The following is a 108,217-nucleotide window of genomic DNA, read 5'->3' as shown; positions in this document are numbered from 1 at the left end:
TATGTGATTTAAGAATGGCGTTAACAAATGTGTAAATTTTCACAAATAGCATTCCAGAAACCTTTTTTATTTAGTTAGCAACTGATTTATAAACATATATATATCGAACTAGTTGCAAAAATAAGATAATTAACCACTATACAAATACATTAACTATAAATATTCTACAAAACATGCAACAATTATAAAAAATGAGGCAGAAGCATTTTAAACGTACCAACTACAGTAAGCCAAATTAAAAGTTTAAGGAAGAATAAAAATTGCCCTGAAATTTTAACAAAAACACTTCAATCATTTCATTAAAATATATAAAATTACATTTTTGCAACATACTACTTTTTGCAACAAAGTTTTTTAATTTAGCACAAAATAGAATTTCAGTTAACAATAAAAAAAATTAAAACTTTTAAAACCAGCTGAATTTTTTAAAAAATTGAAGAATAGAAATAATTAAAATTTTACCAAAATAAAAAATGCCTACGTATAATTAAAAAAGGTACAATCTAGCAAATGTAATATTGATAGAAGTAAACTGAGGTAGTTAGTAATTTAAAAAAAAACATGAATGATTTGAGGCCAAATGAAAACAATTTACAAAAATTAACTTTAGTAACCACAATTTATTCTAAAATTGAAAAAAGCTAATAATTATCTACATGATTACAAAAATGGTGTTTTAAAGTAACCAAAAAAAAAAAAATTTTAGTATTTTGAAACAAGATATATTTCTTAACAGTATGAAAAATAAACACAATACAAAAGGTAATGCAACAAAGTTAATATATACAAATCAGTAATTATTACAAAAGTTGTAAAAAAAAATTGGGAAATAAGAGAAAACAGTCATATAACTTATTTAAGACTTTTTAGCAATAGCCTAGTAGGAGTAGTTAAGTAAATTATAAAAAGATTTTGTAGATAACTGTTTGAAAAATTTAAAATTACCCATATTTAAAAAAAATAAAAACAGGAAATTAGATTAAAAATAACCAAATTATAGATCTAAAAATGGCACTAGCAGCAATTAAAATGGAATGTGAAATATTAAGAACTTTTTACAAGAAAATAATTAGGGAACATTTAAAAAATGAAGAGTATAGGCTAGATTGGAACCAATTAAACTAATTAAGAGCACACAAATTATTGCTGAAGAAGAAACAAAACTTAATACTTACATACAAAATACTTTCGAGGTATTAAATGTAATAATAAAACACTTGTTTTGCTTATTGTAAAACACTAAGTGATAATAAACAAAAACTCAATAGGTAGATATAGTATATATTTGAGGTATAGTAAATATAGCAAAAGTTGTCTTGTTGTATGTGAATTGGATATAAAATAAAGTAAGTGTTAACTCAAACAAGTGACCAATCAACGCAACGTTATGAACCTGAGGTAATAGAGTTAAACTGACATTTGGAGATATTGTAACACCCCACATGCTTGTAACTGCCTTATTACAATCTCTTCCCATCCACTATTAGCCTGTAAATATTAAGTTAGGTAAAATTTAAACCAAAGCTTTTCCAAAAAAAAATTACTGTAAAAAATACGTTTTTTAAATTTAAAAAAAATAGACATGCTAGTATGACTATTTTTATGGTTTTTACAGCCTATAAGATATTGATTCTCTAAATGCAAAACAAAATAAACCTGAGGTGATGCAGGGGAAGGATGTAATATTCTCTCCACTCTTATGCTTGCTGATGATTCATCACCTGATTCTTTTAACACATGTTGAGCTCTAATATATATACAAAAAATGGGTAAGAAATTTAAAAGCAAATGTAAATTATTTATCAATTAATGATTTTTTCTAAGCATGAATATTTGTACCATTACTAAAAGTTAATCAAAAAATCAACTTGACAGTTGTTTGGCAAAATCCTGAACTCTACCTGTCAGCAGCATACTTTCCAACTCCTACAACAACTTGACACCTTAACACCCTTACAACTTGAAGTAATGCCATGTCACATACTGCCTCGAGTGGTCGTTTATCGTTAGCTGGTAAAGCTGCAGGAATTACGTTTTTTCCTAGACAATATAACAACACAAATTTTTATAAAAAAAAGATTAAATTAATCCTAATCTTTTGTTAGTTAACAAAACACATTTCAATATTTAAATAAACTTATTAAATAAAACAGAATTGAAATGTAAACCCTAAATAGATAAATACCTGTTTTAGTCATAAAGGCAAGTGGACAATAATTATGAACAAAACAGTTTTGAAAGAATTGCTCAGGAGTTCCACAAAGTTTTGCCATGAAACCCCAAAATCTAGCACCAGAAACTTCGCTTCTGCAAATATAAAAAAATTTTAAATAAAAAAATTTTAACATAAACAACTGCAAATATTTTGTAAAACAATTTAATGCAAATGTCCTTTTAGATTGTTGTACCTTGTACATTTCAATCCTTGCACTAATCTTCTTGGATGTTCATTTACAGGAGATTGTACATTTCCAGTTACTTTCAACCACTCTTTTACAAACCTGGTGTCACCAAAAGGTACCTTCAATTTAAATAATTTGTTATAAAAAAGTGTATATATATATATAAAAAAAGTAAATATTTCAAAAAAATTTGCCACACAAATTCACACACATTGTTAAAAGTTTTTAAACATCATTTATGGTCAATATTTAAAACTTAGTTAGTTTTACCCCATTTTGTGCCATTCCAAACGGACCAGGATTCATTCCCAGAAATAATATTGGTTTGGATCCACAAAACTTGCTTACATAGTGGGCATGAAGATCAGATGCATACTCAAGTGGATTGTATACATAAGAAACCCTCTCACAGAAATTAAGATACTAAACACAGTGGTTTAAAATTAAATATAGTTGCCAACGTATATAAATATGTATATAAATAATTATTTTTTTAAATAAAAAATTATTGCAGTAAATTAACTTTACATGTAAAATATCACATTTGTACCAACAACCACATGAAAAAGTAAACACAAATTTTACAAAGCCCACACTCCATATTGTATAGGCTATACCAATTTTATAAACAAATAATGTGCTCCATATGTTACCTTTAGTTGTGCACACAGTTTTGCTTCTATCCATAAAAAAGCTGAAACGATTTGGTTATTAAAAGTACCATCTTGGCAGTCATGATTTCCCGACATAACAAGTTCTTGTTGTGAATCTAAACTCTGATGTTGACTTAATATTGCACTTGCTTGACTAGAGTATTGTGACAAATTAAAACCACTAACACCGAGTTGATTTTTATCTGGTTTAGGCTGAAACAAATTTTGAAAATTAAATTTTTGCAAATTAAATGTATTAACACAAAAATTAACCATCTTAATTTTTTTATTATACTAATTATCTTTAAAAAGTTAACTATATTGTGAATATATGTTGTTACTAAATAATTGCGTTTCAATAGCAAAAAGCATATAAGGTTAGTTAAAGAATACACTACTTTTTTAGCATGCCATGTAAAAACAATAAAATTAATAAAGAATACAAATATGTTTACAAACTAAGAATCAACCAATTCTTCAAAAAGTCATTGAATAACAAAAATTCTTACAATCATAGATTCTTGTTGTTGTAGCATCACTGCATGTTGCATTCCTACTGCAAATGATCTCGTAGCTGCTTCAGCTGCTGCTAACAAGTCAAAATCGGCACCACTCTGTTGTTGTTGCTGTTGTTGAGTTTGTAAGATGTGATTAGGGTTGTTGTATGCAATGTTAGGTTGGTGTGTATTAGGCAACACCATTGCCTGCAACAAGAAATAAAAACAAGAATGTTAAAAATTAAAAAAATACAGCTTATATAAATACATTTAAAAAATATTAAAATAAGTTAGAATACAATAGAGTTTAGCAATATTACCTCTTGTTCCTTCCATCTACCTTCATTGTTGAAATACTCTTGCTGAAATTCAACAGGAAAATTGCTTTCATCTTTTACTATTACTCCACCATGTGAAGTATTATGTTGCAGGTTATGTGAATAACCTAAACCTTGTGTTGCATTGTTTTGATATTCTTGTTTAAATCGTGGCTTAATTGCTACATCTTGAAAATACCCATCCATTGTTTTGATAATGAACGCATAAACGCAGTTCAAATACGATTTGTTACGGGTTTTAAAATAAAATCTACATTAACATCTTATTCCAAACAAGTGCTCTGCAATTTTTCAAACCCCACAAAAAGGTTAACAAAATATCTAAATCATAAATGCAAAATTATAGTTTTTAACATATCGCGCTTTGCCATTATTGTCCAAAATCCACACTGGTAGCAAATAACTTTTAACCCAACATATAATAAAGTTATTTGTTAATATTCACAAGAATATTCAAAGGCAAAAACATTTATTAAAACTAGATTTTAAACGAACTTTGATTTCTTTTTATTTATTGTTTTTTTTTCTGCATGCATTTTGTATTTTCTCCGGGGACGATTCGGTCTCCAAATGCACTTTAAAAATGGCCCCGGTTAAACAAAGGAAAATTTTTGTTTTTAATAGCCCAAAGTTTACTGAGAAAAATCTTTATATAGAGCAATGTCAACCAAAAATTCTTGAAAACGTTATGTATTATACGATTAACTTTCACAATTTCACTTTTGGTATAAAAATTAGAAATATAAAAAACTTCAAACATTGAACTTCCATAAAACATAATAAAACAAATTGATATAACTGCACATCATGTTATAAAAGTTAATAAAAGAAAATCAAAAAATCAAAGTATAAATAATTAATAAGATGCGAAAACAATTAAACTTTTATAAAAATTAAAGATTGGGAGGTGAAGGTGCATCGTATCGAATCATGGTTTGATACACTGAAGCATCTGAAGCACTCATAATTGTGGTGTAAGTTGTTGTTGGGTTAAGCACAGGCTGTGTTGAAAATACCTGCACAGTAATTTAAATATAAAATATTATATACCTATTTGTGGTTAACCTTTAAATGTTAGCCCAGTGTAATTCTAAGCACAACCTCCTTTTATTGAAATTTACCTGATAAAATGTTGAAACGTTCAAGTTTTTCTGTCCAACTTCATTCATTGCTTTAATAGCAACATCTCTTCTGTCATCAGAGGCTGGTGGTTTATTCCAAGGATCATAATTTGTTTCAACAATATACCACCTTAAATACCGAAAATGTTTCATACTTTTATGATACATTATTTTATTATTTGAAATGTATAATTTAAAAACTAAAAATGTTTCATACTTTTATGATACATTATTTTAATATTTGAAATGTATAATTTAAAAACTAAACGAGCTAATTTTGTAAGAAATTTATGATATTACAAAAGTTTAAAACATCACTTAATAAAATTTTGAAGAAACTAAAAATATACGGATGATCTTTGTCTTCCCCTAGCTTAGTCACGTTTAGCACTCTTTCTCTATCTTTGACAATAATGGCACCTTCCGTAGGATGTATGCCACCTACGATGTAATAAACTGGAGCGATAGTTGGAGTTTCTATTAACATATTTAGAGCTGATTGATAGTCAGTTGCGGTTTCTAGTACCTAAGAGATAAAAACAGATATTTAAAAATTGTATTTAAAACTGCCTTAATTTTATTACTTATAAAGCTACTTTACCAGTCTTTCCAAGAAAAACGTTGAGTCGGAATGTTTTAAAGCAGATACAATGTTTTGCAGAAGCCGTCCTTTATTTCTTTCATCTCCTGTCACTGAAAATGCTCCCTGTTTTGATCCAGTGATAATACCAACATAAGTTGCATATGTAGTGGCCATAAATAATGACTAATACACAAATTAGTACTTGTTATAAAATGTAATTTATAAATAATGTATATGCATGGTGCCAATTTAAACACTTTAACTAAACCTACTTTACCCCCTTTCTGAAAATCAACTTGCATTGTAAGTTGTCGCAAGAAAGAAGGTTCTTTGTAATCCAAATTTCTGCCTTGAATTAATCTTCCTGTTTTATCTACTGCCACAATACTTGTACATGCTCTAAAACAAAGCATTCACTATAAAGTATAAAAGTATTAATGAAACTAAAACTATGGTGGTTGTATTTATTTCTCTGCGTTATATTAAATCTAATTTATCCCAACACATTGTTATAACCTCACTTTAAAGTGCTGCTGTTAAAAGCTGAAACATCATAAACAATGTTAATCAAAACAATATCACTCAATGGAATGTTCATGGATTGACTTATTCCTCTCATTTCATCAGCAAAAGGTTGAGGTATAAATCTTTCCAAGTCAGATGCCACATACTCAATAAGCGGTATTAATTTTTCTGGAATAAATTGGCTGCAAAGCAAAATTTTATTTAATAAATTAAATATATAGGTGGTAAAAGACTTAAAACGCATTTTGATATGCTTTATAGTTTTTGCTAAATATGAATTAAAATAAATATACTTCAATGTTGGCTTTTTGTTTATTGAATAAGAATACTACCTTATCAGTTGCTTCCAGCCTTTTAAAACCAATTCGGAGTCGAATTGTTTTACTATTTCATCCCATCTAAACAGATAAAAATCATTTTAAAAAAAGGTTTTATTTTCCACATCAAAAAGTAAAATTATATTTTACAGAAAAAAAACATATTTATTTTTAAATCAGTTGGTAGATGGTAAAAAAGTCATTTAAAGTTTAACAAACCTTTTAAGGGGTGGGAGATCAAGATTGAGGATGTAAGTTTTTGCTGGTATGGCCGGTTTAGAGAATTGCCTCACAGAAGGTTCTTCAACTTGATTAGTTTTTATGATGTCTCCATAACAAATTGCAGTGAACGTCAAAACTACTAAAAACTTAATAATAACTTTCATTGTTGTTGATAACCTACAAAAAATTACAAACAAAAAGTCATACATTTAAGTAAAAGTAGTCTATTATATAATTAAATACCGAATATGAATTTAAATATTTAATCACCTTAACTAAACCATATTTTTGTAAATACAAAACCGTGATAAAATACTTAAACATTATCAAATGATAAAACATTAACGATAAAACTTAAATCGTTAAAACACATGACTGTTGTTTGTTTTTTAAGGTTTTGAACTCTTATACAAACATATATACCTTTCTTGGGTAAGCAATATTGTCCAATCACAAATCTTTACCACAAGGATGAACCTTACAATACCAGCACCGATTATAAAAAATGATATTTTAAAACATTTGTTAAGTATACAATTCATAAATTGTTTTAATAAATGTCATTTTTATAAACTGTTATGGCACCAATCAAATGTATTACTCTTAAACTTTTATGGTATTTGATTTTTATTGCTTAACACATATTGCACTAGAAATATTGAATAAATAAACACTTTTTGTTAATTTTTGTATCAATATCGTTCAACTCAGAGTAAATACAAAAAATAAAAATTGAACTCATGGATTGTAACAACATAAGTGCATATTTAATAAGTATCAGGTAGATTTTAAACAATACAAAATTAGGTATTTTATGTTGATAAAGTTTCACTACAATTTTATTTGTTTTAACATGTAGCGGTGGAGATTTATTTAAAAATGTATTTTAGCAAAATAAAAGATTTAATTAAAAACATTTAAATTTTTTTAAAAAGAAGTTTGTATAAAATTAAAGTGCAATACAATCAAAGAAATTTTAATCAAATAATAAAGTAACAAATAATACAAACTTTGATTCGCTTGATTCATTTTGATGATTAGAAAGTATTCTAATCATCAAAGCGAATCATGGTATGATAAACTGAAGCATCAGCTGCACTCATAATTGTGGTGTAAGTTGTTGTTGGGTTTAACACAAGAGGGGTTGACAAAACCTTCAAAATGATAAAAAATTGATATTACAACAAGTTTTTAAATATCACTACAAGATTTAATAGATGTTTTATAAGAAGTTTACCTTTAAAAAAATCTACAAAAAATGTTTACAGTTACCTTGTAAAGATTGTCAGCATTCATGTTCATTTCTCCAACCTGGTTCATTGCTTTAATAGCAACATCTCTTCTGTCATCAGAGGCTGGTGGTTTATTCCAAGGATCATAATTAGTTTCAACAATATACCATCTAAGATAAACATAAATAATTTTAATATTGTACAGTTGAAACGATGTTGGCTAAAATTTAGGATAACAAGAGAAGTACATTACATTACTTGACAATCAATTTTAATTTGCTTACGGGTTTGTCTTAGTTCCTAAATATGTGACATTAGCTAGACTATTTGAATTTCGCACAACAATTGCTCCTTCATTAGGTTTTAACCCACCAATTATGTAATATACTGGTCCAATGGTGGGTGTGGTCATTAAATATTGCAATGCATCTGCATAACTAGTAGCTTGTTCCAAAACCTTATTGTATAGTTAAATAGAATTATAGATACCAAGTTTTAAAATTTAAATGCAACATTGCACATTACTTAGTTTAGAGCATTAAAAAGTTTACCAACATTAAAATAATTTTAAAAATAATATTGAAATATTTTTTAAATTTTACTTGTCTTTCTGAAAAAAAAGCAAACTTGTCCCCTTCAACTGTGGACAGAAGATTTGTCCATAGAGAACCAGTATCTCTTTCATCCCCACTTATAGAAAACATTCCATGTTTTGTGCCAGTAATAATACCAACATAACCAACATAAGATGTTGCCATGTACAAAGACTGTTAAAAATGAGAAAAAAAATATAATTTTAAAATATCCCAATATATTTTAACTAAAGCTTAATATGTTTTGTTTAAACCAATACAAAATTTATTTTGTTAAACTACATTAAGTAAGGCAATATTTTTACAAAATTTACCTTTCCATTTTTGTGAAAGTCCAACTGCATGCTTATGTTTTTTAAAAACTCTGGGGCATCATAATCTAAATTTCTTCCCTGGATTATTTGACCTTTTTCATCATGTGTTACAATACTTGTACAAGCTCTAAATCATTATTTAAATAAATATCATTCAATGAATACAAAAGCTTAATCAACTAAAAAAAATTAGCATATATACACTTATAAACCTATAAAGTTAAGTTTTTTTTTACTTAAAACCAGTGGTTCCATAAGCCGAAAAGTCATAAACTATGTTAACCAGAACAGCATCACCCAATGGTAACCCAAGTGTTTTAGCAATACCCCGAATTTCGTCAGAATAGGGTTGAGGAATAAAGCGGTCTAGATCGCCAGCTATTTTTTGAACAAGTGGCAACAATTTTTTAAATGGAAATTCCTTTCTGTACAACGTAAACAAAATTTTGAAAATTTATTAACACAAATTATTTTTTTAACTATAAAAATTAGGTCAACCAGTATTACGTAATTTTTTTTAATAATTAATTTTAAAACACACCCCACACGACTTACGTCAATATTTTAGTTACTCCTTCCATTAGATAATTTGCATCATATTGCCTCACAATAGGGTTCCATCTAAAAAAAAACATCAAATGTAAATTACAAAAGCTATTTTTATTTACATAGGCTATATAATTAAGTGGGTTGTGATAAAAAAAAACACATCCTGTTTAATTTTAAAAATCCAAACTTAATAAAAAAATCCAAACAAAAACTAATTTGGGTTTTGTTAAAATACCAATGTAAGCCATAATATGAGTAGGCTATTATTTTTTTTTGTTTTTATTGATGTTTTAACATTAAACCAACTACCTTTCCATAGGCGGGGCATCTAAGTCAACCACAAATGTTTTTGCAGGAACAGCTTTTCCTTTCTGTTGCAATTTATCCATCTTCACTACACCATTGTTTTCATTTTTAAAAACTAAATTTCTAATAGCATGAGAACCATTTAACACAAACACAAAACAAATTGAGAAAATGTAAATTGACTTCAGCATTTTATGTCAGAATATTTAAAAAAATTTATCAAAGTCTGAGAAAAAATATCTAGTTTAAAAAATTGTTGCACCATAATTTTAAAGAAAGGCAATTTAAATAAACATAGAAAACTGCATACATTTAACTTCAACTGTTATTTGTTAATAATTTAAACAACATAAGTAGGTAACTAAAATAAGCAAAAAAAAATTATAAGAGCAAGATACTAAAGGCAATAATTGCCATGAAAATAGAACTAAATTTTCAAAACATTAAAAAAACTGAACATTTAGGTTTACTTATTTTGAAACATCGGCAATGCAACCTTATTCCATGTGTCATTCCAAGTTACACTTTTAAATTTTAAAACATTGGTTCGAAACTTTTCAAGAACATTTTGATTTTTAGGAAAATCGTTAAGGCCAGCATGAAGTTGCTCAGCTAGCTCAATTGCATCATTAAACACAAAGCCATTAACGTTATGTTGTACAAGCTCATCTAGACAATTGAATTTAATGGCAGCAACTGGTAATCCACAACCAAACATATCAACAACCTTCATTGGAAGATCAAGACCACTTGATGAAGTGTGTAAACTTACTCCTAGATCGGCACAACCAAGTAATTTAGGATAGTCCTCAGCCTCCAACCATAAAGTCATAATTTCTACATGATTCCAATTCATGATTGCTATTAATTTTTCATAGTATGTTTTTTGTGGACCTTTTCCTGTAATAACGCATAAAATCTTAGGTAAATTTCCTATCCCATTTTGGATTTTAGATTCATATATTTCCATCGCTTCCAAGAGAATAGAAAAATCTTCATCTTCTGTCCAACTTGTACTACTTACAATTAACGCTGGTCTGTTATCTAATAACTTAAATTGATTATCACCCTTTTCAGTAGTAAAACGAGTTTCACCAAAAGAATTGTTAGCGCTTGCAAATTGAGAATGCTTTTTACCAAGTTTTTTAAACAAATTATGTTTTTCCTTAATATCAAGAATTTTAAACAAATCAGGAGGTCTGTCATGCATTACTTCTGCACCAATGTGCCATGACTTAAACATGTCTTCCTGCATGGCATGAGTTACACATAAATTACCACTAGACAGTTGTCCAAAAAATTCTTCATACAATTTCGCAATTCTCACCAAAATATGTTTGCTACCCAATGAAAGAGCAAGAATGGAGTAACCATAATTATGCCAGTCAATAATCAGTTTACTACCATTCCAAATTGAAAGCAAAAAGCACAAAGCCATACTAGGTATGCAAGGTGGATTTTGCATTAAGATAAATTCTGAACCTGGAGTTTTAACAAATAGAGCCCAAAAAATGCAAAGACTTTGAGTAACAACTTTTAAAACGTAGTTGAATAGTTTTGGAAATTGTTTTTTTGATATGTCCAACTGTTTTATATAACAGAGTTTAATATTATTTGCCTCTAAAAGTAATTTATGTGGGGTGGAACCAGGATAACCTACATGGTTTACATGGTAGCCATGGTGAGCTAATGACAATGAATGATATGCCATTCTTGGACTTCTACCAATATCACCCAACACAACCACAATAACTCTTTTTGATTTTTTTCCCCACAACCATATTCGTCGGAATATGATTAGCACAAACAGCACCAATAAAACACGAAAGAAAAGCACAATTGGTGTCAAAATCCAATAGTTAACAAATATTAGAAAAGCTTCATCCATAATTTTGATTCTATAATATTATGCAATGAACACCTCTAATAAAGAACAAAAATGTAAAACCTAATCTACCTTAAATCACATAAAAACAACCTAAAGTTAATGGTAGTTCTCATATAATTTGTTATTCCTCACTTTACTAAATGATTATAAAATTGTATTACGTAATGTACAATACATACATTTTTTATTCACCATGCTTGAACAAACAGTTCCTAACGTATGAACTGAAGTATGACGATGATATTTGCGCAAAATAAAATGCTTTTTTTTGATACTCTTTAACCTTTTTCTTTTTCTGCAAATTTAAATTCTCTTTTTTTACCGTTGCAAAATTTAAATTGGATTGATGTGCAGCGTGTGTTTTATTGTTTAATGTGTCAATTGCTTTTCATCAAATAACTTTTTTGTCATACCAATTTAGAATCCAAATTAAAATATTTGTTATTACAAAATGTCGTTAAATCAAGATTGGTCGGCAAATGAATTGACAGAAGTAGAAAGTTGTCCTACAGAACAAGCTAGCGTTCAATTCGGAGATGTTAATTTAACAGAAATTTGTCAAGTTTTTACTCCAACACAGGTTGTTATATTATTTGGTCACTATTGCTTTTGTTTTATTTGATAAATTTCTACTGTCTGACAGCGCATAAGCTTTAAAAGTGTTAAGAGTAATATATATTTTTAGGTTCAAAATATACCTTCAGTTACATGGAGCAGCTGTCAATCTGATACGTTCTACTCAGTGTTTATGACTGATCCTGATGCACCTAGTCGGGCAAACCCTAAATTTCGGGAATGGTTTCATTGGGGTGTTATTAATGTTCCTGGCTGTAACATTGATCAAGGAGAAATAATCGCCCAGTACGTTGGTGCCGGACCTCCAAAAGGCACAGGTCTCCATCGTTATATTATTTTGGTGTATGCGCAGCAAGGTAAAGTTAATTTTACTGGAACAAAATTGGCTCTAAAGGCAGATGGAAGAGGTGGTACAAAACTCAAAGACATTGTTGACAAATATAATCTGGGATCTCCTATTGCTGGGGCATGCTTTCAAGCAGAGTACGATGATTATGTTCCTAAATTGTATAAGTTGCTCGGAATGTAATTTATAAAATCATTATTTAATTAATTGCTAATTTTTTGTTTGATAAAAGCCCTTTTGTTCCATTATGCTTTCATTTCGTGTCAAATAAAAAAACTTAATAATTGTACAAATATATATTTATTCAATTGCATCAATATAAAAAGGCACAACAGATTATTTAAAAAAAAATGATTTACAATTTAAAGTCAATATTTAATAATAAACTTGCACACCATAATATAAAATATCAGTAAGGCACTTGTATATTAATCAGTTACGAAAGAGTATAAAAATTGTTAAAAAAGATAAAAAATTATAAAAAAATTAAACATAGTCTCCCAACTCTGCATAAAATTCTGTCAAACATTGAAGTAGCTGTGTAAAAGAAGGCCTCTGGTCTGCTGAATAATGCCAACAGCCTGCCATAATACTGTATCTAAAACATAAAGAAATGCATTTATATTTAAACTGCTTAAGTGAAATGGCATCTAAAAATGTGTAGGAACTTTATACTATAAAAAAACCTACAGATGATCTGGGCAGTTGATTGGTTGACTTAATCTGAATCCATCACTTAAATAGTCAGCCATTTCAAAATCATCAATATCGGTATATGGGGTTGCTGCTAGTGACTGTAACTCCCATAACAAAACTCCAAATGACCACTAAAAATGGCATAATCAGAATAAACATACTAAATTGCCAAACATTAAAACATATTGTTTTTTAAAACAGCCAATCATTTTTTAATGATAACTCACCACATCACTTGCAGATGAATAAACTTTATGGACAAGGCTTTCCAATGCCAGCCACCTTAAAGGTCGATTTTCATTATCACCAAGGCAACAGTAGTCAGCAGGAAATATATCTCTTGACAGTGCATTGTCTGTAATTTTGATTTTCATATCAGCATCCAACCTGCCAAATTAAAATTATTTTTAGAAATCAACTTTTTGTTTATCTACTTCTTCTTTTAAATTTAGCAAAACTACTTACACACAATTTCTGGCAGCAAGATCTTTGTGTACTAATCCACGTTTTGAGAGATAAGTCATTCCACATGCAATCTAAATATTAGAATGGATAAATAGATACACTCCATTAACAGCACATTTAATTGAAACCAAAACATTAAACCATTAAACATACATACAAACTTTCAATTTAGATAGCTACTTTTTGCTTACTTGTATCGCCATGCCAACAAGGTCTGGAGTGGGAACTTGCTGAAACTTGTGTTGATTTGAGGTCAATATTCCTGTGACAAGACCTGGAGCTTCATGAACCTTTATACCTTGCAAGTAGTGCTTTAAATTTCCACCTTAAATCATAAATATTTATGTCATTTAATATGCTTAGAATTTTACAAAATTGACAACTTATATTTTATTTATTTTTTTAAATTATGTTTTATCATAGTTGTTAAAATATATGTAACTTATAATCCGCTTGCAAAAGGTGTATAAGGTCAAAAATACACTATGTATGTTTGCAACATTTATATTTGTAAAGCCTTGAATATAAAACACAAACCTTCCATATAAGCAAATATAACCAAGGGTGGGGAGATGTCAGTGTTAAAAACAACATGCTTAATGGGAAGAAGATTTCTGTGGTGCATACCACGCAGCAATGAACTTTCAAACAGCAACAATCTTTTTTGTTCATCTGTACACTCTGTTGCCACATCTATGATAAATAAGTTTTTAGTATATTTTTCGAACAACACTTCATAAAAATGTTTAGTCAATGTTTTTTTTTTGTATATAGATCTTTATCCTCGATGTGGGAAATTCGACTATGCGACTTCAACAAGAGGAACATCAGTTACTCCGACCCAGTCTCGAGTTGCCTGTAGCAGTTTGGGATATTATAAAGATTATAATTGCCCGGTAATTATACTGCTGATTAAGTGCTAGCTCAGCAGGAGTTCATACCGTTTATACCCCCTCATTCAAGGGCGCTACAGCATGAGAGCAGGGGGGATTGAACCCATGGCCTCATTTGTGGTGTAGCAAGTGTTCTTACCACGCTGCCGGTTGGTTATTTAAGAAAGATAAGTAACCAACCTGACACTGTTTTAACAAGTACAAGTGTTCCGTCTTCCAGTTGGCCTTTATATATTCTTGCGAACGTTCCTTTCAATATTAAGTCCTTTAAGACAACAGATGATCTAAAATAGAAATAATCGAAAAATTGTTAAAATATTGGTTAGCAAGATTAAAGTGAAACTTTTATTTTTAATTTTAAATGTCATTTACCTTTCAAGTGCTATATCTCCTAACTTCATTTGAATGTCAGTAATATCAGTCCCCAAATCATTGATGTAAGGTGTTATTTGCATGAGGCTTGTTACATTTGCTGCAATATTAAATTAAATTCAGGTATAATGGAGAGTAATAGTTAAATGTTAAATGCTCAAACTTACAGTGTGGCTTCTGTTCATTGTTTGGAAGAGCAGGTTGTAGACATTGGTTTACATGATGAGTTCCTATCGGCGATCTTGCACTCATTCTAAAATTCATAATAAACCAAAATTTAAAAAAAATACTTAAATAAACAAGGATCAAATGGTTAAAAGAGATTTACTTTGCACGTTTACTCATTCTTCGATGCCAGATATATATAGCCACCACAATTAGGACAATAACAACTGACACAACTAAAATAGAGATATAAAATGCAGCTGTACTTTGTGGTACCCCATTGCTAGAAGGATCAACATTATTTGAATCTGAAACAAAGTTGAATAAATTGAAAATCAACACAAACATATAAATCTTACGCACCCTAAAGAAAATTGCACAGGAAAGCTCAAAGTACAGTAAAGTTAAATAATAAATTTAATTCATAATTTACAAATTTTACCAGGATAATTGATATTGGTTTTAGGAGTTGTTATTTCATCAACAGGAGCATCATCTGGTAAAGAATATGCTGCAAATAAATTTTATAATTAAGAAATGCATGACAAAGCTAGACAAATTAAAACAAATATTTAGACAAATTAAAATAATATTTAAATTTCTGATACTATATTTACTTTGTTTGCATTTTTTTAATCTGTGAATTTGAACTTCCATATTTCGAGTCATGTTTTCCTCATTGTACGTCATGTGGATTTTCGTGGTGAAGGTAACATTGCCTGTTGCCAGACCACTACAGATTACATATACATAAAATGAGATGGGAGACTGAGGAACACGGCCACTTTCACCTAATGATGTCTTAACAACAAAACATATTTAGGTTTAATTGGAAATCATTTTAAAAGAATATCATAATTATGTTAACAATTTAATATTTACCTTAGGAAAACAACAAACTAAATTAAATCAATTGATTTTATAGACAAAAAACTTACCGTTAGATTGGAAATTAGTTTTTGCATTCCATTTGTTATGCTGTCGTTTGGTTCATAAACCGCCTGAATTATAAGTAAAATATAAAAATACAACATGTATCAAAAGTGTGTGAACAATATTGGTTAAGTGCATCTATACATTAAATGGTTTTAACATTAAAAATTAATTATTACTGTTGCTTTTAATATGTTAACATCATAGAAAATGACAGCTTCAGGAGATATTGTATTCCAAATATACTTCAACACATTTTGTTCAGGTTGAACATGAGCAACAAAATCCAGGGCATTTTGATTCACTCTTCCATCCCGAACATAATACATTTGAGCATCTTCAATGCCTGAGTAGTCACACATAAAATATTATTACAAAAAAAAAAATAACTTAATTAAAATCACAACATTTCTAAAATAATCATTTCACATTCTGATTTAGTGACTTTGTTTTAAGTCAAATATTGGACAACCAGTTTTTTATGTATAGCATGTAGAATGTATTAAAACAAAAAATAACATTTATTATGACAATTGAGACTGTCAGACTTTCTCATTATTTTTAATAGCAAATAGTTGCTTTTAAAAATTAATTTTTAAATAAAGTATAAACTTTGTTAAAAAAATTCAAGACAAATTTTACCAACCAAACAATTGTATAACTTGATCTTCTGGCAAATACAAATCGATACTTCCATTTGCTATGTAAGTTTTAAATACGAAAAATATAAACAGCACATGTTTATATTTCATGATAAACCTTATTTAACCGAACAAAAACTGGAGCTTTTAATAAAAACCTGCAATTATAATAGCAAAACTTACGCAGTCAATAAATCTACGCGACCAGATTGTCCAGTTCGGTTTAATCGCACGATGGGGATAAAGAGAGAAGCTTTTAAAAAAACAAAAATGGCTACCCTATACATAAAAAAACGTATAATTGTCCAAAATATACAGACTTACAAACCGTTTCTAACCTTTACATTTAACAAAATTAAACTAGACCTTTACTCTAATATACTGTGTTAAAATATAAGTCGATTTATATAAACATTTCTTTATATTTCACATATAAAAGTACTTAAACAAGAAAATAAACTATTATTTCAGGATTGTTAAGAATTTAACAACTAGATATTTTATAAATAACAATTAATGTTCAAAATTCATTAAGATTAACATACATTGGATTGCCGTGGTGCTTGTTAATATAACGAATCATTTTTAAATATTAAATAAATATAACAAATTAATCTAATTTAGACAAAACAAGTGTGCATACTAAAATGTTTAAATTTTCAAAAATTTAAAATAATATTCATAATAATTTTTTTACATTTACAATATGGTTTCATCCAAGTTATCATTCAACAACATCATAGGGACATGTTTTTTAGATGAAGGTGAACCACATCGTGCATGAAATAAAGTACCCTCTCTGTTTTGAAATCGGGTTAATGTTGGTAAACTTTGCGGTTCACTGAATGGAAACACACCACCAATATCATTTAACAAGTCAGTTCTTTTGCTTGGAGTTTTAAAAGTGGTGTTAAGTGTGTTAAAATACTGATTGACATCTATTCCCGGCGATTTGGGACCATCAGCAAAAGGTAATTTGCTGATTTTCTGGTTTGCATTATCTCCATCTGATACAATATAAACACTAAGATCTGGACTTTCAATTAATTTGTTACTTTTGGGGATTTCTAAAGTGTTATTTTCCTCAATTGGCATTATACTCTCATCACTAAAAAACAACTGACCACATTTTAGTCCAGATTCTGTTTTGCTTCGTTTGGCAACAAATCCAGGAGACGAACAACTGTCTACAGCTCTCTTTTTTCTTGGCCAGCAGTGAATATGATCACCATTTGGTGAAGGCTTTCTTTTACTTGATACCGACAAAGATATTTTTCTGGATTTTTTGTCAGGTGTTGGTGTTCTGGTGATGTAGTTATCCAAAGGGCCAACCTGTTTAATTAAAGGAGGTGGAGCACCTAATATGTTTAAGTCAATTTGTTGTGTTTTTGTTAAGTTATCCGGTGTTACAGGTTCTATAGTTTTCTCTTCATCATTTCTTAATGGCGATTGTGATTTAGACATTTCAGGGTTAGTATTTTGTTTTTCAGTAGTAATTGGATTATTGCTTTCATTGACAACATTAGTCTTCTTTTCATTGGTTTTGTAGGCAGCAAATATAGATGATGGTGAAGTTTCTGGGCTTTTAGAATGTACTTTTGCAGCATTTACTGCTAACTGATCAAACGCGATCGATTTTTTAAATGTAAATTTATTTTTTGTACTATCTTGAGATTCAGATGTACTGAGAAGTTGTAAACGTCTTCTACCTTTTTGAGGAGGATCTTTTTTAACTTCGGAGGACTTTTCTCCGCTCTTTTGACCTGAGTATGAAAAAAGAAGACTTTTCGGAGAGAAAGTGGGATTTAAAGAAGAAGTTTTGGTTGATGTAATTTTGGGCTGAACAATCTTTGGAGTAGCAGGATGTGCTTTTTGATGTTGCTGGACAACCTCGGCCCGTGCCACAGTTCGAGACTTTGGGTCACTGCCGCGATAGAATGAATGCTGACGAGTTAACATCACTGAATGACGTGGACTCCTAAAAAAAAAATTTAACAAAATATTTTTTTTTAATTTTAACAGTTTTAGTATTTTTAACAACTTTTTTTAAGTTAATCCTGAATATATCTTTTAATTTTCTACAAACTACAAACACTTAAAATTAATAATAATTTAAAATTAGTTTAGTTATGTAGCATACCTAGGCTGGGATTGTGTCACAGAGTTTACTGGCCTGGACACCAATACATTTTCTTCCTCCATTTTCATTGGTGACTCCTCAACAACAGTCATATTCTCTCCTTCAGTCTTGTTTTCATGACTTCTTCTCATTCTTAATCTCTGGCGAGCAAGAGCTGTCATCCGTTGCTTAGCAACTGGGGTGTCCAGAACTGACAAACCTTTTCTCCGATCATTATGTCTACTCTTTCGAATATCTACAACATATCAAAAATAAAAAAATAGTTTAAAAGATAAAAAATAATTTTTTTTTAACATTAATTACCATTTTTAACATTAATTACCTTTAAATAATTAGTTTTGTTTGATAAAAATATTTAATAAAAATAAATAACATGACACCTTGGTTTGTATTTTTCTTAAGCTTTCTAAGATCAGCTTCTGATTTTAATTTCTTCCTTGCAGATTTGGAAGGGGATGCAAACAAGTCTCTCCTTACCCGAACCATTTCTTGGGAAACTAATAAAAAAGTAAACTGTTTTAAAAAGATATGATAAAATTGATTTAATTTTTCATTAGAGATAATATTTTTTTCCACCTTAATCTTGTAACTAACAGATGTTGCACAAACTTACCATTTTTAACCAACTTTTTTTCAGTGAGCATCGGTTGTGGAATCTTTTCTGGCATTAGTTTTGTGTTGTTTAATATTTTAAACCTTGTATTGGATGTGTCAACAGTTTTTGATCTTTGTCTGTTCGTTATTTTTTTTGTTTCAGGCATAACAATATTTCTTGTAACATTTGAGGTAATGTGAGATGTTCTTCGTAGTTTAAATTGCCTGTAAAAAAATCAGTAGATTTAAAATAATCTTTTTTAGGCTTTAAATAATATCACTATTTAAAAGGAGTAGAATAAGTGTTTTGCAAATTAAACAGAAGTCATTGCCAGGCAATCAATAATTATTTAATTAATAAATAAAATTATGATTAAAAGATTTGGGCTTCACAACACTTGATATCAAAATTATAAAGTTATATTATTTTAAAGATATTTAAGTGCGGTTATGTACACAAATATAGTAAGTAGCACTTACTTAGTTGGTCTTAAATCATCTGAACAATGACTTCCCACAGAACTTGTCATGGAGAAGGGTCCCATGCTTGGAAGATCACTTCTGTTTGATGGAGGAGCAAAAAAGCTGTCATCCACTCCTGATTCAGTTGAATATTGCTCTAAAGATGCAGGAATTGGAAGCATCAGATCGCTGTGGATCTCATACAGAACACGACCACATAAAGAAAAATAACTAAAAAGTGCAAAAAAAGACAAATTAGTCACTCTGTAAAATTATGTATTAAATTTTGCCTTTACCAACCTTTCCACAAGAATCTCGCTTAGAAACTTTGTCATTTTCTCTGGACTTTCGGAAATCGAAATAGCTCTAAGTAATTGAATAATAATTTCTGACTCCTCAACAATAAATTCATCCTGATCTTCACTAAGTGGAAGTTTGTAACATAACCACTCCATTTTAAGAAGGATTTGTAGAAAATATCTACAGAAAAAAAGAATTTATAAGTGTCATTGTCAAAAGTATAACCTTAAAATATAGGTAAAAAATCTCAAATTGGTTTATTTTTGAAATAATATATTTCAAATTTAAGCTAAAACAAGATTCTTTTGTTTTTAATTTTTTTAAATAAACAGGTTAGGTTATTTTAACTTACTCGGCTGTTTTTTTCTCCTGGGTTTCATTTTTGCTTCTTATTTTAGCAGCAGAAACAAAAATATTTTGCATCAAAAGTTTCTCAATTTTATCAAAGGCTATAGTTGAACCTGTTAAAATTGAAATGTTTTATTTCAAGGTGATACAGCCTTAAAGAGTGTGATTTAAAAAGTATCAGTGAAAAAATAAATTGAGATAAATGTAATATTTAGATTTCAATTTTAAAACTTTGTTTAAACTTTACCTTTGTTTGACAGTCTGCAAAATGACTGAATTATGTCATGAGCTGATAACTTCATCAGAGAAGGCTCATTGCCAAATCGATCCAAAGTACTTTGATACTCAAACATAACAGCATCAATCGCTAGTTTTGGATCATTATAATCTAGTAAAAGTGTTTTTTTAATTGCTACTCTCAAACAAAGTTGTCTATTATATACTTGCCATGTTTAAAAAAAAAAATTTCTTAATCTTTTTTTCAAAGCAACCTTTTAAAATATAATATTTAAAAGAAGAATAAACTTAACTTACCAGGTAATTTCAGTGGCTTGTAAATATCCTCAGAATTATTTATTTTCTTAAGAGATAACATATATTTAGTTTAAACTTTAGATCACCTTTTTCACAAGACAGATAGAGTGAACTTGATAATTTTACCTGGTTAGTGTTATCACTTGGTAGAGTTTTGTAGTTACTTTGCAGTTGTGAAATAATAAGATCATTAAACTCTAAAAAATCTGAATCATTTTCTGTAACTGGTGTACATGTTTCACTAAAAATAAAAAAAATTTCAAAATATAAAGAGATTTTCTTACAACACCTCTTCTAATTGTTTCTTAAGTTGTCTTACCTTTTTAAATTGCTGCATAGTTGTTGGAATTGTGTTGAGGTATTGGCTGTTGCAAACCATGGCTCAACCATTTCAGGTTCAAAAGATATATAATCCCCTAAAAAAAACAAATAAACATTAAAAATAAATTACTTATACAAAAACAATGCTGACATAATTCGATATATTTTTTTATTTACCGATAGCTTTTGTTGGTTTCATTTTTATAATATTATTGTCTTGTATTTTCGTAGATGTAAAATCCTGGTAACATTTTGCTATAAAGTCACCAAATTGTATTTGTTGAGGTAGAAATTGTTGACATAGGGTTAATAAACCTGATAAACTCGATCTTTGAGGTTCGCTGTAAAAATTTACAAATTTGATGAATAATAACAAAAAAATGATTTCTAAAAACCTAAATCTTTACATTTAAGTAAGGCTTGTCAAACCACTCTTTAAAGTATAAACATACTTTATCCATGAAATAGCAGCACATCCATTTCCAACAGGATGAAATATTCCAATTCGATGGTGTATGCAACAATATTGCTGAAAACTTGGTTCACACAAACTGCAATGACTTTTAACAATATAAACTAAATTGTTGTGGCATGGTATTTTTACAATGCTCTGGAATGCCCTTAAAGTTTGATTTTGTCCCCCAATAAGACTTAAACCATTAAATTGCAATATTGGAAGTAAGTGTGTATATTGATGGCCCAAAACAAAAAAGTCAATGTTTTCTAAATTTTGGATAATCTCTGGCATTTCATGATCAACATGAGGTATATTTAAATTTAAAATACTGCGTAGGTTGTTAACATTGCCTAGGATTTTACAGGTTGTTACACTGTTTAATCCTTTTAAATATTTGGAAGATATCTCATGGAATAAATGAAACGGTTTCAAGTTATTTGTCCTTAAAAATATTTTTGTAAAGTTTAATGAACAGAATTTGTTGTCTTCAAACTGATAAGACATAGAACAAGGAGAATAAGATTTTGATAAATTTGTGTTTTTGTTTTTAAGATGTTGGGCAATAATGGAATATTTTGAAATCTTGTGAAGTTGTTTGGAATAACCCTCAAAAACCGAATCATTTAAACCTGTATCATTGAAATTACAAGTTTCTGATTCTGATCCAGTTGTTGAAGAAGCAAGTGTAGAAAGTAATTGTCGAGTTTTAGGTTTTTCTAAAATAAAATTTACACCCTTATAATTTACACCAATGGTTATTTAATGATTTATTACATAACGAAAATTGAAATCTTTTTTTTATAAATAAATAGGCTACTAAAAACTCACCATTTATTAAATTGGTTAATAATGGGATTGGAATTACACATCCATTGTTTGCATTTAAAAACTTTTCAAGTAAGGATTCAGCATCTATATTACTTTTCCCCAATAAATATGAACGCTACAAAATTAAAATACTACAGCTTAAAGATTATTCATTAAAAAAAACAATATCCTATTTTTTTTCAAATAAAAATTTTTACCTCAACAGAATCTGGAGAACTGTCCAACCAAAAAAATCTGATATCATGTTTGTCACGAAAGTGTGTCGCTAGATGAGTTGGCATTAATACATTGGTAATGTCATTAACGTCAGAAATATTCCATTCAAAATAAGAATTTAATTCATTTTTTGTCTTGGGTATCGGCCCAATAATAAATATAAAATTTTTTCCATTGCTCTCTGTTAAGTTTTTTGGTTGCCCACTAAGTCGATTTCGCTTGCGATTACCTAGAAGACTTCTTTTTCTTACTTGTTTTACTGGTGATATAATTTCATGTTGTTCCCATTTAAAATCATGGGCAACTTCAATTAAGTTATCTGCTAAGGTGTGGGCACAAAAATCCGATTTATTTTCATCTTCTTCATTAAACTTTAACTCATCTTGAAAACAAATGAAATTATCTTCAGATAAGGATTTTAGATCATTGCCTGTGTGAAACTTTATACCAGATTTGTGTACAAACTTATGCCCCCATTGCAAGTTTTTTGATATCTCCAAGGAAGTGACTATATTTCCTTTTTCTGACCAGGTAAGAGGTAAGTCAGAGTTGCATTCGAACTGAGTTAGGATTTTAAGAGCCGTTGTATATACGGTTTGTTGCCATTTTACTGAGTTTTCCTTTTTTTCAAAATCAGCAAGACTTGGATGAATTAAAAAAACTACCCTACGTACATCAGACATTCCTGGTTTTCTGTCAAAAAGAGTGAAAATATCAGTGAAAATATATCAAAATTTCTAACGAATTTATAATAACCAGATTGATCTGGCCGTCCCACTACCAGCAGACCAGACTAGCAGTTTTAGACATCTCTGATTGCAATTACAATAAATTAATAAAGAAACAAACATACTAACAGTGACGGCATGCAAGGTTTATCTAATTGTGTAAAAAAACAATCAGAAGACTAAATTTCTATCGTTTATATTTCAGGTTTCTGAGTTTTATTGGTAGTCGGCTGGTTTAATAAAACTAGTTTTAATTCTGCCATTTAGTGCACCTTTTTTTCTTGTTGTATACGAACCTTGTTAAAAAAGATAAGAATGAAAACAACCTTTGTCATCAAAACAATACGAAAGTCGCGCCAAAGCATGGGGATAAAGTCATTTATTTTTTTCATGATAATTATTAAAGTTAGATTAATTGTTAGAAAGGCCCTGTTTATTAACAAATGTTTTTTTATTCTGAGATTTTTTTATCGTATATGATCTAGCCTTAACCAATTATTCTAAATATCAACAGCTATCTTTTACCGACTAACAACATGGACCATAGCAACAATTATAATACCAGTCGTATAACCAAGTGAATATCTATTTCAAAGAAACTCAATTACAATTTAACGCAGCGGGAACGTTTTAAAACACACAACATCACATTTGTAAAAAAAAGGCGAAAAAATAATGTAAAAAAACAAATACCAAAATCAAGTATCAAATGGCGCTTTTAGGTGTAGAGTTGTGTTTAATGTGAAAAAAACAAATAAAGTGGTAATCACCAACAAACGCTAACAGAACAAATTTAAATGAAGACTTGAGCTAAAACGGAGTTAGATTAGGTCGCCTCTTTATTTTTCAACCACGAACAACAATAAAAATCATTCTAAAACAAAAAAAACTCAGTTAAGAGTTCCTCTGCAGTTGTGAGATCCACAAAAACAAGGAATTTTATCATCTTCGAGAGGGAATTTATAATCGTAAGTAATTTCGTCCTTCGGTTTGATCGTGTCTTTCGAATAAATGACGATTTTCTTGGCACCGTCAACAGTGATTACTTTCGCATAACAACTTGGCTGTAAAAAGATAAAAGCGTCATCAACAATAATTAAAAGGAACAATTTAAACATAACTGTTATAAAATTAAACTAAACTGCATTTCTGTAAAGTTGAACGTACCCTTTAAAAACAAGTACTAGACAGGTTTTTTACATTTTTGCAAAAAGTAACAAAAATATGGAGATTTATTTAAGTTAATGTACTCACGTTACACGAGTGGTTCATAAAGCGAGCATAATTTCCACACTTGGTTGCATCGATAATATGATCACCATCAATACGAAACAAATATGAGCTCCCAATACCACGTTTTGTATAATGAACCTCCCTTCTGTCCGCCACCAGTGATCGAACCAGCTGCCCCACGTACTCTATCACCATTTCATCAGCTCCTATAGTTTCTTCAGCAAACAAACCCCAGCCGTGAATACTGGATCGCTTGAATTTGACACTCTTTTTTCGATACTGTGTAGAAAAAATATATAACGTAATGATAGAAACTTATTAGCGCTTGTAGAGGTATTTAACCAGAAAAATTTTAAACTTACAGCTAGTTGGTTATATTTGAGTAAATCGCTTGCGTCCGAACCAAACTCCGACACAATTCGTCTCATAAGCTGACGTTCCTCTCTCGATTTCTCAGTTGCAAGGAAGGCAGGGTTAGCTGGACTGTCGGTTTGCTTTCTTCTGTCGCCTTTTTCCTCAACTCTCTCGGTCTGTCGGTACATGAGTTTACGTTGTTGAAGTTTAGTGGTGTCACCCACTTTGTAGTAACCTGTCAAAAAATTATAAAAAATTAGAAAAGTGAATAAAAAAATTAAAAAAAAAGGTAACTAAAAAAAATTAATTTAAAAAAATGTGATACAACTAGTTTAGTTACCTTCTGATCTTGAGCATCCTGTTTTGTGGGGCTTTACATCCAAGGCCCCCTTATCCTTTTTACTCCTTCTCTTATAAGGGGAACCAGTGGGTTGATCCTCAATATGAGTTATAGGATGTGGGGTCCAGTGGGTGTCTTGAACCCAAGCCGGGGCTTTAGGATTTGCCAACATTTCCTCATACTCATGACGAAGTAACTAAGAAAATTTACAAAAAAAAATTACTTTAGGTATACACATAATTTAGCTTATAAAAACAACCTCAAAAAAAGATAAATACAAAATAAAGTGTTTTTTATGACATGGTGCCATAATGATCTCCTAACAAGTAGTGACGAATTTAAATAATTTAGTTTAGAAATATTTACTTTCATATCTTCAAGATCAATACCAGTTCCCCACATAAGATAAATAAGTGATAATTCTTCCAATCTTGTGCGAGGTCTAAACTGCTGAGTTGGTTTCCAGGTCTCTTTTTTGATAGTTTTCTTTTTAGGTTTTTCGCGCCGTAGTTTGACCCTTTCTGCGGCCTAAAAAATAATAACAGGTTTAATTTGGTTTCAAAATTATAAGTTTACATATTGTTTTTAAAAAAAAAATAATTTACAAAATTTGTAAATGAAGTTAGTTTTAAAACTTACAGTTAAAATTTGCTGAGCTATGACAGGAGCATCTCTTCTCCAAGCATCTAAAATTACAAATAAAATTTATTTCAAATTTTATATATCCTATACAGAATACATAACTTTTTTTTATATATATATTTTCCAGTCCTTTACCTGGTTGTAGAATAGTGGGTTGTGGTTCTGTATCAATAGGTGGCTGAGAATAGCAATGTTCTTCATATATTCTTTCAACTATGGGATTGTAAGTGACATCATAATTTTTAGGTCGCTTGCTAGCAGGTGATATAGCAAAGTAATTGTGCTCCTCTGCAATGGCTGTCATCCTGTCTCTTTCTTCGGCTATTATTACATGTTGGTTCTAGAAAATAATAAAAATGTTTAATTTCTATTTAAATTTAGTAACTAATTTATTAAAAAAAGTTACAAACCTGAGGTAGATATGGTCGCTTCTTTGGAGTCTTCCTCGTCTCCTTGACAACAGGAGGAGGAGACAAAGGTGCCATGATGGGATGAGATTGTTTGATTGAAAGTAGTGCCTCTACCGCTTCTAATTCCTCGCTTCCGGACTTTGCATCCCGGAACATTGAGGCAAGTGGGCTTTTGGTTGTGTCTACTCCAGAGCTTGCTCTGCGAAGAACAATAGGAGTAGCCGGAGGAGAGAAGACATTTTCACTCAGTTGTCGACCAGGAGTAAGTGGATGAAGAGGTTGCTCACTTGAATCTGAGCTTTCTGAAAATCTAGATAAAAAATCTAATTTTAAAAACAATTTGCACAAATAAAATATACAAAAAATCTGAAATATTTTCTACCCTGGATAGATGTAACAAGATTAAGTATATACTCAAACTTAACTAGTAATAAATACCTGTTGTTTAATGAAGAAAGTCTTCGTTCAGGTGTAGTTTTCATTCCTGTAAGAGCCTCGAGTGCAGCCTTTTCTTTGTCACTCATGTTTGAAACTTCATCTTCAGATCTTAATCTATCTGAAACCTACAAAAAATAACATAGTTAATATTAAGCAAAAATAGTATATTTAAACATTAAAAACGACAAATTTTAAATTTTTTTTTACCTCAGCAATAAGGTCGAGGTTCTGAGTTTCATCTTTGGATAAAAGTCGATACCTCTTCTTTGGATGAACACTTCTAAGTTGTTGCTGGGTTAAGTTGGTTTGGGGTAATTCAGAGAGAGGCGGGTTCTTTGCAGATAAATCGACCCTGATAAACATAACAAATTAAATTTAAAAATAAATCTTCGAAAAAGTGTATATTAAGTTTTTAATACAAAAAGTTTTGAAATGCAAAAAAAATTTTTGTAATAACATTAACCTTGCATCTCTGTTAACTTTATTATCCTTATATTTAGCTGTATAATTCTCATTATCCAGATTTCTATGTTTTTTTTTTGGTGGTTCCAGGTCAAAAGGGTCGGAAATGGAAGGTCGTTTAAATGTTTCATTTTTAACAACCTTTTTCACTTTTTCATCCTAGAAATTTAATTTAATTTTTTGCATTTTTAAAAAATATATTTACTATCTCAATCACAAACTTGATGTATTAATCTTTTAAATACATTTAAAATAACGAAAAATATTACCTCAACTTCACTCCCACTTTCAGTCTCCTCATCACTTTCATCTTCATCCTCTTCTTCTTCCTCCTCCTCCTCAGAGGAAGACGATGAAGAGCTAAACACTTCATCCACATCCAACCTAGTACAGGAAAAGGCAATTTAAAAAAAGTTTCACATACATTACAGGTTTTTATTTTTAACCTTATATTATAGTTTTTATTCCTAATATTTTGGTTTTTGTATTACCTTTCATGATGCTCAATGAGAGATTCAGTTTCGCTTTCTGCATCTTCTCCTTCACTATCAAGATCTTGCCAGATTCTCTTTCTATTGTTGTTGCTATGCCTTTTGTCTGTAAATGTTTTGAAGAATAAATTTTAAATAAGTACAAATATCAACCTGAGTAAAATTGGTTGAATTCATTTTTGTAATAATGTTTTTAATACTATCATTATAAATATTAATATTCAGCACATAAATTAAATTGCTTTATTTAAAAAAGTAGTTTACCTTCAAACTTATGACGACTTGATTTGTTATCATTATCTCTTTCCTTCTTTATTTTAACAGGTGGTGGTGTTGGCGTTCTCTTTTTAACTCTGAATGATGGCATTTTGGAAATAGCTGACCTTAACCCTAAACCTATTCTAAAACCATCCATTTCAAACGAACCCTTTGCCCAGTTCAAGGGATCAAAAGTGTTCAGTAATGCAGGTAACTTGCAAGCATTTTTATTTGTTGTTGGATTTTTTTCGGTGGTGGTACTATCAGTGGGATTATCTGTTTCAGTTTTAATAGGCAGTGTTTTAGAAGCTTGTTTTTGATTTTTGTTAGCATTTTGATCATCCCACCATTGCTCATACACCTTAAAAGCCATCGTCTCAATTACTTTTTTATTTAAATCCCTTTTGATAATTTCTTTAAGTTCGCCGGTGATTCGGTTGAGTATAAACTCACTCAACTGTTTGTTAAAATCAATTCCCTGAAAATTTGGGTTCATGTTGTTGGGAAACCCTCCAGGGTGAAATGCACCCATGTTACCTTGAACCCAGGCCTGCTCCCAACCTGGGGCTTGTTGGAGAAATCCCTTTTGTTCAAATGGAATCATCGGCCTCATAGGATCTTAAGGATAAAAATAAATAAAAAAATTTACAATTTGAATTGAGAGCATCAAAATAACATTTTTTTTTTAATAAAATGAAAAGCATACCATATGCCATCCCGAAATGAGAAGAAGGACCGAAACCATTTTGTAAATGAGGTCGAGAAAATCTTGCCTCGTGTTCATTTCTGGCATCCCACATTCTTCTTTGCTCAGCTTCACTCAAACGAAAACTTGAAAAAAAGTTAAATGCAATAAAAAAGGGTAGGGATGGGCCAATCGAATCCGAGTCCGAGTACTCGGCCCGAGTATTAGGAAAATATTATTACTCGTGCTCGTAGAGTATTTTTTAGTACTCGGACGCCGAGGAATAATTTGTCATTTAAGATCGTATACGATTTACTAAACATTAAAAAACACGACAAAATACTCGGGCTCGTCGAATCCGAGTAATTTGGATTTCAGCCCATCCCTAAAAATGGGAACGTAAATATTTTTTAAACTAATTTCTGACTAAGAGCCTACTTTTGGTTTTGATCGAACTGATTGTTCCAAGCTTCCCTGTCAGGATGCCAACCGGGGGGTGGGTTATTGGTTTGGGGATTTCCCTCTTCTGATGATATGTCCATGTCTTCGGATCCTACAGGAGAGTGATCCTGGACAAATAACAAAAAAGTTGAGATATTTTCCAAGAGCTACAGATTTATGTAAAAATTTTTTCCGACCCAAAAATGTTTGTTTTCTAAATTGATCTTACTTTAGGAGGAGGTTTAATGGGAGAATGAGGAGGAGACTCGGGAGGAGGTTCCCCAGTCAGCTCCCTTAATCTTTCATCAAGGGAAATAAAAGGTTGATCTTGGTCAGAAGATAATCTTTTCGATTTCTTCCCTCCCTTCTTAAATCCAGGATCTAAATTAATAAAAAAAATTTAAACCAAAATTTTACCTTTTAACCTAAACAAGTGATTATTTGAAAAAACTAAACACGCCAAACTGCACTAAAAACTCAACTTAATAATTCTATTTTACCAGATTTACCAGATTCAGTGAGATCAGTTGCACTAATGTTTGGCTCTTCCGAGTGAACTTCCTCCACGGCAAGATCCCCAGGCGAGTAGGGATTGTTGTCACTAGGAAGAGGAACTGGAGATCTGATGCGAAGGGGGGTTTGATTGGAGTGGTGACTGTTTGGAGACAAAGAAGATCTGTGTTTTAATCTTCGTTCTTCATCTTCAGGATATGGTCGGCTTAAATTATAATCTCAGTAAGAACTTAAACTTAGCAAATAAAATGTTTGCGTTTTTAAATACAAAATGCTTGCGTTTTTAAATACATATTATGATTTGAGTTAACTAAAATATGAATTAAAAAACATACTGTGGGTGATCTCTATCTCTTCTTGGAGGAGGACTCTGGGATCTTCTGCTCCATCGTTCAAGAAACTCTGGGGGTAAGTCCCGATGGTCACGCAACCTTCTTTTTCCAGGACTAGGGGGTCGATGATGTCGATGATGATAACCAGGACTCTTCCTCCGATGACGTTCAAATTCAGCAAATCTAGGACTTACTTCTCTTCTATGTCGTATATCAGAACCATGTTGATAAAATCTGTTAAATAAAAAACATTTTTTAACTTGTAAATGTAGTTATCAATATAATAATTAAATATATTTTAAATTAATGATTATACCGGTCTCTAGGAGGACTTCCATCAAACTCCCTGCGAGGAGGTGGTGGGCTTGGAAATCGACGTGGAAGTGGAGGAGACATACTTCTCCGGTGACGATCAAATCCGGACATTGGACTTCTAACAACATCTGGCGGAAACTCACGATGATGTCGAAATTGTGGCGGTCTTCCTCTAAATGGAGGACTATGATGTCGCCTCAAGGGATCGAAACTCGGACTTTTTGATCGATGCGGACCAAATGGAGGTGGACTGTGTCTTCTGCGAATATCAAAGGGAGGACTTCGTCGTCGTGGTTCATATCTGTCAGGATGAAAACGAAAGTCAGGACTACGGCGCTCAGGACTCCCATGATGTCTCGAAGGATGATGTCGATAATAATTAGGACTGTGTCGACCTTGATGTCGCTCAAAATCTCGGTGACTAGGATGTAATTGAGGAGGAGGAACAGGGGGAAGCGGAGAAGGAGACCGACGAAAAAAATGAGTCGAGTTTGAAGTATTTTCGTCTATATCTGGCTTTACAGAAGCTGGAGAAATGACAATAGGTTCAGGTTTAGGAATTTTCGGTTCTTCCGGAGTTGTTGCAGTTTCATTGGAAGGGTCATCACCAGAGCATTCTCCATCTTCCAAATCTTGCGATATTTCAGTTGATGACTTCCTAGAGTTGGAACTAGCACTTGTTCCAGTTGAGTTGTGTTGTTTGTGATTAAATTTATGATCACCATGTGACTGTTTGCGATTTTTCTTCTTGGAGTTAAATTTTTCAGTTTCTTTCGGAATCAATTTTCCCAAGCGAGTTTCCAAATCTATGGTTGATAACTTTTCCAACAACTCAGTTTTATTTATATCTTCATTATGGGATATGCTTACTTTTCGCTGTTTAATAAGTTGTGGTTTATGTTTTTCACTGTTTATATTAACTTGTACAGGTGAATGCTGTGAAATATTATTAAGTTCTTGAGATTCAAAAGAGTTTGAATCATTAAAGGTAATGGAAGAATTTCTTTCAAGGTGACTTTCATGATTTTTTGAATGAATAGATGGCCCTTGACTTTCAAAGGAATTCTGAAAGAATAATATTTTCTAAGGTTAAAAAAAGATATGGTTATACAAGGTTTCAAAGAAGATTTCACAGTACAACTTAAATAATATAGTTACTCATTAAAATAATCGTTATTAACATGATAAAACAACGGGATTTTAATTTTAACCTGTGTAGACATTGGAGGAGTTCGTGGACCATGGCTATTATCATCCACAGATTGTTTTCTTGAATCAGATTGAGAATGTCGTCTAAAAAAATGCAATGACAGTAAAAAAAAACAACCAAAGCCCAACAAAAAAATTGTTTAACTAAAAATTACTTTATTTTTAAGGTGGGATTAAGATTGTTATTTTATAACCACATTTAAACAATTTGAGATTTCTTTTATTATAATTGTTTAGATCTGATTAAATTAAAATACCTTGGGTCATCCCTAGAGGATTTTCTTCTTTCCCTCCTGATTGGTTTTTCTTGTGTGTGTTTGATTACATCTGGCATGGTGTCTGCCATCATCTCACCCTTGATTATTTTATGATGAAGTTGTTTAAGCAACTCACCTGCAAAAATTGAAACAAAAATATAAAAAGCATGAAACACACATTTTGGAAAAACCATACTAAATGTTCAAAAGTGAAAACCTATAGAAGTTCATGTTACTAAACTGTACCTTTACAGTCCATTTCAACATTTATGATGTTTCCCATTATGGAGGTTTGATGCAGATGCTCAATACAAAGTGCGGCTGATTTTATTGATGCATACACAACCTGATAAAAGAAAAACATTAAGATTTATTTAAAGGGGTGGTAAAACTCACAACAAAACCAAACTTGTATAGAAATAACTATTTTTGTTACAAAATAAACAAAACAATAACCTTTGCAAGACCCATGTGCTTGTTAGTTTTAGGGTGATAATAAACCCGAACTCTCTCCATTTTTCCAAATTTCCCGCACATTCTTTCAATAAACTCTTTTGTGATGTTGTCATTTAATTTAGAAAAAGTAATCTCACGAGGGGGAACAACACCAATATAATGCTCATCCACCTAAACAGTAAAAATTGATAAACATTTCAAATTTAGTTAAGTTTTGCTACCTTACCCAAATTGGTGATAATACACAATAAGTGTTTAGCAAATGATACTACAAATGTACATAGTAATGGCATCATTATTATAAAGATTTAAAGACAAAAAAATACAAAATAATAAAAAATGATAAATACCTTGTATCTTGGAATTGGAAGATCAGTTTTTTCTCGGCGAGACAACAGTCTTGAAACTCTTGGCCGAGGATCTCGAACAACGAGAGGTGGTTGTCCATGATCCTAAAGTTTAAATAAAAATGTATTAGGAATTTTAACTTAATACAGTTAGAATATGCTTTAAACTGATATAAGATTAATAGTTTACATCCTTAAACATAACTTGGTAACACATTGCAAAATTGAAAGTATTTGTTTTCAATTTAGACATTTAAATAACAAAAAATATTAAATTCAAGACTGACTTGGCTACGATACTAACAGAAAACCTATGTTTTTGTTGCAAGGTTGGCTTTTATACAATAGGAATAAATAAACAATACAAAAATCACAAAGAACTAAAGTTCACCTCCGAACTGTATGCATTTCCATTAAACCTTGTAAGTTTTTCCCGTCCTTTTTTTAAGTGTGGATCTACAATTAACTTGTAGTTCTTTTTGACAGGAATTCCATGTGCATTATTAGATGGCGGATTCTGCATGACTGTTTGGCTTAAAGCTTGTAAACATTTGCCTTATAACCCCTTTAAAGTCATTGCTGCCCTTTGTAATAAATAGCCTAGTTCATAATAAAGTTCCATTCAGGTAAATTTTTAATAACCCACATCAGTCTAAGTATAATAATAGTAAATTTTTTTTAAAATACACGTTATGTGTTTAAGGTTTATTCAACTGTTCAATAACAGAATATATAGAAATAGTTCACCGTCCCTAGTTCGTGGCACGTAAATTGTCACAGACCGAATTCTTGTTTAATTAGTTAACTTTAAAAAACTACACTACCTTGAATTTTTTTTTAAATGGAGCACAAAAAACAGCTGGAGTAAAACATAAAAAAGGTAACAAAAATAAACAAATAGACGAGTAATTTGCCATAAAAGACTATCTTACCACACCACGTGTATGTGCACTAATTCAATATTTAATAAATGTTACTTTTTCTTTTAGAAGATAACTTAAAACAGGTAGTTTTCTTACAATTGGTAACGAATGACCTAATCAAACAACAAAAAAGCAAAATTTAGTGCGCGAAGTAATGGAAAACTAAAAATCTCAAAATACTTTACAAATTACTTTTAAGCCACGCGGAGTCATAAATTGCGTCATACTTAAACTGTACCAATGGTGCTAGAATAACGACACCGTGGCTTTACATAAAAAACTAAATCTACGATATATGATTTGGTTAAAATAATAAATACAACGTACTACTTTTGTTTTTTTTTTACCTTTTTGTAATCAACGATTCTCTAATTTTGTGTAAAAAATTATCATTTTCGTTAGCAATCACACAAGTGCAAAAATTGAGATTTTAACTTGTTTTTTTTTCACAATAAGAATAAATAATTAGTACGATTGTTAAAAAAAACATACAAATAATACTTGAACTTGTGCGAATAATACTGGTGAAAGTTAATATTTTTTTATGCAACAATTTAAGCATGAGGTACATTTTAAGTTTTTTTCATCTGACGAATAAAAACTCAAAATTCCATACTATTTGATTAATATCCCTAATGTTTAGAATACGCACTATTTTCTCCTTTTTCCTCTTGGCTTACTCACAACAATAAAAAAGTAGTATGCATGCGCTTTTACAGGAACTAAAATTTAACCTGTATTTTATCAAATACAGACTACAGCCTAGTTGTATTGCTGTTGACCACACAGGTCGGGTTGTTAGGAAAAGAAAAACTACTTGTTCTATGATCACTGACCCCGACGTCCGGTGAAATGTTTGTGTAATTAGCACTAAGAGTTGTAGCAAGAGAACCACGGCTGTAAACACTGCGCTGCCTAACCCAGGTTCTTGGCAGTTGGGCTCTTTTTCGCATAAAGTTTCGAAACGGTTTAATGCAACTTCTAGAAGATAATTTATGTATAAAATTTAGTTTTAATCTCAGCCAAATCCAAACTTCAAAAAAATACTAATACACTACCTGTACAGTACACCCCGCACGTTAGAATAGAGGATTGGGTTAAGTGCGCTGTTGATAGGAAGTAAAACCACTGCCGAAAAGGCATAAGCGAATGGTGATATATCTACGCCAGTAAGTTTAAGTAAAGCCATAATACATACCGGACCCCAGCATATAAAGTCGGTAAGTACAAGTCTGGTTATTCGTGCCTGTAAAAAACAAAACTTTTTAGCAATGTAAGGTAACCTTTATAAAATAGTTTTGACTTAACACAAATTAAGATTGGTCAAACACAAATTAAGATTGGTCAACTTAGTGCCAAACTGTGTTATTTGATAATAACCCTGTGTTAAATGTTACCTGCATGGTTTTATTTTCGATGTCAGTTCCACTCCTGGCAACAGACTGACTGGCGTCTCTATAGATAACTAAATAAGAAGACATCACATACACAAAAGCAAAAAAATCGAACAACATCATTCCAAATGAATATTCCCACGACATATCTCCCATCTAAATTAAAAGTAAATTAGTTTAAAAAATCTTAAAGTTTGATGTTAATTATATTAAAGTTTAAGTGTAATACAGCATTTATAGTTGGTGTAAAGCTTAATTCGTAGGATAAGTTTAGGTATTAGTTATAGCAAGTCCCTATATTTTATAATTTCAAAACAACATCGAGCGTTGTAATTTTACTTACCTGTACAAACATTTTTGGCAAGCAAACAGCATTGTCACTATAGTAACCGAAATATCCTTGAATTTTAAAGTCAGGCCAGTAATGTGGATAATATTCTTCCAAAGATTTACGAATAGTAGCCCAAGTCATGTCATCAGACATTTGTGGTATATGTAATGTTCCATTTAGGCCTGTGTTAATAATACTTTAAAGTTATTGCTTTAAATTATTAAGAGCTTCTGAATTTTAAACAATGTAAACCGAATAAACTTACCGCCATATTTTAAAGTTGTTAATATTTTAACAAAGCGCACCAAGGCTTCTTTTGACGGAGAATTTGTTTCAAAAAAATCAATGTTTGAAGAAATATAAGCGGAAGATGTAAAATAATCTTCAAAAATTTCCATTCTCGGGATTAATGCCAACCCGAACGAAATTGACCATGCTGCCAAAACTACAGCAAACGTATATCTGTAAAAAGTGTATCAGAATTTAACATATGCCTTTCTTGAACTATAAAAAGTTTAACCCAGTTAGCATGGTTACCATTAAAAACCTCCAACATGTAATATGGTCCCAAAACAAAAAAATTAAAACACAACTGATGACTTTTTTAGATCTCATTTTTGCTTATACTGACATTTCTACTTTAAAGCTAAACCTATTTGCTTTGACTGCAGTTATATAAAATAAAGTAAGACGTTTACCTTGCATAAATACCATCGGCCTTAAAAGGTCTTAATACTGCCGCCACACGAAACGAAGTGAGTATAATGAGGATTATCACAGAAGATTGAATAGATATTACTGCAATCGTACCAAAGTCTTCACATCTTTCACTTGAGCGCCATTCATGATCAATACTACAATATCTAAACAAGAAAAGTTTAAACTCTTAATAAATCGTGGAAATTTTACATTAAAGCCCTTTAATACAGTTTTTGTGAAGATCTTAATAGAGTACAACGCCTGTTTTAAATATATACAAATAGTTTTAACTTTTGTTTTAAAAAAGGCAATTGACGTTCTAATATAGAAATACCTTCTGCTTGTAGCAACGTTTTGAACAGCCAGAGCAAACAAGTATATCCCCATCAAAAAATCGGCTAAGGCAAGATTAAACACAAGGACCAAGTTGTTTCTCATCATTGGAGATATTCTAAAAACAAAAATAACACAATCAAAGAAATAAATAAGTTCTTATAAATAAGGCTAGCGCCTGGGACATCATAAAGTAACTTGACTTTGATAAAGTCGTTGGGTCTTCGAAAAAAAAAATTTAGAAAAAAAATTTTGTTATGACGTGTTTTTATAAAGTTAGGAGCGGTTGAAATCGTACTACACTAAAATCCTAACAAATCCATTGTGACGTCAGAGGTAGCCCTTAGGCCTAAAAATAGCAAATATTTTGCTGTTTGCACTGTGTTTATTTTAACTTTAAACGTATTTTTAATCAAATATTTTATGTGTTTTTCAACAAAATGTTTAATTTGTAACTCGGCTAAGCTTTGCCTACAAAAATAATATCGTATATGGTAAAAAAGCATTACAAATCTTATTAGTAGTGCGTGCGCACATTTTTATTCAAAACGGAGCGTAATTGTACAATTGCGCAGTTTACAAATAACAAAAGTTGGCAAATGATTGATTTTAAAGTTTGTTATCTTGTATTTATTACATTTACGCAAAATTGTAAGTTTTGGTTACGTATAGAAATAGTTTGTTCAACGTGAAGTAAAAAACAAAAAAATATAAGCTACTCGAAAATATTAAAATTGTCACAACAAATCCTTTGTGACGTTAACAATAATAACAAAGAAATACGCAGAGGACAAAATATTAAGAGTCATGGCAAAAAAGTACCCTATTTAGTCTAAATTTAAAAAGTTCTGTTTAAATATTTTGTATTTATTAAAAACTGAAAAAAATACAGTGGAAACATATCTGGTCGGGGGCCGTAAGAATGCTGATGCATTAGGGGCAAAATGTTTAGTTTCCACGAATTCCCGGGAATCAAAAATTGTGCGTCAAAAGATTCAGTTTGTGCAAACGATACGATTTTAAAAGAGTGGCAAACATCATCACGTTGTAAAATTCCCTTTTTTCTAAATATTTATGTTAATATTTCAAACATCTTCGTGTTTTATTATTTCTTTTAATAACTCTAAGATCTTTTTTAAATAGCCCTAACCCCATCGCATAAGTTGTCAGTAGGCCACATGCCTATACTTCTAATAATTAGTAAAAAAAAGGATAAAGCATTCTTTTAAATAAATCTAAATTAAAAACTAACTTGTGATAAGATTCCTTAATTGCACGACACTATAATTTTGTTCTAAACCAAATAGGCTGTTTCTAAAACCCATTGATTAAGGCAAACACCTTTAAAGCCTAGGTGAGCAGTTTTGCAAGCAAGCACCGTTGTCTTACTGTTCAGTTTTCTAATTTCCCTACAGCATACTGATTGGAAAACGGAACTTATAGAAACCCAGTTGTCACATGGCATTTTATTTACATAAAAACTTATTATTAAATAAATAAAAAAACAAAAAAGACGGTCTAGCTTCGCTGTTTAGCAGTAAGGCTAAGTGATACTAAATATGTTTTAAATTGTTTCTTAAAAAGCAGGAGCTACTTATAATTTGTATTTATTTTAACTGATTTAAGTATTTTGAATAAGTTCACATATATTATAAACATCTTACTAGTTCGTATTTTACAGCCTGCCTTCACGCAAACTTGATTTAAAGTCCTCAAAAACGTGTGTACTAACAATATCAGATTTGTTTACCCTTCCCAATTCGGCGTCAAAATACTCGGGTTATAACATATATTAAATAAAAGTTCCATTTTCCAAAAAAGATTCATTAAAAAAAACTGAATCATATTTGCTTTCTTCTTGGCAAAACATATTAACGCCGATAAAATAAAAATATTTCTGCACACGCGATTAAATCAAAAAAAAAATTCTTTCCAAAATGGCCACGTTAGGCCACTTCTGACGTCACAAGTAAATTCACAACGGTTCGTGGGATTTTAACAGTATTTATTTTTAAATTACTGTAACTTTCCAAAACTGAAATAAAATTAAGATATTTTTTGTAAATAAATTACAAAAAAATATAAACTTTTGTCGCAAATGCAAAAATATACTTTTACTAACGTTTGCAAAATGCATGTCCCAGGGGCTTTAACAAACCAAGTTAGTGGTTAATTACTGAATTACAAACCTTCTATCGGTGGTCAACCTTTTAGCAGTATGAATAAGAACCACAAAGTTACCGACCAGTGCCATTAAAGACATCAACCAAATAAATCCACTCAGTATGGAATTCTAAAAACATGTTAAACAAATTTGGTTTCTATAAAAAACAAAACAATTTATTCTCTTATACCTTAATCATTTGAAAACGTGATGAAAAAGGATTGTCTTTCATCCAATAAGAGGGACATTCGTCACTTCCGTCCCAGCAGTCGTCTTTTCCGTTAAACATTGATGACGTCATTACGTACAGGGGATCCTTCATCGACGATAAGGAAATAGGTGGACGCGTTTCGCAGTAAAAACGATTCGGTTTCAGATGTAGACATTGGTCTAAAAATATAACATTTGAGTCTTAGAAATTACAAAGTACCTCATTTTGTTATATATTTATTTATCTATTATGAGGATTATATAAGTGATTTAAGCAACCGCTATCTCTTAATTTTAATTGTGCAAATTAACCAAATATATAAAACCCTTGTATTGCAAACACACCTTGCGATTCGTCTTCTTCCATCTCACAGTCGATATTTCCATCACACAATCTACTTTCTAGTATCGACACTTTACTCCCATCTACCGGACGGCTTTTGTGACATAACCACCTTCGACCTCGACAGTATTTTTCGTCCACGCTAAAGTCACTCCATGTCCGAATTTCTTTAAGGTGAGCAAAACTAGTATTAGTCGAATCGGAGCAGTGTTCTTCTCCGTCGCATATCTAACCATATAATAAAATTGTTTTTAAAATATTTTAAGCAGATTGTTAAAGCAGATAAAACTATTCAAAATCTTATAAGCCAAAAACTTTTAAAACAAGACGTGTTTTTAAAAACTGAAATTTATATTCACCATATATGACGGTAGAAGCACTCTCGGCTGATTAGGACAACTGTAAACTCCGAAAATATTAAATCCAAGCAAAGAACATAACTCTGAAGTTTGAGTTCCACATTTCAGTTCGCTTAACGGTAATTTGGTGCCAGAATTAAGCGGTAACTTAGTTCTATGTCGTTTCGTATGCTAAAACAAAAAATAAAAAATTATAAAAAAAATAAAAATTTAAAAAATGTAGCAAAAATATTTAAAAAATGCAGCTACGTGTTCACGTTTATCAATAAATAGAAGTACACGCATAACTAAGCTAGTTTAAGCTGCACAGTCACCACGCAAGTTCATTTGAAGTTTAAAATTAATTAAATCAACTTGTTGGAAGGATTACGCGACCATAGCTCAGTTGAACCCGATCTAAATTCAATTACTGGCTTTTTAATGGAGGCTTATAGTCGCGCGGCTAGGTCAAGAATGTATTGAGCTGCAGTTTGCGACCTAAATTGTTTTGCAAGCGGACATGTACACTTACTATTACTTCAATTGCGAGCTAATTTCGTGCGGTCTTATTATTTAATCAGCGGCTTAAAATATCTCGACCTACAAGCAGTCCCTGAGGAACGAGAATACAAAAACGTTTGACTTTGATTGCCCAATATTAAAATAACTTTGTAAACCAAAAACAGTTAAACGGGATATTAGCCACTTAAAATATATTTTATTTTATAAATTAAAAAAAAAATCGTAAATTGATTTTTAATTTAATTTATTTTTTTGCTACGTAGATTAAGATTTTTTTTGTGCACAAACCTACTTTGTTTAATTTAATTATTTCTAATAGTTATTAATAATTCAATTAACAGTTTTAAAATTGTTACCCCCGATGAAATTCCTGAACATTCATCTTCAAGATCCAAACACTCAGGAATTCCGTCGCATTCCCTTGCCCATGCAAATTCATCGCTCGATGCATATTTACAATTAAAATTCTTCGGCGTCACGTGCTTTTGTATCTAGAAAAATTGCAATAAAATTAATACTTTATTACGATCAACGTTGCCGAAGAAAAACATAAAAGTTTGTATTATAAATGCTTGCAATTTTTTGTCAGTTTACCTCAAGAGGTGAATTAGAACATGCAGCCTCGTCGCTCCCATCGTTGCAGTCGATAACGTCATCACAAACCTGTTCCATTCCGAGAATCGTACGATCTTGGTCACATGACAAATATACGGGCGAACAATCTGCACACGGCTCTACAAAAATTTGAATCGATAAATAAACACTATAAATGTTTCCTTATTAAAAAGCTAAAAATATATGTTAAAAAGTAAGTTAATAAATTTTCCTTGGGATTTTACCTTTCCTAAAAGATATGCTGTTACAAATCGCGGTTGTGTTTGAGTTAGTTGTTTTACTTTCGCACAAACATTCGTCGGACAGGTCTGGACAGTCAAATATTCCATCACAAATTTGTTTAAACGAAATCAATATATTTCCAGTCAAGCATCTAAAGAGTGAAAACCATTAACATTTAATTATATTACTTATTTTAATAAAATGAATCTAAATGTTTTAACTACAATAGTATGTAAACCTAAAGCAAGTTGATTTTCCGATGCATTCATCGGATTGATCAACTAGTCTACAATCCTCTATTCCGTCGTTTATCATCCTTTGTGGAAGTACACAAACCTGATCAGAAGAAGATGTTCTGACGTCACATTTAAATCCAGGACCAGTGACCTACAAATACAAAATAATTTACATCTAATTTGTATGGACAGTAAGATCTTTATTAAACATTCAAGTATAAATGTAGCGCTTTGGTAGAACCAGAAAAATATTGAAATAAAAGACTTAAACTTATGCTAATGCTATTATATTTAACAAACGTAATAAATTGGATTACTAATATTCTACCTTTTCGTCACTTTTATCTTTACAATTAAATTTCCCATCACAGAAAACATCTCTTGCCAAACATTCACCATCGTCACAGAAGAATGATTTGTTACACCCGTTAACGCACTCATCTGTTCTATGTGAACAAATATACAAAGTGAAATTTTTTGTGAAATATAAACTTATAAGCAAATTTCTTTTTTTCAAATCATAATATTTTTGAACAAAATTAAACATAAAACTAATATTATAATACACACACAATATATTATTAATCAAGATCTTAATTAATACAACTTAATTTAAATAGATTTTAAAAAAGTTTTAAAAAGCAATTTAACAAGATATAAAATTAAAAAACCTCACCTATTAAAACAATGTTCTTGCCCATCACACACGTACATGGAAGGTAGGACACACTTTCTTGAACACTTATTCCACCTGTTTTCACACATAATTCCACCATATGTTACATTATTTGTGTCTAATATTTCGTCACTTCCATCTCCACAATCATCAACTCCTGCAAAGTTATCAATTTTCATATTGTTTTAAATTATAAAAAAGTTATTTTTCTATAAAAAATGCCTTTAAAATGTCTCATTTTTTTTAAATAAAAAGTCTGCTTAGACTTTTGTATAAAATTTTTATTATTTTAAAAAACTTTTCTTACCATCACAAAATCGTGAAAACGCTATGCATTTTCCATTGAAAGGACATGTAAAAGTTTTATTACAACCTTCCGTGCACTCATCTGAAGAATCTCCACAATGATCCCGATAGTCACAAACCTAATTCAACGAGTATTTTAGTAAATACTTTGTAGAAAAAAAATTTTTTAATTTTTTTGTGCTTTGAACTTAACCCATATATTATTCTTCTTTTTAAAACCTGCTCAAACATACTAAAAAAACAAATACTAAACAATTTACTTTTAGATGGTTGACCAATTTATGATTTGGGCATTTAAACATGGTAGTGTTGTTGCAGTTATATTCGTCACTGTGATCAGAGCATTGAATACGACCATCACATACATATCTACTCGGTAGAGCACATTTCAAGTCCAACGAACCACCTCTAAAATAAAAATAAATAAATTTAAATTGTAACACAAAGTTCCCTTATATTTTGTAATACAAACAAAAAGTAGAAGAAAGTGTTAAGTGTGTTTATATTTCAAATGCTTTTAAAATTAAAGATTTGTTATAACTTACATATTGTTGCACATTACTTGATCTTCAGTTCGGTTAGTTATTTCGTCGCTTCCATCTGGGCAATCTATTCGGCCATCACAAAACCTTATAACAATAAAACAAACAAGCTTTGTCATGTTACTGGGTTTAAAGATTTACCAAAACAAAATCTAGTTTTCAAGCAAAATAGCATGTCATTTAATATCATCCAAACACTTCGTGTGAAGTGTTTTTACAAAAACACAAAAAAAAACTCAGAGTATATACAAAACCTGATTTTTAGGTTTATAAACAACATCATCTTCATGTAAACAACTTACCTGTCGAGTGCAATACAAGTAATGTTATCAGCACAAATAAAAGTTGTGATATTACTACCATGACCACATTCGTCAGAATTGTCGCCACAGTCGTCTCTTCCATCTAATAAATACTCAGGGGCTTTCTATTTAAATTTAATACAAAAAGTTTACACAAAATTCTAATCCAATTTGCACGACTTTAATTAAAAATTCCAATGCCATTTAAAATTGAAAATAATGCAAGATTATATTATTTTTTATATTGACAAGTAAAAATTCCCCGTGCCATTTTTAATTATACAATAAATAAAAAAATATTTATTTTAAATATTTAATAGAAAGTCTTAAAATAAAAAGGATGTGTCAATTGTAGTTAAAAAAAATTAGTTGTGTTTGAAAAAAAGTACGAAAAAATGTTCATATTTACTTGGAAAACTCACCTGGAAAGGTTAACCAACATATTACACTCATGTTATATTTAAATATATTGATTTTTAAAGTAATTTAAATTTAACCTTGCCACTTTATTTGACCTATTAAATTTAATCAATTGAAATTTATTACCCACTAACAAAAGTAAGATTAGTAAATTTACCATCTAGTCTAATATGGTTGCTTAGTAAATTTAATTTATAAATAAAAATTTTAAAAACTATTAAAATGTTTGTTATAAAAACCTATACACGTTCATAATGTTATTTAATAATTTAAAAATCATTTACAAAAAAATCGAATTACCGAAAACCATTTTACCGAAAATCGAATGCCAGAAACGTCATTTAAAAAAAAAGAATAATAAAAATTCATTTAATTTTAATTTATAAAGCGAAATTACCCTAGGTAAGCATTTTCCGTTGTTGCAAGTATAAGAAAAATGACAACCCGCCTGACATTCGTCGACTCTACCTTCACAATGATCAATCCCATCACACATAAACTCATGACGTAATAGACATTGTTTATTCACATAATTCCATTTGTTACTGCACAATATACCTGTATCTGTACAATAAAATTTATATGAAGATTGTTTAATATTCTGTAAAAATTATAACATACAGAAATCAAACGGCCATGTTTAGTCGAATGTAATATCTTTTTTATTTTTTTAAACTTAAAATCAAACTTTATTACTGGTTCAAAATTATTAATTTGTTAACTAAATTAATTTGTAGTTAACTAAATTAAAATAAACTAAAACATTTATTTTTACCTTCAGATTGAATATCAGTTATTTCATCACTACCATCTTCACAATCTATCACTCCATCACAAAACTGTGTGGCGTTCAAACATTTGCCCGAAGTTTTACACCTGATATTTAATTAAACAAATGATGTTTTTAATTCGAAAAAGCAGAATTTTGTAGATTTTGAAATTGTGTAAGTTTAACTATAGTTCACTTCAAAAAAAAATTAATAAAATTTAAAAACATTTGATTAATTGCAAACTAAATACAAATTTTTGCAAAAAAATTAATCTTAATTTAAACTTGAAATATATTAAAAAACTAACCTATAAATAACAGAAGCACAGTGATGGTTGCTATCATTCCCGACAAATTTAACATAACCGCCCGTAGTCGCTCTCTCAGTAAGTTGATCACATTCAGGACATTGAAGTACAATGTTGTTTACACAAGATCGAATCGATGCTGATAAACACTTTGGAGTATATCTACCCAATTGTAAAAAAATTATATATACAAAGCGGTCAAATATATTAGAAAGCGGTCTGGTATGTTATTTAAATTTAATTAGCAAAGGCACAAAAATATTAATTTAAAAAAGTTACCTATTTTTTGTTCCGCAAATTTGTTTGCTTTCGTCTATTCCACTTTCACAGTGCGGTATACTGTCACATGCATATCTATACATGAACATTTTATTTATTCACACTAACAAAAAAAGGGGAAACAAATAGTTTAGCAACGAGTAATAATTTAAATCCTATTGCAAAGTCTTTTAGGTTATAGGTTATCAGGCAAGCCCGGCTATATTTACATTGGGGATGTTATTAATTGATCTTTAACGGAGCTTACCGTTGCGGAAGAACGCAGCTTTTATGTTGCTCGTTTAAAATGTTGTTGCAACTTATTTCTAGAATAGAAAAAATGTTAAGATTAAGATCAGGATAAACAAAATATTTTAAATTTTAGTCCTAAGATAAATCACAAAGTTAGACGTATTTTAAAAATACGGACAAAACTGATAATTCACACATTTAAAAAGTGTAATAGACAACCTTTATTTTTAAGTATTTTGCCTTTAAATCCGTGAATTTAATTACATGTTTTACCAGTGTTGTTATTATCGCTTAATTCCTTTTCGTCCATCCCATTTCCACAATCCACAAATCCGTCACAAAATCTCCGAAAACTCACACAAGTCCCATCTCCGCATGAGAACTCCCAGTACGCACACACGTGACCGACGTCGACGCAAGTGCCTACGTCACTCTTGACGTAATCTGCGACGTAAACAACATGAGTGTTGGCTTGTTTAAGACCGTGCTGCTCGTGATTTAATTATAAGTGATTTATATTTATATGCATTAACACAGAAATAAAAAGAACAAAGAATTATATTCAACCGGGAAATATTAATGTTTAAAAATGAGATTAAACCACCAGTAGTGATCTACCTAGCCATTATCTTAGGTATTAAAACCGAAAAAAAAATTGTTTTTTTTTTAGTTTTCGATTTCCTATGCCTTATAAAATATGCAAAGATTAATTATCATAAAACGCCAAAATAACATTGCAAAACTATTTTTAACGAAATGATATAATAAACATAGGTAGGCGCTCGAATGTTTTATTAATAAGCTTTTTAATCAAATTTCGGGAATAAAATAGCGATTTGGGCGATAACGAAAAAATATAATTTGAATAACTCTCTCGGCGCTTTACTTGCAGTTAAGTTTAACATATTTTATTTCATCAAAAAAAATGTTCCCAATAAAAAAAGTAAAACCATTCATTAACTTACAAAAAAAGATGGTCTAACATTTTTGAATTATAATAATAGTTTACGATTTATTTTCTGTCATCCACGACATTTGAAGCATTTACATCAACACTGCAGTTAAAGTAAAGATCAAGTCAGGTAAATCTTCGCAAAAAGAAAACTTTGGTAACAAAAAGCTATTGTAAAATACGAAATGTCAATAACCTTTGTCCAGTAAATGAGGTTGAATAAATAGTTATTTTTCCACACAGCATTTTGTAAATATAACTTTTGTTACAAAATAATTTCTTTTGAAAAGCGCGCTGATTTTATCTGTATATCAAATATCAATGGCAACACTAACTTGTGTATTAAATAAAATCTTGTTTTGGTTATTATTTTTTATTGCATGTACAAAAAAAAGCGATTTTGACTGTACCATTTTAATAATTAAAACAAAGACCATTAGTTTAACGAACTCATTAGAATAAAATCCCTTCTAAATAATATTAAATGAGTACATAAAAATCATTACAACTGTTTTAAAGATTTCTAACATTATGGTCTTCTTTTGCGTGTTGTAGTGAAAAATAACTCCGTAATTGAGCTCAGATTAACCGCAAAATTTGAACATGACCACGTGTTATTTTGAACTTTAGTTGTTTTTGTAATTTGCTTGCAACCTTATAATATCAAACGAGGAAATTGCGATATTATTTACAATTTAACTGCTTGTAGAACTACAAGCTATGTAACCCGATTATGGGCAAATAGCTGAGAGATTTTAGCCGGACCTACATGTAGGCAAAACAAGCGATATAAAAATTATAGAATTTTGGGTCAATACACATAGAATCATATGTGCACAATGAAAACCTTGTTTTTTTAATGTTAATCAAGTATTAATATCGACTTACAAGTTTTTACCTACCGTAATTTGTTGTGTTGACTGCTTGAGATCGTGTGAGAGACAAAATGCCATAATAAACAATGCAGATAGCACGAAAGTTCATTTTTATACAATATTCAGACTTAGAAATAAATTATATACATTTCTATTTTTTCTAAAACATTAAAACCTATTATTATTAAGTAAAATAACCGTGAAAAAATTTGTTTCGTAATTATTTGCTATTTTAGCAGCTCAAAATCAATAAATAGCTCCCTCAAGTCCAATAAACGAAAGCTAAAATCTTCAACTGATTAAATCTCTTTTAGTATCACAAAATTGATAAGATATATTATTTGTACAAGAGCTAACACTGTTAAAAAAACTATTTTTTCGCTAAAAATGTCTTTTCAAATTGTATCCCACATACACTAAAATGAAAATTTATAACTCTGATACTTGTGGCATAATTATTATAATTTCCACATCCCTAAACCTAACAGATGGTATGTGAATTTAGTTCGGTCAAATATATATTGATTTGTACATATTAGACTTTATTTCGCATTATCCTCAAAAGAAGTCCATAATTTATAGAGAAATTTTCACCTTCGCACATTCTTAACTAATCCTATAACCTGTCGCCTTTGCTTTTAAACGCTTCTGATAAGATATTTTCGTTGCAGCTGGAGATTTTTAAAACCAAATCGATTTGATACGACTTGCAGCGTTTAAAATAGTCAATTTATCATTCCTAGAAGGCTTTTGACACTAATTTGCCGAAACCTGTGAATGATTTTTAATTTACCTGAAACCTCTTCTACTTTAACTCCGTATATTTAAGATAAAATTTCATTTCTTTAATTAACTGCAGTTTTTTTTCACACCGGTCTATAAGGTTTCCGAAAAGCCTAAACTTATTACAACAAAAATCCATTAATAATACAAAACAGAAAACGCCACAAACAAACAGCATTTCTCATGTAGCCTTCTATGTAAAAACTTACTCGCTTTTGGCGAAACAACTCTACGTTTTTACTCTCGTAAAACGCACTTACTTTATTTCGCAAGTCATAAACTAGACGGTAAATATTCACGTGCACAAATTCCTTAAACGTAAAGTTTTATCTCTAAGAGTTATTTAATTGTAAATAAGTCGAAAAATCGTTATCATAATTTGAAGGGATTAATTCGTAAGGCCACCAATTAATCAACATTTTAAGTTTTTATTTAAAACCAACGCAAAGTAATAACATTAAACTATTACCTATCAACAGTTTGCATCGGTATGCCAAAACAAGTTAGTTTAGCGTTGTGATTATAATTTATTAGTACAAGTATTTTGACCTTTTCCTGTTTATTCGCGTTTTTAATAAATCAACAGCACTGCATTTATTTAAAGTTCGTATAAACTATAGTTCAGTTTTAAATAAAATCAATGAATTCTATTTTTTGAAATGTTAATAGCGTTTTGCCAAAACTATTTTTGTTTATTCCTGACAGTTTTTCGTACCTTTCTTGGCTAGATTTTATCATTCATAATTTAATTTTTACAATCAATTTTAACGATTTCTCTAACACTTATTTGGTTAAAACCAAAGCGAACTCCAACATACAGTAATTTTAAAATATAAGTCGCGCAGAAATTATTTATGAAGTGCGACTTAATAAAAAAGAAACTTTCAATCAAAAACTGTGAGATAAACACTCGCGAAAACACTTTGGTATGCACGTCGGAATTTCTGATGTACAGAGCAACGCCAACTACACATTAATGCTTATCCGTTAAAACGATGTCTACAGCTTTGCCAAGTACTTTTACTACTAACTAAAGGTGCTGACTGCATAAAGTGATAAAGACGCATAAGAGCACCATTGTAGAAGCAGCAGTTTTCTACTCCCATTGGGGCTTCAAGTGGAAATCCCCGGAGAACTTACAACGTTGCTTTTAATGCATGGAATGCCAATCAGAAAAATCAAACAAAGCCAAATAGTTTAAAATCATTATTTGACTTGATAGTTACATCGGACGAACGAAGAGCAAGGGAAAAGCAATGACGTCACGAATGTCATAGGACGATATCACGTAAAGGAGAAAGTTAATTTTATTTTAAAGGTACTTCAATGAAAAATTCACTTCGGAAATTTTCCTTTTATTACATGTATAAAAATAAAAAGGTTTTAAAATTATACGAAATTAAACTTTAAAAATATGGTATGCTACCTAACCCTTGTATATATTTCATTTGTTGTATATATTTCATTTCATCAACTTATCACTTAAAAATATGTTGTTATTAATCGCTGGAAGTAAAATATACAACTACAAACGCTCGGATACGAACGCAAATTAGAAATTCGCATTTGTAATTTGTGTTGGGATGTCCTATAATTGGGATTGGAGAATACCTTTTGCATAATTAGTTTCGTAACTCAAGATCGCAATTTAATGTCATTATATACGATACTCCAGTTAAAAATAGGTGACCTTTTTCAAACCTCATTTATTGGCAATTTATATTTATAAGAGATGCCGGTTTACGTCATTGAAATGCACTATTACAAATCGAAGTTAGGCCTATTGTAAAGAAATAGTTAAATTTGTATTTTTTTTGTATTTTAGAGTTTTATAACTTGTTGTTAACAAAATTTTTTTTTTCGTGAAACCGACCTTATTACACCAGCTAGCGACAACGTTTTAAAATAATTTATATCACAGCAAAACAAAACACTATATGTCACTGTTAACCAACTAAAATGCAAAAGCACTTTTATAACTAACTAAAAGCATAAGAAAGACAACTATATATGTTGATTTTATTTTAACGACTTACAGAAAAGTACAAATTGCACCAAAACTGCACAGTTGTGGTTTTACCAAAACAAAAAATTAAAAAATTTGATTTTAAAATAGAAAAACATTTATAATGCATGCGTAAATGGTATAGTATGGTTAGTTTATTAGGCTTTGTAGAATGATGTTAGATAAACTTAAATAATAACAAAATACCAAAATATTGAAGAAATTTTTAAACATAATTAATATTGCCTTTATATCAATTTCATATGCAACCAATTTCTACCAGGGCACAAACTAGTTAAATTGAAAAATAAGTTACATTATAAAACGATTTAAAATAATGTAAATCACTTTAGTTACAAATTATTTAAAGTATAATTAATTACCAAATTTTTTCGCACCCATAATGACAAAAATGTTAATATAAATGGTTTATAGTTATAGGTTCATTGTAGTGGAGACCATGCTGTAGGAGCAATAAGAATTGAAGAATGATGTTTGACATTAACAAGATTGTCTCGAACTAAAAAAAAAAAAATATTAAATCTAATAAACAAATTTTAAATGTATGTATTTTAACAGCTAATAAATATAATTTACCTTTATTTACAACAACTGAATCCTGGTGAGCTTTAATTCTTCCTTCAGTTCTGGCTGATAATGAATCATATCTCCATAACACATTAACTAAAATACAATATTTATTAACCTTTTAACTATGTAAAATAACTGGCATATATACAACAGCTTTCCTTGTTAACCTTACCTTAAAAAGATTGTATCAATAGACTTTTCGTTATTAAAAAAATATCTTTTGTTAGCTTAACACACTAAAGCCTTAAAAAATTAATAATTATGCTGCTGATTAATTGCTGGCTCAGCAGGAGTTCATACTGTTTACAGCGCCGTACTCAAAAACGCTACAGCATGATAGTGGACATTGAACCTGGACCTTAAGTAGTGTGGCAAGTGTTCCGGTAAGATATACACCAAACTTGCTTTCAATTTTTTGCTTATTTATTAAAATAATTTTTATTGAATAAACAGCAACTTGATTTAAGTCAAACATACCTATGTTGTGATCTCCAATGTCAGAATACCAAACCCCAATCAAATCTGAATATCCCAACCTGGCATGACCTTCAATTGACTTTCTTAACTTTTTACCCCACACAGCAGGTCCTCCTAACACCATGTCATAACTTGCTAGCTCATAAATCCCTTTTACAAAAGAAATAAATTAAACAACTGATCTTCACATGTTTATTTTTATTTTTTTTTTGTATATATATATCTTTATCCTCAATGTAAGAAGGTCAAATGCGCGACCTAAACATAGAGTAACATCTGTTACCCTGACCCAATCTCGAGTCGTCTGTGTGATTTTGGGATATTATATAGATTATAATTGGCAGTAATTATACTGCTAGATTTTTTATCATACAAGGTTTTATGTAATTTACTCCACATAATTTTCTTACCATTTTGTTTTTCAACATCATTAACTGTGTTAAACCAGAAAGGCATTGACATTAATGAGTTTTCCTGGGTAATTAACGATGTAGTTAGCTTAGAAACATATTGTTCAAGCCAATTTTGATCTTGACTTAATGTTTGTCTTACTTCAGCTCGATGTGTCAAATTATCTTCAAAAAAATAGTTATGATAAAACTTAAAACTAACTATAATAGATTTTTTATTGGTTACATCATTTTAAAACAAAAATGTTAAGCACCTAAAATATTATAATTAAAACTTAGTTTTAAGATATTCAAGATAAAATGTAGTAAAACTTATTAAATTATTTGATTTCAACCAAAAAGTCTTTACTATATAACCAACAAAACATGTGCAGTTACAAATAAGAAAAAACAAAAACCTAAACATTACCGTATTCCCAAATGTGAACAGACTGGTTAAGATGACTGCCAATCTCAACCATCCAAAAACCAACTAGTTTTGAGTATTTGGTTCTTAGATGAAATAATTCATTGGTAAGTTTTGTCATTTGTGTTACAGCATCTGGTTTTAAGATGTATTTCCGAAGCTCGTAGACTTTTGTATTATCATGATCAACACCTTGGCCCGAACTTGAAAATGCTCTTTTATCACTTTTTAACAATGACAAAGCAGGTCTATTCTGTGAAAAAATCGTTGTTTCAAAAAGCAAAAATATAAAAATTTATGGCCATTGCCCATGGACATGCAACATGTACTGAAATTAGTTTTTCTGTCATGTTTTTTTGCAATAAAACTATTAAAATACATAATATTTACCCATGATATTGCAGATTTTCTTACAGTTTGAGCTACACTTAACGTTCGAAGCATTTTCAGTTGTTTTACAACAACCTTTAAAATCTAAAAATTGAAACAGCAGACACGTGAAACGCATAACAAAACAAACATCAAAACAACTTACTGTTCGCTAGTAGCGCTCTTAAACAGAAAGCTATGTTGATTTATTTAACAAAATTGTGGACTTAACGGTGTGCAGGTCTAAAACGGAAAAAAGGTCGTGTTGCGGCATTGTAAATGGAAGTTAATGCAAAAAATAGCTTAACAAGATTTATTTTGTATTAGTCCATGATGTTGTGAGTATTTCACCTTATTAGTGTACGATTTTAGAATAACAGGGGCGAATATAAGGTGACATATTTTTTATAACATTTCTTAAAGGCAATTTTACAAATGATGTTGTGAGTATTTCACCTTATTAGTGTACGATTTTAGAATAACAGGGGCGAATATAAGGTGACATATTTTTTATAACATTTCTTAAAGGCAATTTTACAAATAATCTTTTATGTAAAGATAACACTTTTTATGCTATATCTTTCATTTAATTTCTATTTTATATAAATCACACAAAGTTACTGAAATAAATTTTATTTCTGCTCACACAGCAATATAGAGAAATTGGTACAGAAGTAAAATACTATTAGAGACATATGTACATACAGTTACAAAACAATAACAATTTTAACAAAAAAAATTAACTAAATTTGACTTTTTGTTGTACGTCAAATTTTTGTGTGCAATTTACTTAAAATTAATAAACCAAAAAAATACAGTTAAAATCACAGACATTAATTTGATAGATATACAAAAAGCTGAAGCAAATTTTGCAAAACAGCTTTGGATATGATTACATTTTTATACCAATGTTAATAAAAATAAAACTATATTATCGAAAAAAAGATCTACATCAACAAGTTTTAAAAACTAAAATCATACATTTTAATTATTACAATTGCATGTCAACTAGTCTGCATCACACAATACTCTACGCTAAACAATGCTTCATATTATTTTAGTATACAAATATACACAAATAGTTGAATTTTTAAAGAATAAAGTATTAAAAATATTTTTTGTACATTCGGTTAGTTTAAAATAAAATTTATGTCGACTTTTTACACAAAACAATTTCATTAGAAGAAAAAACAACAGTTTACAATGAATCGAACGCCACATCTTTAAAGTTGAAATTTTAAAAGCACACTAGTGAGAATTACCTGAGTACAATTTGGACTCACAAAGTATTTTTTGGGGAGCGAAATAAAATAAAAAATTACCACAGAATAATAATTAATAGACATTATAGAATTTAGTTTCAATATTTCTGGGGGGAAATTGGGGGATACAGCATGGAACTGTCATATATTTGTGTGATAAAGAAAAAAAAAATAACAAGGCAAGTAGACCATAAATCAATCTAAAAAATTAGTTGTGCGCTTATTACAAAAATAACGAATGTAAGCAATAGCCATGCCAGCAATGGCATATGTGCACTGAAGCATATACATCACCAACAGTCAAGAGTCCTGTCCCACATAAAGTTAAACTTATCAAAAGCCTTGTTTATGCAGGCACATAGGCAGACATGCTGTGATGTGAATATATATTAATTTAAAAATAAATAATTTGATGCCAAGCCAACTCTTATCATCACAATGCAGTAAACGATTTAACTTTTTCAGGTTTGCCGACCGCAAAGTTTTGCAACAAAATAATTTAAGCCAAGCCATAAATTTTTTTTGGTAATTTGAGGGACTCTTAATTATAGGAGATGCATAGATGATTTTGTGGAGAATTCATTGGGAGACGAAGCACGGTAGTTAACACGAATTTGGGAGGTTGCATAAGTTTCAATTAAGAATCTTTCCAAATAGGAACACAGTTTAAAAAATTTTGACAAACTCAAAAAAAGGGAATTTACACAAAACGTTTGACTTGAAAAAAAAAAATTTAAAAATTTTTCGGTTCAGAATAATGAGTGGCACCTGAATGACAATTTGTTGACAAGTAATCAGCGGCATAGAGGTAGCCAGGGCAGCATGCCACACACAAAAAATAATTATTTTAGATTCTTGTCACCTTGCTAAAACAGAAAAAAAGGTAAAGTAAATTTTAGCTCAGGATTATAAGAGGGTGTTTTTAGTAGATGGCTTGTTGCTGTTAGCTGGTGTCGAAGTACCTCGCGAGGAAAGCGACAAGCCTTTGGGCACGCTTATTGTTATAAGGTTGTTGGAGCGAGCGAGCGGGTTGGATGGCCGCAACATCTCAACTTCTTCGCTACAATCCGTAACATCAATAATCTCCTCATCTAAAAAATATTAAGTATTTTTGTGTTAATTTAAATACAAAAAAAATTAACTTTTAATGACACATTTTAAATAAAAAAACCTTTAAAAAAATGTAGTTTTAACATTTGTAGATATTGGCTTTCAAATAGTAATAATAAATACCTTTATCAGAGTCATTTGATGATTCTGAGTGACTAGAAGACCAAGCGGATCCGGTAGAGTTACGACGGTGTCGCGAGATCTGTAACTGCAACAAAGCTTGCTTCAGTTGATCTTGATTTTTCTTTAATCTTGCCTTTTCCAATCTTTGTTGAACATCACTCTTCTCAAGTTTCTTTATTAAAAAAAAAATTAATTTAGTTTTTAAAACAACTACAATATTTCCCTTTTAAATACAAAAACGAATTTTGTAGACAGAATTCTACTTGGTTTTAATAATTTGTTAACATCACATTCTGTGGTAAAATGCCAACATTCTGTAGTAATGAAATTGAGATGTTATGTTATACCTTAATAAGCTGGCATGCTTGGTTTAAGAGACCCAAGGTTGTGTGACGTGTGGAGTCCTGGCTTAAAGGCACAATTGATTTCAGATTTTCAAGACAACTTCTTAAGTGGGCTCGTCTAAAATTTGAAAAAAATGGATATTGTTATTTCAATGGAATTTATTAATTCAGAGTAAGTGCTCCTACAATAAAACAATGAGTTTTTGTTACTCATTTAATGATGTTTATAAAACAAAGCAGCTATAAATAGCAAGGCTAAACCATAACCCTTTGCTTTAGTATAAATGGAAGTCATCTAAGCATGCAAAAACCTTCAAAACAATTTTATCTTACTTTTAAATCAAACACTACAACTTGAAAATGGAATAGAATTTAAAGGGGGTTTAGAGAATAAATACAATCAAGCTTAGCAGGAAGTGCGAATACCATGCTAGCCAATTTAGAATAGCAACTAGATCAACACCTTTTTATAAACACGAAATAGCGGGTGGTATGCCAGATTTGCCAGCGCGAGATTTACAAGCGAAACGAGCGAGCAAAAAGAGAAATAAAGAAACAGCAAGAGATGGAGAAGGAAAGAGGGGCAAGCAACGTCAGCTGTTCGCAGTAAACAAGCCGCGTGATTGGCTGAATTGCGTGCCTACTCATGAGTGACCACGGTAAAACGTCACTCAAGAGTGACCAAAGGAAAACATTACGAATTCGACGCTACGACCACGCCCGCTTTTAAGAGCGAGTGAACGATGCCAGTGGTTATATTCTAGGTGACAATCAATTTTACGACACGACTTTAACATGTGTCATCATCGCTTATACTGCGGCACAACCGTTACGCGATTTTTTTTAAAAACGCCAATAAATGCATCTTTTAAGTTTCACTAACGACTTCCTAACAAATTGAGCTTACTTTTAATTAAAGTGCGGACAAAAGTGCGCGTAATCCGCAGAGGGGCGTTCGTTTTAAACGACCAAGTTTTAACAACACTTAAACGTTTCTCAACAGTGCTTAAATAGGAGAGATCTCGTTCTATTTTAAACCGAGGCCAAGGAACTTAAGCACTATGAACGACGAAGCACAATAACAAACCACGCGCACTTATTGCAGCGAGTCTGCAAAATAAATTAGGCCTCGCTTCGTTCGTAGCTACTCGTGACGTCATAAGTCAGCGGTTGAGGAAAGCGCCAAGCTCTATCACGCATCGACAAGCTCGCAAAACAACTTTGAAAACGCGAACTTAAATAAATTTGAACCAGTTCAAAAAAGTTTCTAATTTCAAAAACAAACATATTGATTTAACCGACCTTCACAAAACTTTTAGTGGGTTTATGAAACACGTGCGTTTACACCACGTGTTATTTTATCGATTAATAAATTTAGAACAGTTTGACAACGCAACTAAACGGAGAAAGCGATAGTAGTTTATTTATTTTTGGCAACACCCATCACGTGTTTATTACAAACAAATGCCAGCTAAAACGACATGTTCTTAACGTCGCTATTTAAATCACAGAAATAAAACTAAAATCGCGCTGTGAAATGTTGTCCCCTATTTAGCTTGTGTTGTCAGATACTCAATTAAACAGAGGCGTGAATATGCATGACAACATCGGAAACGTATGTCGATTTTCAAATCTATAACATCAACAAAATTTATATCATCCCACGCACGTGAAGTAACGTAATACGCATAATTTTTCTTTTTATAAAAAACAGAATTTCGTGCGTGTTTAAATGATGAATGACGACACATGGTCTTTAAATCAATGTTGATTGAACAGCCATGAATGAGAAATGTATGCGTTTAAATAAGATTGAACTTTTACTTTTTCTCGTTACTATTGTGCGTATCGAAGTGAAATTCGCGTCTGTAATGACGTCATACTGGTACGCGTGCAATACTATAAGTCCTAATATGGGCCACAGTTAAAATTCCTTCTATCCTGTAATAAATAATACTTCATTCTGACGAAAATTTCAAGTTCGCGTTCCACTTAAAACTTTTTTTTCGAATATCATTAGCGAATTCCTCGATGTATTTAATTTCAGGAAACCGTTTTCGGCCACATAGATATTACTTTCCACTTTGGGAGACACATTTTATTATTTATAGTGGCGGTTACTAAATTCTTTTAATAAGCAAGTTAGGAAATTGGTTTGATTTACTAAACAATATAACGTAATAGGATTGTGTTGTGGTTATTTTAAATCTTAGCATGTTTCTTATAACACAATCGATATGGATTAGCTATTGCCACAGTAACAAATATAGATATACAGTTTATAGCGCTTGTCAATAATCCTACTTGGCTATGCTTGAGCGCCGTTCTTAAAGCAAATTTCTTTGGTATAGTTAAAAGAAATAAAGCAAGGGTGAGTATGCTCAATAACCTTCGTTGGAAATACAGGCAACAGCGGGCACAACAAGGGAACAATACGCGACGAAATAACAGAGGACAATAGCGTCGATGCTTTTTAAAAAGCGTGTTTCAATTAATATCGGCGGGCAACGTCCGCTCTAGCCGAGCTAATCAATGGCCGACTCGCCCTTTTCTCTATGTTATATCAACATAACGCGAATTCATATAATACCCATGCGCTCGCGAGTCAGCTAAGCTTAGGAGGGAAACAATGACGCGCTTGTTTCTTTGTTTGTGACGTCATTCGCGTCATCGCATCCACGTGAAAGCCATGTGACACAAGATGGTCGCCTACATGCGAGCAAATGGTCGGGTTGGGAACTAAACTGTAATCGGTGTACCAACACACAAAAGACATCGCATGCCAAGTAATAAAACGTTTATCGATTGTACTTACCGGTTCTTTTCCAATTCGTTGTGGGAGGTTCTAAAAAAAAATAAAAAAAGAGTTAAAATCTATGTCATTTTCGGTGAAAGAGTGGGTTTTAGTTAGTTTGAACTATTATAATTTTACAAATGGTTAAGTTTAAATCGATAACTAGTTGTAATATACGGTAGATTAATTTAATCAGTTTTATGTGTATTTTAAAGTTAACATAAACACAACCCGGATTTAAATCCCATTCAAATTACTTTTAAACGTTACAAGTAAGCACGTGTAGGCAAGCAAACATGAATAATAAAACGTTAGAGTTTCCGGAATAAAGTGACGTGCGTTCCACAGTGAATTGTACATACAGCAGGTTACCAGCAGCGCAAGCCTGCTACAGTGCTAACGCTTTTATCAAATTGCTCGATAGATAGATCAGCGGAAATTAATATAAGCCGCTACCACTCAAAACAACAACATCCTTTATGCGTGCAGATACATTAGTGATACAAGGTATTAAAATATAACTAAATTAAATGGATTTATCGATTAAACACGTGATTGAATAGCATGGTTGGTAAAGTCGTTTATTTAGAAGGAATTTTATATAACAACGCCTTTTAAAAACAGGAACGATGTTAATCCAACGAAATGTAATAAATATGTTCGTGTGGGTTGGGTTTTCTATTACCAATAAAGCAAATATAATAAAAGGTTAATTATAAACAGAATACCAGTCTGTAAAAATCCCGACATTTAAATTAACCTCTGTTCGTTTGTCTAGGCCCGCCCGATAATTTTCCAATGGTGAACTCCCGACCAGGGAAACTTTACTTTACAGTAACCCCGAGACATCACGTGACTGGCTTAAACATTACGCCATGTGTCGAATCGCGTGGGCGCACCAGACCAGCTATTTTTATGTTATTTTTACAATGGTGTAATACTTGTAATATACAGACCTATATATCACTGACGTGGTGTGACAAGTTGACGCAACAAGGTTATTAAATATTCAAGTGTTAACGAAACTCACAAAGGCGTAACGGGGCTCTATTATATTTGACACCTGGTTATTTAATTAAAATTTTAACAAATAACGGTGATTGTAATGTCATATAATAAATCGATTTGCCAGCCAACCAATCTATTTGATCGTGTTTGTATATCGAAAACGCAATGCTAATATTCAAAATGCGTGCGAAGGCCTCCTGCAATTTATTTGTTTTTTAATATATTTGCACCATGTTCAAATAATACTTGGTAAACACAGCGAACAAAACAACGACTACATAGTGTGTTTTATGGCGAAAGTATAACAAAGCAATTGTCTATTGCAGTGGTGCAACATGTTTTACAAGTTTAAAAATCGAATTACTAAGCTGAAACATCGGTATTTTTCCACTTTGAGCTTTGTCTAAACCTTTTAAAAATAAAGAACAGTCGTTAAAACACGACGTTTTTGAACGACGCGCAGCAAGGCGGCAATAAAACGAACAATGACGTCACAGTCCACGTCATATCGATAATTGGGCGCACTAAAGGGAAGGACCTTTTTAAATAAGTTGAAATGAGTTGTTCAAGACCGCGTTATGCTATTTCGAATTTAAAGGCATATTTATCTACCATACAGCGAACGCGCAGAGTCTCACGTATACGGGTAACAACATAATCAACACGTGGTATTTCAGAAACTCAAAATCAGTTTCAAAACAAAGTCACGAGTACTATTGCACGATGATAAATTTGCGTGTGATGCAAAACATTTAAATTTTAGAATGACCCAGTTTGCTAATTTACGTTAAGATCTCTAATGCGTGATGGCCTTTGAAAAATGCCTGAGCGAGGCAATAAAACGTGCTTTTACAACTGGCTTGGTTTCGTTAACGCTCCAGGCTGCAAAACAATAACGATACAACGCTCGTGTTATAGTTTAAGACAACAAAAACTCCATTATTTATCATACATTACGAGGGAACGATTCGTTAGTTAAATTCCCAGTAGATACCATGTTAAATTGTTACTAGTTTAAAGCCACGCAGTCTCATTTAGTCATCACACATGTATTTGTGACGTTAACTGGTACGCGTGTCCCGACACGTCTTCACACCAAACTGTGAATTATCCAAAGTAGAACAACCTCCTTCCCATTAAAAAAAGCTATGTTTGCACAAGGCGGCAATACCTACCATTTTTGGAACATGTGGTATGCTTAGTTTAAAAAACAAAAGCTTTGTTTAACTAGTATTAAATTACCTAGATCCATACATAATACACAAAGCATGTTAAGTTGGTAAATTAGAATGTACCAGCTCCATATTTTAACATGACAAAATTTTACATACCTGTTTTGAGATCGTCTAATAGTTTTCATCTTGTTATGAAGTGGTTCATCACCATAATGATATGCGGGGGCAGCATAACCATGTTCTGCTTCTAAATAAGATTGAATAAATGAAAATTAAAACAATTGTTCATGTCTTTACATAAAAGTACTAAATGCTCTTAAAGTTAACGAAGAATGTTAAACTAAGTTTATTAATATTTCATGACTAATTATTAAAAAAAATATGGCTGCTTAAACAGCCTGGTTAATAAATCATCAAAAAGCATTGAAATAATATTTTGAATAAACATTTTGATTAAAAAATTTATCAAAATTTTTAAAGTTAATTATTACCTCTATCACGTTTATCTTGGGTTTCAATGTATTCTGCAGCCTTCAAAAGAAGGCCAATGTCATAGTTATTTTGCTCGGGTTGTTTTAGCATTGTTACAGACAGTGTAAATTAAAGAAAAATATTACAACAAAAATATATATATAATAATAACTAAAAATATATATATATACAACTTGTTAAATTTAATATTAATTAAAAAAACATAAGTTAATTTACAGTCTGGCGTTTAGCTTTTTAATAAGAATGTCAGACTGTTACACTACCCAATTTTTTGTCCTTATAAAAATGTAAAAAACAATCATGTTTACCACATTGAAATAAAAATTATTTAAGTTTATTTTTAATTTTTATTTATCTAACTGTCTAAAAAATCCAGTAAATAAACGAACGACAAGACTTGGTTATACTAACAGTAAATATGCCATTTTAAATCTCATCAAGCAAACGACGTGGCTTTAACATGTGTTGCGCATGCAAGCGACTAACTGCTCTCTGTCTGTCTGTTGTTGCCCTGTCAGCCTGTCCCGAACCCGAAAATAATCAATAACATTGGATTCGATGTTAAAAAAAGCGGAAGGTCGGCCAGGTCTAAACCTTATATCGACTATCTTTTGTATGAAAAAGGAACCCACGTGCTATAAATATTACAAGATTGAGTTAAATTTACTTTTAAAGCTAATTCAATACGTCAAAACTAAAAACAACGCCTTTTAGGAACTAATAACAAACTTGTGTTTTGTTTGCATGCGTTGCCTTTTTTTCTTTAAAAACTAAACAAAGAACTTACCGAAGTGTATCGAGGCGACCAATCACATGAACGTTTATAGTTTGTGGAGACCATGTGGGTTTGACAACGATTCATGCAATGTTTAGATAACCTGGACGATTTTATTTAAGGTTATCCTCATTCAGATAATCAATAGAAATTTTAACAGCAATTTTTTGTCTTTTATAGAAGTTAATAAAAAAATCATTTGTTAGTATTGTAAAAAACATTCTTTTACTTTGTAAATATTTTTTTCCCCCTATACATATACTTTTCACTTTATACATATATTTTTTACTTTATACATGTAATTTTTAAAAACTTTTAAATTTTTTTCAACATAGAAAATAGCGGAGTTTTGTACCAAAAGCACGATTTTAGGTGTCATTAAAATGTTTTACACCTAATTCATTCGACTAATACAACGTTAACGTATACTATAACCACCACACAACAAATACAAAGTTTTTTTTTATTTACATTTACAAATTCAGCAATAATAGTACAACAATCCAACAAATGTAATATTATATTCATTTTCTTTCTCTTGAATAAATTCTACGACCCAGCTTGTACTATTTTTAAATGATGTAACAACAAGGCTAGACAACTTAACCAGTTCTAAGTTTAAAAGTCAATTGTTTTGTTGGTTGTGCATCCTTTACTTTTTGCAATAAAAATGTAAAACTACTTCTCAAAAAAAGTTAAAACATTTAAAACAAATCAGCTTTGCAAAAAATGTGGAAATATTGGTTATATTGTTTGTGCGACAATAGCTTAAAAGTATCTGTTACTATTGTTGTAACCACCTCCCCTGCCTCTTCCTCTACCTCCACCTCCTCCTCCTCCTCCTCTACTATTGTATCCTAAAAAAACAGTTTACAGATTATTAAAAATGGTTAAAAAAATAATAGCTAAAAAGTTTTTGTATACAACCTATGATTAAGCAAATATTTTAAACAATAATATGATGAACTTACTTGGTTGTCTATCACGACCAGGAGGTGCTCTGTTATTTTCTGACCCATCTCTCAAGAACAATTCTATATATCGATGTTCTAATAAAAAAAAACATATTATTGCTATATCATTATTGACATTTAAAATACATTTAAACTGTATACCATTAAAATACTTTTAACAATTTAATTTAAAAAATATATTCTAATTGCAATAAAATAAACTTACGAATTGACTCTCGATCCTTCAGCATGGCAGCTTGAGCATCTTGGAACGAAGCGAATTCAACATTTGCCTCCCCACTTATTCGACCATCTCTACCATATTCTCTGTGCACCCGTAATGGTACAACAGGTGAGAAAAACTACAAAAGTTTCAACAAAAAGTTTTCTAGGTAACTAATTTCAAATTTTTTTTTATTCTAAAATAAAATGTTTATATTTATTGATAACAATTTTTTTAATTTTTCTTACATCTATTATTTCCTGATCACTGGCCCTAAATGGAAGACCTAACATATGAACAACATAATCGGAAGTAACTCCTTCATCCTCTTCATAATAATCATCCTGGTCATCCCACTGTCCTCTTCTCATGTTATTACCCCCACCACCTCCCCCTCTGTTTCCTCCAGGACCTCTCTGTAAAAAAATTTATGTTTTATAAACAATTATTTAAAAATTTAAAATGTTTGTATCTAAGATAAATAACACTTTAAAAAAAACTGTTGTTTGCAAATAATTTTTTTTTACTGTACATTTTACAATTTCGCTAGTTTTGTTTATTAGAAAAAAGTTTTGTGCAGATATAAACCAGGGTAAAATTTTAATGGTAAAACTTTTTAAAATAACAAACCTTCATGTTTCCTCCTCTGTTACTTCTGTAATTGCTTCTTTGATTCCCACCTCCCCCATTCCCTCCAAACCTTCCGCCTCCATAAGAGTCATCATCCCATGTATAATCGTCATCGTAGTTGTTGTCATAATTGTTGTCATAGCTGTTATCACCCCAATTTCCTAAAAACAAAATAATCTTGCACATGATATTGCATATGTAATTTACCGTGATTTTTTTAAAACACTGTTTATAATAAAAGTTAAATTGTAAACTTTAATTTTTTAACAGAAAAAAACTTGTTAAACTCACCATCACCCATCATTCTACCACCCCCTCCCCCTCTACCTCCTCTGTTATAACCTCGATTTCCTCGCATATCTCTATTACCTCTCATCGGTCGATCATAAGGGCCAGGTCGACCTCTACTACCATATGACCTTTGGTTACCTCCATATTCATAAATTGTGGCATTTAACTCACGAGCCGAACTCTTATATATTTCAATGTATCTAAATATAAATTAGTGATACAAATTATTGATATAATAGTAAACAAAAAAATTACTAATTTTTTTACATAAATATTTTAACAAATTATATTGTCTTCAGTCTTCACTAAAAAAAATACATACAATACCCAATTATAAACATAAAAGTACCCAAGCTTTACCTGTTGGTTTAAAGCCTTCCCTTTGATATATCTTTCCCACACATCCCGCTCCCAGATTAACTTTTTAAATATCATATTTACTACACCACTTTTTAGTACAATATAAAACCCAGACCCAAAAAATCTTTTTATAAATACAAAAACCTGGTTTTGTACAAGTAAAAACCCACATCTGTGCCCACCAACCTGTGCCCAATCTTCTCTTTGTGTTTTCCCAAAGCCCTTTCCGCCAAAGCCGAATTTGCAAACTCAACAAAAGCTGTCCCCGAGCATCTCCCATTCCCATCCACTTGCAATGTTATCCCGTTAGGCACAATTTCCAACCCTTTTATTAACATTCACACGCCTAGTTTAATTTACAACACCCATCTTACAGAAGACTAATGTTTTTAATAGCCCGCCTTAATTTGCGCTGTTGATTTTAATAAGTTAAAAATTTGTTTTTTTTTATACCCAACATGTTAAGTTTGAGGCAGTTATTACCATATAAATATTTAACTTTCTTTAAATCGTCTAATTTGAAAGGCATGCATTTAAAAAATGTTTTCCAACAATATTTCTTCTTTTATTACCACCTAATTAAAAAGTTATACCTGTGAAAAAATGAGCTATTTCTTCCTTGGAGCACTGAAATGGCAAACCCCTCATTCTTACGAGTGAGTCTGATGATGCCTCTGAATTGTAACCATCATTTCCTGACCTTCCCAAAACAAATTCCATTTCCTCCATGGTAGCAGAAAAAACTAATTTATAATTTAAATGTTAACAAAAATTTGTAAAATGTACCAATACAAAAGTATTTAATTGTCAAGTAAGTTATATAAATGTTCAGCTAAAACTAAAATAAAAAATCTTGTCAAAATAGCAATTAATATTTACAACCATAAAATATAATTAATAAAAATTTAACGTTTACACACCTTCAATATACCTTCTACCAATTCGCTCGTGATCTTTTTCGAGGGCTCTATCAAAATCCTGGGCTGAAGCAAGCTCCACATAAGCTTCCCCACTTGAACGACCCTCTCTAGATAAAGGCCTAAAAGCAATAAAAGTGATATACTAATAAATTCTTTTAAGAACTTTTGTAAAACTACGCTAAAGTTTTATTATATCATTCTTTATAAGGGCAAAAAATTGAGTAGGGTAACAGTCTGACAGTCTTATTAAAAGCTAAATGTCAGACTGTGAAGTGACCTATGTATTTTTAATAAATATTTATTTTAACTAAAAGATACATTTTTTTAGTTACTATTATATATATATTTTTGTTATAATATTTTTTCTTTAATTTACACAGTCTGTACTTTTTTATTGCATTTCTATTTGCCAGATTACATCCATATAGAAATGACACAATGTCTTCATCAGTAGCAGCCCATGGCAACCCACGTAATCGAACCACATATTGTTCTGTTTCAGAGTAATTGTCACACATATTAAATATTTGTAAATCTGTTATTAACAGACAGACAGGACAGACAGACAGATTGTTATTAATACCGTGATTAATTTTAATTAATAATAAATTGCAACTAACCAAAGCGTGAATTAATGACAATTTATTTGTAACTACAATGCTTAAATAAAGAACAGACTACAAGTCTGCGGAATAACTATTCAATTGCACAATATCACTTACTAGTTACTACCATTAGACCTTACAAAACCTTACTGCCTTATTGCCTGAAAAGGCAGAGTGTGAGTCTGGGTAAAACGTGGATATCTACGGATACTGCCGGATATCTTTTTTTATGCGGACGATAGTTGGCTTATTGTAAAATGTTTTATTATAATAAGTAGTACCTAAAACCATTTAATCAAATTGCCGTTTTACCAGGAATCTTAATAATTCTAATAATATATGCAAATACCGAATATTTTAATGTAAATTTAAAAATTAAAAAAAAAACTAGATCAAAAAAGGGTTTAAATTTCAACTAAAAAAGTTTTAAACAATAATAATACTTTGCTTAAGTGTTATCATGACGTCACTTTATAAAACTTCACTTCATTTATTTACTTAATATAATTTTAACATGGCCAAAGATAATAAAATATTAACTCTTTTAAAATGGTTTCCCAAATGAAACCTTTATATAACAATGTTTTTTATTTCAGAGTAAAACATACCACAGCTTGTCTAAGCAGCCAAGTGGCATAAACACTTCAATTTCAAAAAAGACATGACGTTTCTCTGCACTAGCTGGCACTGTTGTCCAGGCAACAATGTTAGAACCCATCTCTAGAATGCAATGTCCAACACTACTAGCCTTAAGTAATTTAACAGGAACATCCCATACATACAAAGTAACCAAAGACCAAGGGTTCAATAGATTCGTCACTACCTGGCCACGGGACCCTTAGACACCAAATAATTTTAGATGTGCATAAGCATGTCTCTTTGTTTTATTAAAACTATTGGTAAAATTTGAAAATATAGACAATAAATTTCGTGTGTAAATAATATTTTAAAATCATATTGCGTAACTGCATTTATCTGTTGAAGTATATAAATATATGAACAGTTTTGTGTAAATAAAAACAAGATGCTGTTTTTACATATTTCTTACTACTAACAACGTTTGAATGCATAAAAACAATATCTCACAATCTTGTAACTTTTCTAAAAAAATTTTTGATTTCTTAATTTAGGAGTTGAAAACCAGAGGTTATATTTGTCGAATCCTTTTGCCCTTTAAAATCTTTTTTATTTGTTTCCATATTTTAAGTGAATATTAAAAATGTATTATACTATTTGATTGTACGTTTCTTAATCCTTGCGTTGCGTTGTGCCTTGCGCTTTGTTGCGTTACGTAACTTTACGAGTTCTAGGGATTAACAAATACAAAATATCTAGTAAACGTATACCGCTTACGAAATCTTGCGTAAATTTCGCTTCGGCTACAAAACTTAACGAAATCTTACGTAACTTACGCAAACTTTCGTACGTGTGAACCACTTTGTTCATTTTAAATGGTTGCGAAATCTTACACTACGTTACGTTTCGTACGCCGTGTGAACGGGCCTTAAGTCTAAATTTTCTGACTATTATCTATAAATACTTATGTGCTTTTTAAAACTTTTTACAACAATTTTTTGCTAACTCTGCCATTTTTTTTAATTTCTAAAAATTAAACTTGTGTGGAAAACTTGACTTCAGGCCTTAAACGTAAACACACTACCAAGTGAAACCTTCATATAACAATGTTATAGAAACTGCCTTTTTTCCAGGCTTGTTTAATCCAATAGTAATTATCACCATAGCTCATAGGTAAGCACCTATATAAAAACAATTTTCTTAACAAACTTTACTCTCGTGCAATTATTTTCTTACTCTAATACCGAACAAATTAGTTTTAAGGCGGCAATTGGACAAAACTGAATGGCAAAATGTTTTTTTAATATGTATAAATGTTATTCACACTAAAGTAAATCATCTTTGCAAAATTTTATACCTAAAACTAAAAATATATTAACTAAACCTTCAAGTTTAAATTTATATGAACAAAACCAGTTATTCAACGCCCAATTAATTTATACATCTAAGTCTAACAACAATACAACTTTCACATAAATAAAGTTTAGTTTTTTCATTTATTCACTTTAAACTTTGCCCATAATATGTTTGGTAATAACGTCCATTCCCACGTTCATTTCCGCACACACGTCACTGATCTAAAAACAGAATTTCAATGGGATTACTTACAATTATAAAAAAATCATTAATTGCAGCCCAGTGCAATAAAAACCCCCAAATATAAACTGTTAAAGACGACTGTTTTTTACCTGGCTCTCGGGTAAAAGGAATCCATATCTACCAGTGTCTCTTAACTCAATAGTGTAAACGACTTCAACACCATAGTCCAAAGCAAAATCATCAGAACCGCCAGCTGCCAAGTCTACAAAACAGATTCTCATTTTATCATATTTGGGCAGAATTTGTGAAATATTAAATAAATGTTTAATGGTTTTACTTGTAAGATTACTTACACATAGATGAGTAGCCTGGACCAAAATCATAGGTTTTTCTATTTACCGCAAGCATTTCCTGAGATGCGCTGTACGCAAGGTTATCCTTTAAAATGTATTAGAATTATTAAAAAATTCATTAACAAATATTTTTTGATGTTTTTTAAATAAAAATAAAATTATTTTTACCTGTCTTTATAATATTAGAAAAAACATAAGAAAATAATTAATTTTTACAACCGCGTTATTTATTAAAAAAAAAAACTTACAAGTTCAGCAGCGTTTGGAGCATCCTTTACAGCATATGAGTATGGATATATAAACACCTGGCCATAACTATGAAAAGTCACGTAAGCCTAAAGTATTTAACAAAAAACAAATGTTATTTTTAAACAAATAAAGAATTAAAGTTAAACATAACATTACCAAAACATTTGGAGAAAGATCTTTTATCAAATCCTGAAGAGCAACGGACATAGGTTCGGATGCAACCGAAGGGCCGTAGTAAGTTTCACTGCAAGGACTGCTCGACGAACCAGGTCCCATCCAGTTGGCATCAAAATTTCTGTTGGGGTCAACGCCAAAGCAAATGCTATTTTCATTATTACGTCTAGTTTTTCTCCACATACGATCCTTAAAAATAATAAATTTTTTTTTTATATCTGTATTATAAAACAAAAAAAATCAAATATGGTTTTATTCGTAACAATTTTTTTAGAGTTACGTTTGAATGCGAGTAGCTGTAACCGTCAACGTTGAGAACAGGCATAACAACAAATGTAATAGCATCCATCATACTGGTGACTTCTGGGTCTGAACCATACTGCGAGACCATCTTTAATTTAAAAAATAATAATTTAAAAAAAATTTAAAACTATTAAAAATAATTACTTACCGCAATGATTAAAACACGAAATTTAACCACATAAGATATAATTTTAAAAACCTTGTATTATTTACTAAAAAAAATTAGGCTTTAAACTAAAAGTTAAACTTACGCGATTGACAAAGCATTGACAAAAAGCTGGTGAAATCCATTCCCTGGCATGAATACCGCAGTCAACCACAAAGTATGGATTGTTTGGTGAACTTCCAACTACAAGTAGTGGAATCTCCCTTCCTTCCAAAGATGTGGTAAGAGTATCTTTATGTATGAGTGCAGGATTTTCGTTTGCTATGTCATAAGTCCATTGTAAAATCTTTACAAGAAAAAGGGTTTCGTTAATTAAATGAGTTTTTCTCTACATTTCCCTTGTTTTAGCTTACTTCATCATAGGTGTGGTAAATGTCGTAATTGTAACCAGCAAGTTTAGCATCTCGCTTGGGCATTCTTTCGTTTTCGATGAGTTCTTGAAGGTTGTTGATCATAACTTCGTACTCCATAAGAGAACCATCCAGCTTGCTTTTAACTGCTAGAAGCGATACTCTTAACAAAAAAATAAAAATTATAATATTTAAAAAAAAACAATATAATGTTTATTTAAATGTAATAAGCTTCAAAACTATTATTTGTCTAGTTTAAGTTTATCAATATATTTAGTAAATACCGTGGAAAGGCAATGTCGACGGTTTGTCCAATTCTTACATCATCAGCACTGTCTGGCTTCCAAAAATCCACCTAAAACATAAATTAAGTGCATTAATAGCACAATCTATTATTAAATAAGTTTAAAACTTAAAACTAATTGGGTATTATTAGCATACATTATCGGAAATGGAAGCAAGTTCTTGAATCAGTTGAACATCTAGATCAGTTTTGGGATGCATTCGCAAAACTTGAGTTCTAAAAACAATAAATTTTGATATATAGCTTTCATATCTTTTAAAAGAGTTATTAACATATTGTTTATTTTAAAACACATACCCGTGAAACGTTCGTTTGGCAGTAGCCAAAGCCACAAGGGCTAAAACAAGAATAATTTTCATAATGCTACTTGTCCGCGACACTATAACATATTACTCATATAAATTTATGGTAATATTTCCGTATCTTATATACCCTTTAAGAGAAGGAGTTACCTTTCTTAAAAAAGTATATTTGGTTCGTGTGAATAACAACAAATGTTTATGTTTGTAAAGATATCGCTAATGTATCAAAATAACATAAAGAATATCCTCTAGGTAAACAGGCGTGCAAAACAATATTTTATGCTGACACCTGTTAATTTATAATTAAGGTGCCTACTCTTCGTCCACATACTTTATTAAGATAGGCCAATAGTAGTTTATTTGGTATATACTAAGTAATGTATAATAATATTTATTTGATATAAATATCAAAACTAATATATTTGTTAAGGTAATACAAATTTTTACAATGTAGATTTAAACGCCTTTATAGATATTAGCCTACGATTTTGAAATAAAAAATTATTAATTTAAACGACGTCTTACAAAAATTTAAACGTTGTTCTGCACTAAATTGCAGTTAAATAAAAGTGAAACGTAAAGTTCCACATAAATAAACAGCGTTACGAACGTCATAAGTTATTTATACATACATAACAAATAGAACTTAATTAGTTTATTGGATCGTTGTTTAAAAAGATTCCCAATTTAGCGCGTTGTCGTCCTTAGGTACAGGTGAAAAAAGTCACACACCCATTACCATTATTGTAAAAATACTTTAATTAGGTTATAATAGTTAAGCCTTATAGCTATTAAAAGTTACAACGTGGTTGACATATTGGTTGTCTTCCATGAAGCTATTGTTAATAACGCAAACTGGCCAAACATTACTCTTAACTAACTAAATGTAATCACGCACGCATATATTAATAAAACAAAACTTATGAAACTTTGTTAAAATAAAAGAAACTTGTGAATTTGGGTAACAATATAGTGTTCACAAAAAAAAAACTTACGTACGTCGATAGCTACCTTGCTATGATTTGTAAGATATAACTTACTTTTTCTACAATAGACTAAAATAACTCTTCTAGTAAAACAGTTTACTAAAATAATACATGGTAACATTAATACAAAAATAATATTCTTATCAAACGCAACATAAAAACTAAAAGAAATCTGTACATAAATATTTAAAAACTTAAATTAGTTAAATTATGTTTATATATAGTCAAGATTTTTAATTAAAAAAAATTATATTTTAAATGTAGTTAATGTGTTAAACATTTCTACATTAATGCCACAATTTTTATATTAACGTTTTTAAGATCTTGTAGCTACAGCAAAAATCATTTTCTTAATTTTTTCTTGATTTCTTATGATGTTAGCCTTGGTTGCAGCCATTTGGTTACGGTATGCTTCCATGCTTTCTTCAATTTCCACAAGCTCACGTTTTAAAGGTTCAATATTTTGTTGGGTAATAGCTTGTTCTTCTTCAAGCTTAATGGATTGTTTTTGGTTTTCCTTTTTCCATGTTTGCAATTCATTTTGCATGGAGTCCATGTCCTCTTGGATGTAGTCGATAATTTTAGCTAATGGCGTTGCACTTTGGCATAACTTTTGCACCGAATTCCGAAGTTGGTCTATTTCTTTGACTACCATTTGTCTCTCTTTTAGTTGTTGTGCATTAGCAACATTTGATCTTTGAATAACTGTGTGCTTTTGACCAGGTTGCTGACCAGAAGCAGATATTTCCAATTCTTTTTTTGTCTCAAGGATTTTTCGTACAAGTCCTCCATGTTCACCATCATCTTCTTCTTCATTATCACCATTAGCTTGAAGGGGAGACTCTTGTTCCAAGTTAATAGGAGTTGTTTCCTCTCCCACTACAAACTCTGCATCATCATCTTCAGATAGAGACGATGCAGTTTCGTGATCAATAATAACGGGAGGGGCTGTGCGAGTTCCTCCGCTATTTATTCTTACATTCTCCTCCAAATCAACTTCCTTACGCTGGCGAATTCTAGGTGCTCCATGCCTTGCACTTGGAGGTCGAACAAGTTTTTTTGGCGGCTGTTCTTCAGGTTGGTTTTCAGGATTTCTTGATGTTGCATGAGATGGCTTTCGTCGCTGTCCCTTAGCTGATGCAGGCCTTGGAGCTCGAGTGGGAGCACTACTTTCTCCCCCTTCAGCAGATTCTCGAGAACCAGGATGCTCAGGGGTAGGAGCATCAGAGCCAGGAATTAGATCTTCAGGTGATTTTGTTGAAGCTTCTTCTTCCTTGTTCTTGCGTGAACGGCGCTTTTTACGTTCTTCTCTAGTTTCTTCTTTAGCCTCTTCAGCTTGATCCTTTTCACGCTGTCTATGTCTTTGGTCAGAACTTTTTTCCCGTTTGCTTTTCTTTTCCACAATGGTTTCTTTTTGTTCTTCAGCAGGTTGGTTGGTTGACGATTTCTCTTTCCGGCTTGATGACTTCGTAGTTTTTCCACTTTTCACCTTTTGAATTGCATCTGTTGCTGAAACATTTTTTCGAATGCACTTTGCAATCAACTGCAAAAGCTCATTTGTTTTCTCTGGCTCATGTCCAGCTATAATTTTGGAAGGTCTTGCTGAAACTGTTTCTCCACATGCAAACGAAACACAATCGATCACTTTCTGCAAAAAAGCCAGTTTATCATCTTTTGCTGTGACATTTTTTGAATCCATTTCTTCGTGGGAAAACAGACCTTTAAGAAAACCACTTGTTTTTATTACTTCAGTAATAATATCATGTAGAAATCTAAAAGGTGGTTTTCCTAAAAGCTTTTCTGTCAGAGGCGGTTTTTTTATAATTTTTCCCAATGTGTCTTGGGTTTTTTTAATAATTTTTGGATCCATTTTTGATTATAAATCAGTGTATAAAAATATGGGTAAACTAAAAATAAATAAATTCCAATTTTTACAATGAAATCCTTTGCATGTTATACCTGTTACTGTCTAAATAATATTGATTACTTTTTTTCTTAAACACAAGCATATCTTAAAATAACTTTTTAGCTATTTCAAAAAAATGTTTTAAGTAACTATGGAATGTTGTTTATCGATTTAGTGGTAACCTGATTTTGTTACCACCAGGAGCGCTATTTAAATTTTTGTGTTTTTAAGCTAAAAATTTAATTAAAAATCTTTTAACTAAAAAAAAAAAAAAAAATAGACTACAAATATGTGTATAATAAACTTATAAGGGCATGCAAATAAACATGGTTTAAGTACTAGCAATTATTGAAAACGTTTAATATATATCCGCAATATTTTAATTTGATTAATTATCAAGACGTGACGTACCAAATTATTTTTACTAGAAAAGTTACACGCAAAAATCTGTACATTTAAAAGCTAGAAAAAATTATTATTATTAATTGTTACAAAAAACAACTCGCAATTAGTTCTCTGAAATTGTTAATCAAAAAATCTTCAAAAAAGTATTAAGAGTTATAGTTAGTATAACCTATTTATTTTTGGAACAATATAATAATATTGCTACATTTACATGAGAATAAAAAGTGAAGCTCATGAGCTAAATAGGCATAATACCAAAAGGTTACGACATAAGTTAAAAATTTGATATTTTAATTTGTAAAACTTCGTGACGTTAATTGCTTACTGGTGATTTCTCTGAAATCAGAACTATTCTTAAAATAATCTTAATCGTTGTAAAAATAAAATAGTATATATTTGATAAAACTATGATTTCCTAGAGCTCAAACGGAAATGAAATATCACGAAATTATTAGCCACTATTAGCCACATTTTTACGCATTAATGTAACTTATGTCAGTTTTTAATAAACCAAAATGCATTTTACTTGTACGTAGAAAAAACTAAAGACTATAGCTCTATTTTACTGTAGACGATGGGTACACTGCAAAACATCTCAGGTGATTATCCAAGCATGTTCATGCAAGATCCGAAATGGATTACAACGGAGGTCCTCTTATTGCTTGGTTTTCTTGTAGCGCTTTGGTTGTCAATTAGCATGATAGTTCACGTGTTCTATTCTGAAAATACCTTGCACCAAAGGCAACTTGGCTTAACCGGTAGTTTGGCATTGTCGGTTGCCATGTGTGTCGCACCTTTAACCGTACCTCGTTTAATAGCAACGGAGAGTGTACTGCTAGTAGGCTTTGAAAAATCCGAGCACAACGACTTCATATGCGAAATCGCAGTTGATGTATCTGTAGGGTTGTTTGCATTGGCATCATTATCAACCTATATGTATCTGTGGCTACGTCAACGTACTTTCTATTTACAGCCATTCTTAAAGCGGCTGTACACAAAAAAGATTGCATTTTTAAACTGGACAATCGGAGTGTTTATACCAATATCTGCAATCGCAACAGCTAGTTTGTTTGTCTACCCGTTATCCTATGAATCCTCAAACAAAGGTTGTGTTCTACGTAAAGTACAAAAAAGCAATACTTTTAGTCATTACGTGACAACAGCCAGTCTTGTTGTAAGTCAGTTTACCCTACTTGGGCTATTTATTTATCCGTTGGTTGTTCAACGAAAATCCCAACTTAAGTTGGTAGAACAAGGAAAGTGTACATCAACTAGAAACAGTGGCCAACCCAATAGACTGTTGGAAATGAAAACCTCAAGCTCTAATTTAAGTTCGCCAACTTCTTCAAGACCGAACTCTTTATATAGATCAACACCAACTAAAAAACTGCCAGTTATTTTGGCCATTTTACCAGGTGCTGATGTGAATTTAGAAGAATTATTTATGGCAGATCCAACCCAACAAAAAAATGTTAGGACATCTGTTCTTGAAGTTTTTAAGAGAAAAAATGTTAATAAATCTCAAAGAAATCAAGTAAAAGCAGATCGAATTTTACTTGCTATAAAAAGGTCTCTTGTGACCTCATTTGTCTGTGTATTTTCCGACCTTTTGGTATTGGCCTTACAATTCACAATTCCAATTAGCACTCCAAGAGGAATCACAAACGCTATTTATGACATCAGCTTGTTAATAAACGTAGTAAGTGTGTTTTTCTCTTTTGAAAACAGTAAAACCCTGTTTGCAGCACCTTGCATTTCTGTGGCGGCTAAAATAAAAGGAAAATAAATCTATTTCGTAGATTAGTTTACCAATAACAATTCGCCATCTTTTAAGCAATTGTTTTCTATCCGCTTTTTACTTTATACCTTTAGTTTTAAATGTAAAATATTGTAAAGTATGTGCATGTTTTAGGTTGATCCTTGGTTTTTTTTTTATATTGTGTCTTTGCATGATGTAATATAAGCGAACTTTTAAAACGTTTTTAACAAAGAACTTTGTGAATAAAAGTAAAAAATACATTTGTTTTGTACGTTGCATTAGTATTCACATAGCACGTTAGTTAATTTGCACGGACTTTAATAGATTATTACAATATTACCTAACACGGCACTTCACCACTTCAGTTATTACCATTCATCACACGAACTAAAACAACAAGGTAAAACAATGCCAGCGTGTAGCTTGTGCATAATTGGTTCATCGTGGTCACGTGATTACAATATATGCCTATGTAACGTGTCTTGTAGTATAAAGCGTAGATCAGTTCTTAGGTAAAATATTTAAATTTATTTATACGGTTAATTAAGAATGGGGACTAAAAAGAACAACAAAATTGAGGAGTCAAACAATAAAACTGTTAGACAACGTAAAACAACTGAGCCGAAAGTAATAAATGGCAAACCTGAGAAAAGTTTACCCCCCAAAAAAGAAGAAAGTTTGCTGAGTAAAAGTGAAGAAACAACGCCTCCCAAAAGTAATGCTATTAAAGTCGCAAAACCTGTTAAACCTAAAAAAGAAACTAGATCCAAGAAAGGCGAAAAGCAGAAAAAAATAGCGATGCAGAAGGAACAGAAGCGGGAACGTCGCCAAGAAAGACAGAAGGAACGAAAAAAGAAATCATCAGGCACAGCTTTTAATTCTATCTTGTACGCGATTCGACTTTGGTGTCGCCGCCATTATGTGATTGTCGTTTGCTCCATATCTTTGTTTTTATTGCTAGGAGCACTTTATATGGCCACTGATACATTGGAAAAGCAACAAGCGAAACAGATGAAACAACCAGACGTAACTGATAAGGTGAGCATATTATAAAATAGTTATGCAATCAGTAGATTATAAATTATAACCAGGCGTTTCTCTAAATAAAAACTGTTTTTTTCCTGTTACTAGGTAACTATGAAAATTTCAGTTGAAGATGGAGCTACAGGAGATTTAGTAATTGGATTATATGGAAAAGATTGCCCGTTAACTGTCCAGAACTTCATTAACTTGGCAACGCATTCTAAGGGATACGGATACAATGGCTCAAAATTCTTTATTCTTTTCCCGGGTGCATTAATATTGGTAAGGGTTTGTCCACATTTGAATAAAAAAATGTACTATTAGGTCCGACTTTGTAAAATAAAATAACATAATTTCTTACCAAAGCAATATTTGTCGCAGGGTGGCGATGTTGTCAACAATAATGGAACTGGAGGGCGTAGCGCGATTGATGAACCGTTTGAAGAGGAGAATCTCAAAATTAAACACACAGTCGTCGGTATGTGTAGTTAAAGTATATATTTGTTACCCTTTTTCGGGCTGCGTTGGTCATTGCAAGTATAGCACTGAAAAACAGTAATCACTGTGGCCTGCCCGTTATCAAGTTAAAGATTAAATCAACGTATTTCACCTACGCATAAAAATGTTTTTGTATATTTGGATATATATTACAACATGATCTAATAAATATGTGTTAGGAAATGTTGGCATGATGGGTTTGAAGGATAATGCGGACAGCAAGAAATCCTCGCAATTTTATATTGCATTTTCCCGAAAGGCTTCAATGTATGACGGAATGACAACTGTTTTTGGAAGAGTTTTGGAAGGTGAGAGTCCAATTATTGTAATCTTATAAAATAAATAAAGCTTAAAGGCTTAATGACAGCGCTTGGCAAATGTTTTTTAACTTGTGGTAATATTTAAATATTTATGCTTCGTTATAGAACTTTCATTAAAGTTTATCTTGTTGTGCAGGCTTTGAATTCCTTTCAAACATAGAAAAGGTTCCGGTAGGAAAAGATATGCGCCCTGAAAAACAAGTTACCATTGTTAATTCTACTCATAAAAAACTAGATTTTCCGATCTAATTAAGATATAAAAAAACTGTATCTATTTTTCAGGATGTGAAAATTAGCTCTGTAAATTGAAAAAGGCATTTTTACAAAATTTTATATAAAAGCATTTTAAATTGTGTTTAAAAGAAAAAACAAGCTTTACATAGTAGTTTTTTTAACATTGTTAGCCTAACAAAATTTTATGGATTTAGTTTTTTGCCGATTGTAATCTGATGGGTGAATAAAAAGTAAATGATAACGGATGGTCTTTGCAATAAAATATTTTAATCTATTTCTTTATTATTTGGTAAATGCGACATATGGCAAATTTATCTGGCAAGTGAAAAAATAATATACCGATTTAATATCTATGGACGTTTTACATATTTTTTCTTTAATTAGATTGTTATTTACTAAAGATGGCAGGTCCTTTTTGGTATGGTGTTTTCCCTAATGTTTTTATTCCAATCTCAGCAAATTTTAAAAAGAATGTTTAGGTTAATTTGGCGTTTAATTTACATCATGTAAACATAACACGATAACACTTTAATGGTCGTAACGAATAAAGTACTACTAGCAAAATTCATGTGATTTTGGTAAAAGATGGACAAACTAGGGGGATTTTAAAAATATTAACGGTTGTTACGTCATATTAACATTTTATCAAGAATTATAACGTTTTAATATTTCCACCATTACAAGTAGAATAATTAAAAAGCGTGGGGAATAGTTTTAAAGTTATAAATTTGCGCCTTGGGCTAAAAATAACTATATTGCAATCACTCGGTCAGATTAAATAATAAGTTAAAATTTAATACTTTGTTTTAGAGCAGGCTAAAAGACAAAATTATGCTTTCTAAAAGTAAGCGGAAGTATATTGATGCGAGTTTTATTAGTTCGTTACTTCACGAATTTTGTTTTAGGGAAACTTAAACGTCTCCCTTTTTTTACTTCTCCACGACAAACCAAAACAAATACCCGTGCCCTATGACACACTGAGGCAGTCTTGAATAGCAGTATTGTGTAACAGAAATTTAGAAACTTTTAAACTACAGCAGTTTGAAAGAAAGGTGTTTATTGACTTTTTTCCGAACGTGCTTGAGCACAGTTAAGGTATTTAGGCTTTACAGCGTAGGCTACGCGATACGCATGCGACCAAATTAGCTAACTTACTTTTGGGTTTAAGAGACAGTTGTGTACAGTCATTTAGTATTGTGTGTGGAACATAGGTTTGTTTAAAACCACACAACCGAATGTTTTCACCACACGGTTTATATGTAATTATAGTTAGTAAGATACACTTGTTCATTTTAGCATGTTACAACATGCAAAAACACTGAAATTTAACAAAAATGTCACAATTTTGTTGTAGGCACGTTTAGCGTGATTGTTAAATTGTTTGACAGATAGTTTCACTGTATTTAAGTTAAGTATTTATTTGTATAGACAACAAACATGAATTCATACGAAGAAATGACTAGAAAATGTAAGTTTTGATTTTATTACTATTTAATTAAAACTGTGTCTTAAAATATGCCAATATTAAATGATGTGTTTATATTAAACCACACTTAATAATATATATAAAACCATACTATAAATAGAACGTGGGATATATTGCGGAAGTAAGTAATATGACAATATTTTGTCGTTTAATGATTAACTTCAGTCTTAAGACATTCATATCGTAAATACTGAAATATTGAAATACACGCTAAGGTATTTCAGTCGCAAAACGTTTAGTTTAAAAAAAAACGTTTGTTTTACGGTTGAATGAGTACGAATACCCCACCACGTTTAAACAAAAAAGATCGGTTTAAATTCTGTAATTTGATTGGGTTTTGTTTAAAAAAGTGACACGCTTATTTTAGGATTTGTTATTTCAAAACACTAAAACAGTATGACAATATTTTTTTATCTTATTTTCGGACGAACGGATTTATAACGGCTCAACCATAATTAAGGGTCGCATTTGTTACTGGAAACTATTAATCAAGGACGATCATCCTTGGAATCAGTGAGTATTAGGCACAGAACCCAATTCGGTGTAGCTAAATGCGTCAACAACGCACCTAGTGGAATGTATTTTTTAGTTTGTTTATATCTCTTTATTTGTTTAGATCTACGTAGCGTCGAGTGGGAATTTGAAAGCTATTTTACTCGAAACAATATTTGGTTAACTATAAATCAGTCATGGAATTTACCAATAGTTGCTTCAATCGTTTATCTAAGTTTTGTGTTTTTTGGCCAGCGACAAATGAAAACCCGAAAAAGGTAAAGCGTCTGATATTCCTGTATTATTTTTTCATGGTAAATATTTATGTAGCACTTTAACAATATCAATACATAAAGGCATCTTAGCCGTTTTTATCTTTGAATAGGTTTGAATTAAGAAACCTGATGCTTGTATGGTCGGTGCTATTGGCTATATTTAGTATAACGGGCACCCTACGAATGGCTTCTAGAATATTTGGGGCAATGATGGTGCCAGGAAATCTACAAAATGTTGTTTGTTATTCTGGCGATATTTACAATTATCCTGTTATTCAATTTTGGTCCCTAATTTTCGCATATAGCAAATTTGTTGAATATAGTAAGTAAATGTATTGTTCGTTAAATCTTTATATAAATAACAGTTTTTTGCCACTATTAGATCTTATACAGCGCTTATACACGTTGAATTTATTTTTTTAACAATTTCAGTTGACACTGTTTTTATTGTGCTAAGAAAACAAAATTTGTCGTTTCTACATTGGTATCATCATTTTACGGTAGCTTTATTTTCATGGAATTGCTTCATGGGACAACAAGCAGGTATTTTATAACTTATTTTTTGTATTTTCTTTGTGCTAAATTTTAAGATCAAAAGGAATTTGTGCCAATAAATAACATTTATTCTGTTTTATGATAATCAAACTAAACGTTACTTTTAGGTGGAATGGTATTTTGTGCTATGAACTATTCCGTACATGCAGTCATGTATTTCTACTACGCACTACGAGCAGCACAAATAAAGCCGCCAAAATTCGTAGCTATCTTTATCACATCTCTTCAAGTAAGATGAAACCTTCCTGTGATACTTAAACTGTTTTTTGATTGTATAATATGATACCTTGTATTATTATATGACTACCCTATACTGTAATACTTATACTGTTTCGATCGTATTATATAATACAATTTATTATTTTATGACTATCCTACTGTCTGATATGATAGTTTTCTTTATTTTTGGGAAATGTTTACATTTTAGATATCTCAAATGATAGCAGGGTGCTTGGTAGTTTCCGCCTTAGTGTATTTAGGAAATGAATCCGATTGCAAAATTTCGAAATGGCATTTAACAGCCGCGGTTGTGATGTACGGGTCCTATCTACTACTATTTATGGACTTTTTTTACAAAGCTTATTTGAAACCCAATAAAAAGGTAATTTTTATGTGTAGTAAGTTATTATCTGAACAATAACAAATACATTCCCAAACACTAAATATTTAGGCCCGATTTTTTATGTAGGCGAATTTTTAAATATTTCTTTTTTAATGTTTTTTTAAAGAGTTTTAATAATATTGTGCGCGTTGATTTTTGGCGCAGGTCAATGCAAAAGAATTGCAAAAAAGTGATTAACATCATGCATCACCTCATTGTTACGGTATATGAATCACCAAAAAAAGCAAACGAAATTCAATCCCCAAAATGAAAATTCCATTAAACTAATATATAATAGTGTTATTTTTAATTATTTATAACAAAAAAATATTTTTTATTTTGTTTATGCTTTTTAAAAGAATGTGTGGTAAATATGCGAAATTTTTCCTTCTGTAACCGGTTTTTAATGTGTAGTTAAATATATTTTTTTATACACACTTTTATAGTGAATTTCAGTAAGAAATAAGACATGAACAGTAAGAAAATTAAGATATATGTTTATTGGTAAATATCAATTTAACCTATGGGTTTACAAATTCGATTTACAAGATTTTTTCCCGGTTTTTGGTTCAGTTTGTCGACGGTGTGTTAGTGGCGTGATGTCAAACGCTCAAAGTCTATTTTAGGATTTTTCCAGATGTGTCTGTAGCAGAGATTAACTGCTGCCATAACCGGAATTTGTCGCCGGGGAATTGCGGTATAATAATTATGATATGAGTAAGGTTTTTTGCCATCCGCAGGCAGTAGAAGTAAGTTTGTGTATGTTATAAAAAAATTGAACGGATGTGCTTATATTTTTTTTAAATATAGAGAACCAACTTTACCATTAGCCTCTATAATGAAAGTGTTATGGATTCCCCATAACAAACTAGGTTAAGTAAGAAATATTTGTTTGTTGAAGAAAAAAGTATTCCAAATCAAAATTATTAACCTAAAAACATCTAATAGTTGAAGGTGGTCTTATTTAAAAAAGAAATCATTGCAAAATATAGTTTTAGACACTTTTTATTGCAAAGAATATAGAATAATATTAAATTAGTTTATCCTCTTCTTATATTTTAAATTGTTACGTAATAATTCTACATTAAAACCAATCGTATTATTTAAAATTTGGTTGGTAAGATAAACTTGAATAGCATAGAAACAGTAAGTTGCTTTCTTTTATTTTAACTATTAAATGCCGTAGTTAGTTTATGTGTCTAAAACTGTACACACACTCTTTATAACATACACCAGATATATTATTTAAATCCAACAGTTAAGTAATTATTCCCTTTCCTGACTGTAGTCAGAAAGTGTTAAATAATTAAACCTTTTTTGTGCTTGCGGTTATTACAAATTTCCTTGAAAAGCATTTATCGCAAGTAGTGGATGCTTTACAAATTAGCCTAGTTCGGCTCACAGATTTACGTTATATTTGTATGTGAAATACAGGAAGGGTGAATCGTTTAATTAACGCAAGTTTTGCAGGATATAAAATGACAAATTCTTCGATAGGTAAATCAAGATTTATTACTTAGTTTAAAACTTAGTTACATAGATTTGTGTCAATTTTTAAATACTTATATTGTTGTAAAACGGTATTACTTTACATAGGTTTGTGCCACGAGGATATAGAATGGGAAATTGAAAGTTATTTTTGTCGTCATAACTTTTGGTTAAAAGTTTCCGAATCATGGCTTTTGCCTATTGTGGGCTCAATAGTTTATCTGATTTTTGTATGCTTTGGGCCCCGTTACATGGAAAAAATACCACGGTAATTAAACTATCTGAAACGGTTTTATGGTTACTTGAATTATTCAACAGGCATCGACATACCAAATACTAGTTTACAAAAATAATAATTCACCCAAAGGGTTTACATTTTGATTTAATTACTAATAAAATTAAACCAAGGTAAACAATTATTTCTTTTTTTTAGCCTCGATTTACGGAGACCCATGCTAGTGTGGTCTATATTTTTAGCGATTTTTAGTTGTTTGGGAGCTTTGCGATTTACCACAGCTCTTTTAAGAGACATACATACCCTGGGGAGCGTTGGGAAAGTGGTTTGTTATTCAAATGAAGCGTTTAATTATCCAATCTTTCGATTTTGGTCGCTCTTATTTATGTACAGTAAATTTGTGGAATATGGTAAGTGTTTTGTTAAACAATGTAGCATAATATTGTAACACAAATTATTATTGAATAAATGCTTAGGACAATATAAAATATGTTAAAACTTACCCATATCACCATGCCTCTAGATTCCAACTGTATTCTATTTATCATTTATTGTATTTTTAGATTCTTTTATATATTTTAACACTTTTAAATTAACTTTCTAGAAATGTTCAACTTTTTATAATTAAAAAGCTTGCATTCCAAATCAACTAGACCACGAGTTATTTTTAACTCTTGGCAAGGAAATGTTGCCCAAAGCCGTATTGCTTTTCAAATTTTTAACGCTCTAATGATTCTAAATTTATCCAATTAACTTATTTCTATTGCGCTAATTTTTAACATTAATTTACGTTGTTTTCTAGTGGACACTGTGTTTATTGTTTTAAGAAAACAAAATTTATCGTTTCTTCATTGGTATCATCATTTTACTGTTGCAATTTATACTTGGCATTCATTTAAATACCAACTTGCAGGTACAGTAAAGAATATTCGATATGTTATTATATTGCTCAACTTGAGTTTTATAACTTCATTCAATATTTTAATGTAGGAGCAACTATGTTTTGTGGTATGAACTATGCAGTGCATGCACTTATGTACGTTTACTACTCGTTGCGAGCAGCTAAGATCAAAGTACCTAAACCTGCAGCCTTGTTAATTACCTCACTACAGGTACAACACAGTTTTAAAACTTTAAAATAAAATTTTTGATAAAAAAGGATTATTATATGGCTAACTTACAGGTTAAAAAAAGACCCGATGTAACATCAATATTGTCATAGCCATTAACGCTTTATACATGAAATTAAAATTTTATAGATTGTGCAAATGCTTTGTGGTTGTTTTGTGGTGGGCGCTTTGGTTAAATGGGGAAACACCACAACATGTAGGACTACGTCACTTCAACTTACATTTGCAATATTTATGTATGGGACATATCTTATTTTATTTCTTAATTTCTTTTATCAAAATTATGTCCAACCAAAGAAAAACGTCAAAACTAAGGTAAGGATGTTTTTTACTGATCTATTTACCCATAGAAAATCAAAGCATTATTATTTATACGCGCGTTGATATGGAATTAAATATCTTTTTTAATAAAAAAAAAACAAAGCTTATAACATACATAAAATATAATTAATAACGTGTAATAATTTGCCCACCAACAAAAGCTTAACATTAACGATATAATAGTACCCTTTTTATTAGAGAAGTAATAAATATGAATTTAACAAATAATTTTCGAGGCGCAATGTAAAATTAAAACTAAGCAACACGTCACAGAATATTTTTTTGTTTGCATAAAATTTTAAGTAAATATTCTAATTAAATTATCTTACAAAAATTGCCAAGTACACTAGATGTTGCAATGCAAAACCACGATAAAATCCAAACATTTATTGTACCATTACGTTGCTTAGTAACCTAAATGGAATAAAAATGCCTGATCCTTTTATTTATTATATGCAGGTTCCTAAGTCAAATATTTTAACCGAAAATGGAGCAATTGAGACAAAACACATTTCAACAACCAATAAACATGATTTACGTCATCGTAAAGTTGCTGCCTAGATTACAGGAATCCCATTTTTCAAATTTGTGGGACATGCAAGCAAACCAATAAACTGTTTTTTTATTTAACTCTAGGAAATTTTTAATAGTTTTCATTTAAAAATAGTTTTTTTGAGGGTCTCGCTTATACCTATTAATGAAAGCCATTTGTTTGGGGTTTTGCACGATGGCGAACCACTCCATTTCCATTTGATTCGCTATGTAAATGGTTGCCATTACTTTCCATATGCTTGAAGTTGCCATTTAATTTTGCTTTTCCATTGCTCTCTGGTTTACTCGACAAACCCTTTATAATATATATATATGTTAGTAAATAGATTTGTCTTAAATGGTTAAGAAAAAAACATATTACTTTGGTCCTAAAGTTTATTTTTTTATAGTAGTTACTATAAGCGGTTAATGTACTTTACCTTTTCGGTGGACGTTCTTCGTTTTAGGATATAGGTTCGGTAAAAAAAGTTAAGGAACAAAATAAAGTAAGATAAATAGACGAATATAGCGTAAACTAAATGTTCGGTTGACATTTTGCAGCCCTCGCCTCGCCACGCCGCAACAACACCAACAGTTATCATACCCAAAATCATTTGTATTATCTAAATGCAAAATAAATTGTCCAGTTTATAAATGTTGCTTGGTCGTTAATATCATTCGAAACTGTGATAAACATTGTATATGTTGTTCATATTAGTATTGTTATGATATTATAAGCTTATCATGCGTAGGAATAATAATTAGCTTAAGTGGGCGCTATATACCTAACGTTTTTAATTATGTTTAGCTCGTAATGTTTATTTACAAAATACGTATTTTTAACACATAGATGTTGTAATCCAAAAAATGGACCTTAACCAAATACAGTAGGTCAAAAACTGCTGTCCTTGAACATTAAACTTATATTGATGAACAAACATATGCAGGTGCTATTCAAACAGGTAAACTGATAAATTAATATTTACTTTTTACCGCTAATCAAATTTGACCTAACAACCAACCTAAAATGCAAGCAAAACATTGTCCTAATGATAACTTGAAAAAAACCCAAGTCTGCGTTTTTGTTTAATTGATCTAGTCCAAGGTTATATACCAAAAGGTCATGTATTTCTTAATCAGTTTTGGTGTTTTTTTTAACTAAATGTCGGTAATGTCACTCGTTTAAATGTTAAATAATTTTCGGCCTGCTAAGGTTAGGTAATTTCCGCGTAAATTTTGAAGAGTAATTGAATATGACAAACTAATTTATCAAACTACAGCCGAATACCGTCGGATGATCAACATACGGTTTACTTTTTCAATGATGAAGTGTTATAATAAACAAACTTATGCTTAAATGTGTCAACCAAATAAATGATCTATCCGTTTGTCATTTACAGGTAATTTTAACAGGTACGGGTAATTATACCGGTAATTTTTATTCTAAAAAAAGTGGATAGTGAAAATGGCACTTCAATTTTTTTAATGTCAAGTGAAAAAATGTTAATCACATAATTGGACATGAATGAGACTTCGTTAGATATACGAGATAGTAAATTCCATACCTGCAGTGACGTAATAGTAAGTGCAACGAACCGAGGCGGTCTAAATCGGGCTGCTCTAAAGGCATAGTACGTATACATCACAAAATGAACAGCAAAATTCATCGAACAGTACACAGTGCCACCTAAGAATTAGGTAAAATTTAGATTAAACAAACCCTTTATACAAGTAACGTTGGTTATACAGCATAAAAATAATCACTGTGCAGTATAAACTTGATAGCTAAACAACATACGATACAGTTAACATGATACCAACCTTCCGGTTTCATTTAATAACGTAATTAAGTTGACGCTATTTTCCAGGGCTTTAATAACTTACCGGCTAATTGTTCTTTAACGTATTCCCAAGTGAATAGCGACACTGTGAGGTGATGATACCAGTGTAAAAAGGACAGATTTTGTTTTCTTAAAACGATAAGAACTGTATCAACTGCAAAAAACGATTTGTAATTAAAATAAGTAAATTTTTACTATGGTGCCATATAGAAGTATTATGGTATATACCCTGTAGGCCTAAACAATTTATACAAGGCAACACTTTTATAATGTCATCGAAAACTTACACCGTACAACCAAAAAGGTCAAAAAAATTAGGTTCTGGAATAGTAAAACCTGTACCTACCATATTCCACAAACTTGCTTAGTGCAAAAACTTTTGTCCAAAATTGTAAGATGGGCATGCCTGCCCTATTTCCTGACCAACAAACAACTGCCTTAAAATCTCCATATTTTAGATAATATTTGAACAAGTATAAAGGAAACCGGAGACCAAATAAACTAAACACGGCTAAAAATATCGACCACAAGATCATAAACCAACGAAGGTCGAATCTGTAAAAAAATCCAAAATGTATTAAGAAGAGTGGGCACTCAAAAAGTTCGGGCAAGTCTTGACAGCAAATTGCTAATTCTTTGTTTAATATTTACAATTAGTAATGCGTTTAAGGAAATGTATGTAATGTAAATGGTTTAAAATGAAATCACTCACGCCTTGCGTGTTTCCATCCATTTCCGGCCAGCAAAAACGAAGACGACATAACATACAGCACATATTAGAGGCATATACCATGAGTACATAACTTTATCCAATTCCGGGTTTCCTCGAAATAAATGTTCAACTTCATATTGATAAAAGTCATCTATTCAAAATATTTAGTTTTATAAAATATTTAAAAGTAGACCTCAATTTAATTTTCGGTAAAATGTTGTTTGCTTCTCTATAGCATGTAACGCAAAAGCTATAAGTTATAAGCGACGGTCCTGGTTAATAAAATAAACCGTATTTGATTTAAAATCTAATACAATAAATAATACAGAAACATATGGTAACATTTGTATAAATACGTAATCTGCAAACGGATGTAACATGATAGTTTAAAATAACAATGTTTGTGCTAACGTAAATGTTCAAATGCCTATAACTTATCGTTAACGTTAGAATTCACCACCCATTTCTGGTTATAAATAATTATAATTAAAATATGTGACGTATTTTAGGAAATTATCACCATGACTATAATTTTCGTTGAGTTAACCTTTGGAACTAGTACATTATGAAATTGTTGTACCAATTTTAACGCTTTTCAACAATTTTTTTCTAAAATCCAATGCCTTAACCAATATTTAGGATTAACAAACTTTAAAATGTCTTAAACTATGTGGTTTATTTTTAGGTTATACCAAGCATTTTAGGTAGTTTAGAGCAATAATAAAACACTTACCAAGAAGGTCCGTTTGATTAATTGGAACATCTCTACTGGACAATACTACACCTTCCATGTTGTTAAAATTTAAAAAAATTCTGTTAAAATTTAAAAAAATTCTGTTATAATTTAAAAAAATGTAAATGAGATAATCTACTTAACATTTCCGTACCAGTCTGCCAGTACTAGCTCATAATACAAATACTAAAACCATATATAAATATAATAAAACTGGATTTTTTTATAACTGGTAGGCTATTAAGAAAAGAACATAGGTGTGCCGTAACGTTTTGCCTGAGTAAACAAATAGTGTGTAAATGAAATCTCCGTTCATAACCACGTGGTTTCGAAATATTAGTACAATAGGTAGAAAAACTATAATGCCTTGGGCTTTTGTATTAAAACCATGTTATATTAGGAATGAAATAAATGTACTTGCTAGTTAACTTTTTATTACACATAAACGTTTTTCTTACGCTGTAGAACTTGTGCAAAAGATAATTAAAAATTTTTTTCATTAATCATAAATGCCCAACTAACTTTGTGAAGCTTTCCAAAACGTTTTGCCAGCAGTGTTGACTACTGTTTCCTTTATAAACGACTACCTTCTATATTATTAATAAATCATACCCTTACTCATTATACACAATGTTGTAGAATGACACATTTAGTATATTTAACAACCGGCTAAATACCGCATGTGCTGTGGAACACTTACTGTTTGTATCCGCCCTAGAGCTATTCTGTCACGCATCGCCAGATGAAAATTTAAAGTCAATTGTGACGCTTGCCTTTTTATTAAACGCGTAATACTCAACAATCCTGCTTAGCGACATTTCGTGCAATAGGATTTTTATATAAAATTCTAACCGCTGTGGATAATTGTTAACCTTGGAACGACTCCAAACACAAGTGCATAGCAAATACGAGTTCTGTAAAAAAATACACCCTAGCATAATAACCTTAAAATGGTGTTGTGTGACGTCACAGATTCGTTTTTTACGTTTTGTTATGCTATTTGTAACTCGAATTTTACCCCCAAAACTTGTTAAACGTTTAAAAACTACAACCCAAACACCATAAACCACATTTTCATTAAGTACCACATCGATTTATTTTGGCGAAATTTACGGACGGGGGATTGTCCTGGAATGAAAGTAAAAACCTTTATCTTTTTTAGAGAGTTTACATTTTTTTAAAAGCCAATTGAGGCCACTTTTTGAATTATAATTGTACTTTAACCTTACTGAAGGTCAGGTATCGGTGTTTTTTGATTCATAACGTAAGGGTAAATATTAGTCATTTACGCGGATAATAACTTTAAAATGAATCCATTCACTTTATTGGACGGTTAAAGGTTTCAACGATTGTTAAACTTCTTGGATTTTGTTTTTTCAAAAAAAAAGGAAATTGTTTGTTAAACTTCTTGGATTTTTTGTTTTTTTTTTTCAAAAAAAAAAGGAAAGAAAAAGGACTTTTAAATTATATAGTTGTTTAGTTAATTTTATAACAAACGTAGTTACATATTACGAGGTCACATTAAATGTCGTAGTTTTAACGCGTGTTTACCTCTATAAGTTTCAAGGTTACTTACATTAGTTGTGCCAACAAAATGTTATTAAGTGTGACATAATCATGAACGGTTTCAGTTTGCGCCTGCCCCTTTACGTTTTTTTATGTCAACATACCATAAATTGTAAACAACAGTAAAAAAACTTTAAAACACTTTCTCTAATTTTTGAACAAATATACTAAACTATTTTTAATTTCAAAAAAGTACATGAAAACCAAAAAAAAACATTTTTATAAAAAAATTATTTTAAACACAAAAATATGGTTTACTTAAATTAACTATTTTAACCTAAAGTTTTTTTTCATTTTTATAAAAAATATTGTAAATTTAATTTTTATGTAAATGAGGATAACGATTTTAACCACTGGTGGGTGCAATACTATTAAAGTAAATCGAGTTGCTATGGGAACTTCTACGCTTTAAATTTTCGGTAAAAAAAATTATTTTTATGTAACCAAGCTTGTTTGTTATGTGCTAAAATGAGTTTAAAAAATCGGGTAAAAGTTTTTGTTCGTCTAAGACCGACCTCAAATTTTTCTCATGAATCCATTGAGTTTGCAAATAATGAAAAGGTACACCGTTTTACAAAACTAAAAATAAACTAATGTCAGAATGTGGAAACGGGTATATATATTTATGTTATTTTAATTCACATTTAGTTTTTTTTCTGTAGCCGAAATTATTCGAAAACCAGAAATAATTTAAAAGGATTTTTATTAACAGACAATCAATATTCATGTAAAGAAAAATGATCAGCGCAAGGTTGTAAACAATCAGCTTGTTGACTGGTCATTCAAAGTGGATGGTATTCTTCATAATGCAAGTCAAGAACAAGTAAAAATGCTTTATTTAATAAAATTTACCTGGCAATAATGACAAGACACTAAGTATAATAACATTTAATGTAACTGGTTGTTAATAATTAAAAATAAGACGCTAATAAATCATTTTAATTTAATTTTTCGTGTTAAATTATAAATATGAAATGTTAAATAAGACTTAGCCCTTATTTTTAACAGGTTTATGACACTGTGGTGTCAGATATGACAACCAAAGCATTACAAGGTTACAATGGAACTTTGTTGGCATATGGACAAACAGGTGCTGGAAAAACATACAGCATAACTGGAGCAACCGAAAATTATAAACAGAGAGGTGTTATACCAAGAGCTATTGCACAAGTAATTGTTAGCTTATACTTTTATTACATCTAAGTCCAAATTTGATGCTTAACTGTTTATTTCTAGTAATTGGTAAAAGGTTTTTGCCAAACTAATATTTTTTTGTAAGGTTTTTCGCTCAATTGAAGAACAAACTGACAGTTCAATTGCGATTCGGATTTCTTATTTGGAAATTTACAATGAAAATATGTTTGATTTGTTATCAACTTTGCCAGAATCTGCTTCAAACAATCCTGGTTATTTGTTTGTTAATGTGAAAATTAATGTGAAAAGTTTTCTTTGTTAAAAAATATAAGAGTACCTTTATCATAGGTTTGTGGTTTTGTTTAAAAACTATATATAAAAACTATAAAGCGATTTGTTTAAAAACTGCCATCTTTCAAAATAATATTATTAATAAAATCCAATCCAAAACTAATGTAGCCTACTAAAATATTTTCTATATATACATATTTTATCCAAATTTTTTTTTTATAAATATTTATATGTTTTAGGTTTGTATGATAACCAAATGACAATAGTTGATGGAGCTGATGGAAATGTTTGTGTAAAGGGTTTATCCATGCATGTTGGTAAGCTTCATTTCTGTGTTATTCATGAAAAACTTTTTTGAAAATTACTTTTTTACAATTTCTAAATTTATAAAACTAAAAAAATTCTTTTGTTTTTTTTTAAATATTTTTTTTAGTAAAAATTGTTAATTTTATTTGTATCTAGCTAACAATGAGGGAGATGCACTTAATTTGTTGTTTGAGGGAGAGACAAATCGAGCTATCGCTTCTCATTCTCTCAACAAAAACTCATCTCGATCTCACTGCATTTTCACTATTCATATTGAGGTTGATATTTGTAGTTAACATAGATTGCTTATTAATATTTATATAAGAACTAAGCTTCGAAATGTTTTTAGAATAGTTTTGTTGTAGCGCCACTAACATTTTTTTAGCTGAATTTGAAACATTTAATGACGTTTTTAATTGGTTAGTTTTTTTACAGTCTCGATCAAGAACTGAATCCAATGCAAAGTATGTAACTTCAAAGTTGAACTTGGTTGACTTGGCTGGTTCTGAAAGAATAGGAAAAACTGGGGTGAATATATTACTATTTACTGCTTAAAACAATTAAGTTTCATTTACAATCATGTATTCTAATATTTTAGTCTGATGGTCAAATCCAGAAAGAAGCAATGTATATCAACAAATCTTTAACCTTTCTCGAACAAACTGTGATCGCTCTGGCTGACAAGAACAGAGCTCACATTCCTTATAGGCAAACCAAGCTGACCCATGCTTTGAAAGTAAGTAACATTGAAAATAGTATTACATTTCAGAATTAGCACTAACATCTTATTCGTCAACTGTAATGAAATCATTTTTTGTGAACAACAGGATTCCATTGGTGGAAAATGTTGTACTTCTATGATCGCAAATGTTTATGGGGAGGCTGCACAACTTGAAGAAACAGTTAAGCATTTAACTACATAATATTATGTTTTATATGTGTTATAACCATAGCTATCAATGTATAGCTTTAAGAAATGCCAGCCTGACAGGCCATAATAAAAATAGCATAACTTGCTATTTCATATTTCCCTTTATATATTTGAGTTTAATTTTCCATTTTAATTAAAAGATATCAACACTGAGATTTGCGATGAGAATGATGTGTATTGCAGTGGAGCCTGCTGTAAATGAACATTACGATCCCTGGTTGTTGGTCAGAGAACTGGATCAAGAAATTAAACATTATAAGCAGGTAAACAAACAAAAGTACTTAACTAAATTTGGCCAACAAAAACATTCTTGATTAGAATTTAGGATGTAAAGTTTAAAATATTGCTTTGCTTGAACTGATTAACTGCTTTAGATATAAATAAAGTAAAAACAGTAACAGTATTTAATAAGGTATGCAATTTTAGGAGCTAGCAATGCACAACACTTTGGCTAATCGTAATCCAGTCAACTATGATCCTTTATCAAAAGGACAAATTAGTGACATTAAAAAACAGGTAACAACTATTTAAATGTTATACAAAAACATGTTATGGTAATCAAATCAAGGTATTTAAAGTATTTTGAAGGTAACAGTTTTATTTTTTTGTTATTTAATTTAGGTTCGACTTTACCTTGAGGGCAAAACCACTGAAATTGATGCAGCAAACTTGCGCTATGTCAATTCCGTATTTGCACAATTTAGAGAAGTGGTAGTCGAAATCGAACAAGAAATGAACAATCAGTTTAAAAGCAAGTTTGTTCTTCTTGATAAAAGTGATTCTGACATCATGTTGGCTTTGCAAAAGGTTTGTGTTATCTCATATTTACTGTACATTTATTTTTTTTCTAATAATTGAATAATTTTTAATATTGCTCCAAAACTTTTAATTTTTAGGCTGGTGTTCCACTAGATGAAGATGGGAACTTTACCGGTGGTGTTGATCTTTCTAACTTTAATGCTGGTGTTGTTACTGCACCTGCTGTTGTAGCTGCACAAGCACCACCTGCTGGCAAACAAACCAAAGCACCATTATCACCCAAAAGAAAAAGCGGAAAGAAGTCAAGAGCAGGGGGCAGGTTTGACTTTGTTGAAGTTCTAGTACTTAGTTTGTATTAAAATTTAGCTATTTTACCTAAATATCGGGATGTAAAGGTTTAAATACAAAAGGCACAAGTTAAAGTTAGAATTGTTACAATGTAAAAATATTTTTACTTAAAGTCCAACTAGTCGAGCACCTGCTAGTCCTTCTCCACAAGCAGAAAGTATCCCTAAACTACCCAAGAGTTCAATTCCCCCTGCCAGCCACATTGCTCCAACAACAGTCACAGATGGAGGAGAGTCAACCAGAAGAGAGGGGAGTATCAAGTCTGAGGATTCACCCCGAGAGGAGAAAAAGGCAAGAAGCAGGCCAAGGTATTTTTTTTCTTATTCAAATATTGAATCTTTAGACATTTTGGATCATTGAAAAATTATAAGAAAAACCCTTGCTCGTTAATTTAGGTTAGTCTTTTTTTTTCTTCTTGTAGCACTCCCCCACCACGTGCTCAGGCATTTGAAGATTTTAAGAAAACACAGGGAATGGAAATTAACAGAATTTTATGCGAAAATAAAAACATTCTGCTCAGCAGAAAACAAATTGTAAGTATTATGCTTTATTAGCCAATTTCTACTTTATGTAATTCATATTTAAAAGAATAAAAGTTTAAAAATATTACATGATTATTAGGTACGTGACCTTGCACATGCTGTAAATGCTACCAAACACATGATCGATGGAACCAGAATTGCCCTTGAACGAAAAAAGAACGATCGTATGGAACAAGGTGAAAAGAATGTTAATTCTGTCTAAAATCGGTGTAAAAATTTGGTTAAATGTAACGCTCAAATAAAAAACAAAAATTTAATTTATTCAAAGGTGAGTTTGTTAACGAAGATGGGGAAACAGTGATAGACGAGGAAGAATTTCAACTTCTTACCCAACTCAAAAACTTGAAGCAAACTTACAGGTAATTAATGCGAATTACGAACATAACAGATAATTAATGAAACTTTTTACATTATTTTAAATAAAGCCTCTTATTATACGAGGGTATTGTATGGCAACAAACTTGTACTTGTTATTTTACAGACATGATTATGATGAACTAAGAAATGTGAGATCCGAAGTGGAATACTGCCAGAAGCTGGTAGATGATTGTCGACAACGACTCATTAGAGGTAAACCGCGGCAGATAATCTTAACTATTATTGTAGGCCCATCAATGTTAATTCAAAATAACATTACAAATGTTACCTTTCAAAATCACTGTTTAGAGTTTGACACATGGTACAACGAATCATTTACCCAGGAAGAAGGGGAAACTAGTGCAGGTTTAGGTTTTGGGGTAAGACCTGGACTTCAAGGTCCTGTAAGGCTACAACTTACATCACAACAGGCTAACCCAGAAGACGAGCAGGTAAATTTCATATCTTAAAAAAACGATTTTATTAAATTTAAATTTTTAAAATTTGTTTTCAGGAAAAGTTTGAAAGAATCCAGCAAGAGTTATTAATGGATCACCAGGATTCAGCAGCTTTCTACAACGCCAAACTTAGAACAAGAAGAAGAGTTAGTACAGTATTTTATTAAGAATAAAATTAAAAATTGCAATTTTGATAACGTAACTTTTTTTAGCAAACCTATGAGCATGCAATGGTCCAGGCACAACCAAACAAGCAGCAACGACCTGGCCACCAAGAGATTAACAACAGAAACAAGCAGCCAAACAAACTTTCTTATGTCTACTAAACTTTTTCTTACAACTACTAAAAATGTCATCCTTTGTTTAATTATTTTTATAAAATTGACTGTGTTAATTAATAGTAATAAAGAAGCGTTTAAAAGATCAAAGATCTTATCTTTAAAAAAAGTTGGTGTTGCATGGTTTTATTGTCTTTTTGTAGGCTTACATTTCAAAAAATCTTATAACGTAACAAATAGATGAAGGTTGTTTATGGATCAGATTGCACAAGATTTGCTAATATATTTTTATAACCATTAGTAAGCTTGCAAGGTTTTATATCTAAAGTATATAAGCTTATAGTAAAAGTCAGTAATATTCACTTTTCTGGTAAAACATCAAAAAAGGCAGAGTTTTTGAGTTGCTTTATGCAATAAACCAGTGAAATACAGAAACCTTTTTTAGTAATTAAGCAAAGAATACAATATACAACAAGTAACTTATTAGATTTAAATTACACAGTTATAATATCTTCATGCAATATACTAATTGTAAAACAAAAAATGTAAAACGATATAAGGCAAAAAAGAAAACTGTTCTAAAAACTGAAGTTAAATACAATAACATTAGAACAGGGATTTTTTTATTGAGATAAAAGTAACATAAAAGTTTGTTAAGATAAAAGTAACATAAAGCGTGTTGGCAGAAAACAAAGTTTGGTTTCCAATAATAATAAAATATGTGCTTGAGAAAAACAAAGAAAGCAACAAAAATAAAAAAAACTTGTCATAAATCTCTTATAGCCCATTTAAAACCCATTTTAAAATAATAAAAAACTGCCTATACAAAAAAAACATCAATAATAGGGCAACTATAGAAATACAAGCATAATTAAGAAAGACAATTAATAAATAAAATTTAACATTTTTTTGTCACTAAAAAAATATGCTTTAATTATACAAGAGACAATAAAAAATATACATTTATAGACATAGCCATGCTTTAACACTAATCTAACCACTGTGTATGTAAATACTTATGCTTTAGTAGTTGAAGGTAATAATGCCTCAGTATGGCCTTCCATTCTTTTATAGTTAGGATTTTTGAAAGCGCTTGTAAAGTGCCTTGCAACAAATATTAGGACTAAAATGGCCATTGCTGATCCAGCAACTATACCTGTGAAAAAAAAAATTAAAAGTAAGTAAAATTTTCCAGTACTTTGCTATTTCCTGTATACTCAAGGTAACTTTAATTTTGCAATACTGGTTTTATACATCATCATCATAATTTTTGTTATTACATATAAATTCGGTTTTGATCTTATATTTTGAACACTTGTCACTGTGTAACAAAGTATAAAAATTCATAAGTTTTTTCCACATAAGTTTAATGGGGGTAAAAATACAAACAAAAATGCAGTGTAAAATATATTTATAATTTAAGTTACCTATCAAAGCAGCCTTGTTGTAATGTGATGGTGGTTCTGTCTTGACAAGGAGATTTTTAACAATAGATAAAGATCCGTTATTGGGAGCAGGGGTTATCTGTTGAGTAGTTGTATGTTAAATTTATCTCCATAAGGAAAGAATAGGTTTAAATGTCAATATATTGAGCTCGAGGTTTTCTATTTTAAATTATTTATAAGAAGGCTTTCCATTAAAACTCAGTATTGTACCAAAGAATAGGCAAAACAATTTACGTTCAATACATAAGTTTTTGTAGACTATTTATGAATATATTATATATATATGTACTTATTTTGTTATTATTTTAATTGACCAGACGCAGTAAATCTTAAATAGCCTATTTTGGCTGTAAACTTACTCCCATTATGTGGCAAATTAGTGCGTATATATCTAAACTGCTGAAAGGTTTGGAGATATAATTTTGTCGAAATGAAGGACCATGTGCAATAAAAAATGGGTGCATATCTTGTAAGGAGTTGTTGTAGCCATGTGAACCCTCTAAAAACAAATAAATTATTAACAAAGTCTGAAAGCTGTTTAAATATTATTACTATGAAATAACCATGCTAAACAATAAATATATACGAAAACCTCAATATTTTACATTAATAAATAAGGGTAGAACCTGTGCTGTGTTTACATAGGCAGTTGAAAGTTTTTATAAAAAGTTTAAAAAATACTTACTCATATAAAGTTTACTATTAGTTTTGTTGATTAGAAACCAGCCATCTCTAGGCATTAGAAGAATAGGTGGAATTCTATTGTTGTTTTTGTAATGAAGGGAATCAGGAATATCTTCTCTTTTCCACACTTCCACTTTATCACTTATATTAAACAAACCATCATACATCGAATCGACATATCCTATTTTCAACAATAGTTAAAAAAAAGTAATATGATAGATGATAAAAAAAATTTTACAAGATCATTTTTCATTTCCTTGTACTGGTACATTTTTAGTTTTGTTTAATCGTAATGGAAAAACCTGCTAATTCTAAATTAAAATTAATCAACTTCGACCAATTTAGTAATTAGCCCACTGGTAACATTACCTGCTTTTGGCCAAACAGCAGCTCCTGTACCATAATTAAGTAAGACATGAGTATGATTAAGGTTTATGTGAGGCAAGATCGGGACTGTTCTTGATTGATTTAATTCTGCCATTCCATGATCACTTGTTATTATAATGTTAACTTTGTCAAACAAATCATTTTCCTCTAATTTTTGAATCAGGTAACCTGTGGGAATTTTTAAAAAGTAATAAACAAAAAATAATTTAAATCAGCAATTGTTTTGCAACAAATTTGGACACTTTACCTGTGATGTTATCACATTGCTTAATCATATCCGTAACTTGCTTAGATTCAGGTCCATAAGTGTGTCCATAGTGATCTGGCTGACTAAAATACAACAGTGACAGATTGATGTCCAAAGGTGTAGGTGTATCTTTTGTTGGTTTGTTTGCCAGCCAAGCTACCACTGTGTCCACTCTTTCAGTCCAAGAAGTTAGATTCTTACTATATTTTTTCCATATAGTAGGGTACCTTGTACGTTGCTCACTACCCACCCAATAAAACACACCTGTCTTACCACCTTGTCGTTGATTGGTTAGCCAAATTGGTTCCCCACCCCAAAATACGGGGTCTTGCACTGTATCAGAATGATAATCAAATATGCGATCTAAGTCGGGGTCATAAAAACGGTTTGAAACAATGCCGTGATTCTCCTCATACAACCCAGTCACAATCGAATAATGATTCGGAAAAGTCTGAGAAACAAAAAGGTCGGTTAACCACTTGGCCTTCGACCCTTCCCTTATTAAACGATCAAAATTTGGAGTGCTTGTTCGTGATAAATAATTCCAACGAAATCCATCAAAGGAAATGAGCAAAACCTTTGGGTGTGTAGCATCAGCTGCATTGAGATTATTTAACAAATAAAACACAACAATTAAAAGCAATGAAAAATAAATCATTTGCTTATGTCTATATTACAATTTTATATCTATAAAACAAAAAAATATAAATTGAAATAACATAGGTCAGTGGGTAATTCTTATATTATAAAAAGCTAGCCACTTTTATTAGTGAGATATTTTAAATTAACTTAATGGAACATGTGGCTATGCTTCTTTTATACCAATTGCAGCAATAAAGTGCCAATTAAAATGTCTAAATTTCCACCCACACATTTGTCATATGTAGTCTATCCTGTCTGTATATTGCATTGGTCTGCCGGTTCGTTTATTTGTGATACGTTGATCGATAATAATTCATTACTAATTCCAATTTGTTTAAATTATCTTGTTCGTTTACATAAAGAGGCTATAATACATCATTTAAATAAAGAGAAACATTAAACCTTAGAAGGAAGAATCCAGCAACTTATTTCTTACCATAAACTTTTGTGACGATCAAGCAACAAACGTCAGCTGACATTTCACAACAATGAGACACCACTGTCATTCTGCTAGAAAAAATTGTTTTTAAATCCTGGCAGAAATAAGTTACGTCGACAACACAAAATAAAAACACATTATTATGGTTCGAAATCTTAGATTTCGAAACATATTGTTATTGTCATTATATTTATTATTATTATTATTATTATTGTTTTTATTCTTATTTGACAAATTTTGAAAGACGATAACTTTTGTTCTTTAAAACTAAAAGTTCTAAATTTTTAGTATGTTTGTTATTATCCCAACGAATCGCAAACCTCCTATTAACGACATTTAAATGTCACTAATTACTAATTAATATATTTTATTATTAAAATTTAAAAATTAAATTTGCTGAAATTTTAATATGTTGTTGGTATTATTATTTTGTATGTTGCTATTTAAAATGAAGATTTAACTCTAGCTAAATATCGTTTAATCATTATTTTAGTTTTTTTATAAAATAACGAATCAGTCTGAGTTTAACGCTTGAATAATTTAATAGCGTTCTGGTCGCCGTCAAAAATCGTCCTTTTCGCTGTCCATTAAAGTAAAAAATATAAGTAAACAATGTGTAATATTTTCGTTTTAATTGTTTTGTTATTATTATATTTTAATACTTGTTTGATTACTAAAAAATTAAGATCGGTGTTTTGCTTTTAAATTTAGTTTACTTTTATATTACAATATCAATGAGTGCGTGTTCGCTTGTTAAAATTAGGTTTAAATATAAAAAAGTTCATATTTAAATTTATAATTTAATTAATAAACCTACTAAATATATTATATTTATAAAAAAAATCAAACAATTTCGAACCATATTTTATTTATCAAATAAATCTAGTTTTTGTTTTTATTCTTATTTGACGAATTTTGAAAGACGATAACTTTTGTTCTTTAAAACTAAAAGTTCTAAATTTTTAGTATGTTTGTTATTATCCCAACGAATCGCAAACCTCCTATTAACGACATTTAATTATTACTAATTACTAATTAATATATTTTATTATTAAAATTTAAAGAATAAATTTGCTGAAATTTAAATATGTTGTTGGTATTATTATTTTGTATGTTGCTATTTAAAATGAAGATTTAACTCTAGCTAAATATCGTTTAATCATTATTTTTGTTTTTTTATAAAATAATGAATCAGTGTGAGTTTAACGCTTGAATAATTTAATAGCGTTCTGGTCGCCGTCAAAAATCGTCCTTTTCGCTGTCCATTAAAGTAAAAAATATTGGTTGAAAATTTAAGTAAAATGTTAAATTATAAGTAAAAAATGTGTAAAATTTTTGTTTTAATTGTTTTGTTATTATTATATTTTAATACTTGTTTGATTACTAAAAATTAAGATCGGTATTTTGCTTTTAAATTTAGTTTACTTTTATATTACAATATCAATGAGTGCGTGTTCGCTTGTTAAAATTAGGTTTAAATATAAAAGAGTTCATATTTAAATCTATAATTTAATTAATAAACCTACTAAATAAATTATATTTATAAAAAAGAATCAAACAATTTCGAACCATATTTTATTTATCAAATAAATCTAGTTTATTATTTATAATGCGCATATTAAGCTAAGTTAAATTTTTACGGGTATGTTTTTAAAACATAAAAAAGTTAATTTAAAAACAAAGTTAAAACCCGTAAAAACAATTTTTATAATTTAAATATTTCTAAATATCTAACAGTATATCTATATTTCCCAAATATTTAAAAATATTAGGAAGCCGAATAAATTTTAATATAAATTTAACCTTGATAGTTGAAAATAAGATTGCGCAGTTTTAAGATAAACATTTTTCTTTAGGCAAAAAAATGAATCTCACTTTCCAGCAGAAAGTATATTCCGACTAAATAATACGAACCAAGTTTTAACAATAGATAAATAACGATAATTAAACATTGCAGGCAAAGTTTAAAGCGAAACAACTTTTGGTTTAATTCAGTTATGCATGCTTTAATGTCTGTAGTTCAACCATTTTCCATAGCCGAAACCATGATAAATAACATAAATTCAAATTGGCTTCATCTTTTTCAATAATAATTCATACAATTAGTTTAAACGATAACGTTGAAAATCAATTTCATTTAAATACCGTTAAGAAAATTTGTACGATTTATAATTTACAATTCGAAAACCAACAGGACGCAAGTGTTTTTTTGCTAAAAAAAGTGATTTTGTGACTTGATAAATTTAATCGGTTATGACGCAGAAATTTCATGTAGTTCTGTTTTAGTTTGCGAATTATGTAACTTTGTTCGCCCCGCAAACTTTGAAATAACCCCTAATATAATGTCAATTTTGATCAACCCTACAATTAAGGATAGTAAATTATCAAGTTATATTTCTAATAATTTTATAGCAAATAATGAACCAGGTAACTGTCAGAAATGCAACTGCAGAAAAATTAATACTTGCAATTTTATTAATACACGAAATTTGTTAGTAATATTATCATTGAGAGCAGGCGAGCAGTTAAAAAATCAAACTCCAATTTGTCCTGAATTTGTAATTTTTTAGATTATCAGTCTTTCATTTTTTAAAAATTACTGATCAAAAATAATAGCAATTTAGTTTTATTATAAGCATTTGTTATTTTTTAAATGCAGTTATTTTTATCAAAATGAAACAGCTTTATTTAACTTATTAAAGTAATTAAGTTGTACAAAAAAAATTACCAACCCTTTTTCTTATATATTCACGTAACACATGGCGAATTCCCGGCACAATTTGGACCCCGTAAGTCTGGGTAAAAGGAAGAAATAAAAAAGGCAGTATTACTACAATATTGTTTTAATAATTTAAAACTTATTTATTAATCAAATTAGGTTATAACAGTATATTATTACAAATATGTTGTTTGATATAGTAGTAATGAGCTTATGCTTTATTTATTCAAGTTAAATTAAAATACGAATTTCGAATTATGTTTATTGAGCCATACATATTTACACCGAATTTTTGGTTTATCCTCGATATTTTATTATTTTAAAAATATTTAATAAAATGCAAATATTTTAAACTTTTATAGTCTAACATAGTTAAAATAGTATATATAAATAAAAATAATGCAATAAAATGTGTGAAATTTAATTTAAAGCCGATGTGACGTCACCAATCCACCGACTTTTCTTGAAATCGCATGAGCTAGGGTTTCTTCAAGATTAGGGTTAGGAAATCAGGGTTAGGGTTTCCAAATAAAATACATCGACAAAAAATTCGATCATAAAAAAGCGTGATTGTTCACGTTTTGACCTAAAGTTAGTCGCTTATTCTTATTTAAAAGCCTATTCAAAAATTCGTATTATTTACTTAAACAAATATGAATTTAAGCTCACTTTAAATTATAAATTTTATATGTCTGCTGCACAAATCCTTTTCTGTATTCATTAATATGCTTCTAAGACTTTGGTTTACTTTATTTTTCTACAAGCTCATCCTAATATTGCATATTTTAATTTAATAAAAATCCACCTATTGGCCCCTATTTTATTTATTAATTTTTTAAATATTTTAGTTTTGAAATACTGCAATTATCCCTAACAACGTTTTTATTGTAGCTCGTTTAAATTTTCATGGTGTTAGGCAAGTAATTTATTGTTATGGAATTGTGACAATATTTTACTTCGTAGCTAATTTAAATGCTAAAGGTATTGTGACCATGTTTAACACAGTATTCTGATAATATTGGGTCGACTGAAAATGAGGGAATGGAAATTGAAGGAACGGAAAATGAAGGAACGGAAAATGAAAGAACCGGGAAATGAAGGAACGGAAAATGAAGGAACCGGAAAATGAAAGAACGGAAAATGAAGAAACCGAAAAATGAAGAAACGGAAAATGAAGGAAACGGAAAATATAGGAACCGGAAAATGAAGGAAAGTAAAAAAGGAGAGGGCGGAATCTTAAATACTAAAACGCGGAAATACCGTTGACTGTTTATTTAGGATTACCGTCATTTATTCGAGAATTGATAAGCGATAATGAGTTAATTTTTATTACCCCAGCATACCCTAACTCTCTTCTATAAAATTTCACTTTCCTTCAATTTCCGTTCCTTCATTTTCCGGTTCCTTCATTTTCCGTTCCTTTATTTTCCGGTTCCCTCATTTTTAGTTCCTTCATTTTCCGGTTCCTTCATTTTTTATTCCTTCATTTTCTGGTTCCTTCATTTTCCGTTCCTTTAATTTCCGTTCCTTCATTTTCCATTCCCTCAAATTCTGCGTCCCCATAATATTGTGACAATGTTTAACTTAGTAGTTTCTTTTTATGGTGTTGTGACAATATTTTTAATAGTAGCTAATTTTAATAGTGTTCTGACTGATTTTTACACAGTAGTTCGGGTAAATTTTTATGGTATGGTGACAATGGTTTAAGTGGTAGGAAAAATTTGTTTTAAGTTTATTTAAATTTTATTTTTACACATCAGTTTTTTACTTATATAGGGCTGTACCATGTAAAGGTTTTATTTTAAATTTTTAAATATTTAAAAATAAAATTTATCTGCGTTACAACTTAGAAGCTATTATAATAGCTACACGCTATATTAATTCCTATATAACCTATATTATATATTACCCTTTTTTAAAGTTTGTCAAAGGAAATAAAATTAAAAATGCACAATTTACGTCATTACATAACAAAATTAATATTATAAATACAACATTATGTTAATATTAATGTAAAAATAACCGACGTTAATTATTTATTAACGTATATGCTAACTTAACTTACCTATATAATATTTATAATAAATGTATTTGGTAATTGAAAATTTATTTCAAATAGTGTTTACTTTTTTTTCTTATTGTTTCGATTTTTTTGTGTATTTGATTTAATTTTGTTGGAATCGCTAACCCTGGTTTTTCTAACCCTAATCGAGCACAAGCCCTAGCTCATAGGTTTTTGAGAGCGAATACATTTGTGACGTCACCAAATATCGAAAAAACTTTAGAATGTTTTAAAATCATTCATACAGAGTTATAAATGTATTTAGTTATTATATATATTTAATTTAATAATAATAAGCTTTTATTACTAAATTAACTTTATAGTTTATGTTTTTATTGCAAAAGGTCATAAATATAAAGTAATGAGGATAACCGAAAAAATAAAGAGCGTATACGGCTCAGTAACTTTAGTTTCCATTCAAAAAAATTTAAATGTATTTAATAAAAATAAACAAAATTTAAATCTTTTAATTGATTTATGGTCCTTAAATAAATTACAAATAGTTAAAATTACTATCTTAATCCTCGTGTGTGAGTGGTCCTCTTTTACACAGATAACTAACTCCTTTTATATTAATTGTCAAACTTAGGTCCATTAATTTTTCTCAATATTTTTTTACCTAATTAATTTCCACTGAAAAAAACACTTTTTGTGCTTATTATTACATGTACTTCTATAGTAGCAATTATGCCATAGTATCAACTTTTAAACTGGTTCCTATTTTGTCAATTACCAAAGTAATAAATAATCTTGGTACCAGTATTAAAATCAATTTACTATTTCTATTTTGACATAATGTCACTTCTTTATTGGTTAAATTTAGCATGGTATTTAGGCATAATTTATATTTGTAGTTTGTATAAAATTGTTGTAATATTTTAACCTAATATTACTTTATTTTAAGTTGTTTTTTAGTTCCCGACTAAGTTTAAATTACTATTGGGTTTTAAACTAAGTTTTAAATTATTTTCGGGTTTTTGACAAATTTTAAATTCATTTATGGGTTTTGGACAAAATTAAAATTAATTTTTGGGTTTTGGACAAAGTTAAAATTAATTTTTGGGTTTTGAATAAGTTTTAAACTATTTTCAAAGTTTTGGACGAAGATTTAATTTATTTTCGGGTTTTGGACAAAGTTAAAATTAATTTTTGGGTTTTGGACAAGGATTAAATTCGTTTTCGGGTTTTGGACAAAGTTGAAATTCATTTTTGGGTTTTGGACAAAGTTAAAATTCATTTTTGGGTTTTGGACAAGGATTATTTTCATTTTCGGGTCTTGGACAAAGTTTAAATTTATTTTTGGGTTTTGGACAAAGATTAAATTTATTTTCGGGTTTTGAACAAAGTTTAAATTCATTTTCGGGTTTTGGACAAAGTTTAAATTCATATTCAGGTTTTGGACAAAGATTAAATTCATTTTCGGGTTTTGGACAAAGTTTAAATAAATTTTTGGGTTTGGAACAAAGATTAAATTTATTTTCGGAGTTTTGGACAAAGTTTTAATTAAGTTATGACTTAAAGTTTGGCAGATCAAAGTTAAAAGCTATTAAATAATAAAAACTGTTTTTTTCATGTTTATTCATTGCACGCACAAATAATTACAATACAGTATAAGTAAAGGTATAATAATTAACTGGATGTATTTTATGGTTTATAAAAGAGTTTAATAAATTTATGTAAATAAGAAGGATTAATATTTGTGATAAAAGAAGAAAATTTACATTAAGGTAAAAATATAAAGTCACACTGTAGAATAAATTGTAATAATTATAAAAAAATACACATAACATTAGAAACTACTATGAATTGGCATTACAGTTACTGAAAGTTTAATAAATTGCATTTAGTTTGGTCATCAACCCAATTATACAAAAAGCTGCTCGGCCAGATACTAAAAATAAAAAAGAGAGTTAGTATTTGTTTATGGTAATCTAGCCTGCAAGAAAAATGAATAAAATGTTAGGTTGAAGTCTTCTTGTAACAGGAAGTCTAAAAATAAAAAACAAATTAAAATTGGCCAAAAACAAATCGACGAGCTCTCCGAAATATTCAACCAGAATCTAAAAATAAAAAACAGAATGTTAAAATTTGTTTTTGGTAATCTACCCTGAAAAAAAGGCCTGTAAAAAAGGGTTAGTTTGGTTAATAAGGCTCCTGTATAGAGAACAATTGGGTTAATAAGGCCCCTGTATAGAGAAAAATTGGGTTAATAAGGCCCCTGTATAGAGAAAAATTGGGTTAATAAGGCCCCTGTATAGAGAAAAATTGGGTTAATAAGGCCCCTGTATAGAGAAAAATTGGGTTAATAAGGCCCCTGCATAGAGAAAAATTGAATTAAAAAGGCCCCTGATTAGAAAAAAAATTTTGTTAATAAGGCCCCTGTTTAGAAAAAAATTGGGTTAATAAGGCCCCTGTTTAGAGAAAAAATTGGGTTAATAATGCCCCTGTTTAGAGAAAAAATTGGGTTAATAAGGGCTCCTGTTTAGAGAAAAAATTGGGTTAATAAGGCCCCTGTTTAGAGAAAAAATTGGGTTAATAAGGCCCCTGTTTGAAAAAAAAATTGGGTTAATAAGGCCCCTGTTTAGAGAAAAATTAGGTAAATAAGGCCTCTGTTTAGAGAAAAAAATTGGGTTAATAAGGCCCCTGTTTAGAGAAAAAATGGTTAGTAAGGCCCCTGTTTATAGAAAAATTGGGTTAATAAGACCTCTGTGTAAAAAAAATAAGAACTGCCTGTAATAAATAAAAGAATTTGCATATTTCGGAATGCAGAAAAAATAAGTAACGCCTGTAAAAAAATAAAGGAATTCAGAAATTTGAAAATAAGAAACGCCTGTAATAAAAAAAAGATTTTAGAATGCAGAGAAAAATCAAGTAATGTCTGTATTAAAATCATTATTAGAAAAATGTTTGTATGTTTTTCATAGTGTTAATTTTTTTATGCCTAAATCCAGATGTCTGTTGCTAATTCTAGTTTGGGTACCTCCCACAAAAACATTTTAGTAACATTTACGTTAGGCTCCGCCCACAAAGTTTAATAATATATAATTTACAGTAAAAAAACAGTAATTTGCATAAATAAATACATATAACATACATAGACCTAATTTTTAAATAATCTTCTATTCTACTGCACCTTACACTTAAGCTTAGTTTTATACATTTTAAAAACCACTATAGCGCTTGTTTATGAATTTTTAACTAGTCACAAAATAAAAAGGAAATAGGCACGTTCTACTATACTATATATACACATATAACACACACGTAAGCCTAGTTTCACACTTAAAATGCCAGCACAGCGCTTATTTATGAGTTCTTAACCAGTTACAAAATCAAAAACAATAGGCACGTTCTACCAACTCACATCTGCTCTTTTCCTAAATTTATATACAGCATACGTTTAACATAGGGCGAATAAATATACAGTAAATTGCATAAAAACACACACAATAATTATAAATATACCACACATAGGCCTAGTTTTAAAAAAAGCCTATTCTAATGTAAATTCTACAGCGCCAAAAACTTTTATAGACCACACTTTTAAAAAACCATTAAACAGTCCCATTTAATATAATTATGAACACACAGAAACATAAACACATTGGGACTGTGTCAACTATACAACATTTTATGCGCAAAATTATGAGTTTTTTAACCAATTACACATAAAAAAAAAGCAGACACGTGAAACTTTTAACCCGTAAGAATTTTAAAGCGCTTCATTATGAAGTATATATTATATATACATATAAAAAATCAGGCACGAAAAAACCTACAGACCCTACAGACCTCATCTTAATATTAAATATAATAAAGGTACGAGATTTTTTTTCGAGTTGATCGAGTTAAAATGAGGTCCTGAGACCTTTTTTGAGTTTGACTAGTTAAAGTGAGGTCCTGAGACTATTTTTTAAATTTGTAAGATGATCCAATTTATTTCAAAGTGGTCTTCGGGTCCTGAGTTTTTTCAAAACTTAACTTCTTCCTTGCTAGTTGCAAGAAAGACTTATAATGACTCCTTCCAATTTCCATTCCTCCAATTCCTGCCAATATCTTTTTCCTCAAATTACATAATCCAAATATAATCCATTTTTGCTGCATAGAAAATATTGTTTAGAATAAATAATGGACACTAAACCCTAACTTAACAAAGATATGCCAATTTTCTGCCATAGTGTTTTAAAAAATACGCCAATTTGTACTTTTATATGCCAATTTTGAATTTTTATATGCCAAATAATTTAAGATATGCCAAAGTTTTAATTTTTATATGCCAAATAATTTAAGATATGCCAATGTTTTAATTTTCATATGCAAAATAAACTAAGATATGCCAATGTTTGAATTGTCATATGCCAAATAATTTTATGATATGTTATATATTTTATTGCTTATCATAAACATGCCAAAGTTTTTTAACTAAGTTTATAGATAAAATACCTCGGGTATCTATTTCAAGGAAGTACCTGTGCATCAACACAGGTTTAATAGTGTTCATAAATATTATTTAAATACTTAAATAATACTATATTAAAATTAATAATTTTTATAGTAAAAACTTAAATTGACTTAATTTTTTTATTTGAAATGTTTAATAATGCCTTCTAATTTAAAAAAATGAAATAAGGCCATATTCAATTAATTATTTTTTTTTTAGAATAAAATATTTAAAAAAATCTAATAAAAGATCACCTAGAAAGTTTGTAGAATTTTATGACCACAAGATGTTGCTCAAGTTCATTCCTTACTTCGCTTACTTTTTACACTGCAAAAATAATTATTGTTAACTAAAGTACACAAACATATTATATTAAAAATTGTTATCCATAACTTACAAAAATATTTTTCGCCATAATTAATTGTTTTGAAATTAAAATTAAAAAAATTTAACAAAAACTTTCGTAAATAAAAATTAAAATATTAATAAAAAATACTAATGTATTGAAGATCTCCCTTATATAATGTAAAAACTATAACAATTAATAATAACTCTAAAAAAAACGATTTACAAAGCACTAACAAAAACACGTGCACTCACCTCGAAAGTCCATCTGGAAAAAACTAGAAATCTGATTTCGAAATCAAAATTTTACGTCACTGGCCACTGCGCATGTGCAGTAGCCTGCGTGTGTGTGTATGCACGGCGTCTTGAACTAAAAAAGCGCCGTCCTAGCTGTCAATTAAATTTTATTTCTTTGATTAACCTTTATAATTTGGGCTAAAAACGAGCACGTGTTTCAACAGAGCGCTTTATGATGCAACAATCGGGTTGCTAAAGGAATGTCTCGTGGAAGCGCATTAACTAAGACGCGACATTCCTCGCGCCTCGCTTAAAGAAAAAGAAAAAGAAAAATTTCAAGTTTTAAACGCTTTGTAGCAGATGGTACTGTTGAAATAAATTTTCATTGTTTAAAATTTGCCAATTTTTTTCTTAGTTAAGAGGTTTAAACTATTCTATTCTTATTAAAAACGTCTTGATACTTATCTTACGTTGCACATAAAATATTGCCTATATAGCTAGCTCATACTTGTTATACATTTTTAAATACATTTTTTTAGCTTCACATGTTGCAATAAAAGGCCATTGTTATTTGGGATTGCAAGTCACGTCATTAGGTCCTGCCCTTAGTAGTTTTCGGTTTACTTTATTTTTGAGCGTCTTAACTTCAATGTTAATTAAAGCACTTTACGGTAATATTAGCATGTTTAATCATTACTTTACTAATATACTAAAGATTTTGTATAAAAAAATTGTGGTTAAAATTAAATTAAACTAGAAATTGCATGCCTCACTTAACTTACCTTTAAAACAAAATTACCTACTTTAAATACTTATAATAAAACATAACAATTATACTGGCTTATATTTAAAAAACAAAAATTTGATTAAGCTAATTCAACAATTTACATATATAATAATTTTTTTGGGTGTTTGAGC

The 108,217-nt window shown here is 30.3% G+C and overlaps 20 protein-coding genes across 21 annotated transcripts; 5 read left to right on the top strand and 15 right to left on the bottom strand.

Annotated features, from left to right (window-relative positions):
• Nucleotides 1-1,141: 1,141 nt before the first annotated feature.
• On the bottom strand, nucleotides 1,142-4,128 carry LOC145742736 (single-strand selective monofunctional uracil DNA glycosylase-like). Its single transcript, XM_082560525.1, has 9 exons — nucleotides 3,873-4,128; nucleotides 3,565-3,759; nucleotides 3,056-3,268; nucleotides 2,673-2,825; nucleotides 2,409-2,521; nucleotides 2,186-2,307; nucleotides 1,902-2,040; nucleotides 1,657-1,747; nucleotides 1,142-1,488 (listed from the first exon to the last, which is right to left on the bottom strand). The coding sequence occupies exons 1-9, from the start codon at nucleotides 4,074-4,076 to the stop codon at nucleotides 1,408-1,410; spliced, it is 1,311 nt and encodes a 436-aa protein (XP_082416651.1). The 5' UTR covers nucleotides 4,077-4,128; the 3' UTR covers nucleotides 1,142-1,407.
• Nucleotides 4,129-4,771: 643 nt separating this feature from the next.
• On the bottom strand, nucleotides 4,772-7,267 carry LOC145743814 (N-acylethanolamine-hydrolyzing acid amidase-like). Its single transcript, XM_082561861.1, has 9 exons — nucleotides 7,082-7,267; nucleotides 6,656-6,835; nucleotides 6,452-6,517; nucleotides 6,116-6,301; nucleotides 5,867-5,993; nucleotides 5,613-5,777; nucleotides 5,362-5,537; nucleotides 5,012-5,141; nucleotides 4,772-4,906 (listed from the first exon to the last, which is right to left on the bottom strand). The coding sequence occupies exons 1-9, from the start codon at nucleotides 7,198-7,200 to the stop codon at nucleotides 4,784-4,786; spliced, it is 1,272 nt and encodes a 423-aa protein (XP_082417987.1). The 5' UTR covers nucleotides 7,201-7,267; the 3' UTR covers nucleotides 4,772-4,783.
• Nucleotides 7,268-7,422: 155 nt separating this feature from the next.
• Nucleotides 7,423-9,872, bottom strand: LOC145743815 (N-acylethanolamine-hydrolyzing acid amidase-like). The gene is made up of 8 exons (XM_082561863.1): nucleotides 9,656-9,872; nucleotides 9,353-9,418; nucleotides 9,034-9,222; nucleotides 8,798-8,924; nucleotides 8,493-8,657; nucleotides 8,175-8,347; nucleotides 7,931-8,060; nucleotides 7,423-7,812 (listed from the first exon to the last, which is right to left on the bottom strand). Exons 1-8 carry the CDS (start codon nucleotides 9,841-9,843, stop codon nucleotides 7,708-7,710), a joined length of 1,143 nt encoding a protein of 380 aa, XP_082417989.1. The 5' UTR covers nucleotides 9,844-9,872; the 3' UTR covers nucleotides 7,423-7,707.
• Nucleotides 9,873-9,877: 5 nt separating this feature from the next.
• On the bottom strand, nucleotides 9,878-11,741 carry LOC145743813 (chitobiosyldiphosphodolichol beta-mannosyltransferase-like). The gene has a single exon (XM_082561860.1). It carries the CDS (start codon nucleotides 11,538-11,540, stop codon nucleotides 10,119-10,121), a length of 1,422 nt encoding a protein of 473 aa, XP_082417986.1. The 5' UTR covers nucleotides 11,541-11,741; the 3' UTR covers nucleotides 9,878-10,118.
• A 144-nt stretch (nucleotides 11,742-11,885) lies between these two features.
• Nucleotides 11,886-12,742, top strand: LOC145743816 (protein D2-like). The gene is made up of 2 exons (XM_082561864.1): nucleotides 11,886-12,120; nucleotides 12,226-12,742. The coding sequence occupies exons 1-2, from the start codon at nucleotides 11,992-11,994 to the stop codon at nucleotides 12,643-12,645; spliced, it is 549 nt and encodes a 182-aa protein (XP_082417990.1). The 5' UTR covers nucleotides 11,886-11,991; the 3' UTR covers nucleotides 12,646-12,742.
• A 13-nt stretch (nucleotides 12,743-12,755) lies between these two features.
• Nucleotides 12,756-16,782, bottom strand: LOC145743812 (tyrosine-protein kinase RYK-like). The gene is made up of 15 exons (XM_082561859.1): nucleotides 16,633-16,782; nucleotides 16,166-16,332; nucleotides 15,992-16,054; nucleotides 15,671-15,854; nucleotides 15,496-15,564; nucleotides 15,217-15,361; nucleotides 15,056-15,141; nucleotides 14,889-14,988; nucleotides 14,697-14,800; nucleotides 14,161-14,316; nucleotides 13,815-13,948; nucleotides 13,624-13,694; nucleotides 13,386-13,545; nucleotides 13,153-13,289; nucleotides 12,756-13,060 (listed from the first exon to the last, which is right to left on the bottom strand). Exons 1-15 carry the CDS (start codon nucleotides 16,736-16,738, stop codon nucleotides 12,949-12,951), a joined length of 1,794 nt encoding a protein of 597 aa, XP_082417985.1. The 5' UTR covers nucleotides 16,739-16,782; the 3' UTR covers nucleotides 12,756-12,948.
• A 405-nt stretch (nucleotides 16,783-17,187) lies between these two features.
• Nucleotides 17,188-23,510, bottom strand: LOC145742301 (uncharacterized). The gene is made up of 15 exons (XM_082560084.1): nucleotides 22,809-23,510; nucleotides 22,612-22,726; nucleotides 21,779-22,499; nucleotides 21,504-21,667; nucleotides 21,325-21,421; nucleotides 21,132-21,246; nucleotides 21,006-21,051; nucleotides 20,719-20,859; nucleotides 20,476-20,584; nucleotides 20,124-20,303; nucleotides 19,842-20,054; nucleotides 19,381-19,586; nucleotides 19,148-19,264; nucleotides 18,768-19,002; nucleotides 17,188-18,605 (listed from the first exon to the last, which is right to left on the bottom strand). Exons 1-15 carry the CDS (start codon nucleotides 23,508-23,510, stop codon nucleotides 17,327-17,329), a joined length of 4,440 nt encoding a protein of 1,479 aa, XP_082416210.1. The 3' UTR covers nucleotides 17,188-17,326.
• A 613-nt stretch (nucleotides 23,511-24,123) lies between these two features.
• On the bottom strand, nucleotides 24,124-33,675 carry LOC145744165 (uncharacterized). Its single transcript, XM_082562283.1, has 26 exons — nucleotides 33,130-33,675; nucleotides 32,742-32,843; nucleotides 32,392-32,562; nucleotides 32,182-32,281; nucleotides 31,936-32,071; nucleotides 31,681-31,762; nucleotides 30,471-31,534; nucleotides 30,158-30,388; nucleotides 29,819-30,027; nucleotides 29,539-29,690; nucleotides 29,307-29,437; nucleotides 28,890-29,014; nucleotides 28,190-28,801; nucleotides 27,926-28,031; nucleotides 27,704-27,818; nucleotides 27,436-27,593; nucleotides 27,180-27,324; nucleotides 26,973-27,097; nucleotides 26,535-26,844; nucleotides 26,260-26,464; nucleotides 26,122-26,168; nucleotides 25,849-26,010; nucleotides 25,483-25,678; nucleotides 25,151-25,377; nucleotides 24,810-25,067; nucleotides 24,124-24,619 (listed from the first exon to the last, which is right to left on the bottom strand). The coding sequence occupies exons 1-26, from the start codon at nucleotides 33,259-33,261 to the stop codon at nucleotides 24,446-24,448; spliced, it is 5,475 nt and encodes a 1,824-aa protein (XP_082418409.1). The 5' UTR covers nucleotides 33,262-33,675; the 3' UTR covers nucleotides 24,124-24,445.
• A 640-nt stretch (nucleotides 33,676-34,315) lies between these two features.
• LOC145742300 (uncharacterized) lies at nucleotides 34,316-46,888 on the bottom strand. The gene is made up of 28 exons (XM_082560083.1): nucleotides 46,756-46,888; nucleotides 45,175-45,345; nucleotides 44,918-44,975; nucleotides 44,671-44,745; nucleotides 44,392-44,553; nucleotides 44,090-44,190; nucleotides 43,712-43,878; nucleotides 42,895-43,019; nucleotides 42,596-42,679; nucleotides 42,311-42,458; nucleotides 42,052-42,169; nucleotides 41,745-41,901; nucleotides 41,397-41,514; nucleotides 41,071-41,219; nucleotides 40,835-40,983; nucleotides 40,590-40,729; nucleotides 40,352-40,486; nucleotides 39,495-39,665; nucleotides 39,138-39,363; nucleotides 38,773-38,972; nucleotides 38,608-38,711; nucleotides 36,420-36,536; nucleotides 36,085-36,249; nucleotides 35,652-35,848; nucleotides 35,399-35,568; nucleotides 35,059-35,211; nucleotides 34,720-34,907; nucleotides 34,316-34,642 (listed from the first exon to the last, which is right to left on the bottom strand). Exons 1-28 carry the CDS (start codon nucleotides 46,835-46,837, stop codon nucleotides 34,417-34,419), a joined length of 4,056 nt encoding a protein of 1,351 aa, XP_082416209.1. The 5' UTR covers nucleotides 46,838-46,888; the 3' UTR covers nucleotides 34,316-34,416.
• A 2,628-nt stretch (nucleotides 46,889-49,516) lies between these two features.
• LOC145742941 (protein NipSnap homolog 3A-like) lies at nucleotides 49,517-51,937 on the bottom strand. Its single transcript, XM_082560785.1, has 6 exons — nucleotides 51,791-51,937; nucleotides 51,404-51,653; nucleotides 50,995-51,159; nucleotides 50,585-50,734; nucleotides 50,114-50,200; nucleotides 49,517-50,036 (listed from the first exon to the last, which is right to left on the bottom strand). The coding sequence occupies exons 1-6, from the start codon at nucleotides 51,842-51,844 to the stop codon at nucleotides 49,960-49,962; spliced, it is 783 nt and encodes a 260-aa protein (XP_082416911.1). The 5' UTR covers nucleotides 51,845-51,937; the 3' UTR covers nucleotides 49,517-49,959.
• A 452-nt stretch (nucleotides 51,938-52,389) lies between these two features.
• On the bottom strand, nucleotides 52,390-60,222 carry LOC145743182 (max dimerization protein 3-like). Its single transcript, XM_082561092.1, has 6 exons — nucleotides 60,077-60,222; nucleotides 59,742-59,832; nucleotides 57,424-57,453; nucleotides 54,612-54,726; nucleotides 54,265-54,436; nucleotides 52,390-54,122 (listed from the first exon to the last, which is right to left on the bottom strand). Exons 1-6 carry the CDS (start codon nucleotides 60,165-60,167, stop codon nucleotides 53,938-53,940), a joined length of 684 nt encoding a protein of 227 aa, XP_082417218.1. The 5' UTR covers nucleotides 60,168-60,222; the 3' UTR covers nucleotides 52,390-53,937.
• A 1,085-nt stretch (nucleotides 60,223-61,307) lies between these two features.
• Nucleotides 61,308-64,985, bottom strand: LOC145742299 (heterogeneous nuclear ribonucleoprotein F-like). The gene is made up of 10 exons (XM_082560082.1): nucleotides 64,617-64,985; nucleotides 64,230-64,348; nucleotides 63,903-64,052; nucleotides 63,496-63,634; nucleotides 62,950-63,149; nucleotides 62,659-62,819; nucleotides 62,277-62,444; nucleotides 62,032-62,167; nucleotides 61,839-61,901; nucleotides 61,308-61,709 (listed from the first exon to the last, which is right to left on the bottom strand). Exons 1-10 carry the CDS (start codon nucleotides 64,745-64,747, stop codon nucleotides 61,621-61,623), a joined length of 1,356 nt encoding a protein of 451 aa, XP_082416208.1. The 5' UTR covers nucleotides 64,748-64,985; the 3' UTR covers nucleotides 61,308-61,620.
• A 1,930-nt stretch (nucleotides 64,986-66,915) lies between these two features.
• LOC145742298 (carboxypeptidase B-like) lies at nucleotides 66,916-69,207 on the bottom strand. Its single transcript, XM_082560081.1, has 11 exons — nucleotides 69,146-69,207; nucleotides 68,986-69,064; nucleotides 68,829-68,899; nucleotides 68,548-68,707; nucleotides 68,280-68,480; nucleotides 68,006-68,116; nucleotides 67,708-67,914; nucleotides 67,551-67,637; nucleotides 67,303-67,387; nucleotides 67,099-67,211; nucleotides 66,916-66,987 (listed from the first exon to the last, which is right to left on the bottom strand). Exons 1-11 carry the CDS (start codon nucleotides 69,205-69,207, stop codon nucleotides 66,916-66,918), a joined length of 1,248 nt encoding a protein of 415 aa, XP_082416207.1.
• Nucleotides 69,208-70,251: 1,044 nt separating this feature from the next.
• On the bottom strand, nucleotides 70,252-72,038 carry LOC145742085 (TRAF3-interacting protein 1-like). Its single transcript, XM_082559838.1, has one exon. It carries the CDS (start codon nucleotides 72,004-72,006, stop codon nucleotides 70,453-70,455), a length of 1,554 nt encoding a protein of 517 aa, XP_082415964.1. The 5' UTR covers nucleotides 72,007-72,038; the 3' UTR covers nucleotides 70,252-70,452.
• A 2,693-nt stretch (nucleotides 72,039-74,731) lies between these two features.
• On the top strand, nucleotides 74,732-76,595 carry LOC145743267 (peptidyl-prolyl cis-trans isomerase 6-like). Its single transcript, XM_082561190.1, has 5 exons — nucleotides 74,732-75,244; nucleotides 75,338-75,511; nucleotides 75,611-75,707; nucleotides 75,907-76,035; nucleotides 76,184-76,595. Exons 1-5 carry the CDS (start codon nucleotides 74,756-74,758, stop codon nucleotides 76,294-76,296), a joined length of 1,002 nt encoding a protein of 333 aa, XP_082417316.1. The 5' UTR covers nucleotides 74,732-74,755; the 3' UTR covers nucleotides 76,297-76,595.
• A 1,038-nt stretch (nucleotides 76,596-77,633) lies between these two features.
• On the top strand, nucleotides 77,634-80,127 carry LOC145743238 (very long chain fatty acid elongase 6-like). Its single transcript, XM_082561157.1, has 7 exons — nucleotides 77,634-77,749; nucleotides 78,384-78,537; nucleotides 78,645-78,856; nucleotides 78,967-79,077; nucleotides 79,197-79,318; nucleotides 79,517-79,690; nucleotides 79,856-80,127. Exons 1-7 carry the CDS (start codon nucleotides 77,719-77,721, stop codon nucleotides 79,886-79,888), a joined length of 837 nt encoding a protein of 278 aa, XP_082417283.1. The 5' UTR covers nucleotides 77,634-77,718; the 3' UTR covers nucleotides 79,889-80,127.
• An 833-nt stretch (nucleotides 80,128-80,960) lies between these two features.
• LOC145743124 (very long chain fatty acid elongase 3-like) lies at nucleotides 80,961-83,690 on the top strand. The gene is made up of 7 exons (XM_082561024.1): nucleotides 80,961-81,187; nucleotides 81,287-81,446; nucleotides 81,612-81,823; nucleotides 82,216-82,326; nucleotides 82,404-82,525; nucleotides 82,673-82,858; nucleotides 83,324-83,690. The coding sequence occupies exons 1-7, from the start codon at nucleotides 81,169-81,171 to the stop codon at nucleotides 83,423-83,425; spliced, it is 912 nt and encodes a 303-aa protein (XP_082417150.1). The 5' UTR covers nucleotides 80,961-81,168; the 3' UTR covers nucleotides 83,426-83,690.
• On the bottom strand, nucleotides 83,004-86,778 carry LOC145743123 (very long chain fatty acid elongase 6-like). Of its 2 annotated transcripts, XM_082561022.1 has the most exons (8): nucleotides 86,682-86,778; nucleotides 85,949-86,099; nucleotides 85,583-85,791; nucleotides 85,280-85,390; nucleotides 84,961-85,082; nucleotides 83,836-84,018; nucleotides 83,556-83,711; nucleotides 83,004-83,278 (listed from the first exon to the last, which is right to left on the bottom strand). In XM_082561022.1, exons 1-7 carry the CDS (start codon nucleotides 86,737-86,739, stop codon nucleotides 83,559-83,561), a joined length of 987 nt encoding a protein of 328 aa, XP_082417148.1. In that variant the 5' UTR covers nucleotides 86,740-86,778; the 3' UTR covers nucleotides 83,004-83,278; nucleotides 83,556-83,558. The 2 variants fall into 2 exon arrangements, with proteins under 2 accessions (XP_082417148.1, XP_082417147.1); XM_082561021.1 differs by having other exon boundaries at nucleotides 83,004-83,711.
• A 1,899-nt stretch (nucleotides 86,779-88,677) lies between these two features.
• Nucleotides 88,678-93,826, top strand: LOC145743552 (kinesin-like protein KIF9). Its single transcript, XM_082561542.1, has 21 exons — nucleotides 88,678-88,808; nucleotides 88,960-89,070; nucleotides 89,256-89,417; nucleotides 89,527-89,653; nucleotides 89,912-89,989; nucleotides 90,135-90,256; nucleotides 90,414-90,506; nucleotides 90,577-90,714; nucleotides 90,806-90,880; nucleotides 91,050-91,172; nucleotides 91,336-91,425; nucleotides 91,531-91,716; nucleotides 91,806-91,987; nucleotides 92,130-92,324; nucleotides 92,438-92,549; nucleotides 92,638-92,734; nucleotides 92,827-92,917; nucleotides 93,040-93,128; nucleotides 93,225-93,367; nucleotides 93,430-93,519; nucleotides 93,586-93,826. The coding sequence occupies exons 1-21, from the start codon at nucleotides 88,716-88,718 to the stop codon at nucleotides 93,697-93,699; spliced, it is 2,511 nt and encodes an 836-aa protein (XP_082417668.1). The 5' UTR covers nucleotides 88,678-88,715; the 3' UTR covers nucleotides 93,700-93,826.
• On the bottom strand, nucleotides 93,505-97,093 carry LOC145741341 (ectonucleotide pyrophosphatase/phosphodiesterase family member 5-like). The gene is made up of 6 exons (XM_082558915.1): nucleotides 96,415-97,093; nucleotides 96,150-96,335; nucleotides 95,782-95,961; nucleotides 95,456-95,595; nucleotides 95,079-95,175; nucleotides 93,505-94,807 (listed from the first exon to the last, which is right to left on the bottom strand). The coding sequence occupies exons 1-6, from the start codon at nucleotides 97,070-97,072 to the stop codon at nucleotides 94,668-94,670; spliced, it is 1,401 nt and encodes a 466-aa protein (XP_082415041.1). The 5' UTR covers nucleotides 97,073-97,093; the 3' UTR covers nucleotides 93,505-94,667.
• Nucleotides 97,094-108,217: the final 11,124 nt, after the last annotated feature.

Source organism: Corella eumyota, chromosome 2 (assembly GCF_963082875.1).
Source record: "Corella eumyota chromosome 2, kaCorEumy4.1, whole genome shotgun sequence".
Taxonomy (NCBI): domain Eukaryota; kingdom Metazoa; phylum Chordata; class Ascidiacea; order Phlebobranchia; family Corellidae; genus Corella; species Corella eumyota.
This window is presented reverse-complemented; position numbering and strand designations above follow the sequence as displayed.

What these genes read in the sequence shown, in the direction of transcription:
- LOC145743816 (XM_082561864.1), top strand. Translation starts at nt 11,992, where the DNA reads ATGTCGTTAAATCAAGATTGGTCGGCAAATGAATTGACAGAAGTAGAA. An exon ending in AAGTTTTTACTCCAACACAG is followed by an intron (nt 12,121 to 12,225) that starts GTTGTTATATTA and finishes ATATATTTTTAG; the next exon opens with GTTCAAAATATACCTTCAGT.
- LOC145743267 (XM_082561190.1), top strand. Translation starts at nt 74,756, where the DNA reads ATGGGGACTAAAAAGAACAACAAAATTGAGGAGTCAAACAATAAAACT. An exon ending in AATTAAACACACAGTCGTCG is followed by an intron (nt 75,708 to 75,906) that starts GTATGTGTAGTT and finishes AATATGTGTTAG; the next exon opens with GAAATGTTGGCATGATGGGT. An exon ending in TTTTGGAAGAGTTTTGGAAG is followed by an intron (nt 76,036 to 76,183) that starts GTGAGAGTCCAA and finishes CTTGTTGTGCAG; the next exon opens with GCTTTGAATTCCTTTCAAAC.
- LOC145742941 (XM_082560785.1), bottom strand. Translation starts at nt 51,844, where the DNA reads ATGCTTCGAACGTTAAGTGTAGCTCAAACTGTAAGAAAATCTGCAATA. An exon ending in TGTTCACATTTGGGAATACG is followed by an intron (nt 51,160 to 51,403) that starts GTAATGTTTAGG and finishes ATTTTTTTGAAG; the next exon opens with ATAATTTGACACATCGAGCT. An exon ending in CATTGGAGATCACAACATAG is followed by an intron (nt 50,201 to 50,584) that starts GTATGTTTGACT and finishes ATTGTATTTTAG; the next exon opens with TTAATGTGTTATGGAGATAT.
- LOC145741341 (XM_082558915.1), bottom strand. Translation starts at nt 97,072, where the DNA reads ATGATTTATTTTTCATTGCTTTTAATTGTTGTGTTTTATTTGTTAAAT. An exon ending in TGCTGTTTGGCCAAAAGCAG is followed by an intron (nt 95,962 to 96,149) that starts GTAATGTTACCA and finishes TGTTGAAAATAG; the next exon opens with GATATGTCGATTCGATGTAT. An exon ending in CAACAAGGCTGCTTTGATAG is followed by an intron (nt 94,808 to 95,078) that starts GTAACTTAAATT and finishes TTTTTTTCACAG; the next exon opens with GTATAGTTGCTGGATCAGCA.
- LOC145744165 (XM_082562283.1), bottom strand. Translation starts at nt 33,261, where the DNA reads ATGCAGAATCCGCCATCTAATAATGCACATGGAATTCCTGTCAAAAAG. An exon ending in AACTGATCTCACTGAATCTG is followed by an intron (nt 29,691 to 29,818) that starts GTAAATCTGGTA and finishes TTATTAATTTAG; the next exon opens with ATCCTGGATTTAAGAAGGGA. An exon ending in TTATGAACCACTCGTGTAAC is followed by an intron (nt 24,620 to 24,809) that starts GTGAGTACATTA and finishes ATCTTTTTACAG; the next exon opens with CCAAGTTGTTATGCGAAAGT.
- LOC145742300 (XM_082560083.1), bottom strand. Translation starts at nt 46,837, where the DNA reads ATGAACTTTCGTGCTATCTGCATTGTTTATTATGGCATTTTGTCTCTC. An exon ending in ATTTGCGGAACAAAAAATAG is followed by an intron (nt 44,554 to 44,670) that starts GTAACTTTTTTA and finishes ACAATTGGGTAG; the next exon opens with ATATACTCCAAAGTGTTTAT. An exon ending in AGGTTGACCACCGATAGAAG is followed by an intron (nt 36,537 to 38,607) that starts GTTTGTAATTCA and finishes TTTTGTTTTTAG; the next exon opens with AATATCTCCAATGATGAGAA.
- LOC145742085 (XM_082559838.1), bottom strand. Translation starts at nt 72,006, where the DNA reads ATGGATCCAAAAATTATTAAAAAAACCCAAGACACATTGGGAAAAATT.
- LOC145743814 (XM_082561861.1), bottom strand. Translation starts at nt 7,200, where the DNA reads ATGAATTGTATACTTAACAAATGTTTTAAAATATCATTTTTTATAATC. An exon ending in ATTTTCAGAAAGGGGGTAAA is followed by an intron (nt 5,778 to 5,866) that starts GTAGGTTTAGTT and finishes TTTGTGTATTAG; the next exon opens with TCATTATTTATGGCCACTAC. An exon ending in ACGTTTCAACATTTTATCAG is followed by an intron (nt 4,907 to 5,011) that starts GTAAATTTCAAT and finishes ATTACTGTGCAG; the next exon opens with GTATTTTCAACACAGCCTGT.
- LOC145743812 (XM_082561859.1), bottom strand. Translation starts at nt 16,738, where the DNA reads ATGAAATATAAACATGTGCTGTTTATATTTTTCGTATTTAAAACTTAC. An exon ending in AACTAATTTCCAATCTAACG is followed by an intron (nt 15,855 to 15,991) that starts GTAAGTTTTTTG and finishes TTTGTTGTTAAG; the next exon opens with ACATCATTAGGTGAAAGTGG. An exon ending in ATCAACTGCCCAGATCATCT is followed by an intron (nt 13,061 to 13,152) that starts GTAGGTTTTTTT and finishes TTTATGTTTTAG; the next exon opens with ATACAGTATTATGGCAGGCT.
- LOC145742736 (XM_082560525.1), bottom strand. Translation starts at nt 4,076, where the DNA reads ATGGATGGGTATTTTCAAGATGTAGCAATTAAGCCACGATTTAAACAA. An exon ending in TTGGAATGGCACAAAATGGG is followed by an intron (nt 2,522 to 2,672) that starts GTAAAACTAACT and finishes TTTAAATTGAAG; the next exon opens with GTACCTTTTGGTGACACCAG. An exon ending in GGAAAGTATGCTGCTGACAG is followed by an intron (nt 1,748 to 1,901) that starts GTAGAGTTCAGG and finishes TATATATATTAG; the next exon opens with AGCTCAACATGTGTTAAAAG.
- LOC145743552 (XM_082561542.1), top strand. Translation starts at nt 88,716, where the DNA reads ATGAGTTTAAAAAATCGGGTAAAAGTTTTTGTTCGTCTAAGACCGACC. An exon ending in AAGTCAAGAGCAGGGGGCAG is followed by an intron (nt 91,988 to 92,129) that starts GTTTGACTTTGT and finishes TTTTACTTAAAG; the next exon opens with TCCAACTAGTCGAGCACCTG. An exon ending in TGCTCAGCAGAAAACAAATT is followed by an intron (nt 92,550 to 92,637) that starts GTAAGTATTATG and finishes CATGATTATTAG; the next exon opens with GTACGTGACCTTGCACATGC.
- LOC145743238 (XM_082561157.1), top strand. Translation starts at nt 77,719, where the DNA reads ATGAATTCATACGAAGAAATGACTAGAAAAT. An exon ending in CAAATGAAAACCCGAAAAAG is followed by an intron (nt 78,538 to 78,644) that starts GTAAAGCGTCTG and finishes ATCTTTGAATAG; the next exon opens with GTTTGAATTAAGAAACCTGA. An exon ending in TCTTTATCACATCTCTTCAA is followed by an intron (nt 79,319 to 79,516) that starts GTAAGATGAAAC and finishes TTTACATTTTAG; the next exon opens with ATATCTCAAATGATAGCAGG.
- LOC145742301 (XM_082560084.1), bottom strand. Translation starts at nt 23,510, where the DNA reads ATGTCTGATGTACGTAGGGTAGTTTTTTTAATTCATCCAAGTCTTGCT. An exon ending in GAAACCAACAAAAGCTATCG is followed by an intron (nt 21,422 to 21,503) that starts GTAAATAAAAAA and finishes TGTTTTTTTTAG; the next exon opens with GGGATTATATATCTTTTGAA. An exon ending in CTATGCAGCAATTTAAAAAG is followed by an intron (nt 21,247 to 21,324) that starts GTAAGACAACTT and finishes TTTTATTTTTAG; the next exon opens with TGAAACATGTACACCAGTTA.
- LOC145742298 (XM_082560081.1), bottom strand. Translation starts at nt 69,207, where the DNA reads ATGAAAATTATTCTTGTTTTAGCCCTTGTGGCTTTGGCTACTGCCAAA. An exon ending in GTCAATGCTTTGTCAATCGC is followed by an intron (nt 68,117 to 68,279) that starts GTAAGTTTAACT and finishes TTTAAATTAAAG; the next exon opens with ATGGTCTCGCAGTATGGTTC. An exon ending in ATCTTTCTCCAAATGTTTTG is followed by an intron (nt 67,638 to 67,707) that starts GTAATGTTATGT and finishes TAAATACTTTAG; the next exon opens with GCTTACGTGACTTTTCATAG.
- LOC145743182 (XM_082561092.1), bottom strand. Translation starts at nt 60,167, where the DNA reads ATGCTAAAACAACCCGAGCAAAATAACTATGACATTGGCCTTCTTTTG. An exon ending in CCAAGATAAACGTGATAGAG is followed by an intron (nt 59,833 to 60,076) that starts GTAATAATTAAC and finishes AATCTTATTTAG; the next exon opens with AAGCAGAACATGGTTATGCT. An exon ending in ATCAAATGACTCTGATAAAG is followed by an intron (nt 54,123 to 54,264) that starts GTATTTATTATT and finishes AATATTTTTTAG; the next exon opens with ATGAGGAGATTATTGATGTT.
- LOC145743813 (XM_082561860.1), bottom strand. Translation starts at nt 11,540, where the DNA reads ATGGATGAAGCTTTTCTAATATTTGTTAACTATTGGATTTTGACACCA.
- LOC145743815 (XM_082561863.1), bottom strand. Translation starts at nt 9,843, where the DNA reads ATGCTGAAGTCAATTTACATTTTCTCAATTTGTTTTGTGTTTGTGTTA. An exon ending in CTTTTTTTTCAGAAAGACAA is followed by an intron (nt 8,348 to 8,492) that starts GTAAAATTTAAA and finishes CTATACAATAAG; the next exon opens with GTTTTGGAACAAGCTACTAG. An exon ending in ATGCTGACAATCTTTACAAG is followed by an intron (nt 7,813 to 7,930) that starts GTAACTGTAAAC and finishes ATCATTTTGAAG; the next exon opens with GTTTTGTCAACCCCTCTTGT.
- LOC145742299 (XM_082560082.1), bottom strand. Translation starts at nt 64,747, where the DNA reads ATGTGTGACAATTACTCTGAAACAGAACAATATGTGGTTCGATTACGT. An exon ending in AAAGAGAAGATTGGGCACAG is followed by an intron (nt 63,150 to 63,495) that starts GTTGGTGGGCAC and finishes ATTTATATTTAG; the next exon opens with ATACATTGAAATATATAAGA. An exon ending in GTGATCAGGAAATAATAGAT is followed by an intron (nt 62,168 to 62,276) that starts GTAAGAAAAATT and finishes AAACTTTTGTAG; the next exon opens with TTTTTCTCACCTGTTGTACC.
- LOC145743123 (XM_082561021.1), bottom strand. Translation starts at nt 86,739, where the DNA reads ATGGAAGGTGTAGTATTGTCCAGTAGAGATGTTCCAATTAATCAAACG. An exon ending in TAATCAAACGGACCTTCTTG is followed by an intron (nt 86,100 to 86,681) that starts GTAAGTGTTTTA and finishes TATTTTGAATAG; the next exon opens with ATGACTTTTATCAATATGAA. An exon ending in TTACTATTACGTCACTGCAG is followed by an intron (nt 84,019 to 84,960) that starts GTATGGAATTTA and finishes TTTTGCATTTAG; the next exon opens with ATAATACAAATGATTTTGGG.
- LOC145743124 (XM_082561024.1), top strand. An exon ending in ATTTAAATACCAACTTGCAG is followed by an intron (nt 82,327 to 82,403) that starts GTACAGTAAAGA and finishes ATTTTAATGTAG; the next exon opens with GAGCAACTATGTTTTGTGGT. An exon ending in AGAAAAACGTCAAAACTAAG is followed by an intron (nt 82,859 to 83,323) that starts GTAAGGATGTTT and finishes TATTATATGCAG; the next exon opens with GTTCCTAAGTCAAATATTTT.